Consider the following 110,570-nt stretch of genomic DNA (forward strand, 5'->3'; position numbering starts at 1 on the left):
CTGCAGTCCAGATCTCACATCTCTGGCTGTCCCCTGGATATCTTCTCTACCTACTCGTTACTAAGCCCTATAAAATCTATTAGATCTCTTCTGCATTCCTTTCTTTGGAGTGACTGTATTTTACACGCAAAAAGGAAATTTAACTGAATATTCGGTAGCCAGAAGGGCAGACCGTGGTACTCTTATATGCTGTTTATTTCTGTTTCTTCTCTTTCTAGACACATGGTGGAATTGTACTTCACCACTCCTTTGAATTTAGGTGCGCTATATGACTTGTTTTGCCCAATGAAATGTATTGAAGGTGATGTGTGTTACTTCTAGGCAGAAACCTTTGAAAACTGGCATACACATAATTTTCTTCCCTTCTTCCTGCTATGACAAATGGCAGCATTGCAGAGGAAAGAGGCTCCATCACTTGTATCCTTATGTGAGGATGATGTGGAACAGATCTCCCACCAACCAAAAATGGACTTACAGCTTGAGTGAAAAATAAATCTCTATGATTTTAAACCAGTGAGATTTTGAAGTTATCTGTTATTGCCATATAGCACAGCCCAACCTTACCAATTCAAGATCCAAAATCAAAGTCATTATTTTTTCCCTGCACACTATTAACAGAATCAAACAACATAAAAGCATCTCATCTGCTCTCCCTCCTATATTCCCTATTTTCTTTGTTTTTGTTTGAGCCATCACCATCCACCCACTTAACCAGTCTAGAAACCTGGGAGCACATCTAGACTCCACTCTCATGTCTCATTTATGATTCAGGCACTTCTGTAGATTCTATTTCCTAAGTATCCCTAAAATATATTCTTTCATTTCCATCCTTAGTGTACAGCTTCTCACTGTCTGTTGCCGGAACTATTGCAGTGACTTTGTAAATGATCTCCTTGTTTCCACTGTCAGCCTTCCCTAAATCTGTCTTCCAGATGGCTGTGACAGTGATTTTTATAAGACGCAGACTTGGACCATTCTACTCTCCTGCTTAGAATCTTTCACCAGTGCTTACAGAAAAAGCCAAAATGCTTCGTCATGGCGTATCAGGCTCTTAACAGTCCAAGCACTTTCTATCTCCTCAGCCACATCTCCAATCCAGCAACCCCTAACACCTAGAAGGATTCCTTCTTCTCCTTCCACTCCCGCACCACAGCCACACAGACTATGCTTTTTCTTGACTGATCCTTCTAGAGATTCCAATTTAGGTTTCATTTACTCTAAGAAGGCTTTCCTGGTTGTCCCAAACAGAGTTATCAATTCCCTCCCTTGCGCCACTTCTCTGCTTAAAATGTTCTTTTGTTACTGAATATGGCACTTTTTAAAAACCCTTCCTTTGTGACAGCCATAGATAGCAATGACTGTAATCCTCCTGAGGGCAGGGGAATATCTTATTCACCACTACATCTGGCAAGCACAGCACAGGGCCTGTTACAGACACTTCAAAACACTTCAGTTTATGGAACTGAAATGATAACCTATTTCATCAGGTAGCTTAACATCTGTTAAGGCTTATATTTTTTAAATAGTTTAAAATGTGTTGAGAGCTTACTACATGTTAGGCACTGTAGCAAGCATTCTCTAAGTTTTATTTTATTTAGTCTAACAATAATCCTAGGCATTGAGACATGCATTAGGTACCTATTGTTACCGATTTCATTACCTGAAGCAAACCATATCTCACCTTCCTGTCAGGTAGACCATTATAGGCCCTCAGGTATCAATTAGATGGATTATTTTCCTCTGCAGGACTTGGATGAATAGCAGAGACACTATAGTTTACAGGCAAGGTTTGCAACTTTTCAGAGGAAGTTCAGCTCTATTATTTAAAACATTTTGAAAAAAATTATGACTGTATACATCATCTTTCCTTTGAAACACAACACTTTTTGTCAAGTTTAATGGACCTCTGTAGTAAGTGAGGGGTAACTTAAATAAGAGAAACGGGCACAGAGGTTGACTAACTTGTCACATATAACTTTTCAAGATGTCATTATCATTCTACACATACTCTGCCCTCACAAGAAAATTTTCTAATTATCAGTGAGTGACAAAATGCCACGTAGTGACAGAACTGTATGATGAAACTCAAGACTCACCTTCTGGGAGCACTGAGTAGGTGTTGCGGAAATTTACAAAGATATGAGAAGATAATATAGAACTATATTCCCAAATCACATGACTTCAGTCTCTGGCATCTTGGCCGGAGCGTTGTCTTTTACAATTCACCTCTTATGAATTTTTTTTATTTTCAAATAATAATCGGCAGATGTATGAACCTAGACTGCCAATACATCAAAAAACAAAACAAAACAAAACCCGATATTCCTTTCATAAGGAGTCCATTCATTCACCCATCTTGTGACAGAAAGAGGAATTAAGGCCATTCCTTTTAATTTACTCTGCATCCCAGCTTTTAGAATATGGGATGCAGAATCAGTTGTATTTGCCAAAGGCCAAAATACCGTGAGACTTGGGCGAGTCAAGCAATTACTGCCACTTGGCCTTTTTGCAGAAATACACAAAACGTGTAGAATCGCTTGATTTTATCCCCTCCTAGCTCTTCACTTGGAAATTGGCTGCTCGGGCGAATGTTGTTTTTCCCCGCAGCCATGTGTCGAAGAGCGATTAACACTCGCTCGACAAAACTGGTCCGCGAGCCATTTGGGAGTTACACGCGTTCACACCCGGGATTCAGCCCGGTGCGCCTTCACGCGCAGCCTTTTTGTTTACGCGGCTCGCAGGGCCGAGAGGGGCGGAGAGGGAGCGACCCTCTAAATCCGCAGCAGGCCGCGGGGGCTATATAAGCTCGGGTCTCCGGCCGGTGGGTGGAACGGGCCAGGCCTGCGGTGAGCGGGCAGCGCCTTCGCCGGGCCCGCCGCGCCATGGAGACCGCCGAGCGCTGGGGACTCGGAGCCAGCGAGGGCGCGCGCCGCCGCCGCCTGCTGCCCGCGGACCCGGCGGCCTCCGGGTACAGCGCCCCGGCCCCGCCCCGCGCGCCCCCCGCAGCCCTCCCGCCCGCACCTCCCCGGCTCCTCCCCGCCGCTCTTCGCCCCCACAGCTCCCGGGCCCCGCTCGGCTGCCGGCGTGCTCGCGGGTCCGCGCTCACGTCTCCCCTGCGCGCCTTGTGTTCCCCACCCCGCAGATCCGCAGGCTTCTGGAGACCGTGGGTTGACGCCCGAGCCGAGGAGGAGGAGGAGGAGGCGCCGCACCACGCCGCCGAGGCGGTGAGTGAGCCGCGCGGGGCTGGCCGAGCGCCGAGGGCGCAGATGCCCGACGGGGCTGGGGACGTCGGGCCCGAGGGAGACGCGCGCCCGGCCTGCCCCTCGCTTAAGATCGCGCCTGCCGGTGGCCCTGTCGGTGCTCATGCGGCAAGTGTGTCCTCCAGAGCAGCTGGGACATACGGATCGGACCGAGAGCGAGGCTGCTGAGAGCCCAGGGGTCGTATTCCCTGCGGGCTCGAGGGACGCTGGGTCGCGCGCGTTTCCAGTTTCTGGAAGGTGAGTGATAACTGCGATTCATCTCCTTACGCCCCCAGATGCCAGGTAGCCCCGGAATGCCAGAAGCCTCAGGAAAGCTTTTCCGATACAGGCACCCAGTCAGGTGAGTGACAGGCCTCACCGAAGGTCTCCTGCTCCTCCAGCCCTGGGAAGAGCCGGGGGTATCACACAGCCCAGCTCAGCGGCTAGTCCTGCGGTTTTTCTCTCTTGGAAAAATCTATCTTCAAGGTGACTTTATCCTTCCTGTCCCGGAGGTCCTTTAGTCATCGAATTGAAAACTATAGGAGCTCAGGCTGTCACCTAAAGGAACTGTTAATTGGTGCATACTCCGTAAACACTTAAAGAATATGTTATAAAGAGGGAAGGTGGAGGGCTTAGTAAAAGTGAAACCGTTACGTCTTGTACCTGCGAAACAGGTTTTTAAATTTTTATTTAATGCCAAATGGTCCGAAGGAAATTGACTTCACGCCAGGCAGAGCGTGTATATTCTTATCCTCTTGCAAACCAGAAGGAAGATGGTGTTCACAGTTGTAGTTTTACAACAAATCAAACAAATCCACCTTGACATGTAAGAGAAAATGGAAATGTGATGAAAATCCCAAAGATTGCTAAGGATCGTAAAAAGGGATCGAAAGTTATTTGACCTAACAACGAGGAGCTAGTTTACTCTTCCTAGCCACAGGAAATCTGCTTTTCTGTAGGATTCTTTGTAGCTAATATTCAGGTGAAAGGTTAATTTTGCAGTGTGCCTCCTTCTGAGAGCTGTTAAAGAGCTATATGATATTTGTAAAATGCATATGTGTTTATAAATAGCACATAGTAGTCAATACATGTTGATTCATTTCCTGCAGTGTGCTAGCACTGAGGAAGGACACAGGAAAAAAATAATCACAGCCCATGACAGGTGTTGAAATAGAATTTTGCTTGGTCAGTTTTACAAGTACCTACAGGGCATGAAGTACCTAACTCTGCCAGAGGGAATGGGGAAGAGTCAGGGAGGTGTGTATCATAGGTTGTGGTTACCTGGCTGAGTCTTGAAGTTAGCCAGATGGACGGTAGGTGGGAGAGGTGGGGGCAGAAGAAATAGCATAGGGAAAAGAGATAGCCTGTCATGGAGCAGCATGGCTCCTTCTGGGAGCATTAAGGAACTGGAATTTGGGTGTGCGAAGTTGTGGTCATTCCAGCAGGGAAGCCAGAGGCCAGGTCTTGTACACCCTGGTACAGAGTTTTGTCCTGATCCTGTATGTGAAGCTGGGAACCCATGGACTTTATTCTGTAGGTGGTATTGGCGGTTACTTAAAGGATTTTAACCAGAAGAGTGGTGTGATCAGATTTATGTTTGAGAAAAATCACTAAGGAAATAGTATATAGGCTCAGTTGGAACACTGAAAGTGAAATTGGAAGTTGTTACCATTGTTCAGGCAAGAATGATAAAGAGCCATTCTAAGATACTGGTAGTGGGGGTGAGACCGGTGAATTTGAGGAATACTTAGATGGCAAAATGGATTAGGCTTATGATGTATTGGATATGGTAGATGAAGAAGAGGTAAAAAAAAAAAACCCAGAATGGCTCCGAAGTTTGTGGCTGATGACCAGGTGAATGTTGTACTAACAGAATGGAAATTAGTGCTAAAACAACAAGATAATGAGTGCAATTTTCCATTTATGGTGTTTAATGTGCCTGTCAGGCATCCAAGTAGAGATGTCCATTAGAGAGCTGCATATATAGATCAGAGGCCCAGCGTCAAGATATTAAGTAGAAATACAGACTTGGCAGCTTTTGGTAAATGAACAGTGGGGCAATTCATGGAAGTGGGTCGGGTCTTCCTGGGGTATCAGAGGGGAGAGATGATCACTGTTGATAAAACCATGGGGGAAGGCCAACATCTCACTTGTATAAGAGATAGGGAAGTCCACAAAGGAGACCGAGAAGAATCACTCAGAACAGGGGGCATTTCAGGAAAGTGTGGAGTCCATGGAAGGAAATGGTCAGGGAGAAATTCTGGGCTGGGTGTGATAGAACTGAACAACGTTCTTTGGGTTTGGCAGTTCCAGTTACACATTAAAAAATAATTAATTTCCTATATAAACAATTCCTTTCTTTTCTGAGTTACTGTAGCGCTATATTTGTACTTCTCTTGTTTTATTTTTATTCATTTCTATTTTGAGTAGTACTGTGTGTTTCTGGTTCTTTTTATTCAATTGTCAACTTCTTGAGGGTAGGGAACATGATTTCTTTACCTTTGAATTATTAATTATGTTTGGCACAAGAGATCACTAAAATATTGAATGAATTACTGATGGTTACTTATTTAGGCACCAAAATTATAATTTTTTTACCATTTTGCTAAAAACATAAAATACATTGCTTTTTTTTTGCCTTTTAAAATGGAATATACCGAACATAATGTAGCTTGTCTTTGTTAGAATCACTCTATTACATGGGTACATGGGGCTATTTACACTAAAATGACCACACTGTAGTTGGTGATTCAGCCTTATCCCTGCTCTTTTCTTTTCTTTGGATGAAAAATAATAGGAGACCAGATGGCCAGATTAATATTTGTCAGAAATTTGAAAGTCTGAGGTAATCATGTTTACATGCAAATTGTTTGTGTAAAACCGGTATCATTTTCGATATGTCCATATGGTGTTCCCAAATTTAGTTGGACAGGGAAAGAGGAGGCGGATGGGATCAAAGTTGGGATCAGAGGTAGCCTTTCTCTACCTCAAGCTGTGAGTGCATAGACAAACTTTTAAAAATACCGCTTTTTGTACTTTTCTAAACTTACCTTGGTTACATCATAATTAAGAGCTAAATCTGTGAATTCTAATCAAGGTGATTGCTGCCTTTGTGTAAGGTGCATAAAATATTGTCATCTTTATAAAGTTGGTATTGTTAAAATTTTTAATGTTGTGGTGGGACTCATTTTTTCCCCAAAAGGATTAGGAAATTGGAAGACAAACTTTCTTCTGCATTTTCTAAGAATAAATATATCCATAATGCCCGAAGTAAGCCAAATGTGATCTTATGTCCACACAAGACATAAGTTTAGTGTGAATTTGATCTACTTTACAGCTTGGGTAAAGATTTAAAATAGTCTACCAGTTATTGATACTTTGGCAAGTAGACTCCATGAAAACTGTGGTAGTAGCATTTTTAAACTCTCTCTCTTAAGGCTGTATCTAAATGCGTAAATCAATTGTTAAATATATGGAGCTCTTGAAATTTGAACATTTCATGAGTATAAGGATTCTGAATGTGAAAAAAATAAAGCATATTATGTTGTCTGCCTCTTTCAGACTATTTTGGCCAAAGTCAAAGTGTTATGATTACTTATATCAAGAAGCAGAAGCTCTTCTGAAAAATTTTCCAATTCAAGCCACAATTTCATTTTATGAAGATTCTGATAGTGAAGATGAAATTGAGGAGCTGATCTGTGAAAATTAATGTGACTAGTTACCTTAGATGATATTAAAAACTTATAGGATTTAAATTTGTGTACAAATGTATCATAATCCTTTTAAACTAATTTATTTGTATATAAATTATTAATAAAATGAAATCTTTTGTAATTATTATGATAGTTTGGCCTTTATTTGTCCCTACACTATAGTTCAATGTTGGAATTTAAAAATAGGTGCCATTTACAAATGCCTTGATTGTATTGAATTTTGATCTCCTCATCAAATTACAAACTTATCATTAGTTATAATTTTGCAAATATTTAGTCATAACTTTGCAAAGAATGACAGTACTTAATTTTCAAGACTGAATCTTGTAACATTTATTTCCTATTGATCCTCATTAGATGTTGTAGTTACACATGAGTATTGCCTTATTAGATAATGAAGAAAATTGCCTTATGTTACCAATCACACATTATTATTATGTATTTGCTAGCAGATCATGAAAAACACTTTAGATCATTGTCTATAATTGAGAGTGGGAATCAATGTTAGGGCCATTAAATTTTAGGGATTTTTAGTGAATGATGAGTCTGTAATTCTCACTTTAATCCTCCTTCGCTGTCCTTAAATCCAGTAGTAAAACAGTGTGGGGGTTCAATACTTACAACACTACATCGAGGGGTCCCCAGAATTAAAATAAAATGTTTAAATGGACACGACTTACATGGAGTCTAAAGAAAGGGGAGCCAAAAGGCCAGAATTTGGTAGTGTTTTTCCATTTCTGTCTAAGGGGAGCCCAGAAATTTAGCAGATATGAAACGTTCTCCAGCAACATCGCCTTCCTTTGCTCTGGTTCGCTGCTCCTGATATGCTCATGTAAAAATTTTCTCAGGGGGAGCGAAGTAAGAAATTTTCAGTGATTAGCATATTTAAGGTAGACATAGAAAAATTTTTTTAATGAGAGGGAAAACAGGAGCACTTTGCAAGGTAGAGGTAACATAGTAAACTATGGTAATGAAATTCTTTTAGCAGATACAGTCTTTTCACAATACACATTTCAATTGCAAATAAAAATGTTCCTATAATATTCCAGAATGATGATGGGCAGAGGTGAAGGCAAGAGATGGTTATCTAGGTAAGAAATGCCTTTTACTTGAATGTCTACATATATTCACACATATTTGCCTTCTACATATATTTGCCTTCTAATTGGAAAAATATTACAAATGTTGATTTACAGGCACTTTAAGGACAAGGCAATTGAAATAGAGCAAGTTCAAACCGTGTTTCAGAGTCAGGAAAAGTTAGTAATGGAAGGGATGGTGAGAGTTATTTAAAAGTATATTTCTTCCCCTGAAAACTTTCTCCCTTCACTGGATTCTACTCTCAGGATGTGTGTGTTCCCCGAGGGATGTGTGAAAACCCCACCAGGTCACCAATCTGGACCTTGAGCATTAGGGACTGATGTTCATCTGCACAGTGTTTGTGCTTCTCTCAATATGTTGGAATAGTTTGAAGAGCCATTTAATGAGTGCTTACTATTAACCAGGCACTGTACTATGTAATTTACGTATGACAACTCATTTAATTCTTACTAAAACCTAAACCCATTATGCAGATGGGGAAAATGAGGCTTTGAGACACTAAAGAAACTTGCATAAGGCTGCTCATTTATTAATTTCAGGGATGGCATCCAAACTAAACTTATCTGACTCTTAAACGTTCAACATTACGATTGGGGGCGGGATACGTCAGTACACAATTCCCTGTATCTTTCAGGGAAGTCAGGGAGTTAGATGAGGAGAAAGAATTTGTGAGTGGGCGAATGGAACTGAAGGAGAATTTACCAACATCTTTGACTCATTCGTCAGTCATTAGCGACGGTTTTTAAAGATAAAGTTTTCTCTTCACCCCACAGGAGTGTCTGTTTGCATTTGGCACCTTGGCTCTTAAAGGTTCATTTTCCTATACAGCTTGGTGTCTTAGTGGAGAGAGTTTCAGAGAAATCAAAATGCTTTGATAGTTTATTTTATTCCATACTTTAAGTAGTGTTATGTTAGCGCTTAACAATGGACAGACGCTTGTGTTCCAGGTTAAAAGGACTCTACAAGAATTTGTTCTCAGATTCGGTCAGCACCAAAGCTAAGGAACAGCTTCACTCTGTTTATTCTTCCCACGGAATAGCTGTCACCTCCTGGCGGTGCTGAAGTTCATGGTGCGGGACTAACGGAGCATGCGTACTTCCCCCTGGTTCCACCCGAGCCCGCGCTTCGCCAGGCCCGTTGGCTCCGCCCCCCGCGGCCTGGACGTGCTGCGTCATGGCGTGCCTCACCCCGGGCGACCCCGGAAGTGGGTCGGGGGCTTGGCCTCTGCCCGGCCTCGGAGCCGGAGCGGGAGGTGTTACTCGAAAGGGGTCGAGCCGAGCGATCCCGTCCAGCGGTGGAGCCCGGGCAGGGCCCGGGCCAGGGGTCCAGGATGCTAAACGTCCCTTCCCAGTCTTTCCCCGCCCCCAGCTCACAGCAGCGCGTCGTCGCCGGGGGGCGTAGCAAGGTAAGAGGGTGATACCGTCGGTGTCGCCCAGCGCTCGCCTCCTGCCGGCGTCTGGTGTTCTCGCTACCGCCCCCTCTTCCACCCTCTGCCCCCTCTCTAACCCTCGTTCCCTCCTGCCCTTGCTGTGCTCTCTGCCGTCTCCAGTCCTCTAACTCTCCTAATCTCCCTCTCACCTGCTAGCCCCTTTTCTCTCCCATCCCTTCATCCCTGTCAGTTTCCTTCTGCCAAGTCTTTTCCCGCTCATTAGATTCAGCTGTCTGTGGTAGGGCCAGGCACTGTGCTTGCTGTGTTGTAGGTACTCAGTATTAGCTTCCTTCCCTCAACCTGTCCCCCTCTCCGCTCTTTTGTTCTTCACTTGCTGAAGGAGTTGTGAGTGATGTGGGTTCCCTAGCAGAAGGGAAAGGTTGGGCATTGGCGACAGTGAACCGCGACCATCCCACCAAGGGTGGGGACTCTGGGAGATAGGGGAGTCTGGAGAAGCGAGAATAAATGTCTGCAAACCTCCGGTTAGGTTTACGGACACTTCTCCAGGTCATACCGCCTTTCTTTCTTCCTCTGGTGCGTCATTGTTTCATCACTGCCTCTTCTACTGATAGCACTTGCTGACTTTGAAGCTAATATAATACTATAAGTTTTTGTTAGCATAGTTACTGTTAGCAACAGGTGGAATACAAATGTATTTTACATTTGCAAAATTTAATAAAATTGTCTCCTGTGTTCATTGCAACATGTATATGCTTGCTCCTGTTGTTAGTTCCTCATTCTATAACCACATCTTTATGTTTTGTTTTTGAGACTTCTGCCTACTTGGGCCATTCCTTTTTCGTTTCTGGACTCTTGGGTCTTAGCATCATTTGGGACCTTCACTGACTCTTTTTTTTCTGCACTTAGACCTGGAATTTGACTCTAGATCAGCAATATGGGTTCAGGCATCTGTAGTTTTCTTTAGCTTTTTAGAAATCTGTGACCGCAACTATAATAATCATTTACCTGAGATTTATTCAGTGCTTACTGATGGCCATGTATGTTCTGATTGCTTTGTATGTGTTAACTTGTTTGGTCTTTACAGTGATCCTATGAAGTGGGTGCGTTTGTTATCTCCATTTCACAGCAAAGGAAACTGGTTAAGAAATGTTGCCCTGGAGCCTGTAGGCTTGATGTGATGTGAGTCTGGCTGTGACATTTCATTTCTTGCTCCATATATCATCCAGCCATCTAATCGTGTGTTTCCTCCTCCTTGATATTTGACCTGTTTCTCTTCTTAAGCTAAATACTTGGCTGAATAGTATAGCCTTTCCAGAGAAAGAATTTATGAATTAGAATATAAGTTGCTGCCCTTCTCCATTAAAACTCCCACTCATGTTCTCAGCATCTATTTAGAGTCAAAGACAAAAGGTTCATAGGTGGTGATGGCAAAGGTGAATCTTTGGGTCCAAAAAGAGAACAAAGTAAGATTATTGTGCAATTCAAAGGGAAGCTAAGATGATTTAATTTTTTTTTTCCCTTTGTGAAACAAGCTAATTTTGAACAGGTTGAAGCTGAGCCAGGATTGTATGAAATGGGTAGAGATTGAGAAAATAGAATGTAATTGAGGAGGTGGTTTATCATGATTGTTAAAATCACAGACTTTGGAGTGAAAAAGACCCAGATTCCTTTCCCAACCACACCGCTTAACCTCTTTGAGTCTGAGTTTCCTCAGTGTCCATGGGAATAACAGTATGCATTTTATGGGGTTGTTCATAGGATTAAATGAGATAGTGTTTTTCTTAGCACAGTCTTGGTATATGGTAAGCATTCACTAAATGTTACTTGTGCTTAGGCTTTTGTTCAGATCTCATGGATTGTTGTGGGGTTGTTATATAAAGCCCTTAGCACAGTGCCTGGCAGAGTATGCACTCAATATGTGGTAGCTGTTATTATTTCTACTAACACTAGTAAATGAATATTTATTGAGAACCTACCATATGCTGGAGACGTGGTCTCTGTTTTTGAGGAGTTGAGTCTAATAGGCCGCACAGACTTTCTGTGGAAAGTGATAACTGCCTAAGTGCCATACCAGTGGGTTACGACCGTGAAGGAGTTGGGCTCAGAGAAGGCTTCTAATCACCTAGGACTTCTCACACCATCACACGGGGGCTTAGGATTCCAACACAGGAATTTGGGGGGGGACATACACATTCAGTCTGTGGAATGTGCCTGCTTTTACACTAAACATTCCCCTGGTACTGTGTTACAAACTGCTTACACAAGTTTACACAGAAGCCCTTTCCCATAGGGTATCTTAAAAAGTTTCCACTAAGTTGTCTTAACTGGTTAGAATACTAACAATACCTCTCATCTAAAATCCTTGAAAAATGTATTTTTTTTAAAAAAAAGACATAAAAAAACCAAACCTCCTGTTATTAAATCCTCTGGGCAAGGGTAGGCAAACATTTCTGCAAAGGGCCGGATAATACATATGCGAGACTTTGAGGACTGTGTAAGGATCCCGTCTCGTCACCACCGCCGCCACCGCCGCCACCACCACCACGTGTGAAAGCAGTTCTTAACTCGAGGCCTCTACAGAAACAGGCACAGGCCACTTTGCCAACCTCTTCCTTAGAGAGTTACAGTTTTCTTATTTTCTATTATTTGATGACCATTGTGTCTCAGTGGATACTTAGAAAACCAATTGCTGCCTAATAACTTCTAATGTTCTGTGTAATATTGACCATCCAGAAAATCAACTTTACCCAATTGTTTATGTTTTCTTCTGTCAAATCTCTTTTGATTTTTAAGGCAGAGAAATTTTGGTCTAAATTGATCAGCAACCAGAACCTATTAGTGACAGAGCTGGGACCAAAACTTGTTTCTGACACTAGGTTCACTACTATTCTTGTTATACTGTGATACCATGATGATGAAGATTTGTGTGACAGAATTTCTAAGCTCTACCTCATAGCTCAGCTATTTTATATAATGTTTTATTTATCATTCTCATACAGCAAAAATGATTTTGACAACCTCCGAAAGGTGTAGGAAGATCTGTAGAATTGTTAGATTTGAGTTTTCTTGTCTTTCTGAGTGGGAGTAAGAGTACTGAAGTAGCCCGAAGACGAGCAGCAGGAGAGGACGGGAGAGCAGCTAACTCGAAGAAGCCACAGTGGATTTTTCCTTTTTCAGGTACCTCTCAAACAGGGCAGGAGTCTTATGGATTGGATTCGACTGACCAAAAGTGGAAAGGACCTAACGGGATTAAAAGGCAGGTTAATTGAAGTAACTGAAGAAGAACTGAAAAAACACGACAAAAAAGATGACTGTTGGATCTGCATAAGAGGTAGGTGATATTATATACTGCACAAAGTTCAGCTGGGCTTTGAAATGCTGTCTGACTCCGTGGTCCTATTATTTGGTGATATGATTCACAACTAGATGATGAAATATGCCTTATTCTGGCCAAGAGGTTAGATAATTCCAAATTTGGATAGTATTTCTTTCTGACGTAACTGTTTACATGGCATCCCTAAACTGTATTCCCTTTGAAAGAAAACAAATATTTGCTGGGAAATTTAATACCAAAGTAGTAAAATTATTCTGTAACACCTAGTTTGTATAGATTAATGTTTCACCTTTGTGCCTTGTAACAGAATTCTGTCAGAAAAAAATGTCTCTGAGAATCTATAGTAAATCAGAAAGCCCACATTAAACCCAAATCTTCAGTTCTCACTTGCAGCAATTTTTATTCGTTAATGTATGATTTCTTAGCAATATTAGTTAGGGCGGATTAGAGAGAGGGATCAGAGATGGAGGATAGGAGGGTAGCTGAGAAAAGCAGACCTCATGGTATCCAACAGCCTGGCATCTAGGAAGGGAGCAAAGCAATAAGGGGGTGTGGAATTGTGCAGTGGGCCTCCATGGCAATGTCCTTGAGTCGTCCATACCTGGGGAAATGTGTCCACCATCCTCTGGTGGGAGTGTGTCATTTATTGCTATTATCACAATTGTAATTTTTTCATTGTATAATTTTGGTTTGTTGTTAGTTATCCTGGTTACACTGAAACCTGTATGAGGGCAGCAGCCATGTCAGTCACACTGCTCTGTCCTTGGTGCCTGGCACTCAGAGGTCATCAATATGTGTTTGTTGAATGAATGCAACACTTATCCATTTTAAGAAGTTTGGTTACGTAAAGAGGTGTGTGGTTGTCACAGTGGTTGGTGGTATGATAAATGGAAAGACACCAATAGACGCCAGTTAGTTTGCTAGGGATGCCCAAACAAAACCCACAAACAGGGTGGCTTAAATGACAGACATTTATTGTCTCACAGTTCTGGAGGCTAAAGTCTGAGATTGACGTGCTGGCAGGGTTGGTGCCTTCTGAGGGCTGTGAAGAAGAGTCTGCTCCATGCCGCTTGCCTTGCTTCTGGGGGTTTGTTGCCAGTATTTGAGCTACTTGGCTTGTGGAAGCATCACCCGATCTCTGTCTTTATCTTCACATAGCGTTCTTCCTGTGTGCTTGTCTGTCCAAATTTCCTGTTTTTATGAGAACACCAGTCATGTTGGGTTAGGGGTTTACCCTACTCCAGTATGACCTCATCTAGTCACATTTGCAATGACCCTATATCCAAATAAGGGCCCGTTCTGAAGTACTGGTGGTTAGGACTTCAGCATATGACTTGTGGGGGTGCACAGTTCAATCCATAACAGACGTAATTAGAGTGTGAAATTTTTGTCAGTGGCAGAGGGGATGGGATCTTCCAGCAGGTGATGATATAGCTCGTCCCAAGACGCAAGAGTAGCTGCTCAACTCCCCACAGTTTCTCGGGGAAATGCAGCCGTGGATAGTACCAACAACCGGGAATGAGGATTCTGCCAGGTGCAAAAAACTCCTTGGTTACTTTATAGGGTTTTTGATTCCCTCCTCACCCTCCCTCCATGTTGCCTGACTGTTTACCAGGTACACGTAACTGGTATAAGGGGACCTCCCCACTCTGCCTGTGTGTTTTCTGCTAGGCTGGGTGAAGTGGAGGTCAGTTCCCAGGAGCATCCCTGAGCTGGCCTAGGCTACAGGCATGTCTGAGCTCTGTTTCTACAGTAGGAAGCTACGTCTCCAGAAAATTCGCTTATGTGAACCCTTCATATCGAAGTGATATTGGGTAAAGGAGGCATTATTGTAACACAGTCATACTTTGTTATTCCTTTGATGTATTGATGGAGGTAAGGGACTGGTTTGCTATGGTTGAAAAGTACACTGCTCCCAGTTACATATCTCCTCTAATGATTGGAATGCATGGCACCTGTTCTGGTAAGGCTGTTGATTTAAGGGTGCATTTTTTTAAAGTTTCTGTTGGAGAATGAGTTTTATTAATAATAAGGATTTTTTTCCCCTTTCCAAAAGTAAGGTGTATCTTTTTTTTTTTTTTTCCTGTTTGACTAGGTCAGTTTTTTATTTTATCAAGAAACCCCTTATTCAATTTAGGCCCTGCCCTTGGCATTTCTACTCTAGAGGAATGAACAAATGGCTGAGTGACTTGTGGCGAGAGGGCTCTAAAGAAAGTAATAGCAGATTGAAGGGAGGGAGACACGTGGCCTGGGAAAATCAGAGATGCTTTTGTGGTAGAGATGAACTTTGAAGCCGTGGACAGGATTTCAACAGGAAATGAAGAGGAAGTGCGTCAAGTGGAGGGAAAGGCCTAAGCAAGGGTACAGACACAAGAAGAGCTGGAGTTGAGTTCTGGAGCTTAGGTTTATGTTGGAGAATTATAAGAAAGAAGCTTGGAAAGGTGTGTTAGATCAGCTTGTGGAGGACCTTGAAAGCCAGGCTGGGACAAGTGTGCTTAATTTAGATGAAAGTGTGAGCTCGCAGAGGTGTTTGAGTGTGGGGGCAGTGTGATCAGTGTGCCTTGGGAAGATCAGTCTTGGGGTAGGCATAGGGAATGGAAATGGGACTGGGAAAGCATGTACTTCGTTACAGAAGTTCAGGTGGTAATAGGTGAACCAGGATGTTGACAAAGACAGTGGAAAGCAGGATGAATGTGAGACAAACAGATTACTGGTATTTTCTAACATGATCCTAAATGAAAGTAAAAGAAAGCATGTGACTAAATATAATTGACTTTGTCTTCTTAGCTGTTCTCCTTTAAAATACTAATGATACCTTCAAGGGGGAAATGTGTGCCAGATTTAGCATGGAAGGTCAGAGATAATGTTTGGACGCAAGTTTTAATCAAAGCTGTACCAGGGAAACATGATACCGTGATATCAGGTTATTTTCATTTTTTAGGTATTAAATTCTTCATTTTTTAACAATTGCCCCATTTTTAGATCAGGTCAAAATTCAGCTGATCAGGCTGAGGGAGACAGTCTCCTCAAAAAATCTTAGAAGGGCCAGCCCCGTGGCCTAGTGGTTAAGTTTACCATGCTGTGGTTTGGTGACCTGGGTTCAGTTCCTGAACGGCAGACCTACACCACTTGTTGGTGACAATGCTGTGGCAGCGACCCACATAGAAAACAGAGGAAGACTAGCGTGGGTGTTAGCTCAGGGTGAATCTTCCTCAGCCACAAAAAAGAAATCTTAGAAAATATACACTTTGGTGTGGGTTTTTATAGCTAATATTTTGTGGACTATTTTCTTTTTTGAATATATAGCAGTATATTTCTGCTTTATGTTCAGGTGTGCTGGCTCAGGTCATGTTCCTAAAAATGATGGTGTAAAAAGAGCATTTGGCTGGCTGCAGACTGTGAAATGTATAAACTGTAAAACGTAGGCATTGGTATGGCAGGATCTCCAAGGCAGGAAACACGGACTTCCTAATTTGCTCACTTAATTCTCACCATTTTCTATAAAATGTGTAATTCATTTAATGCAATGATGGTTAATTGGAACAGTTAGGGGATGGGTAGGGGAGATACTGCTTTTTCAGAAACTTTGTTGGATTTACCATTAATTCATGCTTTTGTGGTTTTCTCCCTTATTTCTGTTTTTCCCTCTTTCAGGAAGTAAAGGTGGTTTACAAACCTGTGAAGCTTTGAGCAAACATCTAAATTGCTCGTCTGTGAGAGCGCTGTAGAGCCTGGATCAGACTGTTTCTGCTGGGATATATTCCTGTAGTGTGTAGTCAGCGTGCGTAGTGATGTGTTCAGTCATCAAGTCATTGTTTGGCAGCAGGACCGAGCCTTTGATCTGAATGAGGGCGAGGGCAAGTGTGGCCTGATACTTTCTAATAGTCGTTTGAATAAATTGTATTTAGAAAAAGTTGATTGCAGTCAATAGACTGGTGGCTCTCTTGTTAAAAATTTAGTGGATTAAGTTTTCCAGATGGGATTTAATAGATTTCATTTGTAACTTAGAAATGAACATTCTTTGATGTCTCCTAATGCGGATTGTCATAGACCATAAATTAAAGAGGCCTGCTTGAGACCCCAGAAAAAGTGACTTTTAATGGGTCTGTATTTTTCGTGTTTCGTAATTATTCACAAAACTGTGGCAAATAGGTTCTAAGAAGTAGTATGTAGCCCTATGATATTTTTATTCACCTTCCTAGATTTCTAGGTTCATTTATAATAAAGCTTTTTAAAATTTACTCAATGGTAGTGTAAATTTTTGTGAATACAGTTGATCCTCATTATTCGTGGATTCCTGCTTTGCAGATTTGCCTGCTCACTAAAGTTTATTTGTAACCCCAAAATCAGTACTCTCAGTACTTTCGCAGTCATTCGCGTGCACACACAGTGCAGTGAAAAATGCGTGTCATCCGCTCCTAGCTGAGGTCAGACAAGGTGATGCTCTGCCTTTGTGTTTCAGTTCTCATACTGTAAAGAAAGGTCTTTTTTGCAGTCTGTTTTGTGCCACGTTTTTCACATTTTGTGCTTGCTTTTGTGATTTTGCTGTTTACAATGGCCCCCAAGGATAGTGCTGAAGTGCTCTCTCAAGAAGGCTGTGATGTGCCTTATGGAGAAAATACCCAGGTTAGATAAGCTTTGCTCAGGCTTGAGGTGTAGTGCTGCTTGCTGTGAGTTCAGTGTTCATGAATCAACAATATGTATTGAATAAGGTGTCCTTAAACAGAAACACACAATAAACAAGGTTATGTATTGATTGGTGGACAAAATGTTGTGACCAAAGTCTCGCAGGAACCTAATCCTATATTTTCCCCTAAAAGCAATGGTTCAGTATTCACTGATTCAGTGTTTGCGGTGAGTTTATAGAAGGTAACTGCTGTGAGAACGAGAATTGACACTATTTCTTTAGACTATCTTTTACTGATACTGCAGTAATAATAAAGTAAATTAAGTGTTATACTTTTTAGCTTAGATTCAAGCCCACCATGAATAGAGTGGATTTTCCCAACAGTAAGTTCTTTTCTCTAGTTTTCTTTAGCTCCCTACTTAATTTTGAGAAACTGCAGTGTTATTTGTCTCTAGCAGAGAACCTTTTTCTCTCTGAAAATTGTCTTCTAAGAGCAATTTTTCAAATTTGGAACTAATGTTTTAATTTATAATGGAATGTTTTATCACAGTATGACAGAGTGTATCTAAACAGTATTGTGTTGTTACAGTTAGCTCAACGATTCTGTAGATTGTCTGCTTTGTGTACTGTCCTCATTAGTTTCTTCTTGACCGCAGATGTTTGAACAACTCTCTTCTGCTGTCACTTGCTTGTTTAGGAAGTAGAAACAATATTTTTTACAGGCGCATATCCCTTTACTCATCCATTTCTAATCTAATCCATAGAATTTCAGGTTGCCTGTTCTGCACCATCAATGCAGATAATCTAGTCTTTGTTGGTTTTGTTAATTCTGTCCTCCTGGCATCCAAGACTGTTTGCTTTCTTTTACTTTTACTTTGTCTTTATCTCCTTAACTGTCATTCATTCTCTTCCTTCTTCATTTTTTTTTTTAACTCTTCCTTGCTCTCTACCCCCCTTCCATTCATTAAAAATCCAGTAGAGGAAAAAAACTAATGACCTCCGGGCTTCATCTAACCCTCAGGGGTTTTGTTTGGTTAACACAGTAGTTCACAAACTTCAGCCAACATTTTGAAATTTTCTTTGTAGGAAAGTTTTTGATTACAGATTCTTTTTAAGAAAAATATCAAATTTTCTGTTGTTCTTGTGTTAGTTTATAAGTTGTTTTTCAGTGAATTAACTTCCTCTCGGTTATTGACCACATTGTCATAAAGTCGTTTGCAACACCCTCTTCTTATCTGTTTAATGTCTTTAGGGTCTATAGTGATAGAACCTCTCTTATTTCTGATATTGCTAATGTTTGGTTTCTCTCTTTTGTCTCCTTGATCAGACTTACTAGAAGTTTATCAATTTTATTAACTTTTGGTTTTGATTTTCTCTGTTGCTTGTCCATTTTCTATTTCATTGATTTCTAGTCTTATCATTATTAGGGAGGTGGCTCTTTTAAGATAGTTTTTCCTCCAGCATTGGCGTCAACATGTTTATGGGGATAATTTGCAATAACTCTCATTATATTCTTGGTGAATGTCTGAATTACTTGGTAGTGGCAAATTCATTGTTGTGCTTTTTATCCCCATTTATGTTTTAGCTGCTGCTTTTATCTTTTTGCCAGAGGTTTTTGCTCACTTGAACTTATTACCCAGTCATTCAATTCTCAGTTTTTTAATTAAAATCGTATATATAGCTCAATAGTCTGTATAAGGAGTGTTTTCTGTTTTTAAATATCTTAGCAGGTTGACAATGTGTCAGATCTGTGCTATGTGCTAAGTGTTTAATTTTCACAGTAATCCTATGAGGTGGGAATTCTACTTGACAGGATGAGAGCACTAAAGCTTAGAGAATCCTCATTTTCCAGATGAGGAAACTGAGGCCGAGAAAGTATATCAGTGGGGACTCATGGATGTAAGCAACAGAAACTTCAGTCTAACCTGGTTTAAGTAGAAAGCAGAAGTTAACTAAAAATTTCACAGGTAGAGCTGACTTGAGGTGAGGATTGGTGCAGGGGACTCAGATAGTGTCCCCAGAACCTGCTTGCACACTTAGTTTCCCTTCTGGGATTGCTCCATTTTAGGACTCTTCATAGCGGTAAGATGACTACAGCAGTTCTCTCTCTCTAGTTACTTTCAAGTTCTATTCCATTTATCTAATAACTGAAACAATAATTCTATTTGGGGGAAAATGATGTACTTAATCTCTTAAACCTAGGTCACAAGCTTCACCCTGTAGCCTAGTTGGGGCCTTGACTAAGAGCTGGGGAGATCTTGGCTCCTTGAAGAAAAAGTGATGCTGTTGCTGGAAGGGGAGTGGATGCTGGGCAGGGAAAACATTAATCCCTACTACAGCGAGAAGAGTAACTTGCCGAAGACATAGCTAATGAGAATGGAACCACTGTTTTAACCGAGGCAGCCTGATTCTAAGCTTTTATGCAGAAACTATTAAACTCCACTGCCTCCTGTTTGACCATATTCAATTCTAGACTTAATCCTGGTTAGCATTTGTGTGTTACTCACTTTGAATGCCATATGTAAATTCATTCATTAAGAAATTACCATGGGGTGCCTATTACTTGTGGTTCTTCTCTTGTGCTAGTTAACATTGCTAATTAAAAATCACAGAGAATATCCTCTGAGACAGTTTTAATTTTTAGTAATTTAATGAAACATAGTTTTTGCTTTTTTTGTGATTTTGTGTGTAGGTGTCATTCACAAAAAAGAGAGAAGATAGATTTTTAAGTTTTTCTCTATCTTGGTTTATTTATTTAATATTTCTTGAGGGTTTATTATGTGTCATGTACTATACTAGGTTCTTAGGGGTAACATGGAAATTTAAAACAGAGATGGCCCCTGTTCTTATGGAATTTCCAATATGGTGGGGAATACAAGGTGTTAATCAAGTCTGATGGGTATTGTGAAGGAGAGGTATGCTGCGTTGAGTGAAGATTGCAGACGATTGAGCTGAGATCTGAAAGATAAATAAGAATTAACTAGGCAAAGAGGAATGGGAACAATATTCCAGGCTTCAGAAAAAAGCATGTGCAAAGGCTAGGTGGTGCGATTGTACAAGAGAGAGAAAGATCATACACACAAATACATATGCACACAAACACGTACAGGTGTTCACTGTGAATATAAGGAGCATAAAGTTAGTGATATCTGTCTGTATTCTTTCTTCTCCTTCTCCTGCAGCAGAAAGACATATTCCTTTCCCAGACATCGTTCTTTCTAAGACACTCTCTTTTCTAAGCCTTGTCCCTTTGTGTACTCTTATCCTCTCCAGCCTCCTCGATGATCTTGGACGCTTACTCATCCTACATTGTGTAACATCTCAGTTCTTTCCTTTCTTTGTTTCAACACCTTCTTCCTTTCAGTCTCCTCGTCTTTGAAGACTTGACTGGCCCTCTCCGACTTTGCTTCTTCCCCTGGAGTTTCTTCCTCAGCGCTTGGTGTAGGACTTCTGTTAGAACATCTGTGACATGTTTTGGCCACTTTTTATATTTTTGTCTTTCTATTTAAATTGAGTTTCAGGATATTAATATACTGCTTCTCTCCCCACCCCTAGCATCTAGCACAGGGCATGACTCATGGTTAGTGTTCAGGAAATGTTCTTTGAATCGTGTGTGGTAGGAATATTTCAATAATTTCACAAAACAGTAACCGATTGAGGGACTTTCATTTTTGCTGTTTCCAGATTATTGGCCCCTGAAGTTAGGGGCTATACCAGGTCCTTAATCAGAGACTTTATTATTTCTGGACAGTTTTCTAATCTATATTCATGGTCAATTATTCTCTTTTGAGCCCTCCATTAGAATATCAGCTGGAGCCTGATAGAGATCGTATGCTTTCTGTTCTTTGTGCAGGTTCCTATTTCCTTTTGTGGGCTGTGTGAGCTGCAGGGATTAGGTAAATGTGGAAGATTTCTTCAGGGCCATTTTTGTCATTAAATATTCTTAATTAAACTTTTTATTTTGAAAAAAGCTTCAGACTTACAAAAATGTTGTGAGAGTGACGCAGTGAACTCCATAAACCGCTCATCTGCCTGGATTCACCCATTGTTGACACCGTCATTCTATCTTAATGAATCCAGTTTATCTCCCTATTAACTTATTCTTTATACCTCCTTGTCTTCATTTTAGTAGCTGTTCTAAGTTTACTGTGTACGGTTTTAACTTATCACAGTCTATCTCCAGTAATATACCATTTCACAGCGGGTGTAAGAACCTTCTAATAGATTTCCATTTCCCTCTCCGGTGCCTCGTGCTAGTCCTGTTATTCGCTTTACTTCTGCGGGTGCCGTCAACCCCGCAGTATGTTACTGTTTTGCTTTGGACAGTCACTTATCTTTTAAAGAGATTAAGATAATGAAAAAAATTTATCCTTTTTATTTACCCACGTTTTTTACCATGTTCGGTATTTGTTTTTCCTTTGTGTTGATCCAGATTTCCCCTGAAGAACTTACTTTAGCATTTCTTTTAGTGCAGGTCTGCTGGCAGTGAACTCCCAAGCTTTTGTTCATCTGAAAACGTTTTTCATCCCATTCTCCTAATAGCCCTCACAGCTCTTATCTGCCGACGACTGGGGGATTCCAGCCCAAGAGAAAAGACTTGCACGTAGTAGGCTGGGGACTCCTATCAGTGCAGCCGACTAATTCATTCAAAAGTTCTGCCCACATACGTGGAGCTTCCATTCAGCTTTCTGATCCATCGCTCTCAAAATAAATGGACAAGCATTTGAGGAAAGCCTCTAAAATTAAAATTAGTGTCTAAGCAACTTATTAAATTGTCAAGCTTTGATGCACAGTTTTAAAAAGAAAAAAAAGACTAAAAATGAGACGAGCACTATTTCACAGAAACTAGAAAAGAGCCAGGTAGCAACTTTCCTGAATGCAACTTAGAGCTCCTAACTGCACCAAACAGCCTCGGTGGCGACCAGTCCAGTTTACACGTGAGCTGAAAGAATCTGGTCTGAATGCCTCTGTTTGCACAGGGAAATTTAAAAACAATGTGAGAAAGGCCTCTAAGCACTTCAGAAGGTTAACTGGGCAAAATTATCAAAGATCATCTTACATGAAATTATTAGTATTAGGAAAAACAGCCGTGACATTTAACTTATAGGAAATTGACCAATAAAAGCATTAAAAATTAACCAACAGTCTGAGCAATCATTTACACCGAATATTTTGAAAAAATTCAGTAACTTTTCCTGGGGAGAACACTGACCAAACGTCATTAGTAAGAGCCACGTTCACTGTTCTTAAACTGGATTAACAACTTAGATCAACATTAAACAAGGTACCCTCTCTCTAAAAGATCCATTTTCCTGCCTTTCTCCACCTCTCCTACTCCATGAGATCATTTTCCTCTGTCTGCCTGTGCCTTAGGTCTACCAGTGACAGCTACCAGCGCTTAACTGCCTCTCTATTAGTTACCTGAGGAAAAAGAAGCTAAATATGTCCTTATCCTTTGGGTTATTTCCTATTTTCCAAAACAAGTCAGCTGCAAAGATTAAGAAATCATGATGAACTTAAGAAGTAGAAAACACTGCTCTTACCCTTAATAAAAAGAGAAAGCCAGGGGCCAGCCCCATGGCTGAATAGTTAAGTTCACACACTCCACTTCCGTGGCCCAGGGTTCACATAGAGACACATCATAGAGACACACATAGACTGCTAAAAGCCAAAGATAAAATCTTGAAAAGAGCTAGAAAAAACACATCTGGAAACAATAAAAATGGCTGCTGAGGAGAAAAAAGTAACACCATCAACCCTGAATTCTATATCCATAAAGATACAGAATTCTTTAAGGATGAAGATGAAATAAAGACTTTTTCAGATAAACAAAAACTGAGAATTTGGTACCAGCAGACCAATACTATAAGGAGTTCTAAAGGAAGTTCATCAGGTTGAAGGGTAATGATACCAGATGGAAGCTCAGATCTTCAGGAAATGCTAAATATGGGAGTAAAGAGATAAGATTACTTTTTTTCCCTCTTACCTTTTAAAAAATACATAACCGTTTAAAGCAAAAAGTATAATATTGTATTGTAGGGTTACATAAAATATAGAGGACAGAGAGTGATAAGTGGTTCCTATATTACATGTGAAGGGGTACAATATTAACTCAAGTAAACTGGTTAAAGTTAAGGGTATATATTGTAATCCCTAAAACAATCACTTAGCCACATAGTGCAAAGAGGTAGTATAGTTAAAAAGCCAATAGATAAAGTTTCTGAAAAAAACATTTGGTTAACCCAAAAGAAGTCAGGGAAAGAGGAAGAGAGACACACAGAAAACTTAGGGGGAAGGGAAGAAAACTTGCGGCTGGGGAGGGAGACCAATAAAATGGTAGCTTTAAATCAGGCACGTCAGTAATTAATTTAAGTGCAAATGAACTATTCATTCTAATTGAAAGATAGAGATTGTGTGTGTGTGTGTATCAAGACCCAACTACATGATATCTATAAGAGATATACTTTAAATGTGAAGACACAGGTTGACAGTAAATATGTAGAAAAAAGGATACTATCTAAATAGTAAGTGTAATGAGGTTGGACTGTATTAATATTAGATCAAAATATTACCAGAAAAAGACAAAGAATCTTACTAGAGATATACAAAGGCATTTTATAATGTTAAAAGGGTCACTTCGTTAGGAAGACTTTATGCCTGATAACAACGTTTCAAAATACGTGAAGCAAACATTAATAGAACTGAAAGATAGACTTAAAATCCACGATCGTTGCATATTTGAACACCCTCTTTCAGCTGTTGCTAGAACTGGATGAACATCAGTAGACATAAAATAATGAAAATAATGTGCAATTTCTTTACTGAACACAAGGTGGCAAAGTAGTGAGAGTACTTGCAAAAATGGATCTACGGATTCGAATACAGTGAAATATGCCCTTATGACATGCCCTGTTCATATGTGAACACACCTTTTTTCCTTCAGTAATTTTAGAGCCAGCAAAATAAACAGTGGTCATTAGTGAAGTAAATAGGAATTCTGCAGTGTAGTGGCGTAGTACTTGGCACGTGCGTGATAGGCATTCAATACATTTTTGCTGAATGGATATAATATGGAGCTTTGGAATTAAATCTGGGAATTATTTTTAAATCCAATTATAAACATGCCACTTTTATTTATAGCAGTAGTTCCCAAACTTTTTGGTTTTAAGATCTCTTTACTCTGTGAGGACCCCAAAGAGCTTTTGTTTATCATGGTTGTCTCTATTGATGTTTACCTTTCAGAAATTAAAGTTAAGAAATTTACAGAATATTTTAAAATTAATTTAAAAATAAAAATAAACTATGTGTTATAAATAGTACGTATTTTTATGAAAAATAACTTTTCAAAACAAAAAATAGAAAAGTGGCATTGTATTACATTTTGGCAAATATCTTTAATGTGTGGCTTAATAGATGACAATTGTATTTTCATGTCGCCTTCTGCATTTAATCTTATACACTCATGAAAGAATGAGATTTTTAAAAAGGCATATAACATCTTAGTATTGCGATGAAAATGTTTCAGGCCTGGACCACCAAAAGAGTCTTTAGCTCCCTCAGGAGCCCCCAGACCGTGCTTTGAGGCTCTCTGATTTACAAAATAGAACAAAGGAAAAATGAAAAATTATTATTAGTAGATGTGTGGCATGAAACATGGGGATGCAGTTCACTGCTTATTAGTGGGCTGTTAGGGTTCGTGTGTATGGTTACCTAACCTGCAACATTGTGGAATCCTCATGTGGGAGACAGATTAATAGGTATAAAATGTCGCTTGGGTCTTACATTGTGCTGTCTCATGTAGAGCTAGGGGTTGAGAATAAGTTGGAGCATGCTGCAGTGCAGTTCTGAGTTCAGTTATGTGAGCCATGTGGTGTAATTCAGGTTCTCTAGGTGGGAAAAGGCTTTTGCTCTCCATGGGGAGTTGGAGTAGTGACTGAAAAAGAGCTCTGTGAAGTTGGAAGCTTCACACATTGCTGCTGAGAATGGAAAACAGTCTGGCAGTTCCTCAAAAGGTTAAACATAGATTGCTGTATGACCCGGCAAATTCACTCCTGGGTATACACTCAAAAGAAATTGAAATATATGTCCACATGAAAACATGCATATGAATGTTCTTAGCAGCTTTATTCATAGTAGCCAAAAAATGGAAACAACCTAAATGTCTGTGGACTGACACATGGATAAACAAAATATGGTATATCCATAAATGGAATATTATTCAGCTGTAAAAAGGAATGAGGTACTGATATATGCTACAACATGGATGAACCTTGAAAATATTATTCTAAGTGAAAGAAGGCAAACTCATACCACATATTGTATGATTCTATTTACATGGAATGCCCAATACATGCAAATCTAAAGAGACAGAAAGTACTTTATTGGTTACCTAGGGCTGGGGAGAGTGGGAGGAATGCTACCTAAAGAATGTTTCTGCATATTGTGAATTTGTAATATCTGTTGTATGGTCAGTGGCTCCAAATAGGGACTCATAATTCTTAACGATATCAATATCAAAAACTCAGAAGGAGTTTCTCCCTTTTAAAGAACTAATGAGTTTCCTTTTTTGTTGTTGTTGTTTCTTTCCTTTGGTTACTTGTTAAGATCAGATAATGATACCACTGTTGCTAGTGTATCTTTTGGCCTTGGCTGCCAGGAAGTTCAGGGCTACATTTAATGCTCAATCATAGTAATTTTGTCAGCTAGGTTAGGCAACTAGTGTATTTTCGTTTCTTTTACACGTTTTGTTGTGGGTTTTTAAATTGTTTACACAGAAACATGCACAAAGTTAAAGTTAAGTATTTTATTGTAAAATGTGTATAGTCTTTATCAGTATCAATTGGGCTTTAAATTACAACACATGTAAAAAGTATAAGTGAAAAACTAGAGGCAGCTTTTGCCAAGATGGAAAAGAGTTCTTTCTGTGCAAAATGGCAACATTAGTTTTCAGGTATAAAAATGATACTTGAACGATCCTTGAACTAAGCTTTTAAACAAGAACTCCTAGACGCTGGCTCTGTTCAAGCAGATGCTGAATGATGGTCTGTCTGTAGATCCTACAGAGGTGAATCCTGTACTGGATGAGAGATCAGACTAAACATTGCCTTTAGAGTTCTCCCAGACTTAGTACTATCATTCTGTGGTTGAATTGGCAGTACAAGTTTCTGAGAATACAAAGCGCTAAGTAGTAATTTTAAAGTGGGTAATTGTTTTCTAAGAACTTGAGAGCTCAGAGTTCCAGACATAACACAAAAGAGATAATTTAGTGTGAAGATATTAGAACAGGGACTACCAGTACATTGCCTAAAGAACTCAGTGTATCTGTTGCTCTAAATGTGTACTTTCAATTGCACTGCAGCTCTGCTACAATGAATTAACTATAAAATGTACTGCTAAATATTGCTAGGGCGTTTAGAAAATGATGTATTTAAACATTACAGTATATGTTCCTGATAGAACTGTTGCATTTTAGTTTTAATAAGTTTCATTTTTTTTTTTACCATTTTTTCTAGTTTCATTGAGATGTAATTGGCACTTACATTGCATAAGTTTCGAGTGTATAACGTTATGGTTTGGTGTGTGTATGTATTGTGAAATTAAATTGCTCTTCTGAACAGTATTAGTCAATCCTTTCCTTATATCTGCTCCTGGTTAGAGTTTAAATAACAAAATACAAAACAAAACAAAAAAGTATCAGCATAAAGGAGGGGATAGCCGGCTAGCTAGACATCCTCCCTGAATCCCCCTCTGAAGGTCACCCATGTAAAGAATCTAAAAGCACCAGTTTTGCACCAATCAGGATTGGTGTTGTGAATCTATTCCTGCCCATTTTTATTCTTAATGTTATTATTAGCATTTAGGTTTTGCAGAGTTTCTTAATAGCCTAGCATCAAATAGAGATTATGTGTGTGGATCCATAAATACTATTTATTTATATTTAATGGACAATGAGTTGTGCACATCTGCCACACCTGAGCAATTAGAGCTATAGGAAGAAGTTAATTGTGTCTTTGTGAAATTCAGAAAGTTGCAAAATTCGTTTCTAGAAACCGGGTGATAATTCCTAGGAGGCTAGAGGCTTGCACGTGAGAGATTGCTGTCTAAAGGCCACGTATAGTACACATCGAATACGATAAAGCATGAAGAAAAAGCGTAAGGTCAGCTTCTTTGCATTTGTTTTATTCTGCCACATTCAGGGGTCTGAGTTTTAGTTGTGGGAAAATGCTTTTGAAAAGGAAAAGAGGAAGGAGAGAAGAGTGCAGAAGAAAAAAAGGAAGAAAGAGCCTCTGGATCAGAGGAAATTCACCAGTTGCATTTTGGGGCTGAATTTAAGACTGATAATTGGCCAATTAGTGTGGTTGGATGTAACATTTCATGTGCTGAGACACCAGCAGTGTTAATTTCTTAACATGAAGGTTTTTATAGGCATTCTTAGTTTTGTTCATTTGAAGAGGATGCGAAGTTCTTCAAGTCTGGAGTGATCCTGGTCGTCGAAAAGGAAGGTGAGATTCTGAGAGGATAAGGGCCAGTCCAAAGGGTGGGGAGGCAGCAGAGAACACGTGTGGGACGTTTCAGGTGTTCTCTGCTGGTCACAGACAGCTGTGAAAACCACCTAGTTATCTTTCTGCTGGTTGCCGAAACACATGAAATTCTGTCACAGAAGGTTAGACAGTCGTATGTTGTCGATTTCATGTTCTTGAGAAGCTCTAGAACTCTTGTCAAGGTTTGGTTGCAGAGAGTTTGGAAGGCATTCTTTGTCTTAAAAAGCCTATTGGGAGTAATTCTGATCCTGAGCATACCTCTGCCATTTGTGGTCTTTGGATTTTGGAGCATTAAACAACAGGAAGCATACTTTCTAATTTGATGGGGGAAGGTGTGTGGGGAAGGAGAAAGGGGGGAACTCACCAGTTTTTTCTCAGACTTATTTGGAGGACTGCTGAAAGAGAGATTTTGTGAATTGACTTCTTTTTGTTTCCTAAGTTGCCTTTAAGCAATTTTATAAAGAAATCTGGACTGGTTGGCTATTTTCTGGAATTAAAATAGTGGGAAAACTGCAATACCTTTCTTGGGTCTGAAATACAACCTCTTCCTTCCTTCCGAGATTACTATATGGGGTGAACCTTTCAAGTTATCTGAGGTTATTTAAATTCATGAAGGCATCACATAGAGAAGGAATAGTCTTGGATATAAGAAAGACAGTTGTTCCCATTGCACTCTTGAGGCACCTATGGGTAGCTTGGTCTACCATATAGTTCTCAAGTAAAGGATTAAAAAGCAACTCACTTCCTTGGGAAGGCTATTCATTGAACTATTATTCTCCTCTATTCGTTGTTGCCTATTCCTCTTTCTCAAAAGACAAAAATGTTGTTAAATATATGAACAAATGAAATAAATGTTTTGGGAAGGTAAAAGGATTCTTAAGATCTAAACAATAATCTTTGTCCCTTGGGCAACTGCAGAAAAGAATTGTGCTTGCTTCCACAGAGCGTGCCTCAGTGGCCCAGTCACCTTGCTCAGCGTTTGCTGAGATGATCAGACACGTGGATGAGAGCTCTGTTCTTTTTCATCAGATTCTCCTACCCGGAAGGTAGAGGATGATGGAATGGAAGTATTAGGGAGGGAGAGAGGGGAGGAGATGAGAGAGAGAACTTTGAAAAATTATATGCAGTGTTTCATTATTTCTTTGCATTGGGAGGCAGTTCTCTACAGGTCTTTTACATATCTGCACATCTTGTGAGAAGAGGCACTTTGCTCTGGATGTCTTTTCAGGGATGTTTGTGTAGAGAACAACCTTGGATGGTAGAGCTAGTGTCTCCCTCTAGAGCGAAGGACGGGTTTCCTTAGTGTTCAGTATAATAAAGGTAATGTCTCCCTCCAGAACAAAGGGCAGGCGTACTTACTGCCCATTATAAAAAATTCGAGTTTCCTAAGCTCAGGGTTCCTGTCCTGTCATGCAGCACATTGAGTGTATAGGCATTATCTTCACATAGCTCTGTGGGAATTGAGGTTCAGGAAACTGATGCAAGTGCTAAGATTCTAGCTACTGCTATTGATGTGTGTACTAAATTGTCCTTTGTCTCTGACCTAGGAGTGTCCTATTTTCTGCAAGGACCCATGAAACTGGCAGGCTGACTTGTTAGCTTGCAAGTATGGTGAAATCTCAGACCCTTTATATTCTTAATACTTTGGAATAATAATGATTTGTTAAGTAGGGTGTATTGGAAAGATTTATTGGAATTTATATTTCTAGTTTGTACAGCTTTTAAGAAGCTCATTTAGGATATTTTTTCTTCTTGCTTTGATATAGGGTTTGTTTATAATGTCAGCCCATATATGGAGTATCATCCTGGTGGAGAAGATGAACTCATGAGAGCAGCCGGATCAGATGGTACTGACCTTTTTGATCAGGTAAGATGCTGAAAGTAATCCGGCATTATAATGGAAGAGTGCTCTTAGATTTAGCACTGTGACAGTTGTAGAAAAAAAGAAAATAGTTGCATAAATTTCAGATGTGTTGGCTTGAATTTTGAAGTGTGGGAAGGTGCTCGTGAGTAACAACTGTTCCTTTAATTTGCCTTTGAATGATTTACTAAAATTTTAAATATGGCTTCAAATCTGTGTCTAGGAGTCTGCTCTTAAGTGCTTGCTGCCGCCTCCTCTGCTGGCAGCTGTTTACTCAGTTTTGATCAATTTTGATAATGATGATGATTGACTTATGAGAGGCAGTGACGATTAGAGGAAAGAACAAGTCACTTAACTTCTTTGCTCTTAGTCTTTTCTCGTTTGGAGACTGTTACATGGTCGGCATGTCTTGCTATGCTGAATCTGCTAGAGTAGTAGCCGAGATTCTGTGTGTATATGTCAATAGATATTTAAATTAGTCACTTTCCCCCTTATATTTACTAAAACAAACATTAGCTCTTGTACTATTTAAAAGTCATGTCGAATATGTTAATTACTGTCAATTGGCTGAACTGTTCTTTTGAACAACAATCTTGGGAAGAATAGAAGTTTGCCTTTGTCTCACATATGCTTTATTTTGTATTTTAATGGTAATTGACTGTGTTAAGGTACTGGGGTTTTACCATTCGAGATACCTGAATCAGATTGGGTTATTTTTGGAGTTGTCTTCTAAACAAATATGATTTGATTTCTGTTTTTCCTAGCTTCTCATCTATTTTAGGATTTATTTTTTGTCCAAGTTACTAAAAATGTAGTTTGTTTGCTGTTTAAATGTGCTTAGATGCATCTGCTTAAATAGTAGAATGCCATTTGCTGTTAATGTTCTTCATGGGTTGGAGAAAAGTCAGGTTGGCCCACTGGTCATAATAGCATTCTCCTTGGGAGGTTCTTCTTGCTGACTAAAGGCAAATTCCCATTGTCATTTGGCATTTGTTTTTGTCTAGCAATACAAGCCAAATACAAAAGTTTGGGAACATGTGTCTGAAAACTTGTCTGCCATACTTCCTCTTCCATGTGTCCTGTAACCTCTCCATGCTGAATGTATTCTTCCACAAGAAGAATTGCCAGTAAATTCTCGTCCTATTTGTATTCCTCAGTGTAGTGAGGTTACAGAGACCTTATTTAAGTAACCTTGTGTTTGGGGGAGTCAGAAGAACTGCTGTGTTAAGCTCTTTAGCAGTTTAAACAATACTTCAGTTACCAGATTGCTGCATTCCCCTTGGCTTTCGTAAGACCAGTAATGTTTATTTATGACTTTTACTCACCACAGAAGTAAACAACTTTATATTCTAGAAACTGTAGTGAAGCTTCTTATATCTTTAAATATTGAAGAATTTATTTGTGCCTAGTACAGTCACGAGCTGCTTAATGATGGGGATATGTTCTGAGAAATGCATTGTTAGGCGATTTCATCTTTGTGCGAACATCATAGAGTGAACTCACACAAACCTAGATGGCCCAGCCTACTACACACCGAGGCTGTATGGCACTAACCTGATGGGACGACCGTTGTATATGTGGTGTGTCATTGACTGAAACGTCATTATGTGCGCATGCCTGTATTTGAGTCGTATAGAGAATATTAAGTAATTTCTTTATTGTCACATTTCTGTCTCTAGTTTTGATCCCACTCCTGATCTCTTGTTTCGTATCTCCAAATGCTTGATGGGCGATTTGATAACCTGTTGGCACTTCAACACAGCGTGCCCTCAAATAATATCAACTTGTCTTCTTCCCTTTTTTTCCCCCGTTTCCTATTTCTGGTAGTGGGACTTGAAGCCACTTGAGTAATCTTTGCCTTCTCTCGTTGTGGCCCAGCATCCAGTCACTGCTGAATCCTGTGATACTGTCTTTAAACATTGCACCCTTCGCTCTTCCCACTGCCTTAGATCAAGTCATCATCACCCTCTCCAGCCCTATTTTTATACCGTCCTGAGATCTTTCCCTTCAGTACCAATTTAGATAAGGTCAGAGCTAGGTTAGTACTCTTAAAGAGTCATCTTAGCACCTTGCTCTGCAGCTTTCAGAGGCTCTCCAGTGACGGTGCAATAAATGTAAAGTCATTAGCTTGGCATTGGAGGCCCTAAAAAGACTGTATCAAGGTGAATATTCTCAACATGCATCTTACTTTGAGGAAACTGAAGTTCTTTGAGCAAATCGCCAGGGCTCTGATGGATAAACCCCATACCTTTACCTCCTTGAATATCTTTCTCCTTTGGCTCTCTGTTAACACTCTGCCCAACCCTGTATCCCCAGAGATGCTGCTGTACACATTATTGAGTGCTCCATAAATACTTGCTAAAAGAAATTTCAATTTATAATATTAAATGAGTGCCCATGTAGAATTATATATATATTTTTTACATATTTTCTATTTTAGTGTATATTTATTTACTTAGGAACATACGTCAAGATTCTGATATCAGAATTATTTGACCTGATTATTTTAGTGATTATATAGTATTTTATTGAATAACATATGATTTTCCTCTATGGGTCTTTTACAATTGGACATTAAGGTTGGTTGCAGTATTTTGCTAGTATAAAGAGTACTGTGATGAGCGTCCTGGTACCTCCATCTTTATGTATATGCAGGTATTTTCTCAGGTAAATTCCTGAAGTACTGAGTGAAAGAGCTGCATGTTTTAAGGCTTTTAATGTAGGTTGAGAAGGTGCCCTCCAGAAAGTTTGTTTAAATTTAATTTTCACCAGTAAGTCTTACAACAAATACTCTTGGTTGTTTTCCTTGAAGTGACAGTCTCATTTCGTTCATTTTCAAGAAAATGTCTATCAGCTACCCAAGTCTGAATAACCAGTTCGTTTATCAGTCATTGTTTTCTTTTACAGATATAAACGCACCTTTCAGGAAAAAAGCTCAGTTCAGTTTGCAAGTCAGACAGTTGTCTAAGTGTTTTCCTCAGGGAGACCGTCTTACTGTGCAGCAGCAGTGTTTTTGAGAGTTTCTTGTTTTGTCACACAGAATATAAAAAAGACCTATAGTCAAGGGTTGAGATTTAAGAAAATTAACGGTTTTTGCTACTTCATGAAGGATGTTCTTAAATGAAACCAACTCCCCCACCCCCTTAGGGCCGTGGTGGTGAAGGATATACAGATTGAAAGCACGGCCTGGATTAGTTCTAGGAACCAAGCGCTCTTACCCACCATTGCTTTTTTGATATCTGTGAGAATGTCAACACAATTTCAAGGCAAATGACATCTCAGTATTATTATGAAATGAAATGAGACCTCTTGGATATCTGAAAGGGTGTCAGGACCCTCCAGAGGTCTGTAGACAACACTTTGAGAACTTTGTCCTAAGCAGTCGCTGTGTACGCTGCTTTCTGTCACTCCCTTGTTGGCTAATTGAGTCTGCTTCTTAGCTTTCCAGAGCAGTGTAGCAATGTTTAGTTTTGCTCAGGATAAAATTAGAGCATCTCATGGAGTTAGAGTCATGTTGCTTTTCTGTCATTTGTCCCCCATTTCAGGTTCATCGGTGGGTCAATTATGAGTCCATGCTAAAGGAGTGCCTGGTTGGCAGAATGGCGGTTAAACCTGCTGCTCCTAAAGGTAAGTGGGGCCAGCGCTAAGCTGGCATCGATGTGCGACACGCTTGTACTTTTTTTAACTTGTATTTCAACAGATAGATTTAAATAAATGATTATATCGTTCCCCTTTTCACTGGCCTCCTGTCTAGCCACTGTAAAGGTTTGCTTTAGTTCTGCTTTAGGATGAAACAATGACTTCATCTGAAAATCTTGATGTGTTTTGAGGGAAAATTCATAGTGTGAAGAATAGTGGGAGTGGAATAACTTTATTTACTCCTTATTTAGTTTTCATTCATCTTTTATTCCGTTGTTACACAGGTTAGCTAGAACACTTGGTTAGAGTTGACTTTTATACTAGTTTTCTAGAATTTAATTTTCTGAATATGTAACATATTCACGTGACTCAAAAATCAGAAAATATAAAAAGTTAGTGACATTTTCCCTCTCATCTTTGTCTCCCATTTGCCTTGAACCTTCCTGCTGCTTGCCTCTTTGCCATAGAAACCCATGTTCTAGTTTTAAACTACTTTAAAAATACAACCGTTTCTTTCGCTTACCTTCTGACCTGGGGCTCTGCAGTCTGCGTGGTGCTGATCTTCTCTTTACCACCTCAGCTCCTTGCAGAAGAGCACCCTTTGAAAATTTTAGACATGCAATAGGAGGAACGGGGCTACTTTGCTTAATCCTTTCCAGTAGAAGGAATGGTAGTTGTTTCTTTTGAGTAACTCTTGACTTTGACTGCCCACGTTGGGAATAAATTGGCTTGTTCAACCCGAGTCTTCTACTATTTATTTAGTTCAGTGAGTTTTGTAGTTCAAGGCCTTATTGCCAGAGGCCTCTATCAGCAGTGTGGAAGTAGCCCAGGCATACCTAGCTTTGAACCCTCGCTCCATGGCCTATTGGCTGTGCACTCTTTGGGCCAGTTTCTATCTCTGAGCCTCAGTTTTTTAATCTGTACAATGCTTCATAGGGCTAAGAATTAACGTAAGTAAAGTTCCTTGCACAGGGAGTATAGTAAATGCTCAGAAAGGATTATTTCTTTTTCTTTCTTTTACTATAAAACAAATAATCAATATGTATGTATACCAAAAGCAAAGTACTTTGAACTTTAGTGTCTGAAGATTCTTCCAAATCAGTTTTCTTTTGTCAGCCAGTCCCTTTCTCCTCTTAATTGGCTCCTAAGTTCACTGATTGATTGCCAGCAGAAATAATATGATCTTAACTAAAATTTCTAAATGGCTAATTTAACCTCATCATGAACATTATGTTTCTTATTTGTACAATCTGGTACAAAGGTCACATGTTCTTCTGTGATACCGTTCAGGGTAATCAGAATGTATGCCAGGCTCCTTAGGCTTGTGTTCCATAGGAGACATGAAATTAGTAGAAGGACTTTTCTGGTTTCCTTCCTTTCTCCCTGGAAATGAAAGACAGATAATCCTCAAAATGCTTCAACAAATACAACAAACATTATTTAAAATGAGCAGATTAGTTCACAAGGAAATCCCCAGATATCCAAATGAAAAGGGAGTTGAGCAGATAGAAGCAGCAGCCTGGAGTGATAAGCAAGCTCTGAAGTCTTTGTTTCCCCCAAGCACTTATCTAGATACTGGGAACTTAAGAGCCACATAAGAATTGTAATAGTCACACAGGGGCCGGAAAACCAGATCTTGGGTCTGTAAAGACAGGAGTTGGAACTGAGGTCCCTGCCTATGGCTTGGACTCTTGAAGGTCTATGTGATCAGTGAAATGGGAAAGCTTGAAAAAATCTGTTGAACAACAAAGGAAGATGTCAGGGTATCTTGTATGCCTTTACCTCGTTTATGGGTGATGTTGAGGAGGAAAGAGAAATTTCCTCTGAGAATTTGTAACCATAGTCCTGCCCACAGAAGAGTTGGGAATTCAAATGTATACCACCTATGTGGTCTCAGAAACCTCAAACCAAGAAATAAAATGGTCTCTCATTACCGGTTTCCCGGGCTGCTTGGTAGATGTGTATAGATTTTAATGGTGGAACACACTTTCCAACTAAACCCCTCAAAATTCCCATAGGTACAAATAAGACAATTATTAGTGTACAATAAAAAATTAGACAACACATGCGGAAACAAGTCAGCAGAAACAGTAGCAGAATTTCACCCCAGGACTTCATTATTCATATACAGAATAAAAATAATTATGTTTGAAATGTTTAGGAAAATAAGATTGAATGGGTAACATGAGTAAAAAACAAGAGATTGCTAAAAATAATAATGTAAAATTGAAAAAAAATAAATAGAACTTCTAGAAATGAAAAATAGAGCTGATGAAATTTAAAAGTACATGGCATGAATAGCCAAAGAGTTTAGACAGTAAAAAAGTTCAGTGAACTGCAAAATTGAGCAGTAGAAGTTATACAGAATGTGGCACAGAGGAACAAAAGGATAGAAAAATATGCACGAGACATGAAGGATAGAGTAAAAAGATCTAACACTTATAATCTGATTTCCAGAAGGAAGTAGTAGTGGGAATGAGGAAGAGGCTGCATCTGAAGGGGTAATGGCTGAGAATTTTCCAGAATTAATGTCACAAATCCTCAAATTCATCAAGTTCAGTAAATCCCAAATGAGATAAATAAAAAGAAAGCCACATGTAGACTCTTTGTAGTAAAACTGCAGAGCACCAAAGACAATGAAAAGATATGAAAAACAGCCAGAGAGAGACAGATTTTCTAAGAAACCAGTGATTAGTAAAATGACAGCTAATTTACTAGTGTAATTTACTAGTTGTTACAGCTAATTTACTAGAACAATGGAATCTAGAAAGCAATACAATAGTGTCTTGAACATGCTGAGAGAAAATAAATGACAACCTAAAATTCAGTAACAGGGATGAAATATAGTTAAGACTGTTCAAAAAAACAAAAAACAAAACCGTGATACCAAATTCAGAAGGGATGAGGAAACAGAGTTTCTGACTCAGTCCTAATTTTAAAGAACTAAACTGTTATGAGAATTCCTTCTCCTCTTCACACCCTGGTTCTGGGGAGCGTAAACACATTTCTTACCCAGAATGAGAGATGGGCTCTGAGATACTGTGTGCTATTCATGAATTAATAGTTTCCTTTTTTTTTTCCTCTGTTCCCGCCGCTGCTGTCCTATTTCCTCTCACCTTTCCTCGTAGGCACGGGTATGCCTGGCCCCATAGTTCTCCTCATCAGAAGAGCATCATTTAAGCTGCTGAACAGATGGCACTTTGTCTGAAATCACACAGAAAGTTTCCTTTTTTAACACTGTCTAGCCGTGATACTGATTACTGAGGCAGCGTGATCTGTACAAAGAATGCAAGTTTCATAGAGACTGACATGGGTTCAAATCTCATCTCTGCCACTCAGAAACTGTTGGGTTTTTTGGCATTGGTTAACAGATTTGAGTGTTTTTTGAGGCACATTTCGAGACAATGTCATTGTGAGCATTAAATGAAGTAATGTTTGCTCACCACCTGGTGCATGAGAAGCAGCAGGTGGTGGGGACAGTCAAGTGGTTGTTGCTGTTGTGGCTGCCTTTGCCCCTCCACTGCTGCGATACTCAGGCTACTTTTCCCATTCCTTTTTGTATCCCTACAGTTATCAGGTGTAAACCAACATGTGCTCATGTATTTTACCACGAAAGATGGTTCTGTTTCTGTGAAAAATAAAGTAGTAGTATTATTGACACGGCATGTGAGAGTAAGGTTGTGAATCTGTTTCATTCTAAGGCCTTTTTGGATTGTAAGTGTTTTGCTGGGGTGAGGCCAGTAGGAGCTAGTGACGTGAGACAACTTGCAAGGCATTAGGAAGCAAAGACAAGAATTTTACAGATCAGGAAAGCGTGGATTGCAAGTAAATGGATCGGGTTTTCATAACGGAGACTTAGGATCTAGCAAGATATAGTCTTTAACTCTTGACCAGAGCAAGTAGACCGTGTAAAAGGGACAGAGTAATGCGTCACAGCTAAGGAGTGTTGGTGATAATTAAGATGAAGCTTTGTTTTAACAGTACCGCTTAGGTCTTTCATCTGTAGGCTGGGACGATCATTGAACTCTGCCTGCCTGAGTCTTATTGACAGAGACTATTAGCTGGGGTAACCATGTAATAGTCCAAACTGGGGCAGTCTTGAGAATGAAAGGGGGCTCTATTAGTAAATATGCTGGCATATCAGAGGGTAAACTGTCACTCCCTGACAAGCTAGGGCATGTGTTCCCTCTACAAGTAGAACTTCTAGATGAAATGGGAAAGGATGAAAACAGAGATGAAGTGGGAACAGTAGGTGGAAAGAGACTGTTGCTGACATGAGGCTTTGAGGGGTGGGGGGCCAGTGGCTATACTGAAGAGGAATTTTATACATGGGCATGTTTCAATACGAGACCCCTGACACCATCCTTTGTGGGGTAACCTGCCAGACGCCAATGCAGGGGGGACCCAGAATTGGCATTTTGTGGGCATCTTCACAACTGTGGGGTTCTAAGAGGATAGTTTTCAACTTATCTGGTGGTTTCTAGTGTGGCAGTGGTGAAATGCGTGAGTGTCTAGGAAGAATAGAAAAGCTAACAGCCTCAGAATATAAAACATAATATTAGTGGATCCTTATCAAGCAAAGAGTCAGTATTTTTTTTCTAATCCTTTGTTTAAAAAGTATTATAGTTTGTATTGTGCTTTAGAAAGAGATCGATAATGAATAAAAGGAGAAACTTTACTTAAAAAGGTAAGCTTCAGTTACTGATTATTTATTTATGTAGAACACTTCGTTCTCTGGCAAAGATGAAAAAATGTTCTTACTTTTTGCCCTTACTCGTCCTTTGCCGTCATTGTTGTAGCCACTAGCCACATGTGACTATTGAACACTGGAAATGTGTCTAGTCCAAATTGAGACATGCTACAAGTGTAAAATACTCACTGTGTTTCAAGACTCAGTTTAAAAAAAAAAGAATGTAAAATAACTCATAATTTTTACAGTGATTATATGTTGAAATGATGATATTCTCTATATATTGTGTTAAGTAAAAACTTATTAAAATTCTCTTCCTACTGGTACTTCTTGTACTAAAAAAAGCACTCAGGGAAAAAAATTACTAACTTAGTAGGATCCAGAAAGTTGTGACAGATTCAAATCAATTCACATCAGGCAGGAAGTAAATCATATGAGATAATATATATATTTCTCTAGAAATAAATTACTTGGGGCAATTTTTCAAAATCTCTGAGCCTCTTAGATAAAAACAAATTGTTTTGCATGACAAATGAGATTCATCAAACTGCCAGCTGTGTGGTACACTGAGATAGATTTAATTTACTTGTGTTACCATGAGTTTGCTATTTGTTCTAAGATAAAAAAAATAATCACGACTGCAGTAGCAAAGACAGATGAAACTGACGGGATGAAAGTAAATGACCAAGTGGGGACATCAGTGACCCCTTGCAAACTGTCATGACTGGATTTCTGTCTGGCATTTGATAAACAAAGGTCACTTTGAGGTATAACTTAAATGGTTTTTGGGTCCTTTGTCTTTTCAGGAAGTATTAACTCTAGCACTGGCATAGTGAGAAACAGGATGCTAAGTTTCAGAGGAGATAAAGTCTCATCTTGGCTTTGCTGCTGAAGGGCTGTAAATTTCATTCAGGTCTTTACCTTCTGACTTTCAGTCTTAAATAGGGGACAGATGATAATTTGCTATATCTTAAGATCCTTTTCAGCTATGAAACTATTTTGGTAAACTGGGGAAAATAAACAAAAAGGATGGTCATCGGGCCTCGTGGATCAAGATTATTTTATGATAGGTGAGTGAAGTGGAGGTAATAATGGAATCTCTGGTTGATTGAAAATCAGAACATAAAAATTTGAAAGCTTTGATTTAAGTACTTTGGTTTCTTTTTCTATAAAACAAGGTGATGTCACCTTAACAAAAGTGATGTCTATCACTTTACTACTTGGATATTTTGCGTTAGCTTGTCATTTTATTTATTAGTTGTTTTTAGCTGTGACAACTTGCTGAGGGTTTTATTTTGACCAAATGGTGTACTGCTTGTGGTGATCAAGAGATAATGTGGATTTGTGAGTTGGCTGCCATCCTGAAAGAAATGCCTGTTAAATTTTTTCTGGATTGAAACACTCATAATTGCTTTGTATATACAAGTGAAAGTTGTAACATATTTTCGGCACTTAGGCCATTTAAATTTGGAGTAACAATAATCCTTTTAAGTACTGACCTAGAGAAAAGAGAAAGATAATAAGGTGTCTTTCTTTGGGGTTTTAACATGTATGTCTCATTTATAAAGTATAATCTAATAAATTCTGGATAATTGTGACTAGTTTGGAATTTGATAATTTAGAATATGATAACCTGGACAAAACTTGGTCTTTCCTATTCTTTCTAAAGAAATTAACCAAGATGTTAGAAAAAAATGTTCAAAGAAGTAGGAAAAAGCCCAGTGAAGTGGGAGACAAACACCTGGAGAAATAGCCTGACAGTCTTCAAAGATGAAAGTTACTTATTTGAAGCATAAGCTATCTACTTATTAGCCTTGTTTCTCTCCTCAGGCCTTAGAAGAAAGCCCTTCAAGAACAGGGCTGTAATCTTTCAATCAGTAATATTAACTGATATTCTCTTTGATGTTATGGTATTCCTATCTAACTTTTTTTTTTTAAATCACTGTACAGACTATCATGAAGAAAAGAAAGTCTTAAATGGTAAGTCTTATAAATTTATAGTAAAAAATGAATCATATTCACATGATTATGTGTAATATTTCTTCACAGAATTAGGGTATTAGATTTTTTTAGTACAAGAGATGTCTTTACTTGTCTAAACTTAGAGGATTTGAGAGCGCTTTACAGATCCCTTATTCCAGCCATTACTCTTGCAGTGGTCCCTTCTGTAGCATCCCTGAACGTGTGTTCATCTGCCCTCAGCTTGAACAGCTGTAGTGAGTAGGAGTTCCACCCTCAGAAGCGAGACTGAACCAGTCACCTCCTGTTTGCATACAGGTGCTCTTCTCTGGGCTCAGCGCCTCTGGCTTCTTCAGCCATTCAGTGTGACTTGAAATTGTGACTAACACTTCCTCTACCTCCCAAGAAAGTTTGATGTGGTGGTTAGTACTGACTTTTATGAAATACATGGGGCTACTCTGACTGAACTGTGTTATTAAGGTATGTTTAGAAATAGGTTTTTTTCCTCCCTGTTTCCAAAAGAAAGTTAGAGAAATTCAGCTAACAAGCTAGATTGCCAGATGAATTTTTTTTTACACTTTTTTTTTTTTGATGAGGAAGATTGGTCCTGAACTAACATCTGTTGCCAATCTTCCCCTCTTTTTTCTTCGCCCAAAGTCCCAGTACATAGTTGTATAATCTCCTAGCTGTAGGTCATTCTAGTTCTTCTATGTGGGATGCTGTCACAGCATGGCTTGATGAGCTGTGTGTAGATCCATGTCCAGGATCTGAACCAGCAAACCCCAGGCCACCGAAGCGGAGCATGCAAACTTAACCACTCGGCCACGGGGCTGGCTCCATATTTTCTTTTTTAACTAGAGAAAATAGTCTGTATGTATACTAATTTATGCAGAGTGGGGTTAACGCCTGGAGTTGTTTGTCTGATAGTATAACATTGCTTTACGTGAAGGACTGATCTTAGGCTTCATCTGATGATTGACTCTGATCTGATGATGCTAGACAAACAACCTTTGCTTAAAGGCTAATTACTGATGGACTGGGCATTTACTTTCCCGCCACATATGGCTTCCAGAACCTTTACTTTCCTGTTGCCTTCCTTTGGATTGCACTGCATGTAACTATATCTCAGTTAAAGGTGACCTTAAGAATGGTATATAACATTCCACAAGTGGCCTGGCCAGTACAGTTACCTTATGACCTTGGATCCTATAAGATTATAACATTTGTGTTTATATTTATTAGCTGCTTTTCATATTTGGCTCACTTCAGTCTATGTCGTAAGGCTATATATTTGCACATGTGATCTGCTTGCCTTCTATGTCATTATTCAAACAGCTATTTAAAATACTGAATGAGATAGACTACAGCTACGCATTGCTAAACATCAGGGATATGTTCTGAGAAATGCATCGTTAGGCGTTTTCATCCTTGTGTGAACTTCATAGAATGTACTGAAGGGGAACAGAATTTGCCACCCCAAAATGTGTCTCGTTTAACATGAGGATCATTTTAGGCTGATTATTTCTAAGAAGCAAAAGACTCAGAAAGTTTTTCTTGTTGCCTATCCCTTAACTGCCTAAAAGAATTCGGATAAAATAACCTGTCTGAGGAAGTGAGCGGTCACCTAGACTAACATGACCTAGGTGGTAGATAGGAACCTAGAAAAGCCTGTGTGTTGGGCTCCTTTCTGTGTTCTTCTGTTTCTCTGTGGCCAAACACTTGTTTTCCAAACATTTCCTCCTTTTCACCTGCCTGTGAATTGCCTGCCTTCCCTTGGAAGTCCCTGACTCTTGCCACCCCCAACATCTTCTTTTATCTTTAGCCCACGAAAGTCTTTAAGAGAGCTTTGACCAATTACTTGATTTTCCTGGGTTTCTCCCGTGTATAGATTTATTAAACTTTTGTTCATTTTTCTCCTGTTAATCTGTCTCATGTCAATTTAATTCTTAGACCATCCAGAAGGACCTAACAGGGCAGAGGAAGATTTCTCCCTTTCTTACAGTACTGATATAAACCTAGATGGTATAGCCTCCTACACACCTAGGCTGTATGGTACTGATCTTATGGGACCTCCATTGTATATGTGGTCTGTCATTGACCGAAATGTCTTTCTGTGACACATGACTGACTGTACTATAGTGTTCCACTAGAGACTCAATCCCTTCGAATTGACCTCAGTCCATCAATCAGCACTTTTGGGGAGGAGAATGTTCATTCAGTCCACCTAACTTTAATTAATTATTTTATTCCTTCAACTTTTCCAGAAGGATATTATATGTAAGGGGTTTTGTTTTGTTTTGTTTGGCAAGTGTTGAAATCAAGACATGTTCCACAGCCTATGACATCATTCTGTTCTAGTAAGTTATGCTTGCGTGATACTGTGTAGTTCTTTAGAATATTTGCAAATTGTCTCATTTGGTCTCTCGTGAGATTGCAGGGCGATTTCATTACCAGTTTGAATTTGAGGAAGAGGAAACAGTGTTTTTCATAAGATCACAGTGCTGACCCTGAGCTCAAATCCAGATTTCCTCGTCCTAATCAGGTCTTATAAGATCAAAATTAACTAATGATTTATGAATTTTGTTGATAGCATTTTCTTATAGAAAGTCAGATTATGATGCATTTATTTTTTATTTATATATCTAAGGGACCTCCAAAAGGTAAATGACATTAATCTCTTAATAAAATATTATTGAGTGCTTCTCAATTTAGTAAGGTTACCTTTTATTTTTTATGAAATTAGAGAAAAATTACATTTTAATTATTGTAGTCTTGTTGTCATACCCGTAGTTGTGTAGTAGAGCGTTCTTCCTAGTGTTCACTGCTAGTTAGTTCATAACTGTGGCTTTGTTCTGTCACCTCTCTGAGACTCCCTTTGTTTATGTGAAAATGACTGTGTTCTGCAGAGTTACATGGAAAAGAGAATCTGAGTAAGGCCTGAGCTCAGGGCTCACGATCAGCCTTATCCAAAAAGATGCGGCTATTTGACATCTTGTGTTTGTACTTAAGCTTGGGTTTAAACAGAAGATTCTGTGGCTAGAAAGAATCCTGAAACCCTCTGAACTAGCTTCTCTCAAAGGTGCCTCCCAGCTCTAACTTTATATAATTACTGTGACTATATATAATTTGAGAATTCCAAGACTTAGCAGAAACTAAACATTAATTTTTTTCTTGCACAGTTTGAGAAATCCAAATATAATTAATGGAGGAACTTTCAAAAGTCTTTTAGCAGCTATACTCTTTTTTTCCAAACGAAAGCTTACAGATGCAAACAATACACTCCTGTTGTGGGAGGAAAATACTTAATGTTGACAGAATCTCCAGAGTTCTTCCATGTCTCAGAGTTTTCTAAAACAATTTGAAAACCACAGCTTTAGAGGGCTTTTAAAATGCTATGTTGATGCATCCCCACAAGAATGACAAAGATGGGAAAAGAACACCATGTGTGAATGAGGTGGTGGCGCAACTGGAACTCGCAGACCCTTCTGGTAAAAAGTGTAAATTGGCACAACCACTTTAGAAATCTGTTTAGCAGTATGTACTAAAGCTAAACATAGACACACCCTACATACCTACCAGAAATTTGGATATGTCTGCTTTAAGAATGTATATATACATATACAAGAATTTTTTTTTTTGAGGAAGGTTAGTCCTGAGCTAACATCTGCCGCCAATCCTCCTCTTTCTTCTGAGGAAGACTGGCCCTCTACTTTATATGTGGGATGCCTGCCACAGCATGGCTTGACAGGCAGTACGTAGGTCTGCACCCAGGATCTGAACCGGTGAACCCTGGGCTGCCGAAGCAGAATGTGCAGACTCAACTGCTGTGCCACCAGGCTGGCCCTACAGGAATATTTTTTTTTGAGGAGGAGGATTATCCCTTAACTAACATCTGCTACCAATCCTCCTCTTGTTGCTGAGGAAGACTGGACCTGAGCTAACATCCGTGCCCATCTTCCTCTCCTTTATATGTGAGACGCCTGACACAGCATGGCTTGACAAGCGGTGCAGAGGTCTGCACCTGGGATCCGAACCAGCAAAATCCAGGCCACCGAAGTGGAACATGCGAACTTAACCACTGTGCCAGTGGGCTGGCCCCGCTACGAGAATATTTTTTAGTTTATTTTTTTATTATTTATTGATTGATTGATTTGAGAAAGATTAGCCCTGAACCAATCCTCCCCTTTTTGCTGAGGAAGACTGGCCCTGAGCTAACATCCATGCCCATCTTCCTCTACTTTATATGTGGGACGCCTGCCATAGCATGGCTTGACAAGCGGTGTGCAGGTCTGCATCCAGGATCCAAACCGGGGAACCCCAGGCCGCCAAAGCAGAATGTGTGAACTTAACTGACATGCCGCTGGGCCGGCCCCCCTACAAGAATATTTTTAACAGCACTATTTATAATAGCCAAAAACTGGAAACAACCCAAATGTCCATGAACAGGTGAATGAATAAATTTCAGTACAATTATACACTGTAATAATATTCAGTAGTAAAAAGGAACAAACTACGGATGCATTCAACAGCATGGATACAATCTCAGAAACCTCTAGGTTTGATTTATTGCTTACTATCAATCATGCTTATTTGACATAAGAACTATAATGTTCATCATGCAGACAAAAAAGCCAGACTGAAAGAGAGCATATCTTATGATTCCATTTTTATAAAGGTCAAATACAGGCAAAAACTAATGATGTTGAAAGTTAGAGTACTGGTTACCCTTGGGGGAAGGGCGGTGATTGGGAGGGGGCACAAGGTGGTGCTGGCTACAAGGGTGTGTTTTACTCTATGATAACTCATTGAGTAGTCATCTGTGGTTTGTGTCCTCTTATAATATTTTAATAAGTTTACTGAAAAGAAACATGCTCCATGGATGGACTGTAGCTGTTTTGTTTTTCTTTGTGAAGGCATGCTTCCCAAGAGCCAAGCGACAGATACACTTGCCAGAGAAGGTCCTAGTTCTCCAAGGTACGCGTTCTTGTTTTACTTTTTTAAAGCTAAATCAGATCTACGTCAAAACATACACATTTAAAACAATAAAACAGTTCCGGGTTTGATTTATTGCTTACTGTATTAATCATACTTTTTGACACGCAAGAACTGTAGTCTCTCATTTATCAGGCATTGTCGGAGAAGGAGCTGTTCTGTAAACATGAATTTTTAATGTAACTGAAGTTTGATCCATTTTAAACACCACAACTTTTAAAAACTAATCAAAAATTTTTTTGGATTATAAAATATGCATTCATGGTAGAAAACTTGGAAGATGTAGAGAAATACAAAAGAAAGTGATAAAATCAGTTGTAATCCATCAATCCTAGATATATACTCTTAATATTTTGTCTGTTCCACCCAGTTTGATTCATATAATACCAATACCTATTCCCATATTACTCTATTTTGATAATATTGGTGTTACAATATATTCTATGAGCAATTTCTTATGTCATAAATATTCTGCAGTGGCACTTTTTGTCTACATTCCATCGTATGACCATACCATAATTTATTCAACAGCTTTTACATAACGTAAGGCTTAGTTTTACCCTGAGCTACTGTTGATCCATCAAACAACCTTGATGAATTAATTTCTTGAGTAATGGTATATTGTGACAGGGAGGAGCAAAAGGTCATAAGCATGTGATTTCATAATGCTCCTTAAGAAAATATGTTGTATTGTATTACTGCTCTGATAAAAGAGAATTTTGGTAAGATGTGTAACTTTTATAAAAAGTATCTTGTCAAGGATATTGTTTGTATCCAAGTTGAAACACATGGAAATATTTTAAATTTGGAAATAATTGCCAGTTATATGATGGTAAGACCACTGATTATTTAGAAAAATGTTTACCTAGAGAAGTATATTTCTCACTGTATATTTTAAGCCATGTATTTAAAATCAGGTGTTTATTTTGTCATATTTGTATTTTAAACCACATATAAAGTCATACACTTACTGATTTAACGTATATTAATATATGTGGTTGTCGATATAATTATTATTCTCTTTTTATTATTTTACAGCTATGACTGGTTCCAAACAGACTCCTTGGTCACCATTGTCATATATACTAAACAGAAGGTAAACATGTTTAAAATCAGAATAAAAAGAGTAAATAATAAATGTTAGCCATGTGCAGATACTTTTCTAAGCACTCTTCTTGTGTTAACTGGTTTACTCACAGCAACTCTGTAAGGTAGATCCTTTCGTTATCTGTATTTTACAGATAAGGCGACAAAGATTAAGTAGTTTACCCAAAGTCACACAGGAAGTGGCAGATCTAGTATTTTGAACCCAGGCAAGCTGGCTCCAGAGTGTGTGTCTTGACAACCATGCTATAGCGTCTTAGAAAAAAACTGGACCAGGAAGTACTTTATGTGCTTTTCTGTGATTTTTTTAAAAAGCGTGGATAACAGAAGAGAGAATCCCAGTTAACGTCACCATAAGAACTAATTTCCTGCACGTAAATTGGAATTCGAGAGACAGGAGAGACTGTACTGCTGTGGCTTAGTATGTTTAAACCACTGTTGGGGTTAAGATGCCCTCTTGAAACTAAAATTAAGGAGTTAATTCATTTACCAAGTATGTATTGAACACCTACTTTATTTGCAGCACTATCTTAGATTTCAGGGATCTCATGATGGGCCAGATACATAGATACTTGGCCTTCATGGGGCTTACAGTCCAGCTGGGAAATCAGATAAATAAGCAGACAACTTAGAACATCTCCAACTGGCAAGGTCCCCACACTTGAGGAAGCATATGGATTCAAAGACAAGTTCTGCAGCTAGGAATTTCTGAGAATGCATGCCACTCCTGTAGTAGCAGAACCACATCTGAGCTGCAGAGCCTCTTTGACTGTTACAGCGTGGTTTGATCGTTCTGCAGGAGTGAGCAGCCTCTGCCTGATACAGCCCCGAGGGCCAGAGGCACGGCTTGTCCCGCCTTCCACTCTCTCTTGCTATTGGCTCCTCATCATGCAGTCCAAAACCAAGAGGGCAGGGCCTAGGGAGGTTGGGTCTACTCCCGTTGGTAATATCAGTGAAGCACAGAGGATGGATGACTAAGGGAAGGGGGAAGGTTTCTATGTAGAATAATGTGTTCGGTATATGTTGTAAGTGACAGGTACCAAAATAGCTTGTACCAAGGCTATGTAGAAATGAGAAACAGATGTTTTGGGATAAAATTTTAGATAAAAATTTGTTAGTGAATTTATTTTTTTATAAGCTGAGGTTGAGAGGTTGTGTAATTTGCCCAGCATCACACAGTTGTGGAAAGATTAAAATGAACACAAATATCTTGCCTTCTGGTCCAGTTCTAATGTTTTTTCCCAGATTATTTATTCAGCAAATGTTTATGAGCACTGCTAGGGCCAAGCAATATTCTAAAGACAGTCCCTTACTTAGAGCTTAGAGATAAAGTGAGTAAGGTAGATATTAAGCAGAAACAAATATATAATTAAAATGACAGTATGTGCTTTGAAAGAGAACTGGGTCGTATGAGAGAGAGAAAACAGTAATGTTTATGTAGCTCTTAGATTCTGTAAAGAACTGCCACGTGAACTTCCACTGATCACCTTAAAAGTAGAGTTTTAGAAGTTTGGGGAAAAATTTACTTTTTAATCTTTCTTTTTGCTTTCTGTTTAAGGATATCACTTTAGACTCAGTAATAGTCGATCATCAGGATGATTCCTTTAGAGCAGAAACAATTATCAAGGATTATTCATATCTTATAAATATTGGTAAGTATTCTTTATTAACGGAAACAACTCCAGTTTCCTTTAAGTATGGCAATAACTTGGTCTACAGTCGAGGTAAAATTTTATCTGCTATTGTCATTTTTTTTTTTTGAGGAAGATTAGTCCTGACCTAACTACCACCAATCCTCTTTTTGCTGAGGAAGACTGGCCATGAGCTAACATTCATGCCCATCTTCCTCTGCTTTATGCATGGGACGGCTACTACAGCATAGCATTTGCCAAGCAGTGCCATGTCCGCACCTGGGATCTGAACTGGCGAACCCCGGGCGGCAGAGAAGCTGAACGTGCAAACTTAACCACTGCGCCACCGGGCCGGCCCATGCTTTTGTCATTTTTGATGAGTTTTTTCCTGTTATTTCTTTATACTAATGAAAGTGCCAGCAGTGGCAGTACCACCTCACCTTTCCCAAGCTCAAACAGTTAGATGCAGTCAGAGTCAGTAATATGAAATATTTGTTGGCCTAGCTTTGTAAGCCCCTTTTCCTGGATACCTGCAGACAAATCTCCGGAGGCCTGTCTGTCCCATGCTCCCACTGAGCACCCGTCACAAGGTGCTAGTGGCCTGTTTCTTGCCAGCTCTGTCATGAGAAGGCAGAGGCAGCAACAAAGCAGCGTGGACTGCAAGGGTCTGTTGTGTCCCCAGCTGCCTGTCCTTTCACGGACAAAGACCAACCTTACACTTCATTTCTGTCTGTTTCGAGAGATTACAGATCTCTTGGAAGAAAGAAATCATGACTAAAATCTGGAATCAAAGATACCAGGTTCTTAATTGATTTCTCACCCATAGTGACTCTAGGATTTCACCCTTTTCTCCTTTTACAAAGATAAAGTTTTTCTAGTTAGAAGGTAGAAATGAAACAAACAGCAACACCATGAAAACCACATTTTAAGCATGCATTCTTATGTAAAGAACATTTCATTTACTTCTGCAAAACAGAGACTGAAATTCTCCAGACCTCAGTGAACTCAGGGCTCAGCTCACTGTTTTACTATGTTAATGAAGGGCCTTTAGTCCTGAATCTGATCAGAGCTGATAAATGTTTCTTCTTTCTTGTTTTTCCCCATTCATTAGATTAACCAACCTCAAAACTTAAACCTGTCTTCTAGAAATATGTCCTATTTTTTGTTAGCATAAGAGCTAAGGTATATTGCCTCTTGTGGGAGAGTTTTAACCAAACACTCAAATATCTAGAAAAGTATATATCATTCACTAGCACTGTCATGATTTTTCTTAAGTAAGGTCTCTATGCCAGCATCTATTATGTTTCAAATACCTTGTGTCTAATTTTGCTCACACTGCAGCTAACTATATCTAGCACATGTATAAAAAAGAAACCAAAATTCTAGTCAAAAATATGAAACACTTGGTTGCTAATGTTGGATTGTAAGGACTAAAATAATGCAAACTTGCAAGTTCCAGATAACCATTAACACAGTGAATTTAGAGCAGATGTTGGTAAAAATATTTCTTGCATCTCCCCCTTTTGGAATGTAAGTTCCATAAGGATAGGGTTTTTCCTTTTTCACTAACTATTGTATCCATAACCCCTAGAAAGTGCATGGCACACGTGGATACTCAGTAATTTTTTTCTCAATAACTGAATTAATATTCAACTTTAGAAAACAATAAGAAGGGAAAAGCTGAGCCCCACGCCAGCCTGCCTCCCCTCCCGTACCTGTGTGTATACACACTGGGGCGTGCGGGCTTCAGGTGCTGCCGCTCTCCCTGCTCTGCTCCCTTCTTGGTTTGTAGGATAGTCAGACTAGACCCATACTCAGGACTAGTGTGCTGACCCCCTCGTGGGCAATTGTTTATTCTTTAATTAATAGAGAAATGGAAAAATTGAAGAAATGAGTATATATTTAAATAATTTGACTCTACATTTTGGTTGTGTACAGTTTCTTTTTTTTGGTCTCTCAGAATGTGTTTTACTTGTCTTGAGAGATTTGAAATGGTGCATAAAAGAATCACTTAAATGATCTTATATGGTGTTCACAGACTGTATGAATTGAAGTTGGATTTTAACTAAATATACTTTTTGTTCCCAGAGCTAAGCCACGCGGTTCAAGAAGATTTTTCTGGTAAGCTACCAAAAAATAATTATGTGTGTACATACATACACACACACACACACACACACATATACATACAGATGGGGAGAGAGAGAGAGAGAAAGTCAGCATTTGTCTTATTTTTCATATCTATATTTTCATTTTGCGAAACAAAGATGTGATGTTTTCTTTATAAACAAATACATTGGTTTTTTTTTTAAAGATTGGCACCTGAGTTAACATCTGTTGCCAGCCTTCTTCCTTTTCTTTTTTTTCTTTCTGCTTCTCCCTAGAGATCCCCAGTACATAGCTGTATATTCTAGTTGTAGGTTCTTCTGGCTCCGCTATGTTGGACGCCGCCTCAGCATGGCCTGATGAGCGGTGCCATGTCCGCGCCCAGGATCCGAACCGGCAAAACCCTGGGCTGCCAAAGCAGAGCACACGAACTTAACCACTCGTCCACGGGGCTGGCCCCTAAGTTTTAAACATATTCTTCTCTCTCTGGTTTCTGGATTTTTTCACCATTTTTTCTTTCCCCTCATTCCTTTCATCTCTTTGTTCTTTCCTTTTCCTTAGGAAAAACTTCCTGTCTCCTTTCTATTCCTCCTCCTTCATCTCTGCTCTACTCCTGACATGCAGCTTGTGGAAATATAGTGGACCAGACAGATTTTTCTTAGTTGTATATATTCAAATGTTTAATGTTGACAGAACATATTAAATTATGAATATTGCTGCATATAAATACACAATGTGGATTTTACACAGCTATTTAACAACAGAAGACTCATCATAGAATGGTGGTTTCTTATTTTTCTTGTTTTTTATTTTTAGCTTTATGGAGATATAATTGACAAAATTATAATGTATTTAAAGTGTACAGTGTGATGATTTGATATATGTATACATTGTGAAGGGATTCCCACAATCGAGTTAACACATTCATCACCTCACAGTTAGCTTGGTTTTTTTGGTGAGAACATCTAAGCTCCACTGTCACAGCAGATTTCAGTTATACAATAAAGTATTATCAACTGTACTCACCATATTATACATTAGATCCTCAGACCCTATTCATCTTACAACTGAAAGTTTGTACTCTTTTACCAACCTCTTGCAATTTCTCCCACTGCGCCCCCAGCCCTTGGCAACCACCATTCTACTCTGTTTCCATAAGCTCAACATTTTTTTTTTTTAAGATTCTACATATAAGTGATACCACGCAGGATGTGTCTTCTGTCTTGCTTATTTCTCTTAGTGTAATGCCCTCCAGGTTTATCCATGTTGTTGCAAATGGCAAGATTTCCTTTTTTTTAAGACTGAATAATATTCCATTACATATGTATGTGTATATTTTTAGTATGTGTGGTTTCTTGTTTTAAAGTACTGTCGGAATACCTTACACTGGTTCTGTGCCTGCCTTTTTCTATATCCCATAGTAAGCTCTGTAAATTGTGTAAATTAAGCTGTTTACAACTAAGGACCATGTTTTTATGTTTTTTAAACTTCAAATTAGTGCTCATTTAATTGAATTCATTTGGCTAATCTATCTTAAAAAGTTGTTAAATTGTTACTGAATTATGTGTTTACAGTGAGGAAGAACAGATAGATTGTTTCTAAAGATGAAATGTACTTCAGTCTTTAAAAGCACATTCAATCCATAAAATTTAATCAGTATATAAAAGTCTGTATTTTATTATTATACCTATAAGGTTCTACACTCTTTTAATTGTTGAAAAATAAAAAGATAATCTAAAAGGGTTTTAATTATTAAAGGTTCATGTGCACTTTATAGGAACTCATTTTCCAGAGGCTTTTTCTGTGTTTATTAGGCTCAGTAGTGATCTACTGAATTCACTCCTAAGACCCACTCAGATCCCAACTAAGAAATGTTAGAAAAGTATAAATTAAATTTGCTTTTGTGGGTCCCTTCTGTGGCTAATTTTTATATGTCACCCTCCTTTTTCTTTTTTTAAAGCTGTGTGGTAATTAGTTGCCATGGCTATATTTGAGCTTGTTTGAAAACTAGGAATACGTATTAGTTTGCTCCTTGATAAATTCGTTTGAAAGAAGTTAATCTGAATTTAAAATAAAGCTAGATTTAACAGCATATATAAGGTATAAACAATTTTGATGAATACATACGCAAAATGTTATTTAACTTACTAATGATTAGTGTCATTCATATCAGATCGGGACATTTGGATTCTTTGAGAAAAGTAGGTTTTAAAATAAAATCTTAATTTAGTATCAATGAATACACATGGAATTTCTCTTCTTTTCAGTGCGTATTGTTGAGAATGTAGGGAAAATAGAGATTGTTCTAAAGAAAAAAGAGAATACTTCTTGGAAATGTCTTGGTCATCCCCTGGAGAATCATAATTCACTTGTTCCAAAGAAGGATGCAGGTATGCTGTGCTGTTATTGAGTTCTGTGCTCATGAAATTGTTGTGTTAGTGGCACAACTGTGCCAGAGTTTGGAAGGCCACTTTGGAGTGAGTCAAAGGGTCCTTGTTATCTCCCTCTAAAAAGTTGAAAAGTGACATTGTATCTGTTGTCCACTTTTTTAATTGAGAGATAATTGACATATAACATTATATTATTTTCAGGTGTGTAACTTGATGATTTGGTATTTGTATGTGTTGTGAAATGATCACCACAATAAGTCTAGTTAATATCTGTCACCGTACAGTTACCAAAAAAATTTTTTCTTGTGATGAGGACTTTTAAGATCTACTCTCTTAGCAACTTTCACATATGCATTACAGTATTATTAACTGTGGTCACCATAGAGTACATTACATCCCTGTGACTTACTTATTTTACAGCTGGAAGTATATAGCTTTTGACCCCCTTAACCCATTTCACCCACCTCCTACTTCTGGCAACCACCAATCTGTTCTCTGTATCTATGAGCTCAGTATATTTGTTTCTTTGTTTTTTAGATTCCACATATAAGTGAGATCATACAGTATTTGTCTTTCTCTAACTTATTTCACTTAGCCTAATGCCCCCAAGGTCCACCTGTGTTGTTGCAAATGGCAAGATTCCATTCTTTTTAATGGCTGAATAGTATTCCACACATCTTCTTTATCCATTCATCCATCAGTGGACACTTAGGTTGTTTCTGTATCTTGGCTTTTGTCAATAATGCTGCAGCGAACATTGAGGTGCATATGTATTTTCAAATTAGTGTTTCATTTTCTTCGAATAAATACCCAGAAGTGGAATTGCTGGGTCTTATGGTAGTTCTATTTTTAATTTTTTGAGGAACTTCCATACTGTTTTCCATAGTGGGTGCACCAATTTACATTCCCACCAACAGTGCACATGGATTCCCTTTCCTCCAATACATGTTATTTCTTGTCTTTTTGATAATAGTCATTCTAACAGGTGTGAGGTGTATCTCATTGTGGTTTTGATTTGCATTTCCCTGATGCTTAGTGATGTTGAGCATCTTTTCAAATACCTGTTGGCCATCTGTATGTCTTCGGAAAAATGTCTACAGTCATGTGCCACATGATGACATGTTGGTCAATGATGGATGGCATATTTGACGGTGGTCCCATAAGATTGGTACAATATAGCCTAAGTGTGTAATAGGCTATACCATACAGGTTTGTGTAAGTCTACTCTGTGATGTTCACACAATGACAAAATTGCCTAATGACACATTTCTCAGAATATATCCCCATTGTTAAGAGACGAATGACTGTATTCAGATCTCTGCCCATTTTTGATCAGACTGGTTTTTTGCTATTAAGTTGTATGCTTTTAGAATCAGGTTCAAAAAATCGTTACCAAGACCAATGTCAAGGAGCTTATTACTGCCTGTGTTTTCTTCTAGGTGTTTTTATGGTTTCAGGTCTTAGATTTAAGGCTTTAATCCATTTTGAGTTAATATTTGTGTATGGTGTTAGATAGCAGTCTAGTTTGATTCTTTTGTGTATGGCTGTTCAATTTTCCCAGCACCATTTATTGAATGGACTGTCTTTTCCTGATTGTATATTCTTGCCTTCTTTGTAATAAATTAATTCACCATATATACCTGGGTTTATTTCTGAGCTCTCTATTCTGTTCTATTGGTCTATGTGTCTGTTTTTGTGCTGATAGCATGCTATTTTGATTACTATAGCTTTGTAATATAGTTTGAAATCAGGGAGCATGATGCCTCCAGCTTTGTTCTTCTTTTTCAAGATTCCTTTGGCTATTTGGGGTCTTTCATGTTTCAATAGAAATTTTAGGGTTTTTGTTCTATTTCTGTGAAAAATATCACTGGAATTTTGATAGGGATTGCATTGAATCTGTAGATTGCTTTGGATAGTATAGACATTTTAACAATATTAATTCTTCCAATCCATGAGCATGGAACATCTTTCTATTTTTTTGTGTCTTTTTCAATTTCTTTCATCAGTGTCTTCTAGTTTTCGGCATACAGGTCTTTCATCTCATTGGTTAAATTTACTCCTAGGTATTTTATTCTTTTCGATGCAATTGTAAATGCAATTTTTTCTTAATTTCTCTTTCTGATAGTTTGTTATTGGTGTATAGAAATCCAACAGAATTTTTGTATGTTGATTTTGTATCATGCAGCTTTATTGAATTCATTTATTAGTTCTAACAGTTTTTTGGTAGCATCTTTATAGAGTTTTCTTATGTAATATCGTATTGTCTGCAAATAGTGACAGTTTCACTTCTTCCTTTCCAATTTGGATGCCTTTTATTTCTTTTTCTTGCTCTAATTGCTCTGCCTAGGATTTCCAATACTTTGCTGACTAAAAGTGGTGAGGGTGGACATTCTTGTGTTGTTCCTCATCTTAGAGGAAAAGCTTTCAGCTTTTCACTGTTGAGTATGATGTTAATTATGGGCTTGTCACAGATGGCCTTTATTATATTGAGATATGTTCCCTCTGTACTGAGTTTGTTGAGAGTTTTTATCATAAATGAGGTTGAATTTTGTCACATGCTTTTTTTGCATCTATCGAGATGATCGTATGATTTTTATCCTTTATTTTGTTAATGTGGTGTATCACATTGATTGATTTGCAGACTTTGAATCATTCTTGTATCCCCAGAATAAATCGCACGTGATCATTGTGTATGATCCTTTTAATGCACTGTTGAATTCAGTTTGCTAATATTTTGTTGAGGATTTTTGCATCTATGTTTGTAAGGGATATTAGCCTGTAATTTTCTTTTCTTGTGGTGTCCTTGTCTGGTTTTGGTATCGTGGTAATGTTATCCTTGTAAAATGAGTTTGGAAGCATTCCCTCCTCTTCTATTTTTTGGACTTTTGTTTTTTAGGAGGTTTTTGATTACTGATTCAATCTCCTTACTAGTAACTTGTCTATTCAGATTTTCTATTTCTCCATGATTCAGTATTAGAAGGTTGTATGTTTCTAGGAATTTATCCATTTCTTCTACATTATCCAGTTTATTGGTATATAGGTTTTCATAGTATTCTTTTATGATGCTTTGTATTTCTGTGGTATCAGTTATAACATCTCCTCTTTCATTGCTGATTTTATTTGAGCCCTCTCTTTTTTTCTGGTAAGTCTAGTAAAGATTTGTCAGTTTTATTTATCTTTTCAAAGAACCAGCTCTTAGTTTCATTGATCTTTTCAATGATCTCTTTTATTGTCTTTTTAGTCTTTATTTAATTTATTTCCCCTATCTTTATTATTTCCTTCCTTCTACAAACTTTGGGCTTCATTTGTTCTTCTTTTTCTAGTTCCTTGCGGTGTAAACTTAGGTTGTTTATTTAAAATTTTTTTTTGAGGTAGGCATTTAGCACTGTGAACTTCCCTCTTAGAATGGCTTTTGCTGCATCCCATAAATTTTAATATATTGTATTTCCATTTTCATTTGTCTCAAGGTATTTTTTGATTTCTTCATTGATCCATTGGTTGTCAGTAGCATGTTGTTTAATCTCTATGTATTTGTGAATTTTCCACTTTTCTTCTTGTAATTGATTTCTTTTCACACCTTGTGGTCAGAAAAGATGCTTGATATGATTCAGTCTTTTAAAATGTATTAAGACTTGTTTTGTGGCCTAACATGTGATCTATACTCAAGAATGTTTCATGTGCACTTGAGAAACATGTGTATTCTGCTGCTTTTGGGTAGAATGTTCTATATAGGTATGTCTGTTAAGTCCTTCTGCTCTAATATGTTGTCTAAGGCCAATGTTTCTTTATTGATTCTCTGTCTGGATGATCTATTCATTGATGTAAGTGATATATTAAAAGTCCCCTACTATTATCGTATTACTATCAATTTCTCCCTTTAGGTCTGTTAGTATTTGCTTTATATATTTAGGTGCTCCCCTGTTGAGTGCATAAATATTCAGAAATGTTAAATGCTCTTGTTGGGTTCACCTCTTTGTCATTATGTAATGCCCTTCTTTGTCTCTGATTACAGTCTTTGTTTTAAAGTCTATTTTGTGTGATATAAGTATAGCTACCCCAGCTTTCTTTTGGTTTCCATTTGCATAGAAAAATCTTTTTCTATCCCTTCACTTTCAGTCTGCGTGTGTCCTTACATCTGAAGTGAGTCTCTTGGGTAGCATGTAGATGGTTCTTGGTTTTTTATCCATTCACTTGTCCTATGTCTTTAGATTAGTCCATTTACATTTAAAGTGATTATTGATAGATATGTACTTATTTTGTTATGTTTTTCTGGCTGTTTTGTAGTTCCTCTAGTTCCTTTCTTTTTCTTTTGCTGTCTTCCTTTGTAGTTTGATGATTTTCTTTAGTGATATGCTTAGATCCTTTTCTCATTATCTTTTGTGTATCTACTATAGATTTTTGCTTTGTGGTTACCATGAGGTTATATATAACAGCCTATATTTGTAACTTAAATTGTAGCAATTTAAGGTGATGGCAACTTAAGTTTGGTCTCATTCTAACATTCTACATTTTTACCTCTCCTTTTTATGGGTTTTTTTTCACATTTTACATCTTTTTATCTTGTGTATGCCTTAACTAATTATTGAGGTTATAGTTATTTTTACCACTTTTGCCTTTAACCTTCCTACTAGCTTTATAAGTGATTAATCCACTACCTTTACTATATGTTTACCTTTACCAATGAAATTTGTGCTTTCATATGTTTTCTTGTTACTAATTAGCATACTTTCTTTTCAGCTTAAAAAAGTCCCTTTAACATTTCTCGTAAGGCAGGTTTACTGGTGATGAACTCCTTTAGCTTTTGCTTGTCTGGAAAACTGTTTTATTAATAGAGATTAAATTTCTGACTCTACTGTCTAATGTTTAAGCAGAACAAACTCATTAGGTAATGATACCTGAATGAGGAAGCCCACTTGTGCTTAGACTGTTGTCCGACCATTCACTCCTATAGGTTCCTTTTTATAAAAGGTTCAAAAAACGAGTTTAAGTTTATGCCTTGTATGCCCATCTCAGACTTTTATATTAAAGAAGACATGTTTATTGTTTTTCTGCTTCCCTGAACCAGTTTCTCAGTTTACTCCCAAAGGATGTAATTCATTTCCTTTCTTTGTTTTATTTCTTCTTTCATTTCCTTTCTTCCTTTATTTTTTTAAGCCTTTTATCTAAGTATAGCATATTTACAGAAAAGAGTGCATATTATAAGTGTTCTATTGATAAATTTTCACCTAGTGAACACATTCTATATTTTCTCTCTGGATTTTGGTAGGATTTGCTCCTTGTTCCAAGTGTTTTTAAATTTCACAATTTGGTATGCCTTAGTATGGGTCTATTTTCATCCTTTGTGCTGGTTGTCCTTCTCGTGTGCTGTCTTTTCATTATGGAAACTTAGCACCTTCAAGTGTGGGAAATATTGATTTTCCTTCCCTTTATGGTCTGGTTTTGCTTTCTAGAAGTATTCTTATTTTAAACCTCCTTAACAGGTCCTCTAGTTAGCTTATCTTTTCTCTTATTTTCAGTTTTATCCTTTTGTTCTATTTTTGGGGGAGATTTCTTCAGCTGTGTCTTCCTGCTCTTCTGTTGAGTTACTGATTTCTGCTATCATATTTTTAACCTCTAAGAACTATTTTGACTTCTGTTTCTTTGTTTTAGCATCTCATTCTCCCTAGCTTCTCTTCTCTTTTTAAGTATTACTGATAACGTTTTAGAGTTGTCTTCTCCCTGTGTAACCTCTGTGTCCCCAAAGTTTGTTTTTTTGTTTTGGTCTGCCTTTCATATTAGATGCTTCCTTTGTATGTATGCTGATCCTTGACTGTCTGCTCATATTTCAGGGTGGAACTCAAAAAGCTGATTGGAAACTCTATGCATGTGGGTGTTACTTGTTGACAGTAATATTCACTATATGGCTGGATCATTTCCTTGGGAAAAGTTTAATGCCAGTATTTTGTTAGATCTCCAGAGTAAACAATCTCCTACCTTACACTCAACATTTTAGAAATCATGTAGGGAAAGAAGGATGGGTGTCTGTAAAATTAATATCCTTTGCTTTTTTCCTAGTATACTATACTAGTTTGCTAGGGCTGCCATAAAAAATGCCACAGGCTAGGTGGTCTCACAGCAGAAATTTATTTTCTCACAGCTCTGGAAGCTAGAATTCTGAGATCATGGTGTTGGCAAGGTTGATTTCTTCTGAGGCCTCTCACCTTGGCTTGTAGATGGCCGTCCTCACATGGTCTTCCCTTTGTGTGTGTCTGTGTCTCTATTGCGTCTTCTTACAAGGACATCAGTCATAGTGGATTAGGGACCACACTGATGATCTCATTTCAACTTAATTACCTTTTAAAGACCCTATCTCACATTCTGAGGTACTGGGGGTTACGACTTCAATGTAAAAATAGACGGGGATACACTTCAGCCTATAACATATACCCAATCTAGAGACCCTTTGTTTTCCCTCTAAAGAGTAAACTTAGAATATTTGGCCAGAATAGGAGAAGGTCAGTCATGGGGCCTTCTAAATACTAAGTACTAAGTGCTAAGTAGAGGAGGACTTCCGAAGGGGTGAAGGGCTGGGGAAACTAGGCTTCTCAAATGAACTTTCATCCAGAAAGGAGTTTTAGCTGCACCTTCACTCTGATTGCAGAGCCTTAAAGGGGTGTTTTGTCGTGAGTGAGTCGCGTCTTGGCTTTCCGTCCCTCTAGCGTGGGATTCCGCTTTACTGAGTCTGCTGAGGCAGTCACCAGTCATTACTTGGCCTTGTCAGTTCCCAAAGTTTTCTTGCTTTTTCTTATTTGCCTTCTTCCTGTCCTTGCAGGCTTATGCCTTAAAAAACAAGCAAATACACACCAAAAACATCTTTGCTGTTATTTTAGGGGGTTAGAAGGAACTAACTGCGTTTATTCACTTTAGCATCTTTAAATATTTAAAATTACTATAAATATTTGAAATTATAAAGATATATTTGAGGATAATATTTTAATTTTCAGAAAAGTATCAGTTAGCCTTACTTTGAGTACATACTTTGTGTAGAAGGCTGTTTTCGGTACTGTGAGATAAAACAACAAAAACGCATCCGAAATTATTTTTCCCTGGTGGAAGAAAGAACATACACTGACATGAGATTAAAGCATACTTTTATTAAAAAAACAGGCCAACAAGGGCAAGTTATGTAGTACAAACTGAATATATCCTGAGGCAACCCAAAGTGAACAGATGTGGATGAGTTTGATCTTGAATGACTCCCTGAAGGAGATGAATTTCAAGCAGTGTTTTGAAAGTGACTTTAAAAAAAGAACCGACAGCAAAAAACCGCAGGGCTTTCCACGGAGAGCTTCAGATTCTTGCTGAGTACTTATGGTGCCGGGCATTTTGCAGGTTGCAGAGAAAGAAAAACATAAGCCATGTGTGGGAACGGTCAGATAGATTAATGGTACCGGAGCATGAGGTCTGAATTTCCTGGTATTAGACAGAGAGAGAGCATAAAGGAATAGCAGCGTGATCTGGCGGATCAGAAGAGAATAGGTAAAAGACAATGAAAATGAAAAGAAATGTTACTAAAATAAAATCTCTTCCCCTGAAATTATCTGTCTAGTGATTGAGAAAGCTTAGGCAGACCAGCTAAAACCTAATAAATGATCCCCAGAAGCAAGGCTGACCTTCATTTGGAAATGGTTAGAATGAGCATCGTCTAGGTATTCTTCCCTGTAATTTCCGGAGGCTTTCCATGAACTCTTTTATCCCTGCCATAAATTTCACTTGAGTCATGAAACACCGTGGTTAGCTTTAGCTTTCTTGTCTGAAATTGAAGCCACGCATGTATTTCAGAGGTTAGAGGATATTTTTATTTATTTGACTGAATTAGCAAAGATAATTTCTTCTTTGTCCTTTCCCCTCCTTAAATCATGACAAAAACCGTAGATTTTATTCACTAGTAAAGCTGAATACTTACATCGTCAAAGTATTATTATTAACTTGCTGTCAGTAACTTCAAATGTTTACAACCCATCATGTGGTTCCTAGGTTTTCAATATATATTACTAAAATTATTGACTTTTGTGATATTAGCATCCTGGCTTCCTCTTATTGAAGTTTCTTAGCTAAAACAGTTTTAGTTTGAAAATAAATATGTAAGTTGAAGACTTTTAATATGATACCGTCTCATGTCAAATACAAAAAATTAAAATACAACAGAGAACATAATCAGAGAAGAGAAACTACTTCATTTTTACCTTTAATACAAATATAATAGGTGATATTTTAAATTGTATTAGTGGAATTAGACTACCATTTATAAATTGGATGCTTCCAATCATTTTTTTCTCCCCAAAGATGATGATTATGAGTGAGGTGTTGTGTGTGTGTCTGTGCGTGATGGTTGAGGAACTCATTTGTCTATTAAGGATCAGAAACTAATAGATAATTGCGTTACTATTTCTGTACCCAAGCTAAAATTTTATTTTAGTTGTGATTGCCTGTAATATGAGAACTTTGATCACCAAAGGTAATTTTAAAGATTTGGCAATAAACAACTCAGTAAATGAATCTTGGGATACAAAATTGTAAACAAGATTTTTAAAACCTGTCGCAATTTTGATGTTGGCAGCCATTTATAAACCTTTAGGTTAGATATATATATTGAATCTGTAACTCTCTTAATTTAAGTCGAGCTATATGAAATTGCTGATATTTAACTATTTTTAACTTAGAAAACTGGCAGTTTTGCATGGTTTGACTTATACTTTCATCAGAACTTCCTAACTGCTGAAATCACACGCACACACCCACACCCACACCCACACGCACACACACACTGTGAAGTACTGTCTGTACTTGTAAATGTGCCTGTCACTCCACCGTAAGCAGTCATTTAACTGAGACTTTCTGTAGGGCCCATGACTCTGCAGGTGAGCTGCTTGCTGTCACAGTGAGCAGATCTTTCTGGCAGTGTAGAAAGAGCCACCCTCGGCTCTCCCCAACACTTGCCTGTTCATCCCTGTTTCCTTGCTGCCTAAAACAAGCATTCAGAATGGCTAGAAATGAAGAAATATTGTGGATAGCAAATAAAACTTCACTGTGCTTTGTTCTCTTAAGTTATCTCCTCTGCCTAGCAGAGTTCTTGCTCACACCGTATCTATACAGTCCTTTGGCATCTTGCTGTCGTATTTTAACTTCTATCAGAATGGGCCAAAAATGAAATCTGAAAAACCACAGAATAGATGGGGCAGACTTTAAGTGAGTAAGAAATTATTTACTATATTAAAAGACAAAACAGAAGGAGTTTAAAAACTTGGAATTCAGGTGATTCAGGCACTTCAGTGTGTAATGTGGGCTGAATCATTCGTTATGGAACATGAGCAGAAAGATGATAGGTTTAAAAATGCTCAAATTTAGTGACAATCTTGCTAAATGGTGTGTTTCTAAGGCCCCATTTAATCTAGTCTTGGAGAAAGAGATGCCTTTCTCCTAGTTTAACACTAATGTTTAGCTCTACAAAACCCTCACCTTGAAAGATTCAGTTTACAGCAGTCTAGTTGAGGTAGCAAAACATCTTAATACACTTTAAGAATATTTTGACAATAATAGCTAGAACAAAAAGGAATCTCTGCTTTACTGTCAATTTCATAATACTAATTTAAAAATCATGTATGGGGCCTGGCCTGGTGGTGTAGTGGTTAAGTTCGCATGCTCCACTTTGGCAGCCCGGGCTTTTCAGGTTAGGATCCCTGGAGTGGACCTAGCACCGCTCGTCAAGCCATGCTGTGGCAGCGTCCCACATAAAATAGAGGAAGACTGGCACAGATGGTAGCTCAGCGACAATCTTCCTCAAGCAAAAAGAGGAATGTTGGCAACAGATGTTAGCTCAGGGCCAATCTTCCTCACCAAAAAAACCCCCACAAAAATCATATGTGGAAATTTGCCATCTTTGAGCATTCTGCTTCATCATGTTTTACCCCCATATATGAATAGATATGTGCCCATAGATCTTTATCAATCCTAGTGTTTGAAGATGTGTTGTGAATGTATTTTTATTCATATATATAAGAGTGGTTTGGGTGAGGATGATAAAACTATACTACTAGAGACTAAATGAAAGTCTTATCAAAGTTAGTGAAAAGATTGAATAATTTTTTTAAAAACCACAAAATTAATGCAGTTATGTAATACTTGTAAGAGCATGTAATAACTCAAACTTTGTTGTTTCGTCGGTGTAGCAACGTATTCTAAGGACTTTATGAATTTGAGCATCAGTAGTCAAAATGTTAAACATTTGTACAGTGCTTAAAAATAATTTGTACTCAAGTGTTCTGAACATCATCCCTGCCGTCAAGTCCATTGCCCATCAAGGTCCCTGTCTTGGCAGAAACAGATAGCTAACAAGGCTGAATCAGCCTGGCCCCTACTATAGGAACTGTGACAGATTCTAAATAGAATGTCTGTTGAATTGATGGCTGTAGGTTGTGGTGTTTTCTGTGAGGACATATCTAGATATGTATATTAATATATTTTTAAGTATTGTAGATGTTAGTATGTTTAGGGCTGTTTCCTTTCCAACGACTGCATCTTTAAGTGTGTAGTCCCAGTAATTGGTTGCTCTACGTTGCTTCAGGGAGATGGTGGAGGAATAAATGAGTAAAGGTAGATTGCAAATTGGGAGGTAAGTAAATGGCATTTAGGTACCTGAAAGTAGTAAAGAGTGCTAAGAAGAAGTACGATTGAGCAGAACAATAGGGAAGGAGGATATTCAAGAAGATGTACCTGGGATGAATCTTGACTTGCTAAGCTGGTTCCTTAATTTGGACATTAAATCGTTAGTAGGGAGTTATAAAGGCTGGAGGAAATCTGTAATTATTTGTGCTTGAACTGACATGGTTAAAAAAAAGAGGAAGACACTAAAGACTCCCTTGCTAGTCTGGAAGAGTGGCTCTCATACATTTTGAACAAGGCCTGTGAATTTGGGCAAGAAACTCTGATAACTTCTTGCCCCATTCCACATCTTCTCCAGCCGCTCTGTGACCTTGGGCAAGCTGTTTAACTTCTGTAGCCTGTTTCCAGTAGGGAAAATCAGAGTGGATAGGTGCGTACCAGCGTACTGAGTTCACCCAGGGGTTGAAGGCCAGATGGAGGGCAGTGTGGACTCCTAGTCCAGTGTTTTCTGTTCTATCTCCCACTGAAGACTTTGTCTATATTTTAAGCTTGTGAAATCCTGTTACTTAGAAGGAAAAATATAGTTTCTTTTCAACAAGAAGAAAAAGGTATGCCCAAATTGTCACATTATCCTCAGTGTTTCAGTATCACCCCAAGTAACATTATATGTATGTTATTAAAAGAAGTGAGGTATTTTGGGCAGAAATTTTTCTGTCTTATGTTTTTGTTTCACCATCTTATGTTTATTTTCAATTTCTCATTTTCTTGTATAATTATCTGTACTTACAAAGCTGAAAACCTGACACTTAAATAATGGCATTATCCAGACTGAAGTAGCAAGCTCATCTACTTTATCCTTTTTATTCCTTCTTTTTCAGTTCCATCTGTTTATGCTGTCTCTGTCCTCAGTGCAATTGAAAGATGAAACCTTTCTTAAATTTGTCTTAAAACTTTTAGGACCTCTAGTTAGAATGTATTTCTTTTTTTTTTCAAATTCTTAACTTTTTTTCCAATTATTTTATAAGTGAAAATTATTAAACTGTCATAATGGTTTATAAGATTGATTAATTTCAGGTATACATTATTTATCAGTTTCTATATAGACTGCATTGTCCTCACAACCAGTAATCCAGTTTTAATCGGTCACCATACATATGTGCCTCTTTACCCCTTTCACCCGTCCCCCAGCTCCCTTCCCCTCTGGTAACCAATAATCTATTCTCTTTATCCATGTGTTTGTTTATCTTCCAAACATGAGTAAAATCATGCAGTATTTGCCTTTCTCAGTCTGGCTTATTTCACTTAACATCATGCCTTCAAGGTCCATCCATGTTGTTGCAAATAGGACGATTTTGTCTTTTTTATGGCTGAGTAGTATTCCATTGTATATACGTACCACATCTTCTTTACCCATTCATCCATAGAAGAGCACGTGTATTGCTTCCAGGACCTGGCTATTGTGAATTATGCTGCAGTGAACACAGAGGTGCATAAATCTCTTTGAATTGTTGATTTCAGGTTCTTTAGATAAATACCCAGTAGTGGGATAGCTGGGTCATATAGTATTTCTCTTTTTGATTTTTTGGGAAATCTCCATGCTATTTTTCATAATGGCTACACCAATTTGCATTCCTACCAACAATGTATGAGGGTTCCATTTTCTCCACATCCTCTCCAACATCTGTTGTTTTTTATCTTGGTAATTATAGCCATCTGACAGGTGTAAGGGGATATCTCATTGTAGTTTTGATTTGCATATCCATAATAATTAGTGATACTGAACATCTTTTCATGTGTTTATTGGCCATCTGTATATCTTCTTTGGAAAAAATGTCTGTTCATATCCTCTGCCCATTCTTTGATTGGGTGGTTTGTTTTTAGGTTGTTGACTTGTATGAGTTCTTTATATATTTTGGAAATTAACCCTTTGTTAGATATATGATTTGCAAATATTTTCTCCCAGTTGGTGGGTCATCTTTTTGGTTTGTTTATGGTTTCCTTTGCCTTGCAGAAGCTTTTTATTCTGATGTAGTCCCATTTGTTTATTTTTTCTTTTATTCCCCTTGCCTGAGTAGACATGGTTTTTGAAAAGATGCTGCTAAGACCAATGTCAGAGAGTGTGCTGCCTATATTTTCTTCTAGGAATTTTATGGTTTCAGGTCTTACATTCAAGTCTTTAATCCATTTTGAGTTGGTTTTTCTGTATGGTGCAAGATAATGGTCCATTTTCATTCTTGTGTGTGTGGCTGTCCAGTTTTCCCAACATCATTTATTAAAGAGACTTTCCTTTCTTCATTGTATTCTTCTTGGCTCCTTTGTCGAAGATTAACTATCCATAGATGTGTGATTTTATTTCTGGGCTTTCAGTTCTGTTCTGTTGATCTGTGTGTCTGTCTTTGTGCCAGTACCATGCTGTTTTGATTACTGTAGCTTTATAGTATATTTTGAAGTCAGGGATTGTGATGCCTGAAGGCTGTTCTTTTTTCTCAGGATTGCTTTGGCTATTCAAGGTCTTTTGTTGCCCCATATAACTTTTAGGATTCTTTGTTCTATTCCCATGAAGGATGTCATTGGGATTCTTATTGGGATTGCATGGAATCTGTAGATTGCTTTAGGTAATATGTTCATTTTTAATTATGTTTATTCTTCAAATTCCTGAACATGGAATATCTTTGTCTTTTGTGATTTCTTTCAACAATGTTTTATGGTTTTCACCTCCTTGATTAATTTATTCCTAGATATTTTATTCTTTTTGTTGAGATTCTGAATGGGATTGTATTCTTGACTTCTCTTTCTGCTAGTTCGTTATTAGTGTATAGAAAAGTAACTGATTTTTCTAAGTTGATTTTCTACCCTGCAACTTTGCTGTGGTTGTTCATTATTTCTAATAGTTTTCTGGTGGATTGTTTAGGCTTTTATATATATAGAATCATGTCATCAGCAAACAGTGAGAGTTTCATTTCTTCCTTTCCAATTTGGATTCCTTTTACTTCTTTCTCTTGCTTAATTGCTCTGGCCAAAACCTCCAGTACTATGTTGAATAGGAGTGGTGAGAGTGGGCACCCTTGTCTTGTTCCTGTTCTCCCAGGGGTGGCTTTCAGTTCTTCACCATTAAGTATGATGTTGGCTGTGGGTTTGTCATATATGGCCTGTATTATATTGAGGCACTTTACTTTTATACCCATTTTATTGAGAGTTTTTATTGTAAATGGATGTTGGATCTTGTCAAATGCTTTCTCTGCATCTATTGAGATAATAATGTCATTTTTATTTCTCATTTTGTTAATGTGGCATATCACCTTGATTGATTTGCAGATGTTGAACCATCCCTGTGTCCTGGGTATACATCACACTTGATCATAGGTTATGATCCTTTTAATGTATTACGGTGTTCGGTTTGCCAATATTTTGTTGAGTATTTTTGCATCTTTGTTCATCAGTGATATTGGCCTGTTATTTTCCTTCTTTGTGCTGTCCTTGCCTCCTTTTGGTATCAGGGTAATATTGGCCTCATAGAATGTGTTACAAAGCATTCTATCTTCTTCAATTTTTTGGAATAGTTTAGGAAGGATAGGTATTAACTCTTCTTTGTATGATTGGTAGACTTCTCTGGAGAAGCCATCTGGTCCTGGACTTTTGTTTTCTGAAAAGTTTTTAATTACTGTTCAATCTTTTTACTTGTGTTTGATCTATTCAGATTCTTTATTTCTTCTTGATTCAGTTTTAGGAGGTTGTATGAGTATAAGAATTTATCCATTTCTTCTAGGTTATTCAGGTTGTGGGCATATAGTTTTTCATAGTATTCTTTTGTAACCCCCCCTTTTTTTTTTGAGGAAGATTAGCCCTGAGCTAACTGCTGCCTGTCCTCCTTTTTTTTTTTGCTGAGGAAGTCTGGCCCTGAGCTAACATCCATGCCCATCTTTCTCTACTTTATATGTGGGACGCCTACCACGGCATGGCGTGCCAAGCGGTGCCATGTCCACACCTGGGATCCGAACCAGTGAACCCCGGGCCACTGAGAAGCGGAACATGCACACTTAACCGCTGCACCACCGGGCCAACCCCTCTTTTATAACCCTTTATATTTCCATGGTGTGCATTGTAATTTCTCCTCTGTGATTTCTAATTTTATTTATTTCAGCCTTCTCACTCTTTTTCTTAGTTTGGTTAAAGGTTTCTCAATTTTGTTTATCTTCTCAAAGAAGCAGCTCTTAGTTTCATTCACCCTTTCTACTATTTTTTTTTAGTCTCTATTTCATATATTTCTGCTCTTATTTTTGTTATTTCTCTCCTTCTGACTTTGGGCTTTGTTTGTTCTTATTTTTCTAGTCCTTTTAGGCGTTGTTTAAGGTTACTTATTTGAAATTTTTCTTGTTTGTTGAGATGGGCCTGTATTGCTATGAATTTCCCTCTTATAACTACTTTTGCTGCATCCCATAAGAGCTGATATGTTGTGTTTTCATTTTCATTTGTCTCCAGGTATTTTTAAATTTCTCTTTTGATTTCTTCATTGATCCAATGGTTGTTCACTAGCATGTTGTTTAGACTCCACATATTTGTGCCTTTCCCAGCTTTTTTCTTGTAGCTAATTTCTAGTTTCATAGCATTGTGGTTGGAAAAGATGCTTGATTTCAATCTTCTTAAATTTATTGAGACTTGCCTTGTTTCCCAAGATATAGTGTATCTTTGAGAATGTTCCATGTGCACTTGAGAAGAATGTGTATTCTGCTTTTTTTGGATGGAGTGCTCTCTATCTGTTAAGTCCATCTGATCAAGTGTTTCATTTAAATCCACTATTTCCTTGTTCACTTTCTGTCTGATCGACCTATCTGTTGATGTAAGTGGGGTGTTGAGGTCCTGTAATATTATTGTGTTGCTGTTAATTTCTCCCTGTAGGTCTGTTAATAGTTGCTTTATGTACTTTGGTGGTCCTGTGTTAGGTGCATATATAATTCTAAGTGTTATGTCCTTTAGGTGGAAAGTCCCTTTTATCATTATATAATACCCCTCTGTGTCTCTCATTGTCTTTTTTATCTTGAAGTTCTGCGTTGTCTGATATAAATACTGAAACAACTGCTTTCTTTTGTTTGTCATTTTCTTGAAATATTGTCATCCATCCCTTTACTCTGAGCCTGTGTTTGTCTGTAGAGCTGAGATGTGCTTCCTGAAGGCAGCGTATTGTTGCTTGTTTTTTAATCCATCCAGCTACTCTTTGTCTTTTGATTGGAGAATTCAACCCATTTACGTTTAGAGTATTTATTGATATATGAAGGCTTAATACTACCACCTTTTCTCTTGTTTTCTGGGTGCTCTGTATTTCCATTTATTCTCTTCCTTAATGTATTTCTGACTGCCATTTCAGTTTGTTGGTTTTGTGATGGTTTTCTCAGTTTTCTATTTATTTATGAATTGTGTCTCTGCTCTGATTTTTTTGTTTTTGGTTACCATGAGGTTTGTATAAAAGCTCTCATAGCTGAGATAGTCTATTTTTTGATAGCCTCTTAGCTCCATTAGCTGAAGCAGGTTCCACCCCTGTCCTCTTCCCCTTCTGAATTATTGTTGTCACAAATTATTCTGTTTTGTGGTGTTAGTTTGTGACTGAGATGAAGTGTTTATAGTTACTTTTAATGCTTTCCTTCCATTTATCATTTTTTTTGGATGAGGAAGATTGGCCCTGAGCTAACATCTGTTGGCAGCCTTCCTCTTTTTCCCTGAGGAAGATTGTCACTGAGCTAACATCTATTCCAATCTTCCTCTATTTTGTATGTGGGACACTATCACAGCATGGCTTTGATGAATCGTGTGTAGATCTGTGCCCAGGATCCAAACCTGCAAAACCTAGGCTGCCAAAGCAGGGTGTGCAAAGTTAACCACTATGCCACCAGGCTCGCCCCTCCTTCCATTTATCTTTTAAGTTATAATTACTTATTTGCTACCCTGTTCTGAAACAGAACTGCAGTTTTCTGATTTTGTCTGTTTATCTCCTTGCTGAAAGCTTTGTAGACCTTTCCCTTTTTGTTTCTGGTATGAGGGCATCCTTGATCATTTCTTGTAGGGGAGGTCTACTGGCAGTTAACTCCTTCAACTTTTGTTTATCTGGGAAAGCTTTTAGTTCACCATCATATGTGAAGGGTAGTTTTGCTAGATAGAGTATTCTTGGCTGAAAGCATTTGTCTTTCAGTATTTTGCATATATCATTCCAATCTCTCCTATCCTGTAAGCTTTCTGCCGAGAAATCCACTGAAAGCCTGATATAGGTTCCTTTGTAGGTTATTTTCTTCTGCCTTGCTGCTTGTAATATTTTTTCTTTGTCATTGACTTTTGACAGTTTTAATATTATATGCCTTGGAGAAGGTCTTTCTGCATTGACGTAATTAGGAGCTCTGTTGGCTTAATGTAGTTGTAAGTCCAGATCCTTTCCCAGGTTTGGGATATTCTCAGCTATCATTTCTTTGAACAAGCTCTCTGCTCCTTTCTCCCTCATTTCTCCTTCTGGAATACCAATAATCCATATGTTATTTTCCTAATTGAGTTGGATATTTCTTGAAGAATTCCTTCATTTTTTTTAAAACCATAATTTTCTCTCCTCCTTCTCTGCATGAAGCATTTCTATCCTCTGAATCACTAATCCTTTCCCCCATAATGTAACCTCTGTTTTATAAGGATTCTAGATTATTTTTTATTTCATTAATTGTGTTCTTCATATCCAGAATTCCTGCTTGGTGTTTTTTTAATACTTTCAATCTCTTTGGTGAAGTATTCCTTCTTCAGAATAATTTCATTCCTGAGCTCATTGAACTGTCTGAGTTTTCTTTTAGCTCATTGAGTTTGTTTATGACAGCTGTTTTGAATTATCTCTCATTTAGATTGTAAATTTCTGTGACTTCAGGATTGGTTTCTGAAGACTTGTCATTTTCCTTCTGCTCTGAATTGTTGCTGTAGTTTCTCATGTTATTTGATGAACTAATCAATTTCCTGGCACATGTGTAGTAGTATCAGGTTGCAGATTCCACCTGCTACTGCTGGAGGGAAGCAGGAGCTGTGTCTCTGAATGCACCCTATATGCTGGAAATTGTGCAGGTATGGTGGGTGCTTCTGCCAGCTGGGAGAGCATTTCTGCATATTTGCATATCTGCCACTTCCTCTTCTTACAGTCATGCCGTCTGCTATGCTTGGTGTGCAGGGCTTCATGGATTCCAAGCCATGGCCATTTGTTGGACCACAGTGGCACAGTGGGCACTCCCGCTGGCCAGGAAAGCATTCACAGTTGGGCTCAGGGCTGCCGCCACCTCTTTACAGTTGTACTGAGGCATGTTCCCACTTGTGGGCTTTCAGGGGCCCTATGGGCACCCCTGCTGGCTGGGAAAGTATTCACATGTGCACAGTTCTGCCGCTGCCTCTTCTGATGGTTGTGCCAGCTGCTGTGCTTGGTGGACAGAGCTTCTTCATGGGATCCGAGCTGGGGCCACTTGTTGAGACTGCAGCAGCATGGTGGGCACTCCCACTGGCTGGGAAAGTGTTTGCAGATGTGCACAGGACTGCCAGGGAAGGGTAAGGGAGTGGTCACCTATCTCCACCACTTCCTGGGGGCCCCGTTTATCCACCTTCAGATGTAAAACTGTGTGGGTCTCTCAGGCATCCTATTGTACTGTGTGGTGTCCTCCATTGGTCAATGAATGTCCAGTTAACTGAGCTCGAAGTGAGAGAGATAAAGGGAACAGCTCACTCCGCCATGTTGGTGATGTCACTCTCCAGAATGTTTTTTGGAATTATGGCAACTTTTATACGTAAGATGTTGAAATTATGTCTCTGGTGTTAAATAGCAAAAATATTGTGTTAACTCTCTAAAAGGAAAGTCAATAAGTCACTGTAACACGGGTTTCCTTGTTTTAAGTATAATTGAAAAGATACATATTACTCTAGCAAATCCTTTCTGGCAAATGCTAGAGTTGAAACTGTCAAATCTGAAGATGAACCTTTTGATCCAGCAGTAAAGTTATCAGAAGGGCATACACTGCCTTTGATGGCAAGAAAGCACTATGGGTAACATGGGCGCCTGCCCTAGACTCACACTTGGAGAACTCCACAACAATTCTCCTCCAGCCACACCCCTGCCACAGGATGAGGAGCATACAGGGCCAGCAAATGTCCACCTGGAGTTCACCCTCTTGCCTTCAATAGTGCACTGCAGGAATCTGAAACTCCAGGATTCTCTGCCCAGATGGCCCCAAATTCACTTGTATACAGAGAGTGGCCAAGGCTGTCGATGGGGAGAGCAAGTGGATGATCTTGAACATGTGGGCTGGTGTGCCCACATCCACATAAGGCTCTGCTCAGTTTCAGGCAGAGCTGGGATGAGAAGAGTAGGGGGCAGGCCATAGTCAGTCACTGGGGGTGCAGCTCTCATTTCTCTGCCATTTTCCTATGTGAAACTTGAAGGAATTCAAAAATCCTAAATTTGTACCTAACCTTCTAGGACATTATGAAGGTATATTTCAAGGTACAGCATAGAACATCTTTTATTTAACAGACATTCATCTATTTTATAACTTTTAAATGTTTAGACATATAGTATGTGAGTCTCTGGTTGTATTCTTACTCTGGGTCCCAGAAAGGAAGGAATAAGGAGATCATTTGAATCTTCATTTCTCCTTGTGGGTGAGTGTATATCCTTTGATCTTTGTCAGTCTAGTACTGGATTAGGTCTTCCAGGATAACTTTAGGGTGGTACCCTTAGCTGTAATCTGGTCCAAGCTATGTCCTGGCTCTAGAATGAGGTGATTTGAATGATGCCCCTTGGTTTTGGTGTGCCATGATGCACTCTAAACTTATGTGCGTACTGAGCTACCATGGAAGCAGGTGGAAAGATTTAGTGACCAGGGTCTTTGGGAGCCAAAAGAGACTTGGAAAGAAGAGAAATTGGATCAAACTGTGGCCAAAATGATTTCTTAGGATTATATGTGAATTTCAGTTTTCCACTAACCATTGATTATTGGATGTTGGGCCTTCAGGTGCTAAGATCTGGAATAAATCTTTCTGTACCTACTTAAATATTTCTAGGCAAAAGAAAAAAAAAGAGAGAATAATTAGGATAAGAAATGCTTTATTATTGTTGATTCCTTTACACCTCTGTAAATGCTGTTTTATAAAAGAAAAGAAATAATGAAACTAGTATCATCAGTCTACTCAGGTATGCTGTTAGTACCACAGCTGGTATGCTGGTATATAGTACCACAAACGTGGCATTTTTAGTTTTTCACTTAATTTATTGTTTTCCAGATAATCAAACTTGGACCCTTAAACATAAAAGTTGATTGTTCGTTTTAATCATTTTTTGACAGTTGTATTCTATAATACATATACACAAACGTAGGCATATGAATGTAGACTTTTCCTGTGTTTATCAAATAAATATTTTAAAAATTATTTAATAGTGCTAATATTGTTAAACTTTAAATACTTGAGTTTCAGTACTTCTCTATTCTGTAAGAAAAGACTTTAGAATGTAGATTTTTTGGTTATCAAATATTTTTCACATCTATAATTTAATTATATAGCTGTTAATATAAGGCTCCAAAGAGGGAATTATCAAAACAGTGAATTTAAGAAGAAAGAAATTGGTTTAATTTCTTAGAATGTAATGGTTTCAAAATGCTAGAATAACAGACATGAGGAAATAACACTCATTTTATGAAGTTCATTTTTCAAATTATAGAGGTATTTACAGGTTTTAGAACATAGATAATATCAGTAAATAAAATGAAAAAAATTAAGATTTTCAAAATACTGATGAATTTTGAAAATGTATGGATATTTTAGTGAAATTCGAGCTCACTAGAGCAAAAGCTGAGTCTGCTTTCACTTAGTGAGTCCAGTATTACTTCTTATTTAACTTATTCATCAATAAGAGAAAATGAATCACTCCCTAGGTTTGTTCTACAGACAGTGCCAGTTAATTTCCAAGGAGGATGTTACTCATGATACGAGGCTTTTCTGCTTCATGCTGCCACCAAGCACTCATCTGCAGGTGCCAATTGGGCAACACGTTTACCTCAAGCTAACTATTACAGGTAAGGTAAATAGAGGCTTCAGGGAAACATTTTGATTGTTTATAAGCAGTTTACAGTGAGTACTAATCTCTTTAGGAAGCAACCATTGAGGTTATTAATAAATGTTTCTGGGCAGCTAGATTTAGTGATAGCCAGATTCTAGGTTTGTGGATGCAGCGTGCCTGCATGTTGGAGCTATAGCCGTGCCATATTATTGTATGGAACAGAGAAATTGCCACAAGTTGGAGAGATGGTTCCACAAGCATTTTAGTTTATTACTAACAAAGCCTTATAGGAAAGATGTGAAGGAGTGTACAAACAGTCCTTCGTAAGGACAACTACTAGAAACACATACTAGCATTTCTTAGGACCCAATTATGATTGTCTAATTTATGAAGTTGAATTTATAAAATTCAAAATGGGTGGATGATTGTAAATGATTTCTTTATATGTGCCACCAATATAAGAAGCTCTATAAAGATATTCCTTACTCTGTGAATTCTTTTTTCCTCATTTTCATCCTAAAAGGACCTCTTTTACCTGTTTTAAATACCCTTATTTATGTCCAGCATTTTCTTGGCCTTTTGAAGCTGCAAAAGGTAACATTCTCACGTCAGTCATAGTATTCCCAGCAATCAGTGTAACAGACTACCAGCCAGGATTTGATGGATATAGTATATTGTGTTGGCACTATTAAAGTTTTTCTCTTCATCATCACTCATGCCAGGTTATCATTCAATAGCTGATATCTTCCCCAGTGCAGTTATTGTCAATATACTATAATTTAGAGATAGATTAATTTTGTGTATGTCAAGGAGCCATGTATAAAATTTTGGTCTTTCAAATGTGTGGTGGCTCTTCTTTCTTTAGAATATGGCTACCTGAACTATAATATGAATTTTTATTAATTATTAATTAATGTTTTGTTTTATATTTAATAGTATTATGTTATATAGTATATAATTAATATATGAATATATTTAAATACTTATTTATTATTAATATATTTGTTAATATTTACTTAATTAATTAATATTATATTCTTAGAAGTAATTGGATCAACATTCTTTTCCTTCAATTACCAAAGTAATATATAATATATGAAAACAATTCAAAATATATAAAGTAAAAAGTGAAATTCTTCCCTTTCTCACACCCAAATGATCCCATTGGCTATCAGTAACCATTGTTAAAAATCTGGTGTATAATTAAAGTTATTATGTAAGTACCTTCTTACATCTCTATGCAAACTTTTGATGCCATTTTTGTTGTAGTCCATTACAAAGTTTATATGTTGATGAAATAGATGGTTGTGTGAGTTTATTGACATAAATCCCTATCACCTTATGCCATACTTAATAAAAAAAGATTGTATTATGGGCAAAGTATTGATTGGTTAAAATTGTTTCAGCACACATAGGATTTGGGTGTATATACTTGTACTATATGCATATAGAACATATAGTTAGAATTATATACATGTTAGATGTACAGTTTTAAATATATCCTGATAGCATCATAAAATTTGTATGTTTCATCTGCATTCAGAGCTTTTTAGATTTTTAGAATTGAATTTCTTTATCGTGACTTTTTCTAGATACTGAAATTGTGAAGCCATATACACCTGTATCTGATTCCTTACTCTCAGAGTTCAAGGAACCAGCTCTTCCCAACAATAAATACATCTACTTTTTGATCAAAATCTATCCTGCTGGACTCTTCACACCAGAACTTGATCATCTTCAGATTGGTTAGTATTTTTTTTAACGTCATTATGTTCTAGATGGGATCACCTGTTAGTCTGTGCTCTGGTTATCTCCTTGTCGGAATCTATCAAATATCTTAAATTAAACATGTAAGCACCCAAAGTCATATTCTCTTTGTCCCACCAAACCTATCCTTACTCCCATATTCCTCATCTTTATTATTTGCCCCACCACTATTCATTCTTGACCCAGTCCGGAGGCATGTCATCCCTGAGTCTTCCCATTTTCTCCCTCCTAATCCAGTCGGCACTAAGTTCTATTGAGTCCACCTCCTAGGGAAGGTTTAATTTTTCTTTTCTATCCCTTTACCTCTGTCTTAGGTCAAGCCTTCATCATTTCTCTCTTGGCCTCTAACTGGTATCTTCCTCCTTCTTATCTGCATTTTCTAGTTCTCTTTCCAAACTGCCCTGAGGGTGGATTTAATTGTGTTGCTCTACAGCTTTGAAAGCTCTGATGGGTCTCCGTTACCCAACTGATTAAGTCCTCTGCATGCCTACAAAGACTTTCACAATCGTTCCAGCATCATCTCTTGCTGTACAAAATACTTGTGCTACTCAAAGGTCCACAAGTTTTCATCCTCATTCATAGTTACATGCAGTTGCCTCCCATAGGATGCCCATCAACTCTTTCTCTACCTGTCAAGTACCTTTTTTTAAAGACCCAAACAAAACGTCACTTTCATTATGAAGCTCCCTCCTCCTCTGAACCCCCAAAAACTAACACTTTGCTCATAGCTCTAGGATAAGAATAAGTAATATTCCTTCTTTATAAGTCTTGAATTTGTTCTTGGATTTCCTGCACCTAGCATGGCAGCTGGCACATAATAGGCTCTCAGTAAATGTACTTTGAAAGAATTAATAAAAGGACTATAATGAGATCCATTAAGATTTAGAGACCCTTTTCCTGTTTCTACTCCTTTTTGTGTGTCTTCAACTTTCCACTGCCTTTTGCCTAACAGTAAAAGTGCTCTTCTCCTTTCTAAGTCAGTATTAGCAGTGACATCAAGGTAACATCGAAGAAGATCGCTAAAATTTGGAAATAAAGAAAATTTTTTGCTTTCTGAAAGGTTGGCTTAGCAATCTATACAGAATGGATATGGTTAGTCATCTTTGGTTACATAAACCAAAATATTGAATATAAATATGAACCTTAAGAATTTTGAAATACCCGCAAATCTAGTGAAGGTGACTGTCATCTTTGATGGACTGACACGTGATTGTAGTATAGTGAGTGGAAATGTAACCAATACTGTTATAACCTGGTTATAGAGATTGTGTGGACGGAGCAGGGTGGAGAGTCGGCCTAGAGCATGGAAAAGGAAAACCTAAAGAAGATAGTGTTTTTTCAACTTCATCCAGGGGAGCTAGCCATGGCACAAATACTTGTGTAACTTAGGGGGTTGTCCTGGCATGGTAGTGATAACTCATGAAGCCTCATCATGGCCCAAATGATCTACTCTAGAACAGTATCGGCTTCTTTGTTTCAATTCCTTGTTCACCACGTAACTTTTATATGATTTTTTTGGCCTTCCAAATGTTCTCTAACTGAGAATGAGATGCCCTGCATGGGGCGTGTAATGTTCAGGTCACTGGATGCAGATGGCCCAGCTGTAAATCAGTTGCTGTTCTGGCATGCGTTATTTTCTTCTTGTGTGAATTTGATTAGCATCAGGTACCTTGCCTGAGTCTAGTCACTTTTATGACATTGGAAGGACTGGGCTGTGGACAAAAGTTACCAAATTAATATCATTCTTTGAAGCTTCTTTAGTAAACAACCAGCTGACTTTTTCCTGAGGATATTCTGATCTTATGGTCCCTTTCAAACTCTAACAAGAAGCTTCTGTTGCTTTCTAATACTTAATTCATCAATTACTGCAAGATTCTTACTATCCTGCTATGGACAAGAAAGGAAAAATTCAGAGCATGCAAGCATTTAAAAATAAACCAGAGTATTTGAAGTTGTTTTTAAAATATGGACAGCTTTATTTTTATTTTTTGAATTACACTGAAAATTTTTGAAATGTCCTAAAGGCCATTCTCTTGTATATGAGTGGTACATAGTGGTTCTGTCAACTGCATTGCAGAAAATGACTTTCTCAACTGTTTTGATTCTAGATTGGGAAGTAGCATGCTCCAAGTACAGTTTCTGATCTTGCTTTGTTTTTATAGGAATTAAATTCAGAATAGCTCTTGTTCTAATTGATAGATGTTCTAAAAGATTTGATGGAGGCAAAGGTAGCACATTTACTAACCTGAGATTTTAGAATACATTTCCATTTCACTTTTGTTCTACTAGTTGTATTACTATGGTTAAGAATCAATATGTAAGTAGTGACTATATGTTCTCCACCCTGAACCTTACGAGACACATATAAATGGACTTTACTTTTGAAGTGCTTATAATTTAGTTTAGCAATCAATACATTATTGATAATTTATGTTTAAATACTTGGCAGTAGTTTATAAATTAGAGACTCCAGATGGTTTGGGAAAATAATGTTGGGAAATGAGTCTAATAAAACTGCATTATTAATTTGATTGTAATGATATGATCCAGACATACTTGGGGGCCTAAGGAGTATTCCTAAAACCCCCTTCATACCTTAAAGACTGAGATGTAGTCTGAAAGTTATGCTTTCATCCTGTTACTCACCAGTGTTCTAAATTTAGCTAGGTTAACCTTCTCAGTTTTCTTGATTTTTTTTTCTGATTTAGTTTATATTTCATTGTTTAGGAGATTTTGTTTTCGTAAGCAATCCTGAGGGCAATTTTAAAACATCCCAGTTCCAAGAATTAGAAGATCTCTTTTTATTGGCTGCTGGAACAGGCTTCACACCGATGGTTAAACTACTGAATTACGCTTTGACTAATATACCCAGTCTCAGGTAAGTAATTTTATCTTTAATTACTACTCTTTGTGAAGTGGTTAGATTAGTATAAGGTATTCTAAATTAATTAAATACTGAGTAGATGTTAATAGACATGTTTTCATCCCCTCATTCATCATTTCTTATTCTGCCTCCTCCAGTCCTAGCTGTTTTATTAACTTGATTCTTTTGTTTTTGATGCTTTTGGTTACCTAATTGGCACTAAAAAACATTCATGCTGGTGCACTTTTTGACTTTTCCTTTCATGCATATTTTAAACGTAATTGAAATTGTTCTTTTTAAGTTGTTGTTTTTTCTTTTAAGGAAAGTGAAGCTGATGTTCTTCAATAAAACAGAGGATGATATAATTTGGAGAAGCCACTTGGAGGAATTAACTTTTAAAGATAAAAGGTATTGAATTGTATTAGCCCTATGTTTATATTCTTACATGTGTAGTTAATCTAGACCTTATCTCCTTTGATAGGAGTTTTTAATTGACCAGGAAGCTCCTTCAAAGAAAAATATGAACTAATCAATAATTCTCTAATTGTAAATAATATTAATAACCCTCCCCCAAAGAAATGCAGTTTGACAAGATCAATGTGACATCATATGTGTATCCATAAAATATATACTGGGCTTTATGTTTATGTTATTTATACTAAGTTGAGTTTCATGGAAAATGATCCACTGTGGCTTGGTAATTCAAGATTTCTTGTTATAATGGAGACAGATCAAATAAATTTGGTGAGATGGATTAAGCAAAATTCAACATTTCCTTTACTACAGGATTTCTTAGAGCCTTTAATATGCTAATGTCCATTGCGACTTTTCAGGAGGGGGTTCCTTATGCATTGTTTGCCAAATTCTCTTCATTTTTGTTTGCTTACATTAACACTTATTGACAGCAGCATCAGCAGTGATTCCAGAACACACACTGGGAAATGCTGGTGTAAAAGTTCAAGTCAGGCTGAACTCAGTGGTGGAATGAGGCAGCAAGGAGAGCAAAATGGAAATTTGTCTCATTGAAAAAAGAGCCCCTGCACAGTCAACTGAAATAAGAAGATATTTTAAACAGGCGAATGCCCCATCTCCCCTAGAGACATCTGAAAGCAGTAGGAAAATCTAACTGAATTTTTTAGAATAGTGAATTAGACAAGCTGTCATACTTTCTAAAGCATTTATATAATCATCAAAAACAATTTCTAAGAAATTCAGAACTTCATAAGTCACACAAAATATCTGAAGTAAATATTTATGTTTATGATAGTATGGTATGGATAAAGTTCTACGCCTTTTAAAAGTTAAAGACCTCAGAAACTCAGTTGTCCCAAGGACTCGGAGTTCTTCTGAATATTTTCTGAATACCCTTAATACGGTAGTGGTGTGGTCTCTTCTAGTTTTTTTCTCCCTTTTGTCTCCCATCCTCCTCCTCTTTCTGTTTTTGTAAATGACTTTCACAAATTAAGGATGAGCTGAACTTATTTATCCTTGAAGTATTTAGTCTTCTTACATACTTGAAACATAAACCTAAGAATACTTTATTTAGCTAGTTGTATGGCAGTTTAGAGCATGATTTAAAGAAATACAAATTCCTAAGTTTTCAAGCGTGTTTTTCACTATTTTCAAAGTGGAGAATTGGAAACAGCATTTATCAAAAAGCCTAAAGACCTAAATTCTGGTTTTCATCCTACTCTCCACTAGCTTGAAACTTTATTCAAAAATTACTTAGCTTTGTGGGCCTGTCTTTTTATCTTCAAAATAAAATAATAACGTCTTTCCTCCTCACTCGTGAGGCTGTTGTGAGGATTGGAGACAGTGTAACTGCTTTGGGAACTGTGAAGCCCTACCTCAGATACTTGAATTGTGGTTCTAGAGGACTTCTGTGTACATGCATTTCATTTATGTATTGACTGTGTGAGCCCCTGGTTTCCTAAACAAACATTTAAAAGAATTTAAACAGCATAGCTAGGCTTTTTTAGCTAGGTTTTTTAAAAAAGTATTTCTGGCAGTTTTTTGTTTTTTCTTTTTTGTTTTGAGGAAGATTATCCCTGAGCTAACTGCTGCCAATCCTCCTCTTTTTGCTGAGGAAGACCAGCCCTGAGCTAACATCCATGCCCGTCTTCCTCCACTTTATATGTGGGACACCTACCACAGCATGGCTTGCCAAGCAGTGTCATGTCTGCACCCGGGATCCGAACTGGTGAACCCCGGGCTACTGCGTGCACACTTAACCGCTGTGCCACCGGGCTGGCCCCTCTGCCAGTTTTTTGCCCAATGTATTCTTTAAGATAGTTCCCTTGTACAAGAAAAATCCATTTACTATTATTTTAATGAACAGACATTGTACTTTTAGGCTATTAATAGGAGTTAAACTTGATTTAAAAACTAATTGGTAAAAAGGAATGTGTTGACTGCCTCTGAACATAAAGTGTCTGTTAACAAAGTCAATTGTGTGTTTTGTTTTGTTTTGTTTTGTTCTGTTTTGGTCTACGTAATTTGGGTTGGTGGAATTGCGTAGGCTGGAGGATTGAGGAGGAGGAAGGGCCCCTTTTTTTTCCCTTCTGGATGACAGGCTCTAACAGCACTCACGAGGTGAGTGGTACACTCCCGCTGGCTGAGAGAAGTGAGAGCGTTCTGACCTCTGGCCTGTGGGTAGCCGCCCTCTTCCGCTTCTTCTCTTTTTCTTCTTGTTCTCACCTTCTTGCCCCTGTGCTCCTTCTTTCTCGACGCCCGACCCCTGTCTCCTTTCTCTTTCCGCAGACAGGCCTCCTTCCTCTTTCCGCAGACGGGCCTCCTTCCTCTTTCCGCAGACAGGCTCTCCTTTTTGAGGCTCTGTTGGCCCTGACTTCAAGCATTGTATAATTTATGCTCCCTCGAGACTCCTGGTCAGGCCCTCACTTGAAAACAAAAACGCCATGCTTATGTAGACGACTTTGGAATATTTATGAGAAGTTTACCCTATTCTGAGGCTTTTTGCAGATATAGGAGAAACCCAGCCTCAGAGGCTGGTTGATGGGTTTTGTGGTACTGTTGGTTGTTGAGTCCCATACGTAAAAGGAAAGTAAAAGTTCAGATTTAATATAAGGTAATTTTAGTCAGTCACATCTGTATTTTAGTTAGCACTTAAGGGCACTTTCTTATATATTAAATCACCCTTTCCTACATCTTGACTCTCCTATATCACTTTCAGTTTTAGTAATAAACTTTCTGATGACAAAATGTGACAGCTGAGCACATCTCCCTGGCCAAATTATTACTGTGAGTATATAAAAAAAATTCTCTTAAATTTTGTAGTTAAAACAAATAAAATACCCTACTCTCTGTAGAGTTAGCTCTCAGCTTTCCACTCAATCCTTCGTGGAACATGGAGGGATAGAAAGGCCCGGTACTGAGGCTGGTATGTGATCTAATGTTTTCATTTTCAGCAAGCATGCTATGCTTGTCCTCAGAATTTATCTAGATAATATCATTAGCAAATGAAATTCTTAGACATGTCATTGTATAACAGAACCTTGTTAACCTTGTGACCTTGGGCAAGTTACTTGATCTGACTGAGTCTCAGTTTTTCTACCTGTAGAACAGGGACATCAATACGCATGTCATAGAATTGTTTGGGTACAAGGGTCAATGAGATAGTATATGTAGATGCCTAGCCCCAAATTAGCATATCTGTAACACTCATTCATTCGTGAAATACACGTGAGTTTCTACCGTGTGCCTGTATACAGGGGTACAACAGTGAACAGGGTGTTGTGTTGGCTTATTTTCTCAGGCAATCCAGGGAATGTATCTCTTACCCACGTTGCTAAACTTAATAGAATTGCAAAAAATAGGTATACCATGAGTACTTTTTTTGAGATATTTCTATTTCAATTTAGTTTTCATGTCACTAAGTATGAAATTTGAACAGAAAAAAGTTAGCTTACTTTAATTTTATCCAAATATGTTATAACTTGACTGTTAACGCCAATAGTTAGGACTCAATTCACAACATTCCAAATCTAGCAAAATCTCTCACATTTATTTTTCTTAAGAAAAATGAGAGAAAACACAAGGCAAATATGTACAGTAGCAGATGTAGCTAATTACTATGTAAACTGGAATCCAAATTAAATTTCACTTCTCTCTCTCTTAATTACTGAGCAGTGTTATGAAGCTTAGTTGACTCAGTCTTCACATGGGTCCATCTCCTTCCGTCAGTAGAATGCCCTGGCTCTGTGAATTCTCTGCCTTTGCAGAACTAGTTTTGAGGAGGCTGACTTCAGGACAACATTTTATAATATGTAAATATAACAAGTATTTTCCTTCCCTTTCAAAGCAGTTATTTTTGGAGAAAATAACCTTATTTTAGTAAAGCTAGTAGCACATCTCTTTGTATAAATAGTGGAACTTGTTGATTTTCTGATTTTTCCCCCGTTTATAAAATTAATACATATTTACATAGAAAAACTATAAGGGAAGAAACCCTCCAATAATCCCACCATGCTATCTTTCCATTCTCTCTCTCTCTCTCACACACACACATATTTATATGCACGTTTTTGTTTTGTATTTTTTAAATAATGTAGGTAGTCATACTGACTATACTTTTTATAACTGCATTTTCTGCGTAGTGTATTGTATGTATTCTACATATAGAATACTTTAAACCAGTGGTTCTCAACCTGGAGTGATTTTGTCCCTACACCCCGTCCTCCCACCCCACTGCAGGGGATATTTACATCTGGAGACATTTTTTATCATCATAACTGAGGGCGCCTAGTTGATAGAGGCCAGGAATGCTGCTAACATCCTGAAGTACACAGGACAGCCCCACAAAAAAGAATTATCCAGCCCAAAATGTTAGTGCCAGCTGGGAAAACCTGCACAGTACTGTGATTTTTAATAGCTGTGTTGTATTCAGTCGTGTAAGCATGCCATAATTTACTTAACCAATCCCCTGCTGTTTGACATAGTGATTACAAGTGGTTCTGTACCTCTCTAACTGTGCAGGATAAAAATTCATCAGAAGAATCGCTAAGTCACAGTGTACCAAGGCTGTTGGTGCATTTTGACAAACAGCCTCTAGAAAGGCAAAATATCAGCGCAGAACATTGTTCCAGCACACTTAAAATTGTTAGTGTCGTTATTTTTCTCCTAGAAAGGATGAGGTTAATGGTTGGGGCACAAGGGGAAGAGAAAAAGAAAAGGATTCCAAGCAGCAAGGGAGTGGGCGCAAAGAATGGGGAAGGAATTAGACACCAGTTATGGGCACCAGCAGACGTATGCAGCACTTCAGGCATCTGTGAGCTCACAGTTTGCAGAACGTGCTTAACGCTGAGAAGAGATAAAGAATGAGTACGACTACCCCCTGGGGAGAAGTTCTGAAGTAGAGCAGGGACCTGAAGTCTGTGCCTTGAGAGGAACGAATCACGCGCTGTTGAAGTCTAGGGAGAGGAAAGAGGATTCTATTTGTGTAAGGGTGGGGATATCAGAACTTCATGGAAGAAGGGGCTTTTGAGCTGGGCTTTGGGAAACAGCATTTCTGTGAACAGGAAAAGAAATTTGGGTAGTAGGATTTTATGAGTAAAAAGATCTGAGGGCCAGTTTGTTGACTGCTTTAGCAAAAGAGCAGAGTCCAGTTTTGTTTTTGTTGAAATAAATATAGTGCATGAAGGAGAACAATGTGAAATAACTTTGTGAAAATAAAACCATTAAATCTTATATCCATATTAGAAGGAATCTTAGTGGTCATCACTTCTCATCCTCTTTTTTACAGTTGGAGAAATAGGGTAGGCTAAAATCAGGTGATGAAACACCTTGAGTGTAATGCATATATTAAATAAATATGTCCTAGATGGAGATGGGAAGTCCCAGCAATATTCGGCAGCTCATTTCCCTTTGTTACTGATGGGCTCTGTAGATAATGACCATGTTTTTGTACTCTGGTGTCAGTATTGGGACTAGCACTGTATTAGTCCCATTTAAGGTAGCAAAAGCCAGTATTCTAGAAGCATAAGTACATTGAAGAATATGCCCAACCCCGTTCTTTTGCCCCAGCCTGTGATGCACTCAGATATATGGGCCCCTAACCTGGACCCTTATACCACTCCCTGTTCCTCCCAGATGTTCCTCAAACGGCGTGTTTCTTGAAATATGTTCCTTGAAATGTTCATGTGTTTCTCCCCAAAGGGTTCTATGATTAAAGAAGTTTGAGAAACAGTGTGCACCATATTACCTTCTTGAAATTTTACTCTGAACTTAGCATATTCAAGCCTTTGAGAAATTCTAAAGAAATCTGCTTAACTTTTTTAACCCAGTAGTCCTAAATTTACTTGATAGGTTAGCTTTTTCATGGAATGCCACTAACATCTGGAAGAACACGAGCGTTGCATCAGATTTCATTTTGAGAAATGTTCCCGTAATATGTATATTTTATCAAATTTTAACCCCTAGCTGTTTATCTTGTGCGCTATTTTTCCCACGAGCAAACAACAAGTTTTCCTGCTGTTTTCTAGTATTTTCTTTAGCTAGAGAAACCAGGAAAAACTGGGGCCCCAAATGCTCTGAAATACTGTTCTGTGAGCAGTGAGGAACACGGAAGCTTTTTAAGCAGAGTTGCCAGACAGGACTGGGACTTTTAAGGAGAACGAATATAGCAATGATGTCAGATAGCTTAGGGCTAAGGTTTTAGAGCAGTATTTTAGACAAGAGGTATAGGGACCTGACCTGGAGGTGTGGCAGTGAAAATGGGAAGGGAGGGGACAGGGGCAGGAACTACGGAGGAGGTGGGTGTTAGAGGCTCATGGGCTGGAGGAGGAGGGAATAAGTTGGGTGAGTGCAGGCTCTGATTTAGACTGAATGAATACATCTGTATTTCCAGATTTTTAAATCTCAGATCGTTATCAGTCTGCTTTACATAATTTTTTTGGACAAACTTATTTACTTCCACACAGGCATTCATCAGAAGCAGGCCTATTCTCTCTGTCTCTTTCTCCTTCTTGTTTTTATGTTGCTTTGCACTTTATGGATTATCTAAATTTATTTTCAGGTAACCTTTTCAAGAGTTCTAGTTCTTTCTGGCACTTTTGAAATCATAGAGCAGAAAGGAATTTCAGGACGTTTACCAGCATGCGCCATAATGCCTCAAAGCTGTAACTGTTTCAGACAGTAAGTTGGGCTTCATTCAGAAAAATCTAGAAGAGAAGTTTCCACAACAACCATCTCTATCTTGATATGGTATAAGAAATCCTTCATTAAAGTATTCTTGAGTCTTCGCTGGATTGCCCCTCCTCCAGTTTAAGCTCTTTTCTAGTCCTGTGAAGAAGGAGATAAGCAGGATAGCAGCCTTTACAATATCCTTAAAAATTGCATCCATGCCTCCTGCCTGCTTTTTCCACTGAGTGCCCAGAAGGCAGACCCCAGGGACCACCTTGTGAATAAATACAATCATGAGAAGTTTATACCGTGTATGTAAGGATCTCAAGTTATGTTTCACCCTTTGCTAGATTCCTGCAGAAAGCATGCCACTGATTAGGCTTTTTTTAAAGCATCTCATTAGGAAAACTGTGAATTTTTACAGATGACAGGGATGCCAGTATTGCCTCTTATATCTTAGTGGTTTTATTCCAGTGGTAGACTTGTGGACATAGAGGCAGAGGAGACGTTTATTTTCAATTTAACAAGACAGTTTCTATCTTTTATCCAACTGTCTACATAAAATTGGAAATTTCTTCAAGTAGTGGTTCTGCAGCTGCTTTTAGATCCCCTTTGGTAATCTGATGAAAGGTTATGGACCTTCTTTCCAGAAAAATGCACTTATGGATTCACGTACATTTTATGTGTGATTTCATAGGTGCCAGCATATAGCTTTGTTCTTCTAAGTGAAATTTTTATTTTTAGCTAGTATGGCTTCTTTGTAAATAAATTCCTTTATTCACTTAACAGGTATTTTTATAACACTTATCTCGAGCCAGGCCTGATACGGTATTGAACAAGAGAGACAAGGACCCCACCCTCACAGTAAACAAATATCACATTCCAGAATTATCTAAAACTATCTTAAGTGCTAGGAAGGAAAAATAAATTAGTGAAAGAAAGTATGTGGGGAGGCAGTTTTGTATAGGGTGGGTTAGTATTGCTGCCAAAACTAAATGGGAACCTTGAAGGTAAGAAATAAAACATTCTACAGGGTTTTTTAATATAAAATCAGAATATTAGAATTGTAAGAGGTTATGTAGTTTTCCCACCTTGTTCCACAAATGGACAATAAGAGCTAGAGAGCGGGGTCTGGGTGAGAGCTGGGCTGGTTCTCTGGCCCCCGACTGGTACTCTGAGTTGGCCCACATGCCTGCGCTGGCTTCTCAGCTCTTGGGAACGTTAACCCAGCTGCACACAGTGACGTGAGGGCAGCTGTGCTAGCTACGTCTTGTTCCTGTTCTGGTGTTTGGCTCCCCAGGCCACCTCACAAGAGAAACACTTTAACTTTTTCTTAAGATTGAGAGTAATGTATAATTAATTCCTGCTACTCTTGAGAAAATCTCAGTTACTCATGGGAAAATGTAGAAATGCATTTGATCTGATGCTACTGAAAATGGTAAAAATTAATTGTGTTTGCTAAAATGGAGCAAAGGGAGCAGGTACAGTATAGAACTCTGAAATGACTGTGATTCTTCACTGGCAGTTCACTTAACAGATTACAAAGCTGCGGGAAGAAATGGTGTGTGGTGACATGAGACTTGGTTGGATGCTCTTCTTTCTCATATTAATTCTGGATCCTTTCTTTTTCTTTCATGTGTTTCACTCCATCGTATTTGAGAGCTTCCTGTGTGTTGGCCACTAGGCATGAGTGATAGCCAAAGCAAACATGGTCCCAAACGTGGTCTCGTGGAGTTTATGGTCTGATGGGGGAAGGCAGAGATTAATAAAATAATCATCTTGGTGCCACACATTACAACCTAAAGTAAGGGCTGTGGTGGGGCCGCAAGGCTTCCCTGTAAAATCATATTAGACTTAAGAACTAAATAGTGAGACACGGGAGAAGCATTACCAAAAAGGAGGAGAATGGGCAGCACTGCGACCTTGAAGACTGAGAGAAGGAGACACGTGGTTAGGAGCCAGGACTTGGTGACAATTTGGATACAGAGGTTGAGGCAGATAAATCACAGCTTTCTGGCTTGTGCAACCAAGTGGGTTGTGGTGCCATTCACAGAAATAACGTCGGGGTGGGTTAGGGAGATGGTAAGCTGAGGTTGAGGCTGTTGAGACCGTATCAGTGAGAAACCAAATAGGCCACTGGTTATAAAGGCCTAGAATTCACTGGAGATGAGTCAGAGATTAAAATGCGCGTGTCGCTGGTAATTGGTCTTCACTCTGATTTATACGAGCAGATTATTAATGGAAATGTGGAGTTCCCTGTGATACCTTGGAGCTCTTTCTAATGAGTTCAGTAAAAAGTGTCAAATTACTCTTCTCCTCTGTAGCAGAAGCTAATCTTCAGTAAATATGGATTTACCGGTATCTTTTTGTTAAATCTCTGCTTATAACCGATTCCAGTGCTTTCCCAGCAAGTGTACCAATCTTTATATATTAAATTGTTTTTGATGGGGAAAAAAGATGTTTTAGTGAATTTGAAACTGTTGATAATATGTTTAACTTAATAGACTTTTAAAAAATGTTTCTTTTCTCCAGATTTGATGTTGAATTTGTTCTCTCAGCGCCTATTTCTGAATGGAATGGCAAACAGGGACACGTTTCACCAGCGCTTCTTTCTGAATTTTTGAAAAGAAGTTCAGACAAATCCAAAGTCCTCATCTGCATTTGTGGACCAACGCCATTTACAGAACAAGGAATAAAGTGAGTAGCAATGTGGTAGGGAAAAGAATACCCAACACCGCGGAGGGAAGATCTCTATAAAAAGCAGTTGATTCAGCTCCCAGTTCTTCCAGTTCATATGAACCAGCACGTAATAGGCTGTTGCAGCCTAAGAATCTTCATGCAGGTGAAGGGTTGGAGGCCAAGAGTTAGAGTTAGAGAAGAACACAGCAGTATAGGACAGGGGCTGGCCCCATGGCCAAGTGGTTAAGTTCGCGCGCTCTGCTTCGGCGGCCCAGGGTTCAGATCCTGGGTGCAGACATGACACCACTCATTAGGCCATGTTATGGTGGCGTCCCACATGCCACAACTAGAAGGACCTACAACTAAAATATACAACTATGTACTGGGGGGATTTGGGGAGAAAAAGCAGGAAAAAAAAACAGATTGGCAACAGTTGTTAGCTCAGGTGCCAATCTTTAAAAAAAAAAAAAGTACAGGACAGCCAGCTCTTGATGATCTCTGCTAATGGACACAGGCACAAGCTTGGTGCCAAATCTTATTTGGGACATTAGATTCAACCTCTTCTTCCACCAAAGCTTCATAATATATAGTAATTAATACCAATGGTCATCTCATTGTCACTTTTGATTCTTCATTCTCTGCAACCGAGTGAGAGTGAGGAAATGATACAGTGATTGAGAGCCAGACAGCAAGACAAAAAGGAGAGACAGGAACATAAGTAAGCCAAGACTAAGAGTTGAACTCTGGATAATGAAAAGTCAATAGTAGTGGCCATCTTACTCGAAATTCACCGTGATCTGATTTAGTACTAAAATGACCCTTTATAATATTTGGTTAAATATAGCCACTCTTGGGTTTCTAGATCACTTTAAAATATAACTGCCTTAAATGCCCTGTTTTTCCTTGTTTGGTGTATGACTGAACGTAACATATTCTAGACAATTTTCTCTTGCTGTTTTATTTTAAATTTTAATTGTGAGAAAGATTGACCTCAGTAAATAAACAAAGACGTTAAAAAGTGTTTCTCTCCATGTTGTATTTAAAATGTATTTTAATTGCATTTGTGTTTTTCTGGGTTTTAAAACTTTCAGAAAAATGTTTTTCTGTTTAACCTCTCTCAACTTATAAAAAAATTTTAAATTACTATTTAAATTTTTACTCTTTAAAGCTCAAACAAAACTATTAAAATTATAGTGAAGACTAACAATATGGTTTAATATAAAATAATTTTTCATGACAAAAAGCTGAGAGCGACACTGTCTTCTACTTTATTGATCCTGCTATTTTAGAAGTGTCTTAAGGCTTACTTTATAGATTGCAGTATAAAAATAGTTTTAAATGATTGGAACCATAAAGTCTTCAGCATTGAAAGAGACTGTCTTTAAGGCTAGCTAATCCACTATCTACTGACTGATGAGGGAACCTTTCTACAGCCTCCTGACGGAAGTGGGTCATTTCCTCCTATCAATAATGGCCATCTTGAGGGCTCTTCGTTCTGGTTCCATCTGAGGCCCAGCCCACTTCCTTGCAAACTGGCGCCTCAGTATATGTCTAATTGAGTAGAAGGTAACCAAGATCCTAGTATTTTTGCATTTTTAAAAATTGAGTGTAATCTCTACAGCTTTGTTTTCTCAGCTTCACCTCAGAGCTGATCCCTCTGTGCTTTGCTAGCTGGCTTGCCCAGAATGACCCAGGAGTAGTCATCATGTATGGATCCCCGTGTTGCTCGCCCTTAAACGTGCTGCATAGAGTTGCCCTGTGAGATGAAGCTTGATTCAAATCAGTACTTGTAATTCATAGTGTCTGTGCTTGTGGGTTTCAATTCAGGACTCAATTCTCTGATTTCCTTGTCTTCACCATCTTAACGGATGTGGTATATCTCCTACTTGGCAGGTGTGGGAGTCTCTAATAGTTTTTGCTGTCCTGAAAAATGACTCTTTCTTTGGAGTGGCCACTCCTAGCACCCTCCAAAGTTAATCTCATGACTGCTACATAAGCATGACCGTTCCAAACATACTTGTCATATTTAGTGAAAATTTGTCAAATTTGTATGATGTAATAACAGAGAAAGACTAAGAAGCCTATTTTTTTTTTAATATAGATAAAGAGCTTATAATTACTTGGCCAGTAAAGGTCCTTTCATCCATTAAATACCCACTTTGTTTATTACATATGAATAAAACGGTCCTTGCTTTCAAGGCCCACACTGTCTAGTGGTGGAAACAAATGCACATACTGGTAACTCTAATATAACTCAGAATATCATAAATAGATTTACTAGAGATAAAAACAAGGTGTTTAGAAGAAAATGTAGGCAATATACTCTTTGACATCAGTATTAAAAGGATCTTTTTGGGCACCATGTCTTCTCAGACAAGGGAAACAATAGAAAGAATAAACAAATGGGACTTCATCAGACTAAAGAGCTTCTTCAAGGCAAAGGAAAACAGGATTGAAACAAACAACCCACTAACTGGGAAAAAATATTTGCAAGTCATACATCTGACAAAGGGTTAATATCTATACTACATAAAGAACTCACACAACTCAACAACAAAAAATCAAACAACCTGATCAAAAAATGGACAGGAAACATGAACAGATATTTCTCCAAAGAAGATATATGGATGGCCAATAGGCACATGAAAAGATGCTCATCATCGCTAATCATCAGGGAAATGCAAATCAAAACTACACTAAGATATCACCTTACAGCCATTAGAATGACAAAAATAACCAAAACAAGTAGTAACAAATGTTGGCGAGATTGTGGAGAAAAAGGAACCCTCATACGCTGTTGGTGGGAATGCAAACTGGTGCAGCCACTATGGAAAACAGTATGGAGATTCCTCAAAAAATTAAAAATAGAACTACCATACGATCCAGCTATCCCACTACTGGGTATCTATCCAGAGAGCTTGAAATCAGCAATTCCAAAAGTCCCATGCACCCCAATGTTCATTGCAGCATTATTTACAAAAGCCAAGACGTGGAAGCAACCTAAGTGCCCATCAACAGATGATTGGATAGAGAAGATGTGGTATATATATATATATATATATATATATATATATATATATATATATATATATATATATACAATGGAATACTACTCAGCCATAAAAAAGGATAAAATCATCCCATTCACAACAACGTGGATGGACCTTGAGGGAATTATGTTAAGTGAAATAAGCCAGATAGAGAAGGACAATCTCTGTATGACTCCACTCATGTGAGGAATTAAAAAATACAGACAAAGAGAACAGATTAGTGGCTACCGGGGGAAAGGTGGGGTGGGGGCGTGGGCGCAAAGGGTGAAGGGGTGCACCTACAACACGACTAACAAACAGTAATGTACAACTGAAATTTCATAAGATTGTAACCTATCATTAACTCAATAAAAAAATTTAAAAAAAAACAAGGTGTTATGGAAATTCAGGGAGAGACAAGTTCCTTTTACTGGGGGGTGTGTACTGGGGAGAGGGGAGCTACATGGTCAGAAGGACTGTGTGCTTTGAATGATGACTAAGACATGCCAGTCAGAGGAGGTAGTACAGGCAGGGAGAGAAGGAGCAGGCACAGTAAGGGTGCAGGATTCAGAAGACTAGACTCGTGTGGCTAGAGTGAAACCACTTGCCAGGGAGAGGCAGGCGGTATGGCTGGAGAGGTGGGATGGGTTCAGAGAGTGAGGGGCTTGACTGCTGCACCAAGTTGGCCTTCCTAACTCCTGTGCCATACCGTCCCTTTGTCTGAATATGTGTGTGCGCTCTAGAAGCTGCCAATTTGGGTTTGAGTCCCAGCTCTACCACTTATAGTCATTATACAATCATTAGCTGGGTGTCTGGGGTCAGTTACTTAACCTCTCTCAGCTTTAGTGCAGTCCCCTGTAAAAGGGAATAAATACTAATGCCTGTGCAGGTGAGGTGCTCAGCACAGTGACTACATACAGTAAGTACTAAATAAGTGTTTATTATTTTCAGCAGCATTTTAAACAGAGCTACTTCTAAGATTTTAGCCTCCATTTATACTGTTTTCCAAGTTGAATTATACTTAAGCAATATTCGTGCTTTTCCTGTTCAGTGGGGGAGAATGAAGACAGGATTCCAGGGGATCAACTGCTTACCTTGAAAACTGGTGAGGAAAGGGGAAAAAATCTAGCGTTTACTCTGACTTTTCTGTCCAAGACATGCTAGTAGGTAACCGCATAATAAATGAGCAGAGTTTTTCTTCATAGAATGCCTCCACTGATAAACGAAGAAAGAATAATAGAAGTGAATATCACCAGCTTCAGTCCCTAATCGGCTAGAGCATGTGGATGGAGACCGTGAACAGTTATTAGCATCCAGAAAGGGCGGCACCCAGGTGTTGTGTGCCCCCTGATGGAGGAACACTGCCTGTGAAGTAGTCTCGTCACAGAGTTGAACCTGTATCTGATGAGCCTCTAGATCCAATTATTAAATTGTGGGAAATAAGAGGATATTGGAGCAGATTATTAAAGTATACCACAGGGATGCAGCAAAATGATTATGGAGACTCGACACATAAAATTCTGATTTTGTCCACAAATAAAATGCAGGACAAAGAGAGAAAGAGGGATGGGATCTTGTAGATCTAAAGATCCCTAAAGGACGTATCAGCCAATCACAATGAGTAGACTTTGATTAAATCCTGATTCAAACAGACGTTTAAAAATTATGGCATTTATGAGACAACTGAAAATTTGAACACTGACTAGGTATTTGATGATATTAAGGAATTATTGTTAATTTTTTAGAATTGTGGTTTTTTTTTTTAGAAAGTACATTCTAAATGGGGAAATGAAAAAGGACTGTGGTTATGATGGTAAACTTTGATCTTGCTTCTTTCGTTTTAAACATTTTCCCTAAGAAACATGTTTTGTACGTGTTTTTCAGATTTCTGCATGAGCTGAACTTTTCCAAAGATGAGATCCATAGCTTTACAGCGTAACGAAGAGCTGTCATTGTCCTTTACTCAACTGTTTTATCTAAATTTGTGAATACTTAGAGTTTTTTAAGAGAACATTTTTGTATATACCGAAAGGTTAACTAGAAGCCAGGCTTCAGTTTCTTAAATGAAATCAAGCGTCCCTGCGGTATAGGTAACTGTTGACTTTATTTTATACCATAACTTATTTTACTACTGATATTTGACCTAGAAAGTCAATCATGGCAGCAAGTACATACAGGATTCTGTGTTATGAGTCACAAAGTTCCTTACCATTTAAAGTGTATCACTGTTCTACAGTAAGCTCCTGTGTTTTATGACGTGAGAAAGGATCATTTTGATCACATTTCTATGCTATAAAATGTCTTATTAGCAATACAGATTAAATTTTACATTGTACTGTTAACTCAGGAAATGGTCATTTATGTACTTGTTATTACTATTAAAACATGGAATGTTATAACTTATTAAGTGATCCAGACATTTTGTGTGTATGTATCTGGCATTGATACAGAGAAGAATAAAAGTATACTTAAGAACTTTTTAATCCTTGTGTTGAAATGTGTTTGAATGCAACAATATTGGGTCGGTGTCCTGGGGAATTTAAAAAGGCAACAATGAAAGATTCTAGAAACACTTTACACAAGCAGCTTTGGATTAAACGTGTTAGTTTCAGAGAACCTTGACGGCTGTTTGGATTCTTAGCCCAAACCAGAGGCATCAGGAAAGATAATGAAGTGTAGCATCTGGTCTCATGGCCTAAAATAATCACTTGGTGCTTTGGAATGGGTTAGATTTTACTTCTTTTTGAGCCCATACTAGATGAGCTGGGACGATGAGGAACGCTCTGTCCTAAAGGGTACCTTCCACGCTGGCTGCTTTCCCCACAGTGGGCAGTTCAGCAGGGAGCCCTCCTGAGCTCTAGACTCTGGGCAGCTTTCTGCTCTCTCTCCCTGCTGCTGGGTGCAACCGTCACATACTTTCACAGATTGGGGTTCAGCCAAAGGTAGCAAGAAGTCATTGTAAGGAAACTGTTGATTGCATAGGTGGCGACTGCATAAGCTAACAGCTTTTTCGGTTTTATTCAAGATAGCAGCAGTGTTTTCACAGAAATGGGGGGGTGGGAGGAGTCTCTAATTTCCCTGTAAATGATTTCATAAATAGCTAATCTTCACTGAATGAATGATATACTAAAGAGGAACACAGTATTAACCTTCCTCAAACAACAAACACGAGCTTATGAAGCTCCCTATGTGCAAGTGGCCGGTTGAACACTGCCGTCTCCCCCTGTGCTCCTCCTCAGTAGCCAACTCCACCCACATCCTCCTTCACCCTGGCAGGAACTAGCTGTCCTGGGCTGGCAGCGCTCCCTGGTGGCTAACAGGAACTTTCTCTAGCTTCTGCCTCCATGTGGACCACCTCCCTTTTCTCCTCTAAGATCAATCATGAACTTTCTGGGCACACCTTTTTTTGTAGTTTATTAGTAATATATCAATTAGTTCTGCCTTAGCCAACAGCTTTCTCGTCTTTTGTATCCTTCTCTCTCCACCAATCCTTTCAAATTACCTCGAGCAAACAAAATCTCTTCTCTGTTTCTCTCTATATGTATCTTTCCCTCATTTCTCTTCTTACTGTGTTTTATTAAAGCAAAAGAAAACCCATAAACATCTTCTGAACCAATACGTTAATAATTCCAAATTCGAGTCTCTAATTGAGAATCAGCTGAGCTTCAGTTTTCAATATCCAGTTACCGCCTGGATCCCACCTGGATGTTCCACAAGCCCCTCAAACTCACCGTGTCCCAAACTCTGCTTTCACCATGATCATCTCTCCCCAGGTCTATTCCTCCTCTTGAATTCTCTGATTCACCGGTACTACCTTCCACCTAGCCAGCCCTTCTAGGACCGTTCGGTATCGATGTCTCCCTCTCTAATCTGACTTCTCCATACTAGCCAGCCCTGCATCTGCGGTCCCTCAACTGGATTAGTACATTAGCCTGATAATTGTTCTTCCTGTTGCCTCCTTGATCTCACTGAAATCCATTCTGCATTCCACTGTGTTCCAGAAGGGCTTGGAGAGGAAATCCCCTAAACAGAGCTTCAGTCTCCCATTGAATACAGCTGCATACTGAGAAGCAGAGATGGGAGTATAGATTGTAACTATACTTAACTATAGATTGTAACTTATTCTTGAGCAAAGAACTCAACTACAGCACGCAATGAGGAAAGAGAATTATACTCAAAGTCACTTTTGCTTGAGAATTCTGCTTGCTTGCTTCTTTTTTAAAAATGTGTTTATGTGTTAGTTTTCTATTGCTGCCAGAACAAATTACCACAAACGTAGTGACTTAAAATAACACCTGTTCGTTATTTCACAGTTCCATGGCTCAGAAGTCTGGACACAACAGGGCTCAGCTGGGTCCTCTGCTGAACTCTTGCAAAAGCGGAACTCAGGTTGTCTGCTGGGCTGGGCTCTTCTCTGGAGGCTCTGGGGAAGACTCTGCTTCCCAGCTCATTCAGGTTGTTAGCAGAATTCAGTTCCTTGTGGATGGAGGACTGAGGTCCCCATTTCCTTGCTAGCTGTCAGTTGGGGGCCAGTCTTTGCTTGTAAAAAACCACCCATGTTCCTTCTCATGCTATGTAGGTGGCCCCTGCAGCCTTGGTAGATCCAGTCCCTCTCATGCTTCAAATTTCTCTGAATTTACTTCTGCTACATCCTTCTTGCTCTAGCTAGAGAAAGTTCCCTGCTTTTAAGGGCTCACATGATTAGTTCGGGCCCACCCAGATAATCAAAGATAATCTCCTCATCTTAATCTGTACCTTTATAGCTGCAAAGTCTCTTTTGCTATTTAATATAACCTAGTCAAAGTTTGCAGGCATTAGGGGGTTGAGATCTTTGGGGGGGCCATTCTGCCTACCACAGTCTATAAGGAGAACAGAGAGAAACTTGTCCAAGGTAGGATAATTGTCTTTTGTCTAGGTAGTGTTATATGCCCTCAATTTTTACCTTAACATGCTAGAACAGGAGCGCAGCGAGAGGAGCTTTCACTCTCCAGCTTACTCGACTTCATTATGCTGGCAGGGCTCAGTTACAGCGTCCTCTCTGGTCCACCTTCTCTACCACATACACTTGTCCTAAAATAGGTTGGGGCTGCATCTGTTGAGAGCTACAGACCCCCTCCCCCTTGGACAGATGAACCAGACTCTGTTTGGTCTACAATATTTAGAATTGTAGCTAATAAATTAAAAAGGAAAAGTGAAACCTCAACCAGTCCCAGTCTCTTGTTATCCGTCCGCTTTGGTTTTGTTGTGAATTATCTTCACCCAGGGTTGCCTCGGCACAGAATGCCAGAGTGATCTATCTAAAATGCAAAAAGGTGTTTTCCTTCCTGGTTAAAGTTCCCTTCTGCCGCCCAGTCCCCATCCTGGAGTGGAAGCTTTACCTTGGGTGCAACACAGTAAGATGACGAGGCAATGTTTCCATCCCAGGAGAAGCAGGCTGAGAGGACCTTACGCTAATGCCCCCATCCGTCCACGAAGCACGCAGCTCTTAGAACTGGGGACCACTCAGAAAGAAGCTTGTTATTGTCCCCATGCCCAGGACATTCATGTCCAAGTCTTTTTGTGGACGTATTTTTTTTCATTTCTCTTGGATGAATAACTAAAAGTGCTGGGTCATATGGTAACTATATTTAAATTTTTTTAATCCTATTTTATTCTGTACATATTTCTAGGCCTAATGTAGAGACATGTACTAATTAGATAATCATGCTTTTGAATGTAGTGTTTCAAACTTTCAAGAAAATGCCAGTTTTTTCCCTCCAACTTGGACCATTTTACATTCCTATCAGTGTTGTATGAGAACCTCAGTTATGCCACATACTCACCAACTTTGAATTATTCGTCTTTTCAATTTGAATGTGTAGTGGTATCTTCTTGTGGTTTTAATCTGCACTTGTCCCACGTCTATTGGTGTTGAACACATTATCACGTGCTTCTTGGTCATTGGCGTATTGTCTTCTGTAGGGTGTCTCTTTAAATCTTTTGCCCATGTTTAAATTATACTGTTTTTCTTCTTGTTACTGAGTTGTATATTCTTTATATATTCTATATATAAGTCCTTTATCAGATAAGTTTTGTGTGTATTTTTCTTTTATTGTAGAAGAGCTAATCATATGTTTGCTTTCACAGGTATTAGTGCTTAGGACAAGAATAAGCTTAGAGATGTAAATCAATTTAGATTTTACCAAAATAAATAGCACAGGAGGCACCTGTGAAGCTGATATGTGGTTGACTGAAATCCCAGGCAGAGTCGTCTAGTGTCAGAGTGCGGAGAACATTCTGGAGGGGACAGGCCTGAGAGGCTAATGACAAGCTGGGCCGTGATGAGACACCTTCAATTCTGGTTCAATGGAAAACGTTAAATAATGAAAGTCAGGCAAGTAAAAACCACACACGGTCTGCAGAAGCTCAGCTGTGTGAGGAGGAAGAAACCATTTACATGTTGTAATACATTTTGTCCATTGCTTTGTAGCAACTGGGCCCTTGGAGATAAATCTGAAAATGAGCTGGCGGCTTTCTCAAATTCAAAGAGCTTCTGTTCTGACTTCGGATTTTCTAATTAGCCGTCTCAGCGGCCGGTGACGAGCGCGGGGAGGGGTGTCGTGGCGGCAGCGTCTGCTGAGTGTCTGCGCGACATTACAGTTCTATTTCCTCTCAGAACATGCAGAGGACAGCGGTTATTTCTGCTGTGCACTAGCTCTTTAAACATGTCAAAGGGAAAAGGCTGCCAAAATTTTTAGTAAAATACGTTTAGCTGTTTGTCGTGCTAAGAATTTCCCACTTTTTGAGCAAGTTAATATTTATACGAGAATCATCACCAGGCAATTCTCAGAATAGCCGCATTCTTGTGCCGTTTAGAAAAAAAATCACAGAAATCATTGCACAGCATCTAGAGTCTCATCATCACCTCTCTCTATGAAGTGTGGGGTTTTTCAACACGTATATTCATCATATTTTAACATGTTGAATTTGCTATTCTAAACCTTCAGCGAGGCGGGAATTCTGCAGAATAAACCAGGAGAAGCGGCGCTCTCCCTCCCCAGGCAGGAAGGGGCACGGGAAGCCTCACTCCCGGGGCTCGGGAAGAACACAACACCGCGTGAGAAGGGACATCAGGACGGCATCTGCTGGGCCGGCGACCGGGCCGGGCTCGCCCCAGGGCGCGGGGTCCGGGGAGGAGCCCGAGCTTGCGGCCCGCGGCGCGTGTCCCCGAGGCGCAGGACGCGTGCTCAGCGAGCTGCTTCCACCCCCAGCGGCTCTCCTCGTTCTCTTGGTCCTGAAATCTTAAATAATAATTGCTCATATTTATACAGGGCTTTTCAATTGCCAAAGCACCTTCCAGCAGCCCTGCAGGGGTTGCCGGTAAGCGTTTAACCACCGGCTCTCGCACAAAAAGAGCCCTGATTTGTGGAATTGGCCAGTTTCTGTGGCGCAGACGCGCCCACTGCGGCCGGGCTCAGTGTGAGGTGACCGGACGTGGACTTGGGAACCCGCCCGGGGTCACGGTCTCAGAGAGGGTGTGGACAGCACGGTGCTGAGCTTTCTCCCTCTCTCCTTTAACTCAGACAAACCGAGGGAGGTGGGCACTGCTGTCTCTGTCGGTGATAAAGCTTCGAGAAACGGAGTCAGGCGTCGGAAGGCGGCCGAGCTGGACGAATCCAGCGGGTCTGACGGCTCGGCCGGGTCTCAGAGGACCGCGGGCGCCGGGCAGGGCCGGGCCGCTCCTGACGGGGGGCCTCCCCTGTCCTGAGGGAGCCCTCTGGATCTCGTTGTCCAGTCTGTGAAATGAGAAAGCTCCACAGTCTAGAAACTGTCAGAAGGACCCTTATTCTATCTATCCTTGTTAAAAAATGACTCAGAAGTGAGACAGAAAAATAATGACTGCCCCGGGAGGGGCCGCAGAGAGAGCGTGGAGAAGGCTCTGGAGCCCGCTGCATCCCGGGGGAGCCGAGCCGGGCGGCCTGGGACATTGACTTCCTCTCCGAAGCTGTTTTTCTCACGTGGACAATGGGGATGGTGGTGCCTGGGGCAGAGTAGGTGCTTCATAAATGTCAGCCACTATCACAAAAATGCCCTGGCTTTGTTTGATGAAACGAAGAAGCTGAGCTTTTCGAAGGAAAGCTCACAAGTTCCTTGTAAGTTCAGAAACATCTGGAGTAATAAACAAATGGGCACGTTATGAACCATTGCTCTCTCTTACACCAGCTGTGTGTTACAGGTTCTTGCAAACACATTTCAGAGTTTTGACAAACATTAGGATTAATATTTTTAATTAATAATTTGATGCCAGCACTTCTTTATCTTTTTAATAAAAATCAAATACTTCAGACATACAAAAAGGTAGAGAGAAAATGTAATAAACAGGCAAGTACTGCCAACCTCGCTTGAGGAACAAAGCATTTCAATATCGCTGAAGACTCCTGGGGACCCTTCCACCATGCCTGTCTCTACACCTCCCAGGGTTACCACGACCCTGAATTGGGTGTGTATCATTCCCATGCACGTCTTTATACCTCCACTAATTATGCACATCGTCCTAAACCACATCCCCATGGAAAACACAAAATGGTCTTCTATGTTTTTAAACTTTATGTGGATGATATTGTGCCTCGTCCTCTGCCCCTTGCTTTGTTTTAACAGCATGTCTGAGGGGTAAATCCGTGTTGATACATGAAGCACTGGTTCATTCACTGTAACCGTGATATAGTGTTCCATTATTGTATGAATATATAACATATTTTACAAAATCGATTCTCCTATTGCTGGACATTGAAATTGTTTCCAATTTTTTTTTAAAAAAACTAACTTTTGGGGCTGGCCCCGTGGCCGAGTGGTTAAGTTCGCGCGCTCCGCTGCAGGCGGCCCAGTGTTTCGTTGGTTCGAATTCTGGGCGCGGACACGGCACTGCTCGTCAGACCACGCTGAGGCAGCGTCCCACATGCCACAACTAGAGGAACCCACAACGAAGAATACACAACTATGTACCGGGGGGCTTTGGGGAGAAAAAGGAAAAAATAAAATCTTTAAAAAAAAAATAAAAAAAAATAATAAAAAAAATAATAAACTAACTTTTTTTTTAAAGATTTTATTTTTCCTTTTTCTCCCAAAGCCGCCGCCCCCCCACCCCGTACATAGTTGTGTGTTTTTGGTTGTGGGTCCTTCTAGTTGTGGCATGTGGGACGCCGCCTCAGCATGGCTTGATGAGTGGTGCCATGTCCTTGCCCAAAATTCGAACTGGTGAAACCCTGGGCCGCCACAGTGGAGCCAGCGCGGAAACTTAATCGCTGAGCCACGGGGCCAGCCCCTGTTTCCAATTTTTTAATGATCCCAAAATGGTTACTATTCTTGTACATGTTTCCTAGTGCATATATGTGAGAATTTTCTCTGGAATTTATAACTAGGAGTAGAATTTCTAGGTCACAGTTGTGTGCAACTTCAATTTTACTAGAGGGAAAACAAACCCCATTTTTAAAATTGACTGTGCCAATTTGCCTGCTCACTAGCAGCATATTGGAGTTCTCATCAATCTATATTTTTAAAACGCTTTTATGGCTTGACTTTAGAAATAGTCCAGAGCTAACGGATACGAAATGGTCTCGTTGTAGCTGTCCTCTGCAGGCCCCTGATGCGTTGGGCCTTTACCTGTTTGCCCATCTCTGCGAGGATGGTTCCCAAGGACCCTGCTCGCTGGCTTCCACGTACCTTCAGCTAATGGGAAGCATCTGTGGGAGACTTAAGGGAGATGCTGGAGCCTTTCTCCCAGTTCACACTGCCTCTGGTGGGCTCCCCTCCATGGAGTGCATTCTCTCCTCCATGGTCCCAGCTCCCCCTGTCCAGCCCCCGCCATGGCTCCGCTCTGCCAGATACCCTCTTCTCCGGTCAGTGCCCGCTGAGCAGCTCGGGCCCTAGATTCTGAAAACACCCTTTCTTCTCTTTTCTTTCCAGCCTAGGGGTTCCTGCAGTTACATCTCTTGGTTGCCTTACTTTTGGGGTTTCCAAAGCCTCTGTATTAAATTTCCTGTTTTGACTGACTGAGTGCAAACGTTGCTTTCCAGACTGAACCCTATCCAGGACACCTCACATGACTGAGACTGAGCTGCTTTTCTTTTTTTTTTCTCCCTCCCTCCCTTCCTTAGATTTGCCACTTAGATTGTCTCCGCTGTAAATTAACTGCACATGTCTTTGTCTATTTTTCTATTGGGTTATGTTTTCCTTATTGATATGTAGGAATTCTTTTAAAATTCTGAATTTATATGAGTTGCAAATATTTCCTCTTGGGCTGTGGCTTGTTTTGTCACTTTTTAAATGATACATTTTAAAGTTCAGAAATGTTTGTCTTAAACGAAATTAGATGGCTCGAGCCTTCCCTTTGTGGCTTGTGGATTTCATATCATTTAAGAATCGTTTCTTACCCAGGAGTCAAGAGGATATACTATTGTTTTGTTGCTGCTTTTAGTTTTCTAACTTTTGCTTTTCACATTTCACATCTAACTTCGTTTTTGACATTTCAGATATTTAATTCAACTTAAATTAATATTCATAGGTGGTGTGATATAAAGGTCCAATTACTGTTTTTTCATATTATGGATAACCAGTTATCCTAGAATCAATGGTGAGCTGGAGCTGCCTCATACTAGCGCAGGAAAGTCCACGGCTAAATTCTCAGGAATTTTATTAGCTGGTTGTTAACCATGTTGCTAGCTTGTATTGGCTATGGAAGGAACATTTTTGGGCCAGCCCGGTGGAGCACTGGTTAAGTTCGTGTGCTCCACTTTGGTGGCCTGGGATACTCAGGTTCAGAACCCCGCGTGCAGAGCTACACACAGCTCATCAAGCCATGCTGTGGCAGCATCCCACATGCAAAACAGAGGAAGATTGCCGTGGATGTTTAGCTCACTGACAATCTTCCTCAAGCAAAAAAAGAATCAAATGGGAATACTTATAGCACAGAAATGGGCAAACACTACAGATCAACCTGCCCTTCAGCCCTGGGGGAACCAGCTGGTTAACGTACTAGCACTCCACTGCACAGAACTCTTTATCAGGAACAGTTGCATCTCTTGGTTGCCTTATCTTTCAGGTTTCTAAAAGGTACAGTGCATTTTCAAATTGTAGGTCACAACTCCTGTACTGGTTGTGGAATCAATTTCATGGATTGCAGCAAGAATTATTTTTGGTAAAATGGGGCTGAATAGAAAATATGAGAATGCATGGCACATAGTAACCATTTTCCTTGAATCTTCTGTTTTAATTGTATGTATATATTTGCCTATGTACACATGACTGTTCGTTTTGGGTTGCAATACAAAATGCATTTCTTTCTGTGGGTTGTTGGTAAAACAGAATGTGAAAAACATCTGACTGCTGTGTCCTTTCCTGTCTGGTTTGCAAAGCCACTTCTGACAAATGTCAGGTTTTCATATATGAATGCATTGATAACGGAGTTCTCCGTTCTGTTCACAGGTCTCTTTGTCTGGCCCCGTCCCATCCCACAGGGCCTCTTCCAGCTGTAGGAAAGTCGGCATCACTGCCAGGATGAGGATCCTCACCATGACGCTCTTCAAAATTGTCTTATCTGTTCCTGGCTCTTTGTTCTTATACATGAATTTTAAGACAAAGTTGTCAAATTCTATGAACAATACTTAACTTTGGGGATTGTGGCTGAATTACATTGGCTTCATAGCATATTTGGGGGGAATTAACATCTTTACAATATTTAGCCTTCTTATCCTTGAACATGGTATATACTCCACGTATTTAAAACTTCTTTAATTTCTTTCAATATAGTTTCATAATTTCTTTCATAAAGATATGCACATTTTCATTAGATTTATTTCTAGTACCTTATATTTTGTTGCTATTGTATATGAGATGCTCTAAAAATTTTATGTATGTGTATATTTTGGTATGCAAGAATGTAACTGATTTTTATATATTTATCTTATGTCCAGTATACATTCTGACCTTAATTACTAATTCTAATAACTGGTTTATCTTTCTCTTGAGTTTTCTATTTAGACAATGAATACTATCTGTGAATTATGATGGTTTTGTTTCTTCTTTTAAAATTCTTATAATTTCCTTTTTCTTTCTTCCTGTACTGGAAGTTGACCCCCACCTGCACCCCCTAAAAAAGAGTAATAGTGGAAAGTCCTTTTCCTCTTCTTAATTTTAAAGGAATACTGCTAATGTTTCTCCACTAAATAGGATATTTGCTGTAGTTTTCCAAATTTTATCAGGCTAGGAAAGTTCTTTTTTATTCCTAATTTGCAAAGTGTTTTGTTTTTAATTTTTGATGGTGTTGATTTTATCAAACGTTCTTCTTATTCTATTTTCTATATTTAGTATGATTTCACTGTTGTGTTAAAACTTTTATTAGGTTGAGGAAATTTCCTCCTATTCTAAGTTTTCAAAGAAATGTGTTGTTTTATAAATCATCAAATTTAAAAAAAATTTTTTTTCCATCTACTGAGATGTTCTTCTTTTTTGTCTCTTTTAACTGATGAGTTAATGTGGTAGTAGATAAAATACAGACATGGATACAATCAATAGATTTTTTCTAAACCTAATTCATAGTGTTGGGGTAAACCCAGTTGATTCATAATGATTGTATTTCTAATCCTTGAATTTTGTTTGCTAATATTTAATTTAGGAGCTTTTGGCCAATGATCCTAAGTGAGATTGGCGTATTTTCATTTTTTAATCATTCTGACCTAGTTTTAATGTCAAAGTAAGACCAGTCATATAACATGTGTATTAGAGTTCGCAATTCTTCATCTTTTTCTATTATAAGGTAAAATTCTTACATGGTAGGAATCTATTCCTTCAAGAGTTGGGAGCTCTCATTTGTAAAACTGTTCCATCTTCCTTCCCAGATGCCATGGGCAGATTTTCACATTCCTGGTTGATTGTCTTTAATATTTTTAAGTCTGTTTGGGGTTTCCTTAGTCCATTTGGGCTGTTGTAACAAATACCACAGACCGTGTAGCTAATAAACAACAGAAATTTATTGCTCACAGTTCTGGAGGCTGGAAGCCCAAGCTCAGGGAACCAGCAACGTGGTGTTCTGGTGAAGGCCTCTTCCTGGTCCTTCTCACTGTGTCCTCATGGGGTGGAAGGGTCAAGGGAGCTCTGCGGGGTCTCTTGCATAAGAGTGCTGACCCCATTCATGAGGGCTCCGCGTTCACGACCTGATCTCCTCCCAAAAGCCCAGTCTACTAGTCCCATCACTTTTGGGGGTTAGGATTTCCATATATGAATTTTGGGGAGCAACACAAACATTTAGATCATAGCAGAGAGTCTGTGATTTTTTTTCCTTTGAGTCAGTTTTGCTAACATCTTTATCTAGAAAATGGCTTGTTTCATCTAACTTTCCTAATTTACTGGGAAAAAATCATTCAAAGTATTTTCTTGTTTTTGTTGTTGCTTCTATCTCTGTAGGTAAGGCCATGTTTTTCATTCCTACTATTTACTGGTTCTCTCTCATCGATCTTATCAAAGCTTTAGCTATTTTATTCATGTGTTCAAAGAGTGAATTTCTGGTTTTATCCATCCTCCCTAATGCATTTTTGTTTTCAGCTTCATTAGTTTTGCTCTTACTTTTATTATCCACTCTGTGGCTGCTTTTCTTCCTCGGACTAGGAAGCAGAGCTCAAGAGGAAGAAGAAAATGTACTATTCTGGAAATGAAATGGAGCCAAGAAAAATTGGGGCTGACATTTCATCTAAGAAGTGCTAGACTCAAGTTGTTCTTTAAAGGAAACATTTTGAAACCCTTCTGAGCTATTTGGAAAGCCCTGGAAGGTATGTTCTAGAGAAACATTTTCAAAGAATGTTAATGCTGTTTTTATTGCATAAAAAATTCCTGTGCAATCTTTGAGGCAAAAGGAAAAGGATCTATTTTCTTTATATCCTGTGACTCCCTGCAGAGCTCATAGATGCTGTATTACAGCATGGCGGGCAAGGCAGGAGACGAGAAAGCAATGGATAGCTATGTAGTTTATTTCTAAGTCAAGGTCTACCGGCCGAGATCGTTTAATATCTGGCAGTTTGCCCAGCTGATGAGCCTCTGCCCACATGGAGCCAAGACCCACACCAAGGGAAGGACCTTCCCTACCTGCAGCATCTGCGGGCACCCAAGTGCTGTGGAGTATTAGGAAGAGTTTGAGCACACATGCCTTTATTACCACCCGCCAATTTGGTCCCTTTGGTAACTCAGAATTTCTGATGTCCTCTGAGCCCACTTTGGGCTGATGCTTCCATCCGTCAAAATTATGGAATTTTTGTTTCTTAATCAAGAAGCTCAGTTTAATGTGTACAAATAAGTAGACCAACAATTATGGTGCATTACAAAAAATGCTACATTAGAAATATGCAAAGAGTGCTTTGAGAGGTAGAGAGAGAATCCCTCACTGGACCTTCAGGAATTAAAACAGGACTCCTGGAGGAAGCTTATCAAGCTGATAGACTCTCTTTCAGAATGGGCATGGATGGATAACAGGAGTTAGGGCCAGAGGGGTGAAGGGATTGGTGGGGCTGTCTCAGGCAGTGGGTCCAGGACCATGGTGGAGTGAGTGTTGCCATCTGCTAAAACACTCCCGTAATGAGAAAGGAGGCAGGAAAGGAGAGGAGGGGTGAGGGGTGAAGTGTACCTTTCTTAATTGGAACGGCTAGTGGTGCCTTCCAGCACAGAAGATGCGTACCAACTCTCAGATCTCACCCAAAGGGAGAACAGTGTCACTTCATTCAACTAGAGCCACTCCAAGAGCGAGCCTTCTGCTCCCCGCTCACCTGACTGGTTTGCCACCTGCATGTGCTCTCAAATGACTGATGTGGAGAGACACTCTCTTTCCTATCTAGACCACGCCATTTGGTGACCTGTTCTCCTATTTGTCATTTCTGGAAGAAGGCATCGACTGAGCTAGACCATGGTTGAGGATTGGGGCCTATGCTGATCTGGTCAGTAAAAGCCAGGCCTTAGGATGAAGGCCATGCATGCTGACCCCACCAAGTGCTTAGAGGCAGCAAAGCGGAGACCTAAACATTCTCAGAGAATGTTCTATTTCAAAAATAACTTCAAAGCTGTTGCCAGAAGAAATATAAGAACCTTGTGTTAGAATTTCTTACACTTATATCAGTTTATATAAAGATCTTAATCTAGCCCTAGATGAAAGATTGGTAAATTGAGACCAAATCCATGATCCAAAGTGTTTTGGGGGCAGAGGGGCTGGGCACACCTGATCACAGGAATAGCTGCATTCGGGACCAAATGTCGCAGAGCCCTTTACAAGCGGCATCTCATTTATTCCTCACTAAACCCTATGAGCTGCGTTGTATTAATAATTCTCACGTTGCAGATGGGGAATAGATGGTTGGGGAAGTTATCTAACTAACCAAGCTGCTCACCTGGTTAGTGTGATGTTCAGAACTCATTCCCCGATCTTTGGACTCCTGGGCCCTCGCTCCTTTCCCTACCCCAAACCGTGGCCTTCGGTCACTCTCATAAACCTTGCTTCACCTCGGCTAGGAGAGGGTGGAAGTGGGACAGGAAGTCTAGTCCTTTAAAGTCTGGCCTCAGTCAGGGGAAGCGCAACGCACGTCTGCAGCGAGAGCAGGGCCAGCAGTTAGAGGAGCTCCGGCCGAGTCTGTACATTGATCTTGCACCCCCATATTCCTCCCCAGGCCAGAGTCGCCTCCGCTGGATTGTACAGGTGGGGACGAAGGGGCTTCAGACGGCAGAGTGCAGGAGCTGGGGTGGGGGAGAGATACAGCAGGACTGTGCCTTCTTCATCTTGAAGTAAAGTTTATTCTCATGCTGCTCAGTGACCTGGAGAAAGCTGTTCTGCTTCCCTATTTCTCTAGCTCTGAAATTTATTAGATATGTGAACGCCTGTTCTGTGAGGATGCAGAGATGGTCCTTGTCCTCAGGGTGCTTACATCGAGAAGGGAGATAATGAATATAAAAGGTCTCTGTAAAGAAAAAAGTTTTAAGAAACCTATTTTGGGGGCTGGCTCCATGGCCGAGTGGTTAAGTTCATGTGCTCCGCCTCAGCAGCCCAGGGTTTCGCCGGTTCAGATCCTGGGTGCAGACCTAGCAAGGCTCATCAGGCTGAGCTGAGGGGGCATTCCACACAGCACAACCAGAGGCACTCACAACTAGAAGATACAACTATGTACTGGGGGGCTTTGGGGAGAAGAATAAGAAGGAGAAGGAGGAGGAAAAGGAAGAAAAGAAGACTGGCAACAGATGTTAGCTCAGCTACCAATCTTTAAAAAGAATAAAACTATTTTTGGAAAACATGGAAGAGGGAGATATTTTAGATTATGAGCACTGAAGATCTTTGAGTGAGTTTGGTATTTGAGCTGATCTTTGTCAGACAGTAGGATTTTGCTGGGCAGGGCTGGGGGTGGGCTGTGGAGCAAACAGAAGAGCCTGGAAGGGCCAGGAGTCCAGTTTGGTGCCTATGCGAAGGGGAGGAACAGCGGGTGAGGTCTGTGGCCAGGTCACAGAGGGTCTTATGTGTCAGGATAAGGAGTTTGATATAACTGTAATGGCAGTGGAAAACCTCTGAATGTTTTCCAGCAGAGAAATGGCATGATGAGAAGATAATTAGTGATCAGTGATTATCTTCCAAAGAAGAGCCAGTGATTTAGGACATAAAGCAGGTAATCAATGCATTAAAAAAAAAAAATCATTTAGTGGGACTACATCAAACTAAAAAGCTTCTGCATAGCAAAGGAAACCATCAACAAAATGAAGACGTACTTCCTCCTCCTGGGGCCCAGATTTCTCATCTGTAACATAACCAGGTTGGGCTAGATGATGTCTTAATTCCTTCCAGTTCTTGCCTGCTATGACTCTATAGTTTCTATTCTCAAAGTGACTCTGTGATTTGGAAGAGAATGAGTTGCTAGTCCAGTGGACTTCGACAGTTATAATTCTCTTAGTAAATGAAATTAAAATATTCATGTTTGGTGTTCAACTCCACTTTTGTGGGCTCTGATTGGCATGGATAAGTTCTCCCTCCCAAATTACTTCCGGGCAGACTTGGCAAGTCAACTGACTAGTACCACCCATCCTTTCCACAGCCCATCGCAAAGCAGCATCCGAGGAGTTTGTGCAGTGACATGCTGACCATTGTGAACAGGGTTCACTCTCTGCAACAAACAAGAAAAATAGTTTTTTAAATGCTATAAATAATACATGGTAAAAATTTAGGCAATACACAAAAGTATAAAGAAAAAAGCAAAAATGGCTAAAATCCCACCATTCAGAGATTATCACCATTAATGTGTTGATGACCATTCTAACATATATTTTCTATGTTTAGATACATACCTATGTATAATTTTGTATAAATGAGATCATATTATATATGCAATTTTGCAAACATTTGTAAATTTCATCGAGAACTTCTATTTTTAAAATTTGTATCTAGAACTTATTATTTTACAATAAAATAATTTTATTGTAATTAAAGAAGGATTATTGGCATAAAAAGGAAAGATTAGAAGACTTGCTTTCTCAGCCCACAGTTGGACCTTCCATGTCTAAAGATGCTGAAAAACATGGAAACTGACATAACAGCCAATTCTCTGACTCGCCAAAGAGACTGTGCAAAACTGTAAAAAAAAAAAATGACAAAAGCTATGTTTTCTTTACTTTATAGATGTTCATAATTTGCCATATTGGGTCTTATGCAACAGAAAAATTTCAGATTATATAATATAGAGTATGAATTGAGTTTCACTCTATTGATAGAGTTGCCAATGTAGAGACCATAACTCAGAGTTTAAAGAAGAAATAATGGAATATTTTAAATGTGGACTTGGGGCTGGGCCAGTGGTGCAGCGGTTAAGTTCACACAGTCCGCTTTGGTGGGCGGTGGCCCAGGGTTCACCAGTTTGGATCCCGGGTGCCGACTTATGCACTGCTTGTCAAGCCATGTTGTGGCAGGTGTCCCACATATAAAGTAGAGGAAGATGGCCATGGGATGTTAGCTTAGGGCCAGTCTTCCTCGGCAAAAAGAGGAGGATTGGTGGCAGATGTTAGCTAAGCCCTAATCTTCCTCAAAAACAAACAAACAAAAACAAAACAAAACAATAAATAAATGTAGACTTGATGAGCTCTTTAAATGCCAAAAATCATCTGTTACAACTTATTGAACTAGAAATGAAAACTCCCTGAAGCGTCTTCTAGATAAGTTATGGGCTGGAGGAGCACAAGCAGTAACTCAGGGACAAATAAAGCCTTGAACAATTTTACAGTCAGACATTGCTGAAGGCCTGCTGGATGAAAGGTAAGCAGAAGAGAGCACAGCAGTACCACTTCAATGTTACAGCAACTCAGCTAATTAAAGACTTAGCTACAAGCGTGAAGACTGAGTCAACATCTCCTCTGCAAAGCTGTGCTTTTCGCCCTAAAAATAGATTCATCTGCAGACATGGCTGGACTTGCTCCTTTTGCTGGCATACGTTTTGTATCAGCACTAAGCACAAAGAGTCTTTTTCATGAATGCTTCACAAGATGTCACAGTGGCACTGAAATAGTCAAAGTGTTAGATAACGTTTTTGAATCTTATGGTTTATCTTGGGACAAACGTGTTGACATTTTCCTGAAGACACAAAAGAGTGGTGGGTAAAATCCCGGGTGCCTTAATACAAATTAAGGCAACTGCCCTGCACTAGTGGTTGTAATCTTCAACATCACGCACGCGCAGAAAAAAGCCAGTTTCACCTAAGGATGTTCTTGCTGAAGCAGTGAAATGTTGTGTGAGACAAAACGGTAAGAACACATGGAACATTGTTGCTGGATGCCGAAGGAAGACACTCATTTCCAGGAAAATCACTTTGAGTCCCAAGCTGAACTAGCTGCTTTATTCATAGAAGACCATTTTCACTTGAAAGAACAAGTGACTTACAAACCATGGTTATTCAGACAGGTTTATTTGGCAGACATTTTCTGGAAATTAACAAAGTAGCCTGTCACTGCCAGGACTGACATTTTTTGCTAATTTAGCTAATTTTGTATTTTTTGCTCATGATTAAGTTTCAACTTTCAAGAGATTAGAATTTTGGAAAACTGTGAGTTTGACAGCTTCCCAATACATAGAGACATTTTTGCTGAGATCAATGGAAACGTTAATTAATATGATTCTTTGATTGTACAATTAGTTTCTATCAGCATTTGGAGGATCTGTACAACTTAGTGAAGTGATACTTACCAACAAGCGATCTTGTGAACACATGCATCAGGAAAAGACCCATTCAGAGTGCAGGACAGACCAGTGGATTTTAATGTTACAGAGTACAAAAAGTTCATTGGTATTATTTCAGATTCCACAATGCAGCTTACCTTTAAGAAACTACTACGGTTGCGTTTTGGTACTGTATCAAAGAAGACTATCCACAGTTATAAATAAGCTGTTTAAATGTTCTTCCCCTTTCCAACTATACATCTCTGTGCAATTTTATTTTTTCAAACAAAACAGCATACTGAAATAGATTGAATGCAGAAGAAAACATGAGAATCTCTTAAACTAGACAGCAAAGAGCTGTGCAAAAATGTAAAACAATGCCACTCTTGTCACTAAATATCTTTGTTTCAGAAAATATCTTTTTCATAAATATGTTATTTATGTTAACACAAAAGGGTTTGTTTTTATTTTAAAGTCAACTAATAAATACTTATTAAAACTCTAAGCTTAATTTCTAAAATGATAAATATTCATAAATATAATCTATGTAAACAAAAGCTCTTTGGGGTCTTCAATAATTTTCAATAGTGTAAAGGAATCCAGAAACCAAAATATTTGAGAACCACTGATCTAAAGTGAACCCTAGTTTACCCAGTTTATTTAATTGATACCTTAACTGAAATTACCTATCATACATACTTTGTTTATTGAAAAGCTACACTCCGCTAATGAAATAAAATTTAATGTCTCCCTTTTCATAAATGAACAATTATTTAAACAATATGTTGATTTGGTGTTGAAATGTATGGTTTAATAGTATCTATAGTCTTTTCTTTTCTTTTTAATAAAGTTGAAGTAAAAACTTATGTTTTCATCTCCTATTACACTTTC

General features: G+C 38.8%; 2 protein-coding genes across 5 annotated transcripts; both read left to right on the plus strand.

Moving 5' to 3' along the window:
• Positions 1 to 2,679: 2,679 nt before the first annotated feature.
• On the plus strand, positions 2,680 to 7,077 carry RIPPLY2 (ripply transcriptional repressor 2). The gene is made up of 4 exons (XM_070633548.1): positions 2,680 to 2,968; positions 3,143 to 3,224; positions 3,536 to 3,600; positions 6,801 to 7,077. The coding sequence occupies exons 1-4, from the start codon at positions 2,883 to 2,885 to the stop codon at positions 6,946 to 6,948; spliced, it is 381 nt and encodes a 126-aa protein (XP_070489649.1). The 5' UTR covers positions 2,680 to 2,882; the 3' UTR covers positions 6,949 to 7,077.
• On the plus strand, positions 3,049 to 92,970 carry CYB5R4 (cytochrome b5 reductase 4). 4 transcript variants are annotated; one of them, XM_070633545.1, is made up of 16 exons: positions 3,049 to 3,497; positions 12,621 to 12,774; positions 29,712 to 29,812; positions 33,352 to 33,433; positions 40,086 to 40,115; positions 45,008 to 45,068; positions 46,125 to 46,182; positions 47,749 to 47,842; positions 49,910 to 49,942; positions 52,195 to 52,317; positions 72,888 to 73,028; positions 74,605 to 74,757; positions 77,507 to 77,657; positions 77,964 to 78,050; positions 87,312 to 87,476; positions 92,372 to 92,970. In XM_070633545.1, exons 2-16 carry the CDS (start codon positions 12,648 to 12,650, stop codon positions 92,424 to 92,426), a joined length of 1,461 nt encoding a protein of 486 aa, XP_070489646.1. In that variant the 5' UTR covers positions 3,049 to 3,497; positions 12,621 to 12,647; the 3' UTR covers positions 92,427 to 92,970. The 4 variants fall into 4 exon arrangements, with proteins under 4 accessions (XP_070489646.1, XP_070489647.1, XP_008512128.2 ...); XM_008513906.2 differs by lacking the exon at positions 3,049 to 3,497 and adding an exon at positions 9,232 to 9,458; XM_008513907.2 differs by lacking the exon at positions 3,049 to 3,497 and adding an exon at positions 9,456 to 10,622.
• The last annotated feature ends 17,600 nt before the right edge of the window (positions 92,971 to 110,570 follow it).

Source organism: Equus przewalskii, chromosome 9, assembly GCF_037783145.1.
Source record: "Equus przewalskii isolate Varuska chromosome 9, EquPr2, whole genome shotgun sequence".
NCBI lineage: Eukaryota > Metazoa > Chordata > Mammalia > Perissodactyla > Equidae > Equus > Equus przewalskii.

What these genes read in the sequence shown, in the direction of transcription:
- CYB5R4 (XM_008513906.2), top strand. Translation starts at nt 9,384, where the DNA reads ATGCTAAACGTCCCTTCCCAGTCTTTCCCCGCCCCCAGCTCACAGCAG. An exon ending in TTCATATCTTATAAATATTG is followed by an intron (nt 47,843 to 49,909) that starts GTAAGTATTCTT and finishes TTTTGTTCCCAG; the next exon opens with AGCTAAGCCACGCGGTTCAA. An exon ending in ACTAATATACCCAGTCTCAG is followed by an intron (nt 77,658 to 77,963) that starts GTAAGTAATTTT and finishes TTTTCTTTTAAG; the next exon opens with GAAAGTGAAGCTGATGTTCT.
- RIPPLY2 (XM_070633548.1), top strand. Translation starts at nt 2,883, where the DNA reads ATGGAGACCGCCGAGCGCTGGGGACTCGGAGCCAGCGAGGGCGCGCGC. An exon ending in GCGGACCCGGCGGCCTCCGG is followed by an intron (nt 2,969 to 3,142) that starts GTACAGCGCCCC and finishes CCCACCCCGCAG; the next exon opens with ATCCGCAGGCTTCTGGAGAC. An exon ending in CGCACCACGCCGCCGAGGCG is followed by an intron (nt 3,225 to 3,535) that starts GTGAGTGAGCCG and finishes TTACGCCCCCAG; the next exon opens with ATGCCAGGTAGCCCCGGAAT.